Raw genomic sequence first — 130,978 nt, 5'->3', positions numbered from 1 at the left:
GTGTAGCTCTGTCTTTTTGTGTCTTTTTTAAGTGATTTAGTGTTTTGTCATTCATTTTGTGTCTTTTTTGGTAATTTTGTGTCTTTTTTTAAGTAATTTTGTGTCTTTTTTAGGAATTTTGTGTCTTTTTTTAAGTAATTTTGTGTATTTTTTGTTAATTCTGTGTATTTTTTGGTCATTTTTTGTCATTTTTTTAAGTAATTTTGTGTAATTTTTGGTTATTTTGTGTCTTTTTTTAAGTAATTTTGTGTAATTTTTGGTAATTTTGTGTCTTTTTTTGTAATTTTGTGTATTTTTTGTTAATTCTGTGTATTTTTTGGTCATTTTGTGTCTTTTAAGTAATTTAGTGTTTTTTCATTCATTTTGTGTCTTTTTTCCATTCATTTAATGTCTTTTTTTTTGTAATTTTGTGTCTTTTTTTTTGTAATTTTGTGTCTTTTTTGTTAATTCTGTGTATTTTTTTGGTCATTTTGTGTCTTTTTTGTCATTTTGTGTCTTTTTTAAGTAATCTAGTCTTTTTTCATTCATTTTGTGTCTTTTTTGGTAATTTTGGATCAGGATATGACTTTTTGTCCATAACGCCCAGCCCTAGAACAACACCTTATATATTATGTTATTATTATATCACGGTATGAGCCAAAAAATATTTTACAAATGTCCAAATGATTCTTTTAAACCAATTTTTAGAATAAAAAGAGCAGGAGAGAGCTGCACGATCAAAAACCAAATATGAGTCAGTGCATTGTGTTTTTATAATACCTCATGGTTTTTATTAAGCCGGAGCTCTTCTCTGTGAGATGGATGAGGTTGTGTTGTGGTGCTGACTGAGTGTCGTGTTGAGGAGGATGAATGGCAGCGGCAGCGCTGCGTTTTCTGCCTCATTGCTTCCAAATGACTCTCCCAGTGTCATTGTCAGGAGGATCTCTATCTCTCTCTCTCTGCATGCCTCCTCCTCTCCTCTCTCTGAGCAGGGAGATACCACGTCACCGCTTCCCTGGAGCTGCTGGGTGGGGGATGGGAGCGAGGGAGGAGGAGGAGGAGGAGGAGGAGAGAGGCTGCCAGGCTTGTGGGGAGGCGGAGGAATTCTGCAGGTTGCCACGGTGAACGAGTCGATAGCATTGAGCCACTTAGCTGCTGCAGCACAAACCCTTTCTGTGCCCTTCACCTGCTACTCAGAGTGTGTGTGTGTGTGTGTGTGTGTGTGTGTGTGTTCTTGTACTTCCTACATAGTGAGGACCAGAACACGTTTTTAACCAACAGAGTGAGGACATTTTTGCAAATTGAGGACATTTCGGCCGGTCCTCACTTCTTTAAAGGCTTTTTTTTTTTTTTTTTGAGATTTCAGACTTTGTTTTAAAGGTTAAAGGTTACAATTAGGTTTATATTTTAAAAAAGATAATTAATTAATTAACAAACTGAAACTGTATTTTGTGGTTACAAAACTAACTAAAATGAACTAAAATTATAGTGAAAATGTCTTTTATGTCTTTGTCAACTTTTTTCATACATAATGAAGATGGATCAGACAAAGGAAATAAAGGCAAAATGTACTGTAACCTCTTTTAATCTCCCACCCAACAAATACCCCATTACAAAAAACTAAAACTAACACTAAAATTAATAAAAACTAAACTAAAACTAGCAAACTCACTTTAAAAGCTAATTAAAACAAACTGAATTTGAAAACAAAAATTGGACAACGAAATTAAAACTAAAACTAATAAAAGATTCAAAACTATTATATATATAACTATTGTGTGTGTGTGTAACGAAAATTGCATAAAGTTACCTGTGTGTGTGTGTGTGTAATTAAAATCACATCAAAGATCAAAGGCAGTCAGAGAAATCAACAGAATTAACTGCCACCTGAATGTCCCGGAACAGTGACAGCAGCCAGAGGTGGACAGACTGGAATTTCTGGCCTCGAACAGAAAGAATTTTTGGCAAAACCATAATACCTATCATTGATCCGACTTCACTTTGAGCGTCCTGAGTTCTTCCTGAATGTCTACATATGTTTTTTTTTTAAGAAAAATGAAAAAATAGCTTTGTTAGAGTGATCTAAAAAAACTGTTACATCTCCCTTTTTCAGAAATCTTCCTGCGTTTTTAATATGGGAGCCAATGAGGCTGTTGGTGGTGTTGGTGGATCATCTGTGCGTCCTACGCCCAAACTATAACTCTGACAGCTTTACCAGAGGATTGTGAGGGAGAAGACTAATTTTCCTACGTTTCTATGTATAAATTATTTCTGTAGAGTGGAATTTGCGGCCTGGAGCGCAGTTTTCAGATTTATTTTTTGACAGTTTTTTCTCTCCCTCTACACTCTGGCGATGATGTCACACACTGTGACACGAACATTCCGTGCAATACACACCCATTATAATCTCAATACTTCTCCAAAAATGATCATGGTCATTGAACAGGGATTGATAAAAAACTATATGACCTATCAAAACGTGGATTAATACACCGATACACAAGACTTGTGTCTACTGTTTAAAGTTTAAATGGAGTCTCTAGGTGAAATTATGCCGGAGAAGTAGACGTTTGAAAATCTCCAATTATTGTTCTTTTTTACTCATATTTTTCGGCCGTCCCATTCATTTAAAAAAATCCACAGTATAACAATAGTGCTTGGTGTGATTGCCTCATGGCCCTAATACATAAATGTATATATGTACTCAGTTTTCTCTCTTACTTTGTGTGTGTGTAGGCTCACGTGTCTGCATTATACCTGTGTCAATATTCTGGTCTTTAATGTGTGTTATGGAGTGCAATAAGTGTGTGATCATAATATGCATGAAATTGTGTTTGTGGCTGTTCGAGAGAGAGAGAGAGAGAGAGAGAGAGAGAGAGACATAGAGAGACTATCTGTTAGCTGGTCCAGTGTGATGCTAATTTCGGGGTTTCAGGCCTGTGTAGTGTAGTGTTGTGTGGAGTGAACAAGGCCATTGATTGGAGTACCTCGCTCTGTTGCTGCGTGCCACTCGATGATGTCCTGTGGGGGAGCAAATTTGCTTATTGTGATTGAATTTTAATTTTTTTCTCTTTTTTTGAGGGTGCAGGGAGACGAGGAGAGAACGACACGAGGAATTTGAATGGAAGCGTCTGCCAGGCTGAGAGGTCTGAGAGCCTTTATATGGGAGCGGTTATTATTATGGGAGGGAGCGGTTATTATTATTATCAGTTATTGTCACTTTTCTAGAGAAAAATAGAAAATATTTTTATCCTCTCCTCATAGAACTGGTTGTATTTTGGGGTAAGGCTGGTGTTATTCTATATAAATCTTATTGTCAATATATTCCATAAAAAGAACAATTTCACCAGCGTAGTGATGCATCACCTGTCTGTCTGACACGTCTAACACCTCTGAGCCACAGAGCAACAACAACAACAACAACAACAACAACAACAACAACACATTAGAGAGAAACACTATGACCCTGCTGACATGAGAACGAGCAGAAATTGTTTATTTATTAGTTTATTTGGACCCGTCATACAGCATCCTGCTGCTGTAGATATTCACTTATGCAACAAATGTGTCTTCATACTAGAGGTCCACCGATATATCAGCCAGCCAATATGTCGGTTGATCGACATATTTTTCTTTTTTTGTTTAAACTGAGGCTTGTGTAACATTTGCTATCATTGTGTCATTTTTATCATGTAAATGAAGGAGAAAAGGCAATATCAGCTTCAAGGATCGACACAAAAAAATCGGCAGCACATATTGGGGATCGGTAAAGACTGATGTCAAAATAATCGGTATCGGCCTTAAAAAAACCTTTATCAGTCGACTACTAGTGGTTTTTCGGCAATTTCTACTGCCTGTCAAACATTTACAGCTTTACTTTAAACACAAAAAAGCATAAAAAGTCACACATGTAAACAACAATATATTGAGTCCAGAAAAAAACTATTCTGTCCATTTTTATACATCGAACGATAAGTCGAGAGGATGGAGGAGGTGGAGAGGTAGAGGAGAGGATGGAGGAGGTGGAGAAGAGGGTGGAAGAGGTGGAGGAGAGGATGGAGGAGGTGGAGGAGAGGATGATGGAGGTGGAGAGGTGGAGGAGAGGATGGAGGAGGTGGAGGAGAGGATGATGGAGGTGGAGAGGTGGAGGAGAGGATGGAGGAGGTGGAGGAGAGGATGATGGAGGTGGAGAGGATGGAGGAAAGGATGGAGGTGGAGGAGAGGATGGAGGAGGTGGAGAGGTGGAGGAGAGGATGGAGGAGGTGGAGGAGAGGGTGGAGGAGGTGGAGGAGAGGATGATGGAGGTGGAGGAGAGGATGGAGGAGAGGGTGGAAGAGGTGGAGGAGAGGATGGAGGAGGTGGAGGAGAGGATGGAGGAGGTGGAGGAGAGGGTGGAGGAGGTGGAGGAGAGGATGATGGAGGTGGAGGAGAGGATGGAGGAGAGGGTGGAAGAGGTGGAGGAGAGGATGGAGGAGGTGGAGGAGAGGATGGAGGAGAGGGTGGAGGGGTGGAGGAGAGGATGGAGGAGGTGGAGGAGAGGATGGAGGAGAGGGTGGAGGGATGGAGGAGAGGGTGGAGGAGTGGAGGAGGCATAAAGTGTCAGAAAGTGACAAATAAAAAGAGAGAGTGAGATATGAGGGAGGAGAAGAACGAGAGATGAAAAAAAAACTAATTAGTGCCAGAAATGTTAGCTTGAATTCAAACTTTACAACATTATTTCAGGTTTGTCTTGAAAATTCAGAAATGAAGTGGATATGTGTCTGTATATGTGTATATATATATATTTGTCTACATATATAGATGTACTGGGGACAAATGCAAATGGGGACAAAAATCGTATAATGTAAGAATTATTAAATGTTATTTTCTTTCTTTCTTTTTTAAATGTGACTGTTTCAAACTGTAGATATGGTTTTAATTCAGGTTTGCATCTGCAATATATTATAAAGGTATACCACATCATTTATTTCATTTAATTACTTAAGGAGAAAAAAATCTCACAAGGAACTGAGAAAATAAAAATGTGCAATGGAGAAAATCTAGAGACTCTCTACTCAGCCTGCAGAGCCCTTCCTCTCTCTGGCCTCAAATCAATCCAGTCCATTGTCCATTTCAGTGGCAAAGTGGAGTTAAATTTAAAGCCCATATGGATTTGAATGGTGATTTTAAAGCAGATGTAAAGGCTGTTTTATAGCAGAGTGTTTTTACAGTGATGGGAGACGGACTGGTGGGAAATGAAGTGTCAGAATAAGAGACTCTCAGTCTTTTATAGGCTCCAGCAGCAGGACATTCACATCACTGGAGGCTTTAGATCAGGGGTCTCAAACTCATGGCTCATTTTTTGGTCATTTTGTTTCTTCTTTAAGTAATTTCGTTTTTTTCTGTCATTTTGTGTCTTTTTTTGGGTCATTTTGTGTCATTTTGTAAATAATTTTGTGTGTATTTTGGTAATTCTGTGTATTTTTTTGTCATTTTGTGTCATCTTTTGTCATTTTGTGTCTTTTTTAAGTCATTTTGTGTCTTTTTTTTGTCATTTTGTGTCTTTTTCAGGTCATTTTGTGTCTTTTTTTTGTCATTTTGTGTCTTTTTTTGGTCCTTTTGCTACTTCCTCCAGCGGCCCCCAGGTAATTTGAGTTTGAGACCCCTGGTTTAAATCAACTGGCCGCCTGGTTATGACGTGTTACAGCTCCGTTGTTCTTGGCACGTCTCCGTGTGACTTCCTCATCTGCTTATATTTTCACAGGATTTCTGCCAGTCAGATGAATTCCCTGCCTGTTCTACCTCTCTGTCTGTCTGTCTGTCTGTCTGTCTGTCCCACAAAAAAACTAATAAAAACCCACAAAGAAATTATAAAAAAAACACACAAAAAATTACAAAAAATACACATAAAAACACGTTAAAAAAAACACAAAAAATGACAAAAAACACACACATAAAAACATATTAAAAATTACAAACAACACACATAAAAAACACACAAAAAATACAAAAAAACAAAAAACTCATAAAAACACAAAAAAACATACAAAAACACATAAAAACACAAAAAAACACAAAAACACAGAAAATACAAAAAACACAAAAACACAAAAAAAATTAAAAAAATTAAAAAAAACACAAATAAATAAAAAAACACACAAAAATACACATAAAAACACAAAAAAATACAAAAAACACACATAAAAACATAAAAAATTACAAAAAACACATTAAAAGAATTACAAAAAACACAAAAAAATTACAAAAACACATGAAAACACACAAAGAAATTACAACAAAAAAAACAGTAAACACAAAAGATTGCATTAAAAATGCTGAATGCACACTGCAAAATTACAGAAATCTGTCTTTCTGTCTGTCTCTCTGTCTGTCTGTCTGTCTGTCCGTCTCTCTGTCTGTCTGTCTGTCTGTCTGTCTGTCTGTCTGTCTGTCTGTCTGTCTGGTGCATGTACATGACTGCTCCCCTCTTGACCTGTTGACCTCACCATCCTATGAAACATGGTGGACAGACTGCTCTCAGCTGCTGTCTGTCTGTCCTCCAGCCTCCCACCAACAACAACACATGTCACCTCAGCGCTCGCTGCCAGACACCAGTCAGACACCAGTCAGACACCAGTTAGACACCAGTCAGACACCAGTCAGACACCAGTCACCTCCAGGTTGGCATCAGAGGAGCAGCAGACAGAGAAGCAGGCGGTCAGAAACACCCAGGAGCTCCCAGGAGTCATAATAACATAATAACAGGCCGGGAAGCAGCAATTTATGGTTCAACTAGGAGTCAGGTGGAGAGTTACTGCAGACTGACCACAAGTAGTTGGAACATTTACAAACTGCAAAAAAGGTGTTTAGTCTAAAAACCAGATCAAACAGTAAATCTGAGGGAAATGATCTTGCTGCATGGACAGATAATTTACCTTGACAAGATTTATTAAATTAAGATTGTAACAATACTGTGACTTTACTCTTGATGTTGTCCTGTTGTTGTATTGTGTTTTAAGAGTGTAAAACTTTGTTGTTGCTGTTTGAAAGGCTTGTTTGTTTGTGTTTGATTTATGTTATTTGTTCCTGCCCAGGAACTACAGATGAAATTTAGCTAGTCGCTAATTCTGGTACAGCTGAGAGCCATGCACTGTCCCTGTTAAATAAACAAATAAAATAAAATAAATCTAGAAATAAGCATGTTGAACGCTTAAAATATATCTCGAGAATAAGGACATGTGTAACATCCCTCCTGCAGTATACACAGGTAACCTCACCTAGCGGTAACCCCACCTAGTGGTAACCTCACCTAGCGGTAACCTCACCTAGAGGTAACCTCACCTAGCGGTAACCTCACCTAGTGGTAACCTCACCTAGAGGTAACCTCACCTAGTGGTAACCTCACCTAGTGGTAACCTCACCTAGCGGTAACCTCACCTAGTGGTAACCTCACCTAGAGGTAACCTCAGCTAGAGGTAACCTCACCTAGCGGTAACCTCAGCTAGAGGTAACCTCACCTAGTGGTAACCTCACCTAGAGGTAACCTCACCTAGCGGTAACCTCACCTAGTGGTAACCTCACCTAGTGGTAACCTCACCTAGCGGTAACCTCACCTAGAGGTAACCTCACCTAGCGGTAACCTCACCTAGAGGTAACCTCACCTAGCGGTAACCTCACCTAGCGGTAACCTCCCCTAGTGGTATCCTCTCCTAGCGGTAACCTCACCTAGCGGTAACCTCACCTAGTTCTTTTTTTTAATGTTTTTTTAAAAAAGCAATTAAACTATTAATTTTAGAGTTTATTCCTGTTTTATTTATGTTATTGTCTGTCGTTCTGTTTGTTTATGTACAGCACTTTGTTGCGGCTGTGGTTGTTTTAAAGTGCTTTACAAATAAAGTTGAGTTGAGTAGCGGTAACCTCACCTAGCGGTTAAGCGGTAAATTCACCTAGCGGTAACCTCACCTCACTGTTTTTTTATTTATTGTTTTTTTTAAAAGCAATGAAACTATTTATTTTAGTGTTTATTCCTGTTTTATTTATTTTATTGTCTCTTGTTCTGTTTGTTTATGTACAGCACTTTGTTGCGGCTGTGGTTGTTTCAAACTGCAAAAAATAGCATTACACTTTACAAATAAAGTTGAGTAGCGGTAACCTCACCTAGCGGTAACCTCACCTAACAACAGAAACACAGAGCTAATGGAAAAATGGTGAAGCGTCAGGGAGACGAAGATGCTGAATATCTCAAAAAGAAAAAGAGAGGCTACCATGAAAGTCACATTCGTCTTCATAGAAGCAATGGACAATGGGGGGGTTGCCAGAGTTTGCAATGGTAGAAATGTGGGTCCCCCAAGAAAAAGGTTGGAAACCACTGGTCTAATCCACCCGAGTGTGCAAAATGTGAAGGATTAACCCACGTCACCATCAACGCAGCTACATTATGTACCTTTGTGCTTTGAGTCAGCGGTCACTGCTCTGACATTTATGACTGCTACCTGCCTCTGACGTCTGCACACACACACACACACACACACACACACACACCTCCGTCAATTACCCGTCTAGATAGACTCTGAGTCACTGTGATGCTCGTCTTCCTCTCAGCTTGTGTCGTGTTGACGAAGGCAGGACTCCCATGAGACTCCTTCCTCCGTGAGTCATGTGCACCTATTAACTTCTACGTCATCTCAGATAAAAATAACTTCCATATCAGGATTGCGTCTTGAATTTCTAATTGCGTGCCGGTGATTTATGCGTCGCTCTCTCTTTGTGCGTCTCTGAAGCCTTTTGAATCCTCCTCTGAGGAGATAATGACTGTGACTTCATGAATCCTAAAGAATTAACTCTTTCCTCTGCAGGTTAGAAACATTTGTCAGAGATGACACGCTCGCTTTGTTTCTGCCAGAAGACACAAGAAGTGAGATGTTCCAGGTGTGTTTAACATGCAACACAACACGACTGTCAGTCTACATTATATTTTATGAGGCAGGTGCATATATGGAAAAAAAAAACACCTAAAAAAATAAAGTCTAACAAAAGGTTTCTCAGCTGGTTTTTTGTAGTATTAGATGTCCTTGATAACAGACTAAAAGTTTACCAAAATCTGACCACTAGAAAGGAGTTGTTTTAAATATACAATATATTTTATTAATTAATTGAGTGTGTTTGAAAGAGCACACTATCTACTATCCACAGAGCTTAATCCTGGATTTTATTCTTCCGTTTCTTCCGTGTTTTTTTTCAGTCGACTACTCCTCTCAGAGTTTTGGTCTCACATACACTAAAAAGGTATCAAATCGGCCATTACCAGTGTGTTATGACTTTTCTAAGGGTTTCGACAAACGGTTTTCAAATTATTTGGCAAAAACACGGCAAAAAATCCCCCTAATGTAACCCTATAGAGAGGCTAGAGTGATGACATCATTGCTAGAGTGTAGAGGGAGAGAAAAATTTGTCAAAAAATAAATTTAGAAATGCCACTCTACAGAAATAATTTATACATAGAAACGTAGGAAAAAACATATAAAAGGGTAAAAATGTAAATATCATTAAACTATATACAAAAAAAGTCCCATAAAAACGTGTATTTATAGGGTTTTTTTTCCTTGTTAGCTGCAACTCTTCAAAACAAACTATGTGTGAAATGACACAGAGAGCTACACCAACGCTCTAATATTTGTGTACTATCAAATTAAAACCATCATATCTTTGGTTTTACATGAACTAGGAATGTCAAACAAAAACTGGGAGAAAGTTTCAGGTCTGAACTTTGGAGTGAAGTTGATAGCAGCGCTCCACCTTGTTTTTTTGTGAAACATCACATGATCTGATCAGGACGCCACCATCAGAGACCCCAGAGGGTTAACTAAAGGATCTGAATTATTCTCCCAACACTTGTTTCTAGTTTGGAACCAGTTTGTTACTTTTTAACAGCTAAAAACATCACACACAATATATATAAAAGCACCAGCTTATAATTCATCCAATAAATATTTAAAAATAACTGACAAGTGAGTGATCAGCTCTGTCATTGTCAGACATGTTTTATTTAATGAAACATCACGTCACATGAAAAATGATGGAAGTCTCTTTTAGGATCAAATCTCTGACAGCTGCTGCGTCACAAACATTTATACAGATGTGTGACTTTCTATAACGATGTGAGCGTCTCTTCAGTTTATTACATTATTCATCCAGTTCTGACTGTCTGATACTGATAATAAACCAATAAAGCACATAAAGCTACAGGTCTGATCTCTGGAGAGTCCCAGCTGGAGATAAAATGAACAGTAAATGGAGAAATGGTGACAGAGTGGGCTGTCCTTTGTAGTGTTTTAATATTTAACATTAACCCCGCTCCACTCACTGTCGCTTCAATTTAACCCTCGAGGCTCCTTAGGGACCAAACATGTACATTCTGCTAATTTAATGTTTTTGATTCTCAATATATCGGACTGTTTAAAGGATAATTTTATGAAACTTGGCCAGGGATTGTTTTTTATTATAATCTAAAAAATTCCAAAATTCCTCTTTTGCAAGGTGTATAGAATAGGAGATACACACCCTTAAGGCCCGTTTTGGTCCCATTGACTCCCATTATAAACACATATTTTTGATACACTGTAATCCTGACATGATATAATACTTTTCCCATGAATACCTAATAAATCTAAGCCTCTCCCTTCAACATACATGGAAAAAATAGGCTTTAGGTGTGATGACCCCCTCCAACCACCAGGGGCAGCAGAGATAAATCACAGACAGTTTTAATGGAGGCAATTACGATGAAAAAGCTGAACACCATAAAAATGGTCTTAGTGTGTTGGGATTGATATAAAATGAGTTATCAATTATTGACCTAGTCAAAGCTGTAATAACCTCAGCCCAAATATTCCACTTTTCCCTTTTTTTTTGGGAAAATATTGCATCTTTTGTGTTTTTGCCCTTGAGAAAATCAGGGGTTCTTATGACAAAAAGGGCATTAAAACATAAAAAATGAATGAAAGCAAGTTCTATCATAGGAGCTCAAAATTGATCAGAAATTATACTCTGCTTTGTTCTTTGCATATTTTTTGGTTCTTTGCATATTTTTTTGTTCCTCCTCCTTGTAGCCCTATTTCTAAAGTTCTGTACTTGCATCTCACTAACGTCTCCTCTGCGGCTCCGGAGCCTCATGTGGCCCTTCAGACTATCTACAGTGGGACAAATAAATTATATGAAATGAAACGAATTCTTCAGAGACACTGATTGTTTAAATAAAACACATAAAAACACAAAAATTACAAAAAACACTCATAAAAACACAAAAAACCACACTCAAAACACACAAAAACATAAAAAATACAAAAACACACATAAAAACACAAAAAACTTTTTAAAAAACCATAAAATCACACAAAGAAATTACAAAAATACACATAAAAACACACAAAAATTACAAAAAACACACAAAAACACATTAAAAGAATTGCAAAAAAGACAAAAAATTACAAAAACACACATGAAAACACTGATAAAAAACATGGTAAGCTTGATGTTTTTTGCAGTGTTCTTCTCCAGGATGAGTAAATGACTCTGTGCTCTAACTGAGACACTTGTCTCTCTTCCATCCTGCTGGTTTTTCCTCTGCTGTCATTTGATCTGTGCTCTGAGCTGTGACGCAGGCGGAGCGTCATATTTTCCTACGTGGAAATGTCATCTCAATCAGACGCCCTCACTAGCGGGGGAGCGGTGGCGTCATCAGATCTCAGGATCCACGTATGTTTGTCCATAAACAGCAGCTCTCAGTCACCAGCTGCTGCTTTAACCCTTTAATACCAACATAGAAACACCTTCTGATGCTCAACATGGTCAAAAATGATTCATTCCCCATGTTATTAATGCTGCTGTGTGTTTGAATATCTTTTTTTATTATTACAACAGATCATTATATCCATTTTTCCTTTCATACTTGATGAAGAAAAACAGTTTTTTGTATTATAATACCAAGTTTACACACATGATACAAAAAGTGAAACACTGAATTAACAGTGTGAGTATATGTGTAACTGTGTCTTATTTTGAAGGTTTAACTTTAAAAGAGTTGTTAGAACCACCAGATTACATTTAAAAAATCACATATTTTAACATTTGAGACTTATTAGAGCCACCAAATAATAATTTCCATTGTAAAAACACCAATTTAACAAACTAGGATAGTTAATATTTGTGTCTTCTTTGTCAGGTTTTAAACTGGTGACAGCATATAAAAAATAAACTGTTTTATACACTGGTGAATTGATTGTGTAAGACAATAAAATAACCCCATTATTTATTCATAAAAAAACGACTTCCTGTTCAAAGACAATGCTTAGTTTTTATACTTATCAAATCCTAAATATCTAGGAGGACCTAACAATACTTACCAAACAAAAGGCTGGTTCTCAGGAGGTTAAACAGTCAGAGTAGAGAGGAAACTAATCTAACTCGTAAAAGAGTAAAGATAAATATTTAAACTGAAACAAATCACTCTGCAAACAAGATGAGCTAAATAAAAAACTCCTTCTCCAATCATCATCATCAGCATCTCTCTTCACTGGAACACTGATATAAAGTTTTAATGTGATTATTTTAAAAGGAAACTGTCTAATCTAAGTCGTAAAGGCTTCAGGTGTGGAGTAAAGATACATATTTAATCTGCACAAATCAATCTGCAAACAGGTGAAGATGAGCTAAATAATGAACAGAATGATTTAGTTTCCAGTTATAACATCTTTACCTTAATGTTTTTGTTTTGTTACAGATGGGTTTATGTTCTGTTGACCTGTTTTATCCTGCCTATATTTTTGAGGTCAGTTTATTTTTATTTGAATAGAATAGAATAGAAATACTTTATTAATCCCTGCAGGGAAATTATGTTTGTCACAGCAGCTCGGAAATGACAAATCAGACAGAAATGACAAGAGAAAAACATTAGAACACTAAACATTTGGTCTCATCAAAAAGAGAAAAAACTTTAACACTATACACTTTCAAATTTGATAGATATAAATCTAAAACCTTATAAGATAGTTTGTGTTTATGGGAGACTGTACAGAGCAAAGACATTTTTCAATTTTGTGATGGGAGCCACTTCATCAAGATTGTGGATCGGAGATGGCACCCATATAAAGTCTATGAGAACCAATATATCTTCCAAGCCACTTCGAAGGTCAATTTTAGTGTCAAAATCTACATTTTCTGGATCAAAGAATAATTTAGAGCTGTTGAGAATATCACTAGATGATTATTTGATCAGATAGATATGTTCATTTTGGACATGTATTAACTTAATTTCCAACTCAGTTCCCAAGCGGTCTGACATATTAATATAGGTCATATACATGTATGTATTCTGAAAAAAATGATAACGTGAATATATTTAAACTTTATTAGCTTCACCTTTATCATTTATTACATTTACAACCACAAAGATCTTTGCTATTCCAGTGTGCCTTCATGCATGAGCACCTTGCACCTTTAGTGCATGTTATCAATTTTTCAGAATACATGCACTGTATATGACCAATTATAATAATCATCTAGTGATATTCTCAACAGCTTTAAATGATTCTTTGACCCAGGAAATGTAGATTTTGAAACCGAGATTGACCTTCTGAGTGTCTTGGAAGATATATTCGTTCTCATAGATTTTATATGGCTGCCATCTCTGATCCACAATCTTAATGAAGTGGCTCCCATCAAAAATGTAAACTTATGGTGATAGAGAGTATGTGGAAAAAATTTGGTGCTTTTGTCCAGCGTGTCCTCTTTATTTATCTAAGCCACCTGACTAAAAGTTCAGTATGCATGTGAGGGAATTGTCCGTCTTTATTGCACAAACAAGATCGGAATCTGTTGGAGCTGATTTGGAGTGTGTGATATTTAGAGGGAGTCTATCCAGCTCCTCATGTGGGCTGAATGGGTGGGAAATAAATATGTTTAACCTTGTGGAGTGTCCAAAAGCTCCAAATAATCCAGACTTGTTGCCTCCATCAGAGTATAAAACAAAGCAGCGTGGAGCCCTACTGTACATTTACCTCTAAAGTTCTGGCTGTAAACTCCATGAGGCCAGTTTCAGTTTGATGATGATATACCAAGTAAAACTGGAGACAAGCTCAAATAGATTTAGTATCAAATGATAGAACTGGATGGAACCCTCTTATATGTTAGATTTGACACCTTTGGTCACATTTGACACATTTAAAATTCTTTATTGAGCATGATAGTGTTTTGAAAGTAGAAAAAAAGATTCAAAATCACATTTTATGTTGGACTACAGGACAAAAAAAGACACAAAATGACTAAAAAAAAGACACAAAATGACCAAAAGAGACACAAAATGACTAAAAAAAGACACAAAATGACCAAAAGAGATACAAAATGATATGACAGAATGACCAAAAAACCCCACAGCAGACACGAAATGACAAAAAAAAGACACAAAATAACTAAAAAAAGACACAAAATGACCAAAAAAGACACAAAATGACTAAAAGAGACACAAAATGACAAAAAAAAGACACAAAATGACAAAAAAAGACACAAAATGACTAAAAAAAAGACACAAAATGACCAAAAAAGACACAAAATGACAAAAAAAGACACAAAATGACCAAAAGTGACACAAAATGAGATGACAGAATGACCAAAAAACCCCACAGCAGACACAAAATAACAAAAAAAGACACAAAATGACCAAGAAAGACACAGAAATTACCAAAAAAGACACAAAATGACTAGAAAAAGACACAAAATGACTAAATAAAGACACAAAATGACCAAAAAAGACACAAAATGAGACTACAGAATGACCAAAAAACCCACAGAAGACAGAAAATGACAAAAAAAGACACAAAATAACTAAAAAAGACACAACATCAGACACAAAATGACCAAAAAAGACACAAAATGACTTACAAAGACACGAAAAGGATTCAAAAATGGACAAAATAGCCCAAGACTATAAAGCCCAGATATACCAAGGTCTTTCAGTTCGATTCTCTCCTTTCTAAATCATTCCTAAAATCATTTTATTTCTTGTGTATTTCTCCTGTGTTCTCTTGTTAAAGGATCATCTTCATGTGCAGAAATTCACTCAGTTTCAGTTTCAGCACCTGAACATCCATAAAAAACACTGTCTGCATGAGCAAACATTCCTAATGGAGAGAATGACGTCAGACACGTTTTATTACTTCACCACCTCTCAACCTGTCACACATCACACACTGATGGAATGTAACTAAGTACATTTACTGAACTACAATTTTGAGATACTTGTACTTTACTTGAGTATTTCCATTTTATGTAACTTTATACGTCTACTCCACTACATTTAGCTGACAGCTTTAATTACTTTAAAGACTCACATAAAACATAAAACATAACATGAAAAATCAATTTAAAGTGATTCGACTTGTTTTATTTTTAATTAAATCTCATTTCAGTATATTAAGTAGCCAAAATGAGTCATATCTTGATCAAATTAAATGCTGCTTCATCATAATATTAATCCAATAATATATTTAGAATCTATAAAACAATCTGAGTGGGTTCATTCTGCATAACGAGTACTTTTACTTTTGATACTTTAAGTACATTTTGATGCTGATACTTTTGTACTTTTACTTCAGTAAGTTTTGAATGCAGGACTTTTACTGTAGTGGAGTCATTTCACAGTGTGTATTAGTACTTTTACTGCAGTAAAGGATCTGAATACTTCTTCCACCACTAACTAAGAACATTTACTAAAGTACTGTACTTAAGTACATATTTTGAGGTACTTGTACTTTACTTGAGTATTTCCATTTTAAGTAACTTTATACTTCTACTTCACTACATTTATCTGACAGCTTTAGTTACTTTTGACATGAAAATCATGATAAATTTAAAGTGATAAGATGTTTTTTTTTTATTAAACCACATAACAGTATATTAAGTAGTTAAAATGAGCCCTATCCTGATCAAATTAAATGCCTCTTTAAGTACATTTTGATGCTGATACTTCTGTACTTTTACTTCAGAAAGTTTTGAATGCAGGACTTTTACTGTAGTGGAGTCATTTCACAGTGTGTATTAGTACTTTTACTGAAGTAAAGGATCTGAATACTTCTTCCACCTCTGGACAAGACATACTGTCTTCCTCGTCTATAATTTTGAATCATTTTCAGTAGTAATTTATGTATTTGTATACTCATTTATTACATCATCATCACGTCCTTGTTCTTGTTTCTGTCCTCTGTGTTTTAAATGTTTTACTCATGTTGTTTTGTCATTTTACATCGGGAATTTATGATTTATTTTAATCAGTCAACTCAAAAAGACGTCAGAGCTGTTTGTTCGCTTTTTAGTTTCCTTGTTTTTTGTGTGTGTTTCCTCAACAATTCCCCTAAATTAAACCTCATTTTCTATGGAAATATGAGGACATGAATGTGGCTTTAAACAGCTGCCTGGTGCTGGTTCGTGCCGGTCTCCGGACCTGAGAGTCGGACTGGGACCGGGACTCAGGTGAAGGTTTTTGGTGCGCACGGTGCCATTAATAACACACACACGTGCTGCATCACATTCCTCCCGCCCCTGGAGCACGTGCATGTCCTCAAAGACGAAAGTGTCGTGTGATCGGAGTGTATCAGCCTCATCAGGCACCAGGAGCCTTTTGTTACTGCACACAACCATCCTGATGCTCATCACACACACGTTTATCTGACATCTGGCCGTGTGTGTGTGTGTGTGTGTGCGGGCAGACAGGTGACACAGGGACGCTGATCAGACTGTCAAAATAAAAGCTCCCTGTTCACTATTTATTGCTCTTCTAATTGCTCTCCGTGTTTCTTTCGCTCGTCTTTTAATTTAGGAATGACGCAGCTGAATTAGCACACTGTGCGCATGCATGGCGCTGCGCCCTTGTGTGCGCGCCGCCGCGCTGCAGAGAGAATAATAATGCATGTGTGTGTGTGTTTGACAGAGTGTGTATGTGTGTGTGTGCTTATGAAATGGCACTTGTAGCAAATATTCACGTGTTAATGCGCTGCGGTCGTTTATTCCATGTGATATTTCTCTCATTGCCTTATAAGGGCAGACAGTCGTGCCTTCATGCAATAGGCCGAGCGCTGCAGCCTGCGGGAACCTGCACTTTAACCCTCTCACTGCTGAATTTTATTCGCTCACACCGTAAGAAACAATGCAGCCAGGGCTCTGTGGACGAGTTAACGGTTTAATTGTGGAAGAAATGCATCGAAAATGCATCCTGGCTGCAGATATGACTATTATAAATAAGAATAAACATAAAGATAGAGAAGACAGCGGCATTAAGCAGATGGATGTATCATTTGTAATCCCACAATCTACATGTAAAATGTCATTTATCTGACGTTTTTATCCAAAGTGACGTACATTTGAGAGATAATACAACACAAGAAAGGATGAAGTCAGGAAACAACACAAGAATAAGCAAGAATCAGTAGCAAATATCAATAAGTTGTGTGTTCAGAGATGGTTTTCTGTATATCTCTATTGTTGGAAGTTACTGTTGCCAGGTGATTGGCTGATTATATATATGCGTTAAGGAGTAGGTGACTAGTGTACCTAATAATGTGGTTGATGAGTGTGTGTGTGTGTGTGTTATTCTCCTGTAAGGCTTTACATGTTTGTATTTTATTTCACTATGGCTTTCATAGTCAAATATATGTATATATGTAAATCACATGCACGTGAGTGTGTGTGTGTGTGTGTGTGTGTGTGTGTGTGTGTGTGTGTGTGTGTGTGTGTTGATTATGTGTGTAGGTGATCAGTAAAGAGCTGGGTCTTCAGCCTCTTTTTAAATAATCCTCTATTAGTCCAAATATATAATAATAAGAACCATTTAAACCTCCTCTGAGCCTTTCTGCCTCTTGGACGTGAACCTGGTTTTGGTTTGGAGCTGCAGGTGTGTGTGTCCCTGCACCGTCAGGCCTTCAGGAGATAACGGGACCGGCTGCTGTGTGTCTGTCCTGTCGGGACGAACCTTGAACCAGACATTTTTCCCACCCAAACCTCACATCCTCCTTGTTCTTCACCGTGTAAAACAAAGACATTAAACACAGTGGTGTTATCTCCAAGCATGCCTCAGTGGAGCACAAAGGCCCTGAGAAGGATCCATCAGACAGGAGGAGAAGCTGTTTGGGGGACATGGTGCTGTGGAGGGTTTCTGCTCTTCTATCTTTGTGTTCTTTACCTTATTTTTAATGTTTTTACGCATTACGCATTTTACGCATTATGTTTTATTGCTTCCTATCATCTGGTGCCGGGGCTCTGCAGGGTTTAGAGCCGGCGGGGTGAGACAGAGTCCCGGCAGGAGCTGCTGACCTACAACCAGAGGGCTCTCTCCCCTTTAACACCGCGACAATCCGGCAGAAAATCCCCCTGACACGGATCCATCTGACATGTCTCTGTGTCTGTGAGCGACCTTGGCTCGGAGCAGAGGAGACCTGGTCATTGTGATGCGGACCGCAGCAGCCGGGATCAGCGCGCCGTTTAACTGAACACGAGCGATGATTCACGGCGCGTTATCACCCACGGAGCCGGACCACGGCAGCCTGATCCCCATCAGGATCCAGGTAATAGACGGGGCCCTGCTAGGAGCAGGCTGTGGCCTTGACGGTGTCTGGGCCTCTCTTCAGATCCACGGCTTATAATTCGTTTAGTCATATTGATTATCTGAAACCAGCTGCATCATGTGATCATCCTATATATATTTATATATATTTATATATACATCCCGGGTAGCTGTGCGCGTGAGGTGTGTGTGTAGTGTGTGTGTGTGTGTGTGCAGTGTGTATAGGCCCAGTGAGGGTGATGTAAGATATAAAACCCGGTCCCAGTGACGTGTTGTGACTGAAATACTAAATGATCTGAAGGCCTCATAGAGCCGATGATCGGCTCATCGAGGCCACCACACCGCGCGCTCTCTCTCTCTCTCTCTCTCTCTCTCTCTCTCTCTCTCTCTCTCTCTCGCTGTTAGTCTCCGCTTCACATCCAGCGACACAAGAGGCAGACATGGTGCATTCACTGCCTCGGCTCAGCTCGGATTTTACAAAACTGCAATTAGTTTTTTGGACATTTGCTTGCCCTTGGTTGAAAATGATAAAGAATGGTATGTGGGATTATGATCCTAGTGTCATGGCATCATAAACATACAAGATAGATGGATAGATTGATAGATGTATGTATAGATGTTTAGATGTATATATAGATGGAGAGGCTACAGAGGGAGAAGTGGCTTCTCTCCTTCAGCTCTTATTCAAAGATGTGTGTAAAATCTAAATAAAAACAAAATCCATCAAATTCAGAATGAGTGTTTACTCATTAAAAGGCATTACAAATCAAATCAATCAATCAAAATGACTTTATTTATCCCTGAGGGTAAGTGTAGTGAGTACTAATACACACTGTGAAATGACTCCACTACAGTAAAAGTCCTGCATTCAAAACTTACTGAAGTAAAAGTACAAAAGTATCAGCATCAAAATGTACTTAAAGTATCAAAAGTAAAAGTACTCTTTATGCAGAATGAACCCACTCAGATTGTTGTTTAAAGGCCTATTCTAAATATATTATTGGATTATTATTATTATTATAGATAGCCTATTGATTATGTTAGCAGCATTTTACTATTGTCAGGATAGGGCTCATTGTATCTACTTAATATACTTTTATGTGGTTCTATTTATAAACACGCATACACATTATAAATTAATATATTTTCCCTGTTAAATCTTGACCTGATATGTAACTAAAGCTGTCAGTTAAAAGCAGTGGAGTAAGAAGTACAATATTAACCTCAAAAAGTAGTGGAGTAGAAGTATAATGTTATATTATGCTGAAATACTCAAGTAAAGTACAAGAACGTCAAAATTATACTCAAGGACACTACTCGAGTAAATGTACATTCCACCACTGTGCAGCTCATTAAGGTGTTAGTAAGTATAAATGATGTTGTTGTATCAAAAACCATAAGAAAATACTATTATTACAGGTAATATTTCCTTTTAGACAGGGTGTCCAGACTGTGAAGTCAGCTGATTATTGGAAAGAAAACAGACAAACAATGGTGTAGTGGAGGGTATAACTACCCTTTTAATCTGTCAGTTAACAGTTTACCCACCATTCAGCCAGAAAACTATTGGAATATGTACAATCCTGGTGACAAAAAAGTTGGGACGCTGTGGAAAATGTGAAAGAAACACGAACCCTAAATGCAATGATAGGCAGATCCATTGCTATTCTACTGATTTCAGTCCAAAGACACGATATGTAGATCTGTATGTCCAAAAAGTCAGAACATTCCTCATGTTGAGCAGCACAGGGGCTCCACAAGGCACTGTTCTGGCTCCACTCCTGTTCACACTCTACACAGCGGACTTCAGATACAACTCTGAGTCCTGCCACATCCAGAAGTACTCAGACAACACTGCTACTGTGGCGTGTATCAGGAATGGACAGGAATCTGAATATAGGGATCTGATAAAAGCCTTCAGTGACTGGAGTCACAAGAACTATCTCCTACTGAACACCTCAAAGACTAAGGAAATGATCATAGATTTCCACAGGTTCAAGCCCCCCTTCAGCCAGTGAATACCTGTGGGGTGGACATGGAGGTGGTGCCAAGTTCTAAGTATCTAGGTGTTTACCTGGATAATAAGTTGGACTGGTCCCTAAACACAGACGCTCTCTACAAAAAGGGGCGGAGCTCCTCTTTTTCTTCTCTCAGCTCAGATCTCTGGACATGTGTAGTAAGATGCTGCAGATGTTTTATCAGTCTGTGGTGGTAGTGTGTTGTTTTATGCTGCAGTCTGCTGGGGAGGCAGCATCACACACAGAGATGATCAGACTGGTCTACAGAGCTGGTTCTGGTCTACAGAGCTGGTTCTGGTCTACAGAGCTGGTTCTGGTCTAAAGAGCTGGTTCTGGTCTATAGAGCTGGTTCTGGTCTACAGAGCTGGTTCTGGTCTATAGAGCTGGTTCTGGTCTACAGAGCTGGTTCTGGTCTAAAGAGCTGGTTCTGTGGTTGGAGCCAGGTTACACAAAACCTTTATTGACCAAAAAAACATCAGTGGACGGCTCCTCTCTCTCTGTTGCAGGACGGAGAGATTCAAAAGATCCTTCTCTCCTATTATTATTATTATTATTATTATTATTATTATTATTATTATTCTCTCCTACAGGCATCAGGCTGTCTCATTCTAACAGAGATAACAGACTTTTACTGAAGTAAAGGATCTGAATACTTCTTCCACCACTGGAGCTATATATATCTCACTAGTGGGATAAAGGTTCAATAAGAAGTTAAAAAAAACATACAAATGTCCACATTATTTGTCTACAAAGAAACTCAAACTACAAGCTAAAATAATCTGTAATTAAATAATTAACTTTTGTGTGCTACAGCCAGTTGTTGCCATAGTGTCCATACTGCTACATCAGGGATGGGCAACTGGAGGCCCGGGGGCCGCATACGGCCCTCACCCTCACTTGAAGTGGCCCTCAGTACAACTACATGCATTTGAGCATGAAATCTTAAAAATGTAAATGTAATGTAATGTAAAAATGCACAAAATGACTTCTTGCAATTAATGTTGGTCTGCTGCTCTTGCACTGTGAAAAAAAAAATCACAGTAAGTGGTTATTTTTTATTTGCTTCAAACCTTTTGTATTCCTATTTATACTGTTAAACATGCATTAGAGCATGAAATATGTTAAGTTACTGCACTGTTAACGAATAGACACAAAATGAACAAAAAAAAGACACAAAATTACCAATAAAAAAGGGACAAAATGACCAAAAAAGGACACTAAATGAACAAAAAAAGACACAGAAAGACCAAAAAGACAAATACACGCCAAAAAAATTCCCCCAATGTTACCCTATGGAGAGGCTAGAGTGATGACATCATCAAAAAAAGACACAAAATGAACAAAAACATGAAATCTTAAAAGTGCAGTGTAAAAATGTACAAAATGACTTCTTGTAATTAATGTTGGTCTGCTGTTCTTGCACTGAAAAAAAAGAAATCACAGTAAGTGGTTATTTTTTATTTGTTTCAAACCTTTTGTATTCCTATTTATACTGTTAAACATGCATTTGAGCATGAAATATGTTAAGTTACTGCACTGTAAACATATTTAATATTGCAGTTTCATCATATCTGGTGAAGTGATGCTCCTATATGTGGCCCTGTGGTAGTGGACATGATAATCTGTGGCCCCCTGCAGCATTTAAGTCGCCCATCTCTGCTGTACATAGAAACATTTGTGTGTTTTTTCGACCATAGAACTATTTACGTCGTGATACCACTTCTCCCCACAGCACCTGAACGCATCAACGGGAACAACCCCCGCCCCTATTACCTCCCCCTCCTCTGACGTCACGCCAACGGCTATTTGCATGAGGTGTTTTCTCGCTGCAGCTTGAAGTCGCCTGCAGAGTCAGACCGGGTCCGTCCGAGGGGAAAGCGAGGGAAGAGGAGCAGAGAACAGCAGAGGAGGAGGAGGAGGGGGGCTCTAGTGTTTCACATCAGAGGAGCCAGCAGGAGGAGAAAAAAAAACGGCCTGGAAGCGAGGACAAGGTGTCGGATAGCAGGAAAAAACACAGAGGGGGAAAGAAAACTGAAGAGGCGCGACTCTTGTGTCGGAAAATGGAGCTACCCGCCGCGGGAGAGCACGTCTTTGCGGTGGAGAGCATCGAGAAGAAGCGCAGCAGGAAGGTTCGTCAGCAGCCCTCTGAAGGACATTTTTACTCTAATGCACATGGAGATTATTACCTGTCACCTCCTCAAGGACTACATGGGTTTTTAAATATAAATATAAGCTGATTTGAAGGTGTTTGAGGTGCAGTAGGGAGCATTTTGCTGCGTAAAGTAACGCTGATTATCCCGTTTGTCTCCGTCCACAGGGGAGGTTCGAGTACCTGGTCAAGTGGCGCGGATGGTCTCCAAAGTAAGTCACAACAACACTCTGAATGCTCCAACACAAGTGTGTAAATATGTGCATCCGTAGGAGCGTGGGCGCGCATATGGGCGGTTGCGCGTTCTTGCTTTGGGCGCTCGACGCGTTTGGCCTCGATGATGGATGTGGTTTTACACTGGCTGGATCTCTAGTGTGCCAATTAAGAGAAGACACGTCTGTAATTGAACACTATGTTTAAGAAATGCTCCTGTACATCCTGCTGAGAGGAGCTGGGACTGTTGGAGGGGAGGACCCTCCTCCCCTCCCTCCCTCACAGCCGCGCGTAAAAGTTACTCGTGATTTATTGCATGTGCATCCACAGGGAGTGCAAGTGTCCCAGCGTGTTGTTTACACATGTACATGCCTATAAATGTGAGCTGTGGGAGGATTTATATGTTAACAGGGTGGTTTTGGTGTGAGTGTCCTCACTGGTTTCTGTCTGTGTGTGTGTGTCTCTGTGGACAGGTACAACACGTGGGAACCAGAGGAAAACATCCTGGACCCGAGACTGCTGGATGCTTTCCAAGACAGGTAAGAGTTCAGAGTAATAACTATAATTAATAATTCTTCCACAGTTCCAGATCTTAGTCCTGGCTACATTAAAACTATGCAGCTTCCTTAAAAAAACATAAGATTACCCAAAAAAGACACAAAAATGACCAAAAATAGACATACAATTACAAAAAATGGCACAAAATGACTAAAAAAGACACAAAATGACTAAAAAAATCAAATCAAATCAAATTTATTTATATAGCACATTTCATACAGCAGGCATAAACTCAATGTGCTTAAATTAAAAATCATACGTGACAGAAATATACAATCTACATACACTAAACATTGCATTGACATTATGTATAAAACAGATAAAATAAACCATAAAATAATGTGACATTCATAAACGCATAAAAACATACAATACAGCATAAAAAAGACACAAAATGACCCCCAAAAAAAATCAAATTTATTCATATAGCACATTTCATACAGCAGGCATAACTCAATGTGCTTAAAGTAAAAATCATACATGACAGAAATATACAATATACAAACACTAAACATTGCATTAACATTATATGTAAAACCATAAAATAATGTGACATACATAAACACATAAAACTTATAATACACCATAAAAAAGACTCAAAATTACAAAAAAATATACACAAAAGGACAAAAAAAGACACAAAATGACCAAGAAAGGACACAAAAAGACACAAAAGTTAATAGAAATTTCTATATTTAACAATCTTAATTGAATAAATCTTGTCAAGGTAAATTATCTGTCCATGCAGCAAGATCATTTCCCTCAGATTTACTGTTTTGCACCTTTTTGTTGCAGTGCAACAATAACAGAGTGGTGTGCTACTAAAAGGACCAGACGTGATGATGATAGTTACTCTACAGTATATTTGCTGTCTGGTCTCTGTATCTGGATAATAATAATCTCTCGCTGATAATAAAATGCAGAAGTTGATCTTGAGGGTCTGATCAGGGTGGAGTCATCAGGGTGGTGTAAGGGTTAAACCAGTTTCCAGAGAAAACTGTCACAGCTGCTTCTCTTTTCTGTCCACATCTGACACAATACTGTCAGTTACTCAAGAACTCAGCAAGGTAAAACTTTAATGTCCCAGAGGGGCAATTTGATTTAATAATAATAATAATAATAATAGAAAGAAAGGACACAAGAGTGAACAGAGTCAGAATCAATGGTCTGAGTCTTTCTTCATAGAGCTGATGAAGAGTTTTATTATTTTACATTACAGTCTGAACATTTAATCCAGTTTGTTGTTGTTTTTAATACTGAGATGTCCAAACCAACAGAGAATATTAAAGGAAAGTTCAGACTCAATAAAACATTATATTAGAGTCCTGTCTACATTAAAACTCTGCAGCTTCCTTAAAAACACAAAATGACCAAAAAAAGACACAAAATGACAAAAAATTACCAAGAAAGGACACAAAAATACATATAATAATAATAATAATAATAATAATATATTTTATTTATGGGCGCCTTTCACGTCACTCAAGGTAATTTTACCATACCTGTCAAGTTTTGGATCCCAACCAAGCTCCAGTCTCTTACATTTTTAAGACAGGTGTACAAGACACTAGGGTTGTCACGGTACTAAAATGTTCAACTGGATACCGATACTCAGGAAAATATTCAATACTCTATACCATTTTTAATACCACCAGGATCAAAACAAAGACCCCAAAAAATGATTAACAATAAAAATGCAACATGTAAAAATGAACAGAACCACTGACAGGTTAAATATTTATGATAAAAAACAGAAACTGCAACTATGATAACAAGCTTCAGGTCTGAGGTAGTGCAAAAAATAAATAAATACAATAAACAATAACAATCAGAACAATATTTAGAGGTTGTATGCTGTGCACAATATTAGTCAAGCTTGATAAGTCGACTTTTCTCTGCTTCATTCTGGGACTTTAAGAGAGAAAATAACACTTTTCAGTCACCAACATTTATGTAAAATTATTAACTCTTTATGCTTATGTATACTGACACTGTGTCAGTTAACATAATATGGGGATACTACATCCCTGACTTATTTATTTACGTTGTTTATAATCATTAACATGACGTCAGCATTTAATTGCTAGCTGCGGCTAACCGCTAATAATAACACGGACAACATTAATGCTACAATAAAATCAGTAATAGGTCAGTTTGGGGGATCGATACTTTTGAAAATGAGTATTGTATCCAGATACAACGTTTTAGTATCGATACTTTTTGGAGTATCGATACTTTTGACAACCCTACAAGAAAGATAAAATCACCTCTTGTCAACCACTTAGTAGCTACTGCAGGTGGCAGTTATCACCAGGCTGGTGACAGGGCTCAGATTGGGAATGTTTTTTTTTGTTTGTTTTTTTTTACTCCGCCCAGTTAAAATACGGGAGGACGACAGGAAATAAGTTTAAAATATGGGACTTTCCCGGCCAAAACGGGATACTTGACAGGTATTATCTAAATGTAGTGGAGTAAAAAAGTACAATATTTGCCTCTAAATGTAGTGAAGTAGAAGTATAAAGTTACGTAAAATGGAAATACTCAAGTAAAGTACAAGACGATACTAAAATGTTCAACTGGATACCGATACTCAGGAAAATATTCGATACTCGATACCATTTTCGATACCACCAGGATAAAAACAAAGACCCCAAAATTTAACAGGAATATTTTTATTAACAAGAAAAATGCAACATGTAAAAATGAACAGAACCACAGGTTAAATATTTATAATAAAAAACAGTTGTGCAAAAAGAAACTGCAACTATGATAACAAGCTTCAGGTCTGAGGTAGTGCAGAAAATAAATAAATACAATAAACAATAACAATTAGAACAATATTTTGAGGTTGTATGCTGTGTACAATATTAGGCAAAGCTTGATTAAAAAAATAACAATAACTTAATTTACGTACTTTTGAAAATGAGTATCGTATCCAGATACTCATAACGTTTTAGTATCGACATTAAATACATTAAAACTCTGCAGCTTCCTTAAAAACACAAAATTACCAAAAAAAAGGCACAAATAAATGACAAAAAAATGACAAAAATGACCAATAAAGGACACAAAAAGACACAAACGTTAATGAAGTCAGAAACAATGGTGTGAGTCTTAGAGATGAGTCTTTCTTGAAAAGAATAATGAATATTACAAAATAACTAAATATGACAAACCCCTAGTAAGGGCAGCATTTATATAGAAAGAAAGACATTTTTTTTGTACTATATCGATATATGTGATATGGTCTAATTCTGTATCACATTTGAAAATATATCGTTATATTTTCTATATCGATATATCGCCCAGCCCTATTATGCATACCCCCATTAGAGAACCACTGCTCTACACTGTATCTGGATAATAATCTCTCGCTGATAATAAAATGCAGAAGTTGATCTGAGGGTCTGATCAGGGTGGAGTCATCAGGGTGGTGTAAGGGTTAAACTCAGGTCAGTTACCAGAGAAAACTGTCTCTTCTCCTTTCTGTCACCTGATATCTGTCAGAGTGTCAGCTTCAGGTTAATGTCTTCCACAGGACACGGCCGCCAGCTGCATCATCACATCAACTAATTATCATTCAATATGCTCAATGATCAACTCGTCAAAATAAAAGCTCTGTTAGGCTAATTGCTAATTAGGCACACTGCAAATTATTTGTTTCTTACCAAGATAAAACAACTTTTAAACAACGTTATTTTGTCTTTTTTTTGTCATTTTGTGTCTGCTGTGGGGTTTTTTGGTCATTCTGTCATCTCATTTTGTGTCACTTTTGGTCATTTTGTGTCTTTTTTTGTCATTTTGTGTCTTTTTTTGTCATTTTGTGTCTTTTTATTTTGTCATTTTGTGTCTTTTTTTGTCATTTTGTGTCTTTTTTTTTGTCATTTTGTGTCTCTTTTAGTCATTTTGTGTCTTTTTTGGTCATTTTGTGTCTTTTTTTAGTTATTTTGTGTCTTTTTTTTTGTCACTTTGTGTCTGCTGGGGTTTTTTTTGGTCATTCTGTCATATCATTTTGTATCTCTTTTGGTCATTTTGTGTCTTTTTTGGTCATTTTGTGTCTTTTTTTAGTCTTTTTGTGTCTTTTTTTTGTCATTTTGTGTCTTTTAACATCTTCTTTTGGTCACAAAATGACCAAAAAATGTACAAAAGAGATAGAAAATGTTATATATTTTTTTATTTTAAGTGTTCAACATGCTTATTTCTAGATTTAATAATCTTAATTTAATAAATCTTGTCAAGGTAAATTATCTGTCCATGCAGCAAGATCATTTCTCTCAGATTTAGTGCACAGTTCAGCATAACCTCATTTATGTGACCTGGTTATTATTTTCATTTTGACTTACTGGATCAACATTTTGAACACAAAAAAAACGGACAAAAAATACAAAAAAACCACACAAAAAATTAAAAAATTTTTTTTAAAAAAACACCAAAAAATTACTAAACAATACACATAAAAAATTTTTTTTTAACAAAAAACACACAAAAACACATTGCTAACAACATGCTTATTTCTAGATTTAATAATCTTAATTTAATAAATCTTGTCAAGGTAAATTATCTGTCCATGCAGAAGATCATTTCCCTCAGATTTAGTATTTTTATCTTGCTTTAGACACACATTTTTTGCAGTGCAGAAACTTTATCCTCCTTCACTGAACAGTCTGTTCTCAGTGTTTGTGAGCTGCATGTTTCCAGTTTCCACATCATACTTATTATATAAGTTGCATGTTGGACAGTGATTGGCTTCTAACCCAGCTGTGATGTCACATCTTAATCTCTCTGCTCTCAGCAGAAACATGTGAAAACTAACTGCCCATACATCATTCTGTACAGTCCAAGTAGAGAAACAATAAGCAACGCACATTATTCCTAATGGTCTCATGATGTAGTGGAACAATTATAGCGAGCAGGGAACTAAATAAAAGCTCAGGAACTGTTTTAAATCAGAGGAACTTCCTGGTGTTCTCAGTCAGAATGTGTTCAGTGTCTCCGAGGCGGCTAACATGGTGAAATTAGCCTCTTGTCTAACTGCTTAACTACTAACTAGGGCTGGGCGACATGGACCAAAAGTCATATCCCGATATAGAATAGAGTAGAATAGAGTAGAATAGAATAGAGTAGAATAGAGTAGAATAGGCCGATGGTGGTATAGTTTGTCAGAAAGTAGCTAAAAAATGCTTTAAATGGGTCAATTATAGTCTGTTGAAACATATTAGAGCATCATATGGCCAAAAATATTTATATTTATATGAGAAAAGAATAACAAACTTTACAAAAGAACTAAATATGACAAACCCTAGTAAGGGCAGCATTTATATATAGAAAAAGGGGAAGAGAAAGAACTATATCGATATATGCGATATGGTCTAATTCCATATCACATTTAAAAATATATCGATATATAGGCCAGCCCTACTACTCACCATTCAGACGGCCCGCCATAGGAATATATACTGGATATATTTAGACGGGAAGTTTTTGAATAAATGCTGCAAAGTTAGGTTGTTTTGGCGGTTTTCAAAGCGGTCACAAGCGGTTTTTACATTGCAGCACATAGAGAGTCCGGCTGCTAATGGTGCGTTCAAGGGCTACACAAATGTCAGAATTTTTCGATGTTGTTCCGAGCTCCAAGTTCCGACTTTCAAATTTCGACTTTCAATGTAAATTAAGCACACCATAAGGCGTTACGGTAAGAACATGTTAGACCTGCCTTGAAAAGAAAAGCAAACACATGTAGCTTTCAAAATAAGAGCACATTATTCTCCCTTATTCTCCTTGACAATAATTCATTAAAATATGCAATGCTTAAGATGGAATAGCGGCATTAGAATGTGTGAGAGGCACCAAATTTAGACTTTTAGGGCAAAAATGTTCTCTGGGGCAGCATGCCCCCGGACCCCCAGACTTTGTTTGGGTCCCCCCATCATAGTCTCAGTAAATCCTGATGGAAACACTGGTTTTAAAGGCTTGACAGACTGGACAGATAAGAAATCGCCCAGCAAGGCATGGAGTGGAAAAATAACTAATTGAGTTGAAATCATTTGCTGAAAGCTTCGTCCCCCCAGTTCTAAAATCCCATCTTGGCCCCTGCTGAGGTCCCTAAACAGGCTGAATGACATAAACTGGGTATCAGTAAAAGCTGAGACTCTTGTGGATTCAATGAGTCCAGTCTTCTTCATGTGAGCTTCATCTCAGATTAATCTTCAGGTTCTCAGCTTCCAGATGATGTCAACCTCTTCTATGACATTTATTGTTGACCTGCTATCTCCCCCTAAACACCCACTGCCCACAGCCACCGACTCTTTAAAACAGAACCATGAACACTAAGATGTTAACAGTGTGTAGAGTGAGTGAGCAGACAGTGTAACTGGATTATTTCCATGTATTTCATGTTACAGCGTCTCTGTCTCTCCTCACCTTCAGCCTCCTCCTCCTCCTCTCAGACGTCACTCGTCTGTTTTTATAATCACCTCCCTCTCTCTAAAGAAGGAGGGGTTTTATTGAAACTAATTGCGAGTCTCTCCGGGGAGCCAAGTCGTCTGAACGCCAGACTATGAAAATACGCCGAGTCGTCATTGTAATTAGATGTGAGGGGGCTCTGACATCACTCCTGTCTGCTGGATAGAGTTACTGCCTCAGAGAGACTCCTGCAGGAGAGGAGGAGAGGAGGAGAGGAGCTGGACTTTATCTTCTACTGAGCAGTGGTGGAAGAAGTATTCAGATCCTTTACTGCAGTAAAAGTACTAATACCACACTGTGAAATGACTCCAATACAGTAAAAGTACAAAAGTATCAGCATCAAAATCGACTTAAAGTACTCCAGCTGTTTAAAACAACATTCATGTCCTCATATTTCCATAGAAAATTAGGTATAATTTAGGGGAATTGTTGAAAAAAAAAATACACAAAAAACAAGCAAACTAAAAAGCGAACAAACAGCTCTGATGTCTTTTGAGTTGACGGATAAAAATAAATCAAAAATTCCCGATGAAAAATCAGTTTTCAGATCCTTTACTGCAGTAAAAGTACTAATACACACTGTGAAATGACTCCACTACAGTAAAAGTCCTGCATTCAAAACTTACTGAAGTAAAAGTACAAAAGTATCAGCATCAAAATGTACTTAAAGTATCAAAAGTAAAAGTACTCGTTATGCAGAATGGACCCACTCAGATTGTTTTATATATTCTAAATATATATCAATTTTTGGTAATTTTGTGTCCTACTTAAATGTTGTCACTTTTTGTCATTGTAAATCTTTTTTGTAATTTTGTGACTTTTTTTTAAAAAAAAATGTCAAATTTTGTTGTTGTAATTTTGTGTGTGTGTGTGTGTGGGGGGGGGGGGGGGGGGGGGGGTTGGTCATTTTAATAATTTTTTGGTAATTTTGTGACTTTTTTGAAAATTTTGTGGGGGTTTGCCTGTAATTTTGGAACTTTTATGGTTATTTTACCTCGTCTTTGGTAAATTTTGGTTTTACTGAAGTAAAAGTACAAAAGTATCGGCATCAAAATGTACTTTAAGTATCAAAAGTAAAAGTACTCGTTATGCAGAATGAACCCACTAAGATTGTTTTATATAAATTCTGTACTCAAGTAAAGTACAAGTACCTCAGAATTGTACTTGAAGCAAGTATAATTTCTTGCAAGTACAAGCAGTGTTGGAAGAAGTATTCAGATCCTTTACTGCAGTAAAAGTACTAATACACACTGTGAAATGACTCCACTACAGTAAAAGTCCTGCATTCAAAACTTACTGAAGTAAAAGTACAAAAGTATCAGCATCAAAATGTACTTAAAGTATCAAAAGTAAAAGTACTTGTCACTTGTTATTACAATTGTTGATGCATTAATGTAAGCAGTGTTTTAATTGTCTAAAGTTAGGACTCATTTTAAATACTTAATATACTGTTATGTGCTTTAATTAAAAGAAAATATGCATAATCACTTTAAATTGATCATGTTTTTATGTTAAATCTCGACTTGTAAAGTAACTAAAGCTGTCAGATAAATTTAGTGGAGTAAAAAGTATAATATTGCATCAAAATGTAGAGAAGTAGAAGTATAAAGTTACATAAAATGGAAATACTGAAGTAAAGTACAAGTACCTCAAAATTGTAAACATGAAGGGAGGTTGGGATGATATAAAAAGGTAAATAATAATGTATCTAAAAGGTAAATAATAATGAATCTAAAAGGTAAATAATAATGAATCTAAAAGGTAAATATTAATGAATCTAAAAGGTAAATAATAATGTATCTAAAAGGTAAATAATAATGAATCTAAAAGGTAAATAATAATGTATCTAAAAGGTAAATAATAATGTATCTAAAAGGTAAATAATAATGTATCTAAAAGGTAAATAATAATGAATCTAAAAGGTAAATAATAATGTATCTAAAAGGTAAATAATAATGTTTCTGTGCTGTGTATCTCCAGCCTGTATCATGGCTCAGTGTTTCCTCAGCGAGGAGGACACCCGTGACGTTGTGTTGCTAGGCAACGGAGACTCATCTCTGAGAGATGGTTTCACTGATTGGCTGCTGTGTTTCCTCTCCCACAGGGAACGCCAAGAGCAGCTGATGGGATACCGCAAGAGAGGACCCAAGCCCAAACACCTCCTGGTCCAGGTGAGGAAGAGTTATTATTATTATTACAGGATGTGATCAGTGGAGGAGAGGAAACCAGCTCTCAGACAGGAAGACAAGAAAATAAATAAGAGCACTGCAAATAATTTGGTTCTAAAAAAAAGCTTAGATTTGTAGGTTAAAAAGTCAAAATTTTCCAGCTTTTTCAGGACAGAATCAGGCTTCTGCAGTGTTAAATATAGAGTTAAAAGTAAAATTAGCATTCTGAATGGTGTATTATCATCACCAAATACATGTATGTTGATTTGATACTTTCTTGTTTTAAGTTCATTTCTTTTTTTTAAGTGTTCAACATGCTTATTTCTAGATTTAACAATCTTAATTTAAGAAATCTTGTCAAGGTAAATTATCTGTCCATGCAGCAAGATTTAGTGCACAGTTCAGCACAATCTCACCTATATGACCTGATTATTATTTTCTTTTTGACTTACTGGATCAACATTTTGAACACAAAAAAAAACACCAAAAAAAATACAAAAACACACGAAAAACACAAAAAAATACACAAAAAACACCCCAAAAATACAAAAACACACACATAAAAACACACAAAAAAATACAAAAAATACACTTTAAAAAAAAACACAAAAACACACAGAAAAACACATTGCTTACAACATGCTTATTTCTAGATTTAATAATCTTAATTCAAGAAATCTTGTCAAATGAAAATCTGTCCATGCAGCAAGATTTAGTCCACAGTTCAGCACAACCTCACCTGTATGACCTGATTATTATTTTCTTTTTGACTTACTGGATCAACATTTTGAACACAAAAAACACACAAAAAAATACAAAAACGCACATAAAAACACACGAAAAACACATGAAAAACACACATAAAAACACACGAAAAACACAAAAAAAATTACAAAAAAATACACAAAAAACACCACAAAAATACAAAAAACACACACATAAAAAAACAAAAAAATACAAAAAAACACTTAAAAAAACACAAAAACACACCAAAAAAACATTAAAAACACACCAAAAACACACACAAAAACACACCAAAAAAACCACATTGCTTACAACATGCTTATTTCTAGATTTAATAATCTTAATTTAAGAAAAAGCTTGAAAATGGACCTGGAAAGTGCTTGAAAAGTGCTTGAATTTGACCATTGAAAAAGTGTACAAACCCTGCATATTACAACACAAATATATCGGGATATGACTTTTGGTCCATATCGCCCAGCTCTAACCTTCATTTGTAAAAAAGTAAAAACTGACTACAAACAGTGAATATGCTTATATCTGAGGGACCTGTTCCCTGACCCAACAGTTGTATGTGGATGGCTGTGAATGGTACATTTAGCGCATCAATCAGCGGCCCTAAAGGGCCGGGGGGAACCCTCCTCAGAGGGGTTTTGTTCCTCTCAGGAGGGAGTTGGTGGTAACACATGGGATAGAGTCAGTGACAGGACACAAAGCAGCCAGGGACATTCCTGGGAGCTGAGGTCACAGCCACAGGAGACACTTTGAGATGTCAGCGAGATGTCCAGGCTGGTGGCTGGGAGAGCTGCAGGAGGCTGTGTGAACACGGGGCCGGGCCCCTGAAGAGACCGAGGGCTGCTCGGGGCCCCTGAAGAGCCCCTCACACATTCCAGCCTGTGTTCCTCCGGTGGGCCCCAGAGAACCAAGGCTCTTTGTTGTGGTGTGACACAGACATGTGTAGATACTGTAGACAGTTAAACCATCAGTCAGACGCCTGCTGAGGGAGGAGCTCTGCTCTAATACGCTGTGGAAACAACACAAACACCACACTGATTCATGGTATACTCGCATGTTAGTGTGCTTCTTTTTTTTAATTTTTTTATTGTGCAATAATACAATACAGTGATATGGACAGACAGGGAGTGAATATTAAACAATGATAATAATGGTACCCCCGTGTGTGTGTGTGTGTGTGCGCGCATGTGCGTGCGTGCATGTTTCAGTTATAGATCTAGCAGTTAAGTATGAATATATGATAATAAATATTATGTATCATTATTAGGCAGAGAAAGCGGTACTACTAAAATGTAAATAGTATTAAAAAAAAAAATCTAGAAATAATCATGTTGAACACCTAAAATAAGAAATGAACTCTTAAAAAATTAAAAAACTCTTTAAAACCAGATAAAGTAAAGCTGCCAGCAGTGATGAACTGGCCCGAGCAGAGTGACCTGATGATTATTTGGTTCTTACCAAGATAAAGAAAACTTTTAGATTTAGAAGTGTTGGATAATTTATCTTGTTAAAGATGATTGTTTAAGATTTCACCAGTGGTTTCCAACCTTTTGGCTTTTGAGATCTTACAAACAGGAGTGTGTATTCAGGGTTCAGTTGTCTACAAAATATTGATAATTCCCTCTAAACTCTAAAAGATTAGAGAAAAAGTCAAAGATTTCTGAATCAGAACTTTGTTTTCCCTTCTTTCCTCTCCAATTAACCCAATGAGAAACCTTTTTGTTAGAAGTTTTTTTTAGGGTTAAACCATATTTGCACCTGGTAGGGTTGTCACGATACTAAAATTTTCAATCGATACCGATACTCAGGAAAATATTTGATACTCGATACCATTTTCGATACCACCAAGACCCCAAAATTTAACAGAAATATTTGTATTTACAAGAAAAATGCAACATGTAAAAATGAACAGAACCACAGGTTAAATATTTATAATAAAAAACAGTTGTGCAAAAAGAAACTGCAACTATGATAACAAGTTTCAGATACTCGATACTTTTGAAAATGAGTATTGTATCCGGATACAACGTTTTAGTATCGATACTTTTGACAATCCTAGCACCTGACTAATAAAACTAACTTTTTTGTTTCTCAGGTCCCGTCTTTTGCTCGGAGGTCCAGCATCCTGGCGGACCTGCACGAGGCGTCCCTGGACGAGGACAGCTGCCAGAAGTCCAGCCCGATCCAGATGCTGCGTCCCCAGAGCCAGCAGTACCAGCTCAACAGCAAGAAGCACCACCAGTACCAGCCGCTGTGCCGGGAGCGTGAGGCGGAGCAGCAGCACGGCAAGAAGTTCTACTACCAGCTCAACAGCAAGAAGCACCACCACTACCAGCCGGACCTCAAGGGCCACGAGCCCATATTCGCCAAACCCCGAGAGGTTAGCAAAGCTCCAGAGCTAGCTAACAAGGGCTACAGCCTCCCGCCGGTGCTGCAGCAGAAGTGGATCCGGGACAAGGACTCCGGCTGCCTGACCAAAGTCAAAGACATCACCATGGAGCTGAAGAAGCTGCCTGCAGACCTCAAAGAGCCGGAGAAGGTCCAACCCAAAGAGGACGCTCCGCCGCAGCCCAACGGCGTCAGCAACGGAAAGCTAAAGATCGTCAAGAACAAGAACAAGAACGGGAGGATCGTTATCGTCATGAGCAAGTACATGGAGAACGGCATGAAGGCGGCTAAGATTAAAAACGGGGATTCTCCGAACACAGAGAACCCCGAAAACAGTCCGGAGAACCACCTGGAGAAGATGAAACTGGTGAAGAAGCTCGGCCTCATGAACGGATTTGCGAATAAAAACCCCAAAGACAAAGTCCCCGCTTCTGGATTTAACGGCCTTTGCACGAAAGAAAAGGAACAGTCGGCCAAATCGGAGCCGACTGTGACGGAACAGGATCAGCGTGTCGGGGTCAGGGGTCACGGGCAGCTCCCAGCGGATCAGCCTTTACAATTGACAACCAAGACTAATCTCCCGTCCCCGCTGGACAAAAGAGGACAAGAAGGTGGATTTCAAGGACTGAAGCGACACCTTTCTGAGGCGGACAGCGGACAGGAACACGGGAGCGCTAAAAGGTTTCTGAGCTGCAGGAGTATCAGCGCTCCGGACGCCGTTTCTTCACCTCCACAAACCCAGAACATCAGCCAAGACCAAAACGGACTCCAGAGTCTCATTGGACCCTATGCGGACCAGGAGGAACCTATTGACTTGAGCACCAGGCCGAAAGCTGTCCAACCTGAAACAAACACACAAGATCAGACTGAAACACAAACACAGGATGTAACGGACACACAGACAGAAACACAAACATCTCCAGAGGACGACCAAGGAGTCAAACTGTCCGTCTCTAAGAGGAAAGAGGAAACTTTTCCCTCTTTCCAGCCGTTCTTGGGGAATATAGTGATCACAGATATTACGACGAACTGCCTCACCGTCACCTTTAAGGAATACATCACCGTGTGACTGGACCCGCCTCCAGCTGTATAAATGTATAGGAGATATATTTGTATTTTTTCGGATGCTTGAATGTACAAAGGGACCCTGGATGTTGTTTTCATTTTGTATAGTTCCCCCTTTTTTTTTTTTTTTTTAAAGATCCTTTATTGCGTTATTTGCATATTTCTTCTTATAAGCTCTTTGTTAATATTGCTGGAGATTTTTTTTATCACATGCAGTTATCTAATTTCAGCTTTTTCAAACTTTTAGGCTCCGTTTACATGATGGAGGTGTGAACAGAAGACGCAAAAAGAAGTGGCGTCTTCTGTTCACACCTCCACCTGCGTCTTCGCTTTTTATTCCTGGTTTATTCGAGTGTTTCCAGGAGGAAATCTGCTGATACGGTGATCTAAAGTGTGTGAATGTGATTGTGTATGCAGCCAGGCGGCATCACTTAAAGCCATAAGAGCATCTTTGGCCATGTGGAAGTTTTCATCAGCTACTCCTTCCACAAAGTTCTCCTCCATCACTAGATCTCCCAGGTCTCCTCCAAAGCCGTCTGGCTCCTCCCACCAATCGCTGCATCCAGAATGTGATGGAGGTAATTCCAGATCCTTCTCTGTTCACTAATACTATCTGTACATATCCTGGACATTTGGTGGAAAGACTCCTGTAAGTTTATTAGAGCTGCCAGAGCAGCTTCTTTATTTCCTGTACTGGAGCATGGATGGGACAAAAAAGACACAAAATTATGACAAAAAAGACACAGAATTATGACATAAGACACACATTATGACCAAAAAGACACAAATTATGACAAAAAAACTTGAATTATGACAAAAAGACAAATTATGACAAAAGAGACAAAATTATGACAAAAAAGACACAAAATTATGACAAAAAAAGACTTGAATTATAACAAAAAGGACACAAATTGTGACAAAAAAAGACAAAATTATGACCAAAAAAGACAAAATTATGACAAAAGACACAAATTATGACCAAAAAGACAAAATTATGACAAAAAAGACACAAATTATGACAAAAAAGACAAAATTACAACAAAAAAGACACAAGTTATGACAAAAAAGAAAAAAAATTGACATAAGACACAAATTATGACCAAAAAAGACACAAAATTATGACAAAAAAAGACAAAATTATGACCAAAAAAGACAAAATTATGACAAAAGACACAAATTATGACCAAAAAGACAAAATTATGACAAAAAAGACACAAATTATGACAAAAAAGACAAAATTACAACAAAAAAGACACAAGTTATGACAAAAAAGAAAAAAAATTGACATAAGACACAAATTATGACCAAAAAAGACACAAAATTATGACAAAAAAAGACAAAATTATGACCAAAAAAGACAAAATTATGACAAAAGACACAAATTATGACCAAAAAGACAAAATTATGACAAAAAAGACACAAATTATGACAAAAAAGACAAAATTACAACAAAAAAGACACAAGTTATGACAAAAAAGAAAAAAAATTGACATAAGACACAAATTATGACCAAAAAAGACACAAAATTATGACAAAAAGGACAAAATTATGACCAAAAAGACACAAATGATGAGGTAAAGGCGAACGTGACGTGAGCAGATCTGAGCAGAGTTTTGTGTCTTGGAGGCTGGTTTCACATCTAAACAAAAGGCACTTCCCATAAAATATTTTGTTGTTTTTACTCGAGTAAACGGGGCCTCAGTTTAAAAAGCCAAATTAGGTCGAATAAATGTTGGAACTTTGATTGGAGATGCACTTAACTCTTGTAAATACTTTTCTATGGATGTAATTTGATTATAAACTCAAACTGTCTGCAGCTCAGATAATGTTAAACAAATGTAGGCTTTATGGAGAAAAATTATATTGAAACATGGTAAATTACACTGTGTGTGTGTGTGTGTGTGTGTGTTCTTGTACTTCCTACATAGTGGGGACCGCGTTTTTTACCAACAGAGTGAGGACATTTTTGCAAAGTGAGGACATTTTGGCCGGTCCTCACTTTTTTAAAGGCTTTTTTGAGATTTCAGACTTTGTTTTAAGGGTTAAAGGTTACAATCAGGTTTATGTTATAAGGTTAGGTAAGGGGCTAGCGAAGAAGGTTATTATAGTTAACGAAAACTAACAAAATAACGAAAACTAGAATTGAAAAAACATTTTTGTTAACTGAAATTAGTTTTTTTTTTAAATGATAATTAACTGAAACTGTATTGGGTGGTTACAAAACTAACTAAAATTACAGTGAAAATGTCAAAATATAATTTTCATCTTTGTCAACTTTTTCATTCATAATGAAGATGGATCAGACAAAGGAAATAAAGGCAAAATTTACTGTGACCTCTTTTAATCTCCCACCCAACAAATACCCCATTACAAAAAACTACAACTAATAAAAACTAAACTAAAACTAACTAAATTTGAAAACAAAAATGCACAACAAAATTGAAATTAAAACTAATGAAAAATCCAAAACGTTTATAACCTTGCAAGGGAATTCACTGTTCCAATGAGGGTCCTCACAAAGATAGAAGTACAAGAATGTGTGTGTGTGTGTGTGTGTGTGTGTGTGTGTGAGCAGATGGACAGATTTAAACAAGGATGCACGCTGCTTGGACAGATGAAGCCATTAGGCATGCTTAAACAAGCGGATAAATAAAAATGAAGCGCCTTTCTGTCAATAAATGTGATCTGAAGTGTTGGAAAAGGAGAATAATCTGGTTTTTAAATGAAATATTATTATTATTAATGGTTCATGCTCCTTTCTATTTGAAGTGTTGATGGGTCATCTTGAGATCTGATACTGAGCACAAGTCACTTCCATTAATACGGCAGATATTCAACCCTATTTATTTTAGGTTTTGCAGCAGGGCAGAGACTAAAAATAGCTTCTTCTTTTTTTTCACTTGAATTATATCGGTCACAAATGTGAGTTAACCCTGTAATCCAGTAGATAAGTCGTGCCAGCTGGCTGCTCTCTATGTTTCAGCCTCTCACATCTTCCTGCTACACACTGATGAATGGGATTGAATGTCTTTGTGTCATATTTTTTAATAACTTTTGCAACAAATTGTAAAAGCACACATTCTTGTCCTAATCCGATCTGTTCCCTTGTGTCATACATGTTCCCTTTTTAAAAGAAACCCCTTGCAGCACTATGTGATCTGCATTGAACGATTATCAGATGCACTTTTTAACTGTTTTGTGTGCAGACTAAAAAAATAATGAAGGCTTCCTATGAAACATTTTGCAATAATAAAATTGTTTGCAAGTGATATATGGACTTGTGCAATGTGTTTTTTATGGCTGGTACCATATTTATCAGAGATTGACCAATAATCTGGGTTGGTTCGGTGCTCTGAATCCTTGAAAATGATTGAATTTAAATGTATTTTCAAATGTTTTGGATAAAGTGCTTGTAAATGCTTGAAATTCTTACTGTATTTCTCTTCAATCTGACTATATTCATCTATAGACTATAGACCAGGGATGGGCAACATGAGGCCCGGGGGCCATATACGGCCCTCACCCTCACTTGAAGTGGCCCTCAGTACAACTACATGCATTTGAGCAGGAAATCTTAAAAGTGCGGCGTAAAAATGCACAAAATTACTTCTTGTAATTAATGTTGGTCTGCTGTTCTTGCACTGAAAAAAAAAAGAAATCACAGTAAGTGGTTATTTTTTATTTGCTTCAAACCTTTTGTATTCCTATTTATACTGTTAAACATGCACTTGAGCATGAAATATGTTAAGTTACTGCACTGTAAACAAATACACACAAAATAACCAAAAAAGACTCAAAATTACACAAAATGAACAAAAAAAGACACAAAATGACCAAAAAACAACAACAAAATGACCAAAAAAGACACAAAATGACAAAAAAAAAAAAAAAAAATGACCAAAAAAGACACAAAATGACCAAAAAAAACAACAAAATGACCAAAAAAACAACAAAAAGACAAAAACATGCCAAAAAAATCCCCCCAATGTTACCCTATGGAGAGGCTAGAGTGATGACATCATCAAAAAAAGACACAAAATGAACATAAAAAGACACAAAAATCTTAAAAGTGCAGCGTAAAAATGCACAAAATTACTTCTTGTAATTAATGTTGGTCTGCTGTTCTTGCACTGAAAAAAAAAAAGAAATCACAGTAAGTGGTTATTTTTATTTGCTTCAAACCTTTTGTATTCCTATTTATACTGTTAAACATGCATTAGAGCATGAAATATGTTAAGTTACTGCACTGTAAACAAATAGACACAAAATAACCAAAAAAGACTCAAAATTACACAAAATGAACAAAAAAAGACACAAAATGACCAAAAAACAACAACAAAATGACCAAAAAAGACACAAAGTGACCAAAAAAAAACAACAAAATGACCAAAAAAACAACAAAAAGACAAAAACATGCCAAAAAATCCCCCCAATGTTACCCTATGGAGAGGCTAGAGTGATGACATCATCAAAAAAAGACACAAAAGGAACATAAAAAGACACAAAAATCTTAAAAGTGCAGTGTAAAAATGCACACAATTACTTCTTGTAATTAATGTTGGTCTGCTGTTCTTACACTGAAAAAAAAGAAATCACAGTAAGTGGTTATTTTTTATTTGCTTCAAACCTTTTGTATTCCTATTTATACTGTTAAACATGAACTTGAAATATGTTAAGTTACTGCACTGTAAACAAATGGACACAAATTAAACAAATAGACACAAAATGGCCAAAAAATGACACAAAATGACCAAAAAAACCCCCAAAAAGACAAAAACGCCAAAAATTCCCCCCAATGTTACCCTATGGAGAGGCTAGAGTGATGACATCATCAAAAAAAGACACAAAATGAACATGAAAAGACTCAAAATGACCAAAAACATGAAACCTTAAAAGTACAGTGTAAAAATGCACAAAATGACTTCTTATAATTAATGTTGGTCTGCTGTTCTTGCACTGTCTGATGGTAGATAAACAGTCTTCCTGGGGTCCACAGGAACAACACAGAATATACACAAGAAGATCATATTCTCAACATAAACATTTACAGGTAAAGTCAATCACAATCTACTTGAAAATGGTGAGAAAAGAAACGGTAAGAACAACATTTTAAAAATGTACAGCTTGTATAAAATAAGATTTCAGTTTCTTTTTAAATACCTGTTTACTTTCAGTGCAACAGATTATTCCACAGAGGGATTTCTCTTTAGATAAAAGATGGTGATAAGGCCTTTGTTGGTTTGTTTGCTGGACCCTCTAGTGTTATAGTTGTGCACAGAGTTTCGACACACAATTTGATTAAATAAAAAGTCAGGCGCTTCATTAACCCTCCTGTTATGTTGCGGGTCAAATTGAAACCATTTTAAAGTCTAAAACTCTAAAAAAAATTGTTAAAATATTTTTTTTCGGGGATGAAACATCTTCTGCATGTCTTAATGAGAGTAATCAACATATAAAATAAGAAAACGGTTAATTTCACATATTTGCATGTTTATATTACATAGATACTGAGAGGTGACTCATGTTAATTTATCAACATCACTCAATAAAAGAAAAAAATAATAAATGTAAAATAAAATTTTCAAAAACTCAACATCATATAAAACTATTGTATTTTATATATAGGTCTTTCCAATGTACATAAAAAAAAAAGTTTTAACGTGCATTTTCTATGAAAAACGAGTGATTTATCCTCATTGAACCTGATCTGTGAGAGGTAAAGAACACTTGGCACTAAATATTGATTGAAATGGTTACTAATGGAGTTAATAATGAAATATAAACAATGTTTATTGGGATTTTTTAGTTTCTGACACCTTTGGATCATTAAACATTCTAAACACACTATTTTTATTCCTGAGAAACAAACATAATAAGAGGGTTAAAACCCGTATCGGTCGACCTCTAGTATTTATACATATGAGTGTAAATCACATGTGACCTTTGATTCCCACAGAGAATAAAGACTCTAACGGCAGCTAAATGCTCTTAAATGGCCATCCTCACCTCAGAAGATGCTAAATCTGTGCGTGGCTCTATTTGTGGCTGTGTGTGTGTGTGTGTGTGTGTGTGTGTGTGTGTGTGTGTGTGTGTGGGCTGCGGGCCGTGAGGATTATTACAGAGCCTGTGAGTTTATTTTCAGATGCCCGGAGCAGCTTTTAACTGTAGCAGGTCAGGCCTGGTTCACTGAGACAAAAATAAAGAAATGTATTTAAACTAAATTAACTTTACTGCTTACATACAAGCATCAATACAAATAATATAATAATACATTTAGAATATATAAAACAATCTGAGTGGGTCCATTCTGCATAACGAGTACTTTTACTTTTGATACTTTAAGTACATTTTGATGCTGATACTTTTGTACTTTTACTTCAGTAAGTTTTGAATGCAGGACTTTTACTGTAGTGGAGTCATTTCACAGTGTGGTATTAGTACTTTTACTGCAGTAAAGGATCTGAATACTTCTTCCACCTCTGTGCAAGACATACTGTCTACCTCGTCTATAACTTTGTAGCATTTTCTGCAGTCATTTATTTATTCATTTTTATACTTATTTATGACATCACACGTCCTTGTTCGTGTTTCTGTCCTCTGTGTTTCTAAATGATTTACTCATGTTGTTTTGTGTTATGAGTGTCTTATATGCACCTTATGCAGATGTGGGCACTTTCAATTTTGTTGTATAGTTGATATATAATGACAATAAAGGCTGTTTGATTTGAACGTGATAGGCTGAAGAAATGTGTCATCTGGATGTGGAGAAAGAACGTAGAAACGTTCAGCAGCATGTTTCCTGCTGTCAGCTGGACTCTAAAGTTTTGGCTTTTACACAAGTTTACATGTCACATTTAATGCATCAACTCTTTTACAGCAAAGGTTAAAATAACACCTCGACCAAGTGTAGTAACAGGATTTTTTTTTCAGAGATTTTTCTAATTTTGCAGTGTGCATTCAGCATTTTTAATGCAATCTATTGTGTTTTTGTAATTTCTTTGTGTTTTGAGTGTGTTTTTATGCGTGTTATTATGAGTGTTTTGTTTTTTTTTTGTATTGTTTGTGTGTTTTTGTAATTTTTTATGTGTTGGGTTTTTTGTGTGTGTGTTTTTTGTAATTTTGTGTTTTTTGTAATTTTTTGTTTGTATGTGTTTTAATGTGTATTTTTTTGTAATTTTTGTGTGTTTTTGTAAATTTTTTGTGCTTTTTGTAATTTTTTAAATGTGTTTGTGTGTGTTTTGAGTGTGTTTTTATGAGTGTTTTTGTGGGTTTTATGTGGGTTTTTTTTTTTGTGTTCATAATGTTGATCCAGTGAGTCAAAATGAAAATAATAATCAGGTCATGAGTTTGTGCTGAAAACAATGATACCAACACGTCATGATAAAGATCTTTAAGTGGTTTATATACAGACAGAATGAAAAGGAGTCAAAACCACAAAATATCCCCAAACTCCAAAGGGTTAAAAACAGAACCCTCAGGCCTCAGTCAGTCAGTCAGTCAGTCAAATATGAGGAAGAGGAAGAAGAGGGTGGATCAGAAACAAGTCTTATAACACCATTGTGAACCATCCCTCTTATTAAACGGATGCATACCAACTTGTTCTGAGTTTTGCTATTTTTTTCCGGACATTTAAGGAGGAAAAAAATCCAAGTGACAGCTTGTTAAGAGGAAGTAAAGCTGTCTAATCCTGCAGGGGATCCCCCCTCGGCTGTTTCCTCCTCAAACATTGTTGTCATTTTATTTGTGCGCTGCAGCAGCTGCAGACTGACACGATAGAGGAGAAAGAGAGAGAGAGAGGGAGGAGAGGAGAGGAGAGGAGGGGAGAGGAGAGGAAGAGACAGGACAGCCATTTTCTCTGTCGTGTCTCACATTTTCGCGCTCAGAAAGCGGTTTTATTGGCGGGCTGCAGCAGGAAATGGTCGGAGCTGCAGCCTGCTTTCATTTCGGTCGACGAGTCATGTGTTTAGCTCGTTATTAGTCATCTGCATGCAGAGCTTCGGGTCAGATTGCCCGCAAACAGAAGCAGGTTTCCGCGGGTTCGAGACCCGCAGAGCACGGAGCTCCTCTGTCTGCACATCTTCTCTATAAATCCCCTCCAGTTATTCAGAGCAGCAGCAGCCTGATTATATGAAGAGCTGCAATATGAAACCGTGGAAACATGGAAATAATATCCCACGTTATGTCATTTAAGCCCAAGCTGCAGGTCCGACCTCCTGCTGGGTTTCTCTCCGCGTGTCAGGAGGATTTATTCTAGAAACATGTGACACTAACAGCTGTTCAGGTCAGAACCAGGAGCTGGTTCAAAGGCACATATCTGGTTAAAGCATAAATCAGTTAATTACAGTGGATAGATGTCTGTAATAAACAGCAATTAGGCTGAAGAACAATTATCATGCAATCATCTGCAGATCTTTATTGATCTCAGAATCTCAGGTGGGAGAAATACTCACATCTCGGACTTAAAGGGCCAGTTCACCCACAAAATCTAAATTAGGCCTACGTGTTTTCCTCCTGCCTGCTGAGCTATTTATTTATTTATTAATTTATTTATTCATCTATTTATTAGGAAATGTAATAGAAATAACATAGCATATCGTTTCTAGATTAAACTGCTCACTAAAAGGGTCTGAGGATTGTCTTGATTGCTGTCAAGTTTTATTTATTTATTTTGAGTTTCAAGCACCAAGTGGAATCTAGTTTCATGATGTTCAAAAGAAGAAACAAACATATATATAATTTGAAGTAAACTTATCTGCCAGTGTTGTAAGTAAGTTTTTCTTTGTAAGTCAAAATATCTAGACACTGGAAAAACAATGATGTCTTAAAATAAATCCAAAAATACTTTTTTCAAGCATTTGTGGCTTGATAAGCCCGACTGTAGTTAAAATAAGCCAGAAATACTTAAAACTAGCACGTTTTTTTTTTCTCATTTCAGTATCTGTGGGTAGATACTGGTGGTAGAAAATGCTTTTGAAATAACATTTAAACTACATGCAACTAAAACTCTCAACTGGAGCCAATATTTTAGGTAAAAACTCACCATATTCAGCAGTTGAATAGCTTAAAAAGCACGAAAAAGCTCACAATGTCAATATTAAAAAACAAGTCTTTACACAAGACTGAAATCCCTGTGAAGAGGTTATTCACTCATTTAGTTACAAAAAGGCACATGTTGTTAAAATAAGCACATAAAGCTATGGTCAGTAGGTAAATTATACTCAGAATAACATAATTAAGATACTATTGGTAGATATAAGAAGAACATACTTGGTAAGCTTCATGTTTTTTGCAGTGTGGAGACCTGGTGGAGGTGGAGCCTCTGCAGCTTCTCACAGTGATGGAGAACACCAACACAGTGTGGATGGAGGAGCAGTAGAAGGTCTCCAGCAGCTTCTCCTCCATGCCTTAATACATTTGCAACAAACACAATCTTCTCTCCAGGCTTTATTTAATGACATATTGCCCCAATGCAGCGTTATAACTGAGGAGCTGAACATGAAACAGACTCCTGCTGCAGAATGAACACATGCAGATGTCAAATAGAGCCTACATTGTGACTTCCAGGGAAATCTTTTATTTTGTAGAAATGAATCCATTTTGTAAATGAAGAAAAATCACCTCAGGATCTCTGTCCCAAAGCACCACACAGGTAGCTCCACTATCAGAATGATAGCGATTTTTTTGTTGTTGCTGGTTTTTGACTCCTTTTCATTCTGTCTGTATATAAACCACTTACAAAAGACTTACATTTTGACTTACTGGATCAACATTTTGAACACAAAAAACACACAAAAGCACACAAAAAACACACATAAAAACACACAAAAACACATAAAAACACACAAAAAAAACATAAAAACACAAAAAATTACAAAAAAATACAAAAAACACACAATAAAAACACAAAAAAATACAAAAAACACATAAAAACACAAAAACGCACAAAAAAACACATAAAACACACAAAACACATATAAAAACGCACAAAAAAACACATAAAAACACAAAAAAAATGACCAAAAAACACATATATAAACACAAAAAAATACACAAAAAAACATAAAAACACAAAAAATTACAAAAAAATACAAAAAACACATAAAAACACAAAAACGCACAAAAAAACACATAAAACACACAAAACACATATAAAAACGCACAAAAAAACACATAAAAACACAAAAAAATGACCAAAAAACACATATATAAACACAAAAAAATACAAAAACCCCACATAAAATCACACAATGATCATTAAACACAACATATTGCATTAAAAATGCTGATTGCAAACTGAAAAATCTCTGCAAAAATAGCAAAATCATGTTTCACTTGGTCAAGGTGTTTTTTTACCTTTGCTGAAAAAGAGTTGACGCGCTTAAATGGACATGGAAACTTGTGGAAAAGCTGCCAGCAGGGCTCCATGCTGCTTCGTTTCTACGTTATGACGTCATGAAGTCGTGCTCTGGTGCTTTCGTGGACTCCAGAGGGTTAAATGCACCATCAGCTGATCTCCTGACAGGATCACAGCTCTGAGTGTTAGAGAGGAAACATGTGGAGTCAGAATGTTTCATTTAGTGACCTGCTGAGATCACCTGGATCTGGTTTAGTGACTAACCCCCCAATGATCCAGCAGTGACTGATGACCTCACACATGATCCAGCAGCAGGTGGTTCATGTTGAGTCCAGACCTGAACCCTCCACTCTTCATCTGTCATCATCTGTCATCATCTACCTCTGCTGGCTCCTCAACTGGAAAGTGACGCGTGCTGCAGATTAACCAGCAGCAGCTGGAGTCAGCTGAAGTTCCTGTTCATTCATGATTCTTAACTCTGTGGAGTCTTGGACTGTTTTGTCCATTTTTAATCTTTTTCGTGTCTTTTTGTGTCTTTATTGTGTCTTTTTTTGTGTCTTTTTTGTATCTTTTTTGGTCATTTTGTGTCTGTTGTGTCTTTTTTTTAGTTATTTTGTGTCTTTTCTTGTCATGTTGTCTCTCTTTTCTTGTCATTTGGTGTCTTCTTTACTTTTTTTGGTCATTTTGTGTCTTTTTTCTAGTAATTTTGTATCTTTTTTGGTCATTTTGTGTCTGTTGTGTCTTTTTTTTTAGTTATTTTGTGTCTTTTTTTGTCATTTTGTGTCTTCTGTGTCTTTTTTGGTCATTTTGTCTCTCTTTTCTTGTCATTTTGTCTCTCTTTTCTTGTCATTTTGTGTCTTCTTTACTTTTTTTGGTCATTTTGTGTCTTTTTTCTAGTAATTTTGTGTCTTTTTTGGTCATTTTGTGTCTGTTGTGTCTTTTTTTTAGTTATTTTGTGTCTTTTTTTTGTCATTTTGTGTCTTCTGTGTCTTTTTTGGTCATTTTGTCTCTCTTTTCTTGTCATTTTGTGTCTTCTTTACTTTTTTTGGTCATTTTGTCTCTTTTTTCTAGTAATTTTGTGTCTTTTTTGGTCATTTTGTGTCTTTTTTTTTCATTTTGTCTCTCTTTTTTTTGTCATTTTGTGTCTTCTGTGTCTTTTCTGGTCATTTTGTGTCTTTTTTCTAGTCATTTTGTGTCTTTTTTTGGTCATTTTTGTGTCTTTTTTTGAGGTCATGAAGAAGTCGTGCTCCGGTGCTTTCGGACTCCAGAGGGTTAACAGCATAACACCGTAGCTCAGAGGTGGACTAGTCATCTGGCCCACAGGACACTATCCAGGTGGGCCGGTGCATATTAGGGCTGGGCGATATATCAATATAAAATATATATCGATATATCTGAAATGGAATGGGGGCGTCCTGGTGCCTCACACTGGTAGAGCACGTACCATTAAGGTTGAGTCCCGGGTTCAAATGCGCCCTGAGGTCCCTTTGCCGCATGTCTCCCCCTTTCTATCTGTCACTATCTAATAAAAATGCCCCCAAAAAAATAATCTTTAAAATGTGATATGGAATTAGACCATATCACATATATAGTTCAACTTTGCGCTCATGTGATCCTTGCTCCAGGCAAGCTGCTGACTTTATTTGAGATATTTTTATTTATTTAAATGTCCACCTTATGGAGCTTTGATTTTCATTTTGTGACATGTCATATTTGTCTTTGACTTGAACATTTGCTCTCACTTTGCAATAAAAATATCAGGATATATATCGATATTCAGTTTAAATATATTGGGATATGACCTTTGGTCCATATCGCCCAGCCCTACTTGATTCCACACCAATCAGGTTAATGGAAGCATTCAGTTGTGTAAAATGCCACCACATTCCTGTAATACAGAAATACTTCCAGATGCTCTGGTGGCATCGTGGCGTGCTGAACGAGCCGCACTCATCTTCACCACGCCACAGGGTGAAAGTTTTTCTTTAAATTTAATATCAACGGAGTATTCTCTACTGCAACATTTGCTCTCACTTTGCTAAAAAAATATATATCAGGATATATATCATATATCAATATTCAGCCTAAATATATGGGGATATGACTCTTGGTCCATATCGCCCAGCCCTAACATATGTGGGTCAGTCAGCAGGTGGATTTTATTTTCTGTGGCCCGACGGCCCTGCTCTGGTTCCTGAATTACGACTCTGTAGAAGTCGAATGGTAGAGTGTGTGTGCATGAATCAGGTGGTGTACTGTAGGTGGTGTCTAACAGAATGGGCCGATCTGAAACAAAAATGCTGGTATTTTTTAGTCCCAGTCCAGCTCTGAGCAGCTCACAGCCTCAGAGTGTGGCGCTTTTGGAATAGAAGCCGATTTGTAGCCTATATGGAAATCATTTTTTTCTTTATGGCAACGGGGATTCGTTTAAACCCAATTACGCATATTCATGATGATTATATGCACCTGACGTGTGACGCAAACAGGTAAACAACACCTTCCTCACCTTTCCATCAGCTGTAATAACAGGCTCAGTGTGTTATGGGACTGATGTCGGACAGGCAGAGACAAGCTCTTTAATTTACTCCTTGATTAAGACGCCATAGTATGAAGAGATCCCGTTTATAGAGTTTTACGCGCACAAATGAAATGTCCAGTTTCCGTGTATCAATTAACTGAGTTTATTGTAACGAAGAGGCGATACTTAGATAGATATACTTCCTTCTCTGACTCACTGAAAGCGTCGGCATTACTTCTTAATAACGTCATGACGTAGAAACGAAGCCCTGCCGTCAACTTCCCTCTAATGTTCTGACTGGAAACTCCATGACAGTTTATGTTTGATGTTAATAAATGGTTATAAAATATAGAACTTGATCCTCATTTAACTCTTCTGTGGAATATTTTCAACCTGGGTTAAAAGAAACAACAACAACATAATCTTCTTATCTGATTTTATTATCTGTTTTTGGGGGAGTTCAAAAAGTTGTTCCAGTAAGTCAAATGAGAAAATAATTGTCATTAAAATGAGATTGGGCTGACAAAATGATACCAACATGACATGGTAAACATTTTTATAAGTGCAATAATACATGCAGAATGAAAAGTATTTATGAAATAAACAGCCCGAGACTCCAAAGGGTTAAACAAATAAGGTTATACGTCACATTTCTGCAGTCAGAAAACTGTGTGCGTCCCGCAACAATCAGCCTGATATTAACTCATGACATCATAATGAGCGGTGGTGGGAGGCACAAACAAACAAACAAATAAACAAATAAACAATCAAAGCAAAATGGCTCTTACAACCATTGTTATCATATCTCAAACGCTGCAGCTGACGCCTCTAACAACAAAAATCGGATTAATTTCCATTATGAACGCATGCAGATGCTTATATAGAGTCTACATTATGACTTCCAGGGAAATCTTTTATTTTGTAGGAATGAATCAATTTTGTAAATTAAGAAAAATCACCTCAGGATCTCTGTCCCAAAGCACCACACAGGTAGCTCCACTATCAGAATGATGCAAAATATTAATTTCAGATGCACCAGCAGCTGATCTACTGACAGCCCATTTGTAGAAATTATTGAGGAAACCTTTCAAATTAAATTATCTGACACCAACCGAAAATCCTCACCTGTTTCTGTGCGCAGATCGTTTGATGAGGAATGATGAGCAGGAGACGTTCAAGATCTGTTTAACATCATTTTATTACAATACGACAAGAAATGTACAGTTACAGAGATGAGGGGAAACACAGCGCATGTGCATACAGAATGTTTAATTTCTAGTGACTCTGTTGAGATCACCTGGATCCGGTTTAGTGACTAAACCTGATTGATCCAGCAGAACCACAATCAGTCATAAACCGGTTCCTTTATTAACTCATAACGAGCTCTCTCTCTCTCTTCTCCACCCGGTGGTGGGAGGCGCAAACAAACAAACAAGCAAATAAATAAATAAACAATGAAATGCAAAATGGCTCTAACAACCACTGTTCTGCATATTTCAGTCGCTGCAGCAACAAACATCTGACTAATTATCATTATCAGGACTCATCCTGCTGTCAGATCTGTCTGTTTCTCTCTACGTGACTGACTACATGCTCCATGTTGCAGCCTGTGTGTGTTATATGCTGTGTGTGTGTTGTGTGTGTGTGTGTATGTGTGTTGTGTGTCCGGGCTCTCACACTCCTACCGTCTTGCCCAGATACAAGGCAGCCAATAGAGAGCGCACGGCGGCAGACTGCTGCACTGCAGGCGCGCCGAGACCAATAGCATCCAGCTTCGAGCTGCGCCCACATCCTCCACCTCCATCAGCCGGAGCCCTGCTACACACACGGAGACACGAGCACAGGCTCAAAGTGACACTATCACAGCTATTATAACTGTAGAGCAGCCATGCACTGAGGAATAAACAGCTGTGGTGCAGATTCTGCTCCACGTCCCTCTAAACATTCCCATATCGGATTTATAACCGTTTATTCCTCAGTAGACGCAGTTTTATCTGCTAAAATGTAATATTTGGTGAATGACCCACCCTCTCTATGAGCTGTCCCTGCAGGCTTTACTGCTCTGGTGACTGAGGGAAACAGTTTGTGTTATTTTGCAGATACTGTGCACGTAAATATGATTTCTATTTGGCATTGTAGTGGAACTTACTATACATCTCTTGAGTGAGAAATGCATCAAAGATCACGTCTGGTTCCTTTTAGTGTTCTTTATTATCAGACATCAGAATACTCTGCCTGGGAGAACACTTGTCAATTTTAAAGGCTGCTGAAAAAAGATGTCCCTAAGTCCGATGAAGCCCTTGTTCTGTCTGCTTTTTCTGTCTGTGTCAGATCATTTAAACAATTCTGTTGTAACATCTCACACCCAAGGACGTTTTTCGTGAACACGCACGCTGTTAAGTCTTATTTTATATATAACAGTTTATATTCTGCCCCCAAAGGCCTCTAATATCTGACAAATCCCAGATCCATAGCACATTATTTCTGGTTTAAACCAGCTGTTACATGATCAGGAGGTCATACCTTTTGGTAAAGCAGAGACTTTATGATTTAAAGTAACAGAAGATATACCACAGCATCAGTGAATTCACGTCTAAATAAAATTATATTCAGCGTGTGTAGACTGTTTGAGACTCCTTTGTAACGAACTACACACACTGTGGTGAGTGAAGTTAGTGGTCAGTGTAATAAATCACCAGATTGAAATACGTGGAGCTTTCTGTCTGCAGCTCTGCGCTCAATTTTACAAAGAAAAGGGAAAGAAAAGGCAAATAATTACCCAGATGGAGGCGATACGTCCAGAGGTTTAAATGAAGCCGTTTATTCTTGACTGGAAATCACACAAAAAACCTTTATTGCCATCTTTACTTTCATCTGGCCGAATCATTGATTGAAAGGACAAATTTTTATTGTTTCTTGCATATAAAGTCATTAATCACAGGCGAACTGCAGCTGTTTGACAGGGTTTTATTTCAATAGGCCTATAAGGCTTTGTGACAGACTTTAATACTTTATATACTTTTTATACTGCATATTTATATTTTATTCTGCATTAGAATCAATAGGCCTACTCCTTCTTTAGACATTTTTATTTTTACATTTTATTATCTATCTATCTATCTATCTATCTATCTATCCATCTATCTACTCAGAAGCCTCTTCATCCACACACAGAGCGTAAAATACAATAAAATAAATGAATTAACTTATAAATTCTGTTATGACAAAGATACGCTGATTAAGCTTTTCATGCTTTAAGGCTACTTTCCTTTTTCTTTTTTTGAATAAATGCGCTATTTTATATCTAAACCTCAATCGGACATGAGCGACATGACTCCCTTATTCTCTCTTATTATATTCTATGTTAATATAATATTATATAACATATTGTCTTATTGGGCCTGTTTGTCTCTCAGAGATGTGACGCTGTAAATAATAAGAATAACGTGATGTTCGGTGGTTTGGGCCTCGCATTATAAATCATGATTATTTCCATTTCGGTTTTTTTAGCTGTTTAGTTCGGTTAATAAATGGACGAATGAATAATCATTTTAATAAATAGCTTATTAACTCACGTCAGACAATTAAACTAACATCTGCTATTGTGAATATATATATTTTTTACTTAATAGCCTGATTATCTATCTGCTCTGTTGAGCCGGAAGGTCTTTAGGCCTATATTTTATATTTCCAATTTGAAATCGGGGCCTATTAATATTATTAGCCTTTATTTATAGGCTATGCTGTATTTGTATTAATTACAATAAATTATCTTATTTAGGCCTGTTATTGTCTGGTCTTCTCTAAGCCATCAACCCTTTATTTTTTATTTTTTAGTCTTTATTTCTTATCCTAAAAAATGCTGTGTCACTCGGGTTTTCGCCATTAGGATTTGGGGGGAAATTGATTTTATTTTGTTAGCCTAAGTCAAATTTTTTAGAGTTGAAGACACTAAAATTATATTAAATTTCTCTTGTGTTTCATTGGCTCTCTAATAGATTTCGCTGCTGGCATTAAAAACATTAATAGGCCTAAATATTTTTATATTTGCACATTATTTAGTGCGAATCGTCTTAACAGAAAAAAAAACATGCCGGAATTAAAGCGCTTCATGATTTAGAAATGTTTCTGTTTTATTAAAATGTGAATCAGAAAGTGAGAGGTGGCGGGGAATATTTTCAGCTCTTTGCCACAATGCAGATATGTTAAATATCAAACAAATAAATGACTTACATTACACATATTTACATGCATCAGCTGATTTTTCCTTCTTCGTTTTGTCTAATGGCTTCAGCTCCGTTTTCCTAATATTTTATAACAGCAAAAATTATTATCTTTCGTAATGGCCAGTGACAGAAATCCCATTGACATTTAAAAAAAAATGACCCACATTCATTTCGCATGTTATTTCATGCTGCTGCGTGTTTGAATATCTTTTTTCTTTTATTACAACAGATCATTATATCTATTTTTCCTTTCATACTTTATGAAGAAAAATATTTTTTTGTATCATTACATCAAGTTTACACAACATGGGCCAAAAAAAGCTTGTGCATTAGAAGCGTAGTGATACAAAAAAGGGTTTTTATTCAAAAAGTAAGAAATGAAAACAAAAATTAGGTTACGTATGATGATCAAAAACAAGTTCATTGAGGAAAACCTGGAATACTGAATTATGAAATTAATTTATTGCAAAGATAAAGAATATAAAAACTTAGTTGGGTCACTTTAGACCATGTTGTGCATTAAAGGGTTAATTAAACCACTTCTCTGTTTAACACGGAGGACAGGCCTTTTATTTTAAAATGTCAAACCCAATGCGGCGTTATTATAAACCACACAGTGTCATTAGTAGCCTATTTAAAATACATTGAACACGTGCTTTAAAACGTTTCCTCCAAACTGAACCTAGATGAAATAAAATGAATAGAAACAGCAGAGAAACAGCGCAGTGAAGCAGGATCACTGCTGCTGTGTTTATGGACTAATAGGCGGGTGCATGTATGGAAAAAAACACCTAACCTAACACCTAAAAAAATTCTAACAAAAGGTTTCTCAGCTGTTTCTTGTAGTATTAGATGTCCTTAATAACATACTAAAAGAAAAGAGTCATTTTCAAGATCCAACACCAGACAAAGCCATATCTTTATGGTTGGAAATGTAATAAATAATACGAGGAAGCTAATAAAGTACAATTAAATGTATGCATGCTATTCATTTTTCAGAATAGGCCTCTATGTACCGTAGATGACCTATATATTAATGAGTTGGAAATGAGGTAAATACATGGCCAAAATGAACATATCTATTTAATCAGATAGTCATTCGGTGATATTCTCAATAGCTTTAAATGATTCTTTGACCCAGAAAATGTAGATTTTGACACCAAGATTGACCTTCTGAGTGGCTTGGAAGATATATTGGTTCTCATAGACTTTATATGGCTGCCATCTCCCATCAAAAATTTGAAACTTATGGTGATAGAGAGCATGTGGAAAAAAATGTGGAGCTTTTATATCTGACGTGTCCCCTTTATTTAGCTCCACCTCCTGACTAAAAGGCTGGATTGGCCTATATAATGTTTTTTGCTTTTTTGCTTCTTCTTGCTGACTTCTGTAGAATATTATAACACATTAAATCCACATCCAACACCTTTTAGAAACCCTCAGGGAGTGTCCTAATCAAATCAAAAGAGAAAATGCAGATAAGACATTCATAAAAGAAAAGATATGAATATCAGTGCTGTTAGTGCCAAATTGTCTGAGAATATGTGCAGCCTCCTAATGTGGGACACTGTAAAGTCTATGTTAAAAGGTCTAAAAACCATGGTGCACCTTCACTCATGAATGATAGTAAAACTTCCGCAATAAGTCATTCTGTAGATGATCAAGCAAATAAAACAATATGATGGTTTTGATGCATTTATTATGAAGTATATTTAAAGGTAGGCCTAATGGACATTATAAAGACCTGGAGGTTTTGAAAATGGGGCATTTCTTGGAGTCAAAAACTGGTATGTATGTATTTAAGTACATCTGATACTACTGTAAACCACTGAGAAACCTTTTTGTTAGAATTTGTTTAGTGTTAAACCATATTTGCACCTGACTATAATAAACTAGGCTACTTTATTGCTTCAGCTGTTGGAGAGAGTTCATGGAAGGAGAAGAGGGGTGTCTCTTGTTTCTGGCGGCATTTATTATTTCCTGCTTCCTCTGTTTGCTTTGCTTCAGCTAATACCTGCCCTGCTTTAGAAACCACGTGTATTTTTGAATATCTGTCTATAACTTTACGCGGCGGCGGCGCGAGGAAAGAAACAGCCTCCATTTCTCCCTCCCTCCTCCCTCCCCGAAAGAAAGAATTCACACAGGCCCCGCCCCCTTCACTTAGCAACCCGAGCACGTAGCAACGCCTGGGCCAATGGCTGCTCCTCTTGTGGGTTCCACCGACTGCGGTTGCTTAGCAACGCTGTGAAAAAAAAAAAAAAAAAAAAATTCGCTGCTGACGTCACATTCTGTTCGAGGAGTATTATGGTCTGTCGGGAATCCGGAGTGGAGGAAAATATCTCTAGCTACCTCCGCTAGCGTTAGCTTAGCACTGGAGGAAACATGGAGCTGTCCGCCGTCGGGGAGAGGGTGTTCGCCGCCGAGTCGATCATCAAACGGCGGATAAGGAAGGTAGGTGTTGTCCCGGAGCGGTGGATATAAATATAACGACACCACGGCAACACCACAGTCCTGCTGCTGCTGTTTCCCTCACAGCTAACCACTCATTCTCTGTTTCTCTGTGTGTGTTTGTGTGTGTGTGTTTGTGTTTGTGTGTGTGTGTCTGTGTGTGTGTTTGTGGCTGCAGGGTCGCATCGAGTACCTGGTGAAGTGGAAAGGCTGGTCCCCCAAGTAAGTAATGCTACATGGTGCCTGTGCATGTTTGCTAGCTGTGTTAGCTCGCCACAGAGGATTAAAACTACAAGTGTAGCATGAAACTACAGTGTAGCATGAAACTACAGTGTAGCATGGTGTAGTGTAGTTGATCAGATGATAGGAAACCAATTTAAACACCAATGATGTCATTATTCCACACATTGTACCATGGAAAGAAAAAATAATTCAAAATCACATTTTTTGTTTGACTAAAAAAGACACAAAATGACCAAAAAAAGACACAAAATGACTAAAAAAAAATCATTAAAAGACAAAAAAAAGACACAAAATGACAAAAAAATGACACAAAATGACAAAAAAAATGACACAAAATGACAAAAAAATCATTATAAGACTCAAAATGACACAAAATGACTAAAAAAAGACACAAAATGACTAAAAAAATGACACAAAATGACTAAAAAATAATTAAAAGACACAAAATGACCAAAAAAGACACAAAATTACTAAAAAAAGACACAAAATGACCAAAAAAAAGACTCAAAATTACTAAAAAAATCATTAAAAGACACAAAATGACCAAAAAAAGACACAAAATGACCAAAAAAAGACACAAAATGACAAAAAAAAAGACACAAAATGACAAAAAAAATGACACAAAATGACAAAAAAATGACACAAAATGACAAAAAAAATCATTAAAAGACACAAAATGACCAAAAAAGACACAAAATGACTAAAAAAGACACAAAATGACCAAAAAAGACACAAAATGACTAAAAAAGACATGAAAAGGATTCAAAAGAGGTTTGTAGCGTACAGGCTAACGTTGTTATGGCCATCAGACACACTGAGTCAGAGTGTGTGTGTGTGTGTGTGTGTGTCAGCTCGTTCGCTTCCTCAATTCAACTTACACTTAGTCATTTATTTAACAGACGCTTTTATCCAAAGGGACTTACAGTACAGGAGGGAAACGGGGAAACAAGCCATGTACAGTACAATGAGAGTTATTAGTGCTATGACACTTCTTTAAGGAGTAGAGTTGTGTTGTGGTGCTAGCAAGGGCCAGATTAACACTTTGCTGTACTCTGGGCAACAATATTCAAGGGCCTCATTATATATATATAATATACAATATATTATAATCTGGCAAATACAGAATAGATTACAGTAACATACAGTTAATATACTCAATAGATCAATCACTAACTGTCATCAAGTGGATTTTCATGTACAGATGTACAAACACTCATAGAACTACAGATATGTCCTCTTGTCAAGGCCACTCACTCACATATGATGTTATGAAAAGAAAACACATCAGCATCAGTATAATCTGGCAAAATTGTCCCACTACATAGATGATAGTAGTAATAATAATAATAATACATTTTATTTGGAAGGCGTCTTTCTCGGCACTCAAGGACACCGTACAAAAAGATAGAAAAAGATCAGGAAGGAAGTGTCCTCAATTTTCACAAAAAAATAAGTAAACAACCACTTTCAAAGCATCTAATATTTATTCACCAACACCTTTTCCCAGCAGCACTAATGTATTGAATTGATAGGGGCGTCACAGAGGAAGACAAGACAAAAACAAGAATGTAGAATCAAGTAGCATTTTGGTCCTCCGCTCATTTTAAACAGAAATCACCCTGAAATCACCTCAAAATTCATTTTTGAGCAACAGCTCCAATGGACAGTTTAACATATAAGAGAGAGATAACCAGATATTTAGCTTGTGCCCACAATGGCCTGGGCCCTTTAGAGATCAGGGGCCTGTTGCCTATATGGTTAATGAGGCCTTGGTGCTAGGATAGAAGCTCCTCTCTGTCTAAACTTCATGTCTGAATCCACAGATACAGCACTTGGGAGCCGGAGGAGAATATTTTGGACTCCCGCCTGTTTGCCGCTTTCGAGGAGAGGTAACGTTGAGCTGTCTGTCTGTCTGGGCTGACTTTTCTATCTTTATACTGAATGTGTGTCTAATAAATAAATATATGTGGTGTCCTTGGTGCAATTTGCTCCTGTCTCACTCTAAATGGGTGTCTGTCACTTTATTTCTTCACAGAGAGCGTGAACGGGAGCTGTATGGGCCCAAAAAGAGAGGACCAAAACCCAAGACATTTCTACTCAAGGTACATTTACACAGTTTTTTTTTTTTGTAATGAATTTCATGCTCAACCTGCTCAACTGTAAGGCAGAGTCACCATGTTTACCTTTAACAAAACTGTCTCTAACATGTTCAGTGGTGGAAGAAGTATTCAGGTACCTTACTTAAGTAAAAGTTAGAGATGTTCTGATACCATTTTTCCCTCCTGATACCGATCCGATACTTGTGCTGTGAGTATCGGCCGATACCAGAATGTTATAAAAAAATATCATACTACACCTGTATGACTGTGATATGATTATCATTGTGGTTATTGTGGTCATTAAGCGGCAAAATCCCACATTTTTGACAACAGACGGGTTGGTCATCCAGGATAATAAACTCCAGGATTTTGTCTGTTATCTTGGTATCTTTTATTCTGTCTCTGGGGAAGTTTTCTCATCGCTTCCACAGTTTGCTGCTGCGGCTCGTCCTTCTTTTTCTCTTATGTTTTAAAAAATTTGTCAAGCTCTTTAGGGTGAATCGTCTTCAGGTGTTTCATTAAATTGCTTGTGTTAAAATTAGCAACACTTGTGTCACCACTTTAGATTTTAACTGTGCCGGAGCTTAACGGAGCAAACCAGTAAATAGATTACTAATTTAATAAATTACGTGGTATCGGATCGGTGCCTGGACTCCAGTACTCACCGAATCCGATGCCAGAATTTTCGGCAGTATTGGAGCAATTTCCGATACTGGTATCAGAAGAACTCTAGTATAAGTACAAATACCGCACTGTGAAATTACTCCACTACAAGTAAAAGTCCTGCATTCAAAACTTACTGTAGTAAAAGTACAAAAGTGTCAGCATCAAAATGTACTTAAAGTATCAAAAGTACATACATAATTTGTGTTGATGCTTTTATGTAGGCTGTGTTTTAATTTTGTTAATATATAGGGCTCATTTAATTACCTAATATAATGTTATAAGATTTAATTTAAAAAATATCAAATCACTTTCAATTTATCATTTTTTTATGTTAAATCTCAACCTGAAAGTAACTAAAGCTGTCAGATAAATGTAGTAGAGTAAAAAGTACAATATTTGCCTCTAAATGTGGTGAAGTAGAAGTATAAAGTTACATAATAAGTAAAGTACAAGTACCTCAGAATTGTACTTAAGTACAGTACTTGAGTAAATGTACTTGGTTACATTCCACCACTGCATATGTTTTCTGATTTCCCAACTGTTTATTTAAAGCACTTGCAAATTAATTTTCTATTTGTGTTTCAGCTAATTGTTAAAGGCTCCTTATTGATGCTAATAATGCATATACGGTATATTTATGTTGGGTTTTAGCAAATTGGACATTTAAACGTCAACAAAGCATGCAATACCTCAGCAAACGGCCGTTTCTTTTTACAAGTTGAAACATCGTCTCTTAAAGTCATATATATTTTTTATGATCTGTTTTTATGACTATATCCGCCATTATATGAAGGTGCATGAATGTTACCGCCTTCTGTGGACGGCTAACATACAGCCTGATGCCGTCAGTCAGCAGGAGGTTTCCCTCTGGGTTTTCAGGAGAATTAAATTAAATAGCCTACTGAATATAAAATTAATTTTATGAACATACACTTATATTTTCCTAAAATATTTATTTATAAAGGATTTTTGCATGGATGCTACTTTTTAAATGTATATTTTTAAATTCTCACATACACCCTGGAGTGCCTTCATGTACCCCCAGGGGTACACGTACCCCCATTTGAGAACCACTGTGCTAGGGAATAGTGTCCCTAGTAATCCCTCAGTGCTTTTAAAACTATCCCTTCTTCTTTTAATTTATTTTTGACTCTTGCCTTTGTCAATCCTGTATTATATTGCACTTTTTGCACTTTTATGTGAAGCACTTTGGTGCCGCTCAGCCATCTGTAAATGCGCTATAGAAATAAATTTGACTTGATTTGACAAGTCAGAATAAATCCTGATCCTCCTTAATAAAAAAACTGGAATGGAATAGTGTTATTTTTTAGTATAATTTTGAATAATGACGTATTTCCTTCTGACAGGCTCAGGGTAAAGTGAAAGCCAAGTCCTATGACTTCAGGGCTGACGCGGTGCGAGGGATGCACATCACCTACCCGACCCCGGAGCCCGTGGCGACCCCGAGGGCCCGAGAGGGCCTCAGAGCCGTGGTCCCCACCATCTTCCCCCCCAGCACCGTCAACCGCGGGGAGAGCGTCCGCGTCCGACCGGCCGAGCTGAGCGTCCGCGACTTCCAGCAGCCTCCGCTTCAGCAAACCGGACCGGACGGGTTCATCCACATACCTAAAAAAAGAGGGCCCAAGCCCAAGCCCCGCTTCAAGGAGGGGGCCCCTGAAGCCCACAAGAGGAGAGCGGAGGAGCCGGGGGGCCAGGGGCCCCACAAACTGGCTAAGCTGCAGGGGGGAGAAGACATGAGGCTGATCAAAGTGGCCCACAGGCACCAAGAGATCCACGGGCACAAACACCACCATCATCATCACCATCATCATCATCACCACCGGGGCTCCTACAAGCAGATCTACCCTCACAGGACAGACCTGGACTCTGTCAGGACTAAGGACAGCTCCAGCTACCTGGCTCCTGTCCACTACAAGCACCAGTCCAGACTGAACCTGAGCCGCCCCGCCCAGCTCCCTCAGATGGAGAAGCCCTACTTCCTGGAGCGGCCGTCCCCCACCAGGCTGGACATGGACCTCAACGAGGTGACGTGGAGGCCCTCCATCGGCAACGTGGAGAAGGTCCTGGTGACGGACGTGACCACCAACTTCCTCACCGTCACCATCAAGGAGAGCAGCACTTCCAAAGGCTTCTTCAAAGACAAAAGATGATTCGCTGGCGTCAGAACCGTTAGGACACAGTGTGATTATTAACCCTCTGGAGGCCATTTTGGCCATTTTTTTTAACCCTTTTCAATCTGGCTGTATATAGATTAAGATTAAGATTAATTACTTTATTAATCCCACAAGCTGTGCAGGGGGGTTAGGTGCCTTGACCCGTCAGTACCGGGATTCGAACCGGCGACTCTCCAATTACAAGCCCGATTCCTAACCTATAGGCCCAAACAATAACACTTAAAACAATGTTTACCGCATCACCTCGGTATCTTATTTTTATCAGCACAACCTCACCTTTATCACCTGATTATTATTTTTTCCACTTTGACTTACTGGATCAACATTTTGAACCCAAAGAAACACAACAAAATGTTGCAAATGTGGACAAAAGTCGCATAAAAGACGTAAAATTAGGGAGAACATCTAGTTCTATATTTTTATACTAAATATATTTGACCTTATCTCCGGTTTTACTTGTTCTATCATCAAACAAATACTGGCCTCATGGAGTTTTAAGCCAGTATTTTAAAGTCACGATACTAAAATTTTCAACTCGATACCGATACTCCGAAAATATTTGATACTCGATACCATTTTCGATACCACAAGGATAAAAACAAAGACCCTTAAAATTTAACAGACATATTTTTATTAACAAGAAAAATGCAACATGTAAAAATGACCAGAACCACAGGTTAAATATTTATAATAAAATACAGTTGTGCAAAAAGAAACTGCAACTATGATAACAAGCTTCAGGTCTGAGGTAGTGCAAAAAATAAATAAATACAATAAACAATAACAATTAGAACAATATTTTGAGGTTGTATGCTGTGCACAATATTAGGCAAGCTTGATAAAAAAATAATAATTTAAATGTTCATTCCTTGGCTAGGTATCGATACTTTATAAAATGAGTATCGTATTGAGATACAACGGTTTAGTATCGATACTTTTTTGAGTATCGCTACTTAAAAAAAAATTAAAAAATGTTGCAAATGTGGACACAAGTTGCATATAAGACGTAAAATGAGGAGAACATCTAGTTCTATATTTTTATACTAAATATATTTGACCTTATCTCCACTTTTACTTGGCCTATCATCATCAAACAAAAACAAAAAAAGTTTAAAGCCAGTATTTTATTGGGAAGTTAATGGAAACACTGCTTCGTTTTTACGCCATGACATCATGAAAAAGTCATTTAATTTGATAATTTTGGCGTAATTTCTGACTCCAGAGGGTTAAAGCCAAGCCGTTTTTGTATGTAATGTATAAAAAGCAAAATGACATAATGTGCATATGTGTATATATTATAAAGTTGGACGTCTGTTTAATGTATTGACCAAATCAAATGAAGTCCATTTCACGTTTTGCATTGGTTAAACATGAACCAGCTGCATGTTTCCTCTGCAGCTACTTTGTGTACAGAGCTTGTGAATTTAACTATTTTGCAAAATTTAACTAACTAGAATGTATTTTTTTCTCACTCATAACTTCCAGCCTGAGCTCAGATTATTAAATGAGATGAGGCTCGGATATTAAATTCAGTCCGCGGATTGAATATTGAATATTTTTCTCTAATTTGAATTGATTAGACTGAAAATAAAGCCCTGTTCAATTCAATAGGGTGTCTATTTAAAAAATGTACTCAAGCACTTTGAATTCAAAAAGTATTAAGAAATGATCAGTTTGTGTTTTATTGGAAGAAAGTTTCTAATGTCTAACATTTCTAACTGTAATATAAATAATAATAATAAATCCCACATAGCAGTTTTTTCCCAGGTGTGTATAGCTACAGTTTTCCATTAACATGCTATATTTTACATTTTCATAGAAAGCGTTCATAAAGCTTTGATGTAAGAATAATAATTACACTTGGTGTCAATTTGCTTTTTAGACGCTTTCCAATAAATACTTTGAATTTTCTCATTTCGTTGTTTTGCTGTCTGTTTTTTTCCCAGCGCGTCTAACTGTTTCCGATTGTCTTTGAAGGCATTACCTATTAATCAGAATATGTTATGTAACGGGGCATTTAGGCCACTATCGAAATATTTTTTGTTTCATATATATATTTTAATAACCTCGATTTTTTTTACAGGCCATTGGAAATATATTTTTGGGAAAATCGTTATTTTAAATCCCTCCAAGCTGCTTTATCTCTGGAGTTTTGGGCTATTTTGTCCATTTTTTTTTTATCCTTTTCATCCTGCCTGTATACACCACTTCAAAAAAATATTTAAATGCCATGTTGGTATTTTTTCAGCACAACCTCACCTATATGACCTAATAATAATTATTCCATCCTGACTTGGATCGACAGTTTGAACCCAAAAGAAACAAAGAAAAACGGACATAAAATGTGATTTTGAATCAGGTTTTTTCCTGTTGACCTTTTGGAGTTCGGGACTATTTTTTTTTGCCGTTTTTGAACCATAATTCTGCCTGTAATTATCACTTTTAAATAATGTTTTCCATGCCATGTTGGGAGTATTTTTTCAGCACCATCTCATAATGATTTTGCAACAATTTGAGCACAAAAAAGCACACAAAAAACATGAAATCTGAATTATTTTTCACTCCCAAAACACTATCATGCTCAATAAAGAATTGTAAATGTGTCAAATGTGACCAAAGGTGTCAAATCTACCATATAAGAGGGTTCCATCCAGTTCTATCATTTGATACTAAATCTATTTGAGCTTGTCTCCAGTTTTACTTGGTATATCATCATCAAACTGAAACTGGCCTCATGGAGTTTACAGCCAGAACTTTAGAGGTAAATGTACAGTAGGGCTCCACGCTGCTTTGTTTTCTAGTCTGATGGAGGCAACAAGTCTGGATTATTTGGAGCTTTTGGAGACTCCGGAGGGTTTTAAGGCTCCCTGCAGCAGGTTAAAGGCCTCAGGCCTGAACGGAAACAGCAGCGCAGCTTTATTTATTTCTATTCAATAAGGTAAGCAGGAAATATATTTCCTTCCTTTTATAAAGCTGTCTGTATACGGCCTCTTGTCATACTGTGAATATTTAATTTTAATGTTCGCATGTCGGCTTTAATGAGCCACTTTAACATTTGGATAAATGACAAAAAAATTACATTTTCCTTCTCAAAGGCCCAAACTGCTATATTCTGTTTTTTCTATTTTGTTTTTCCAGTTTTTAGGCTATCATTTCAGAATATTTTTCATTTATTTATGCTATTAGTTTAATGTTGAAGGTTAATATAGGCCAGAGGTCGGCAGCCTTTACTAACTAAAGAGACATTGTTGGCCAGAAAAAGAGAAAAAATGTCAGAATGGAGCCACAAACATTATTTTGGCTTCTGCAACCTGCGGCCTCATGAGGCTCTTTATACCAAATTATATGAAATGAAACGAATGAATAAATGAAATTAATAAGTTCTTTGCATTTCAATTTTCATTCACCATAGGCCCAAAGCAATCTGTACTCCACAATTGTATAAATGTAGCTTATATACAGCATTAAAACTGTTTCAATAACTAAAATATGCATCATAACTTATAAAAGTTTCCGGCCTGGTGCCTTCAGATCCACATTTGACTAACTTCCTGTCTTATTTTGTGTTTCCCTTTCGGTTTTAAACCTCCTGAGACATTTCTTTGGTCTCATTTGAACTCGGGTCCTCGGTGCATTCTGACAAAATCATATTAATAAATGCTCATTATGACCTGTTAGTAATATTGGTAGGCTATTTTAGACATAGTAGGCTGTTTTGTCTTTATTGTGAGGCCCAAAATAAGGTTTGTGGCTCAATTCTGACATTTTTAAAAATGTTTTTCTGGCCTAAAATGTCTCTTTAGTTAGTAAAGGTTGCTATACCCCTGTATAGTGAATGACGCAGCATAGATAGTGACGTTCAGAGACAAAATAACAGATTATTAGACAATTAATTCATTCGTTTCATTCCATATCATTTCTTTGACTAGCCCTGATGTAGACTATAGCACTGAAAAATGCTTCATACACCAGATACAGCCTGCAGATTTTAAAATAGACTTTACATTTCAGACTATTTGTAATATGCTCTTTATGTCCAGAGGCCTGTTTCTGTAGGATCTACTTTATGGCTCCGCGCGGCGCTTTTTATCTTTATGAGCGTCAGATAATATTCATAATCAGCCTTTAGACTTTACTGTCTGCTTTAACTGTGCAGCGCGTTTTTCTTTTGTGCAGTAAATTATTTATAACTTGGAGGAAATATTCAGATCTCTCACTTTAGTTACTAATACTGTTAAAAGATTCCATGACAGGATAAATAGGTCAACCTATTCAAAGTAAAGGAGTTTTTATTACTATTTCACTGTTTTACTGTTTTTAGTATTTTATTGTTTTCATTGTTTTTATTTATAACTATATTTGTGTATGATTTTTATTGTATTTTATTAACTTTGGTCAACTGAGATTGTTTTTAAATGTCTATATATACACTTTGACTTGACTAGGCTACTCAATACAGACTGGTTTATTTATTAGCCTGTATAATTAGATTATTATCACTCATGCTTTAATTCAAAAGCTATATTTTAAGGTCATTTTAATTATCTTATAGGCTACAGGACTGCGACTCGTGATTATTTTTTATTATAGATTATTCTGCTGATTGATGCCGCCACATTAACCCATTACCGTCCATACAGCCTACGACAAAATCATTAACGATCATTTAAAAACTATTAAAAAATAATTAAAGAAAAGCAGAAGTTGTTGACATTTGTGAATCTGAAACCATGAAATGTTTTTACATGAAAAACGATTAAAAGGTTATTTTTAAAAAGAAGTTTTGTATGAATGGATGAATCCACAAATCGCCTCAGCTCTATTTGTTTATTAATATTTTGTGAACAAAAACTCGGTCAGATAGGCCTAGATGTAGTAAAAAGCACAATATTTCCTTCTGAACTGTAGCTGCGGAAGAGAAGAAGAAAAAGAAAGTAAAAAGAAAAAGAAAGAAAGAAAGAAAGACATGACAGGAAAATACTCAGATAAGCTCCATGTTGACCAGTAGGCCTGCTGCAGTAAATGCACTCAGTACCACCACTAGACATTTTTTTTACATCACAAACGATGCTGAACCAAAGTTTGGATCACAAATATGCATATTTTTTTCTCTCTCTTGCTGCATGACGTCACAAGCTACTCATTATAACACCAGGAGCTGAAGGGGTTAATTAACTCCGTCAGGAAAATAAATAAATACGTAACAAGAGTGGAGTGAAAGTTTAAGCCTGCAGCTTTCAGCCTCGCCGTTATAATAACCAGTGGTGGAAAATAACTAGGTACATTTACTCAAGTAGTAAATGTACCTAGTTAAAGATATCAGCTAAATTGGGCCACTTTTTGGTAAATCGCTTGGGATAACACTAATACAATAACACAATACCATATATGCCTTTTTCGTGTGTTTTTATGATTAATAATGACTGTTTCTGATAATTTTGTGTTGAAATTATGTAATAAAATATAATTATTTAGGACCTACAGTTCTTAAAACATCGGCTGTGACAACTTTTTTTGCATGAGTTTCAGATACAATGGGCAGGTCAAACTGCAAAGAGAAACAGTCATTTATCATCAATTTAAATTTTAAAACACAATTGTTTATACAGCCACATCACATTTAAACTATGTGTGTGTGTGTGTGTGTGTGTGTGTGTGTGTGTGTGTGTGTGTATGCATAGTTTTTTAATGTGCATGTTTGTTTTTTAATAGATTTATCATCCTTATAGTAGTTTAGTTAGATTTGGCTCCTAACCATTCAACTTTCTGGTGCAGTCTAGATCTGTAGTATTGTCCCGCCCACCATAGCAACATTAACCAATCAAATCACCTGTTACTTGTCAAGCACAGTTATGTCAACAGTTTGAAATCCTTTGCAGTCATTGGCTCTAAATTCCAGAGGGGCTGGGACCCCAAACCTTAAATGGCCCAATTTACCTGATATCACCCTACATTTAGAGGTACTTGTACTTTACTTGAGTATTTCCATTTTATGTAACTTCATACTTCTACTTCACTACATTTAGAGGCAAATATTGTACTTTTTACTCCACTACATGTATCTGACAGCTTTAGTTACTTTTCAAGACCAGATTTAACATGAAAAACATGATTAAGTTCAACTCCAACTTTGATTTTATTCTCCTAATGGAGATTTGATCTGCAGCATTGCATCACATCACCATGGCAGGACTATTATACTATACTATAATACAAAAAAACATCCACACCACAAATGAGAGCGAGGTCCACCTGGCACACTAAACCTGAAGCTAAAAAACAAGCTAAAACATTATAAACAGAAAATGACATAATACATGTTAAGTTAAGTGTACAGAGCTGTAGGAAATTAAATGGTAATAAATAAATAAATAAATATTAAATCCATGATAATCCAACATATCTAAGAAAGAAACACATAAAACAAGTTCCTGAAGCAAATTAAGCTCAATTTAAAGTGATTAGACTTTTTTTTAAATTTAACCTCATAAAAGTTTATTAAGTAGTTAAAATGAGCCCTAACTTGACTAAATTAAATGCTGCATACATAAATGCATCAATAATATTAATCGTCTAATATATTTAGAATATATAAAACAGTCTGATTGGGTTCATTCTGCATAACGAGTAATTTTACTTTTGATACTTTAAGTACATTTTGATGCTGATACTTTTGTACTTTTACTCCAGTAAGTTTTGACTTTTACTGTAGTGGAGTCATTTCACAGTGTGTATTAGTACTTTTACTGCAGTAAAGGATCTGAATACTTCTTCCACCACTGATAATAAACACAACATATATTTTTTAAATGACAACACAAACACTGTTATCATGTACAGTCATGCATTTTGATTTATTTCTGATAATTCTCACTATTCAATCATTCCAATCATCATTTTTTTCACTCTGTGATGATAAATGATACACAATTAAGACGATAAATGTAAAAACAGCTGATAAACTACAAAGCTAATACAGATTATAGATTATACACATGAGCATTTATTCTTCATGTTTTCATATTTCAGGGAAAAGAGACGAGGTCCATGTTTGTTTTCACTGTTGAGTCCATGTTGTCACTCTGGTCATCACTGTGGAGAGAAAAGAACAGTTCAAACATTATAAAATGATAAATTGATCAGGTGATCAGGTCAAGTCATATTTTACCTGTCAATCAATAATTCTACCTTATAGCACATTTACTGAGCATCAGAGGAAACAGCTCTGAAACAGGCTGTCACTTTACTTTTACACTCGTTTTTCTTTTTTATATGTAAAGACAAAGCCCAGCAATGTTTATGATCATTTTTATAAGTGTTGATTTTTTTGGTGATGATGTGTCTCGATTCAAAACTATTAATATATATATATATATATATATTTATATATAGGAAGGGTAACAAAATAGAGCTATACTCTATTGGTAGAAATCTCTGTTGGGAAACAGTTTGCCTCTTTTGAAAGTGTTTCAAAGGTTTCTGAGGTTTCCTGCTGTGATAAACAGCTGTGATGAACTCACAAAAAACAGGAAGAGATGCAACACAACAGCTGTGAGAAATGAGCCACATGGAAATAAGTAATTCACTCTGCAAAAGAAGAAAAGTCGATAAAGAGATTCATAGAAGAACAAGATGACTTGAAGCAGGAATGCTTGTCCTTTTTGATTGGTTAATGGTTGCTATGGTGAGCGGGACAATACTTCAAATCTAGACTGCATCAGAAAGTTACATGGTTAGTAGCCAAATCTAACTTAACTATTATAAGGATGATAAATCTATTCTCTATATCTCTATTAAAAACAAACAAGCAAATAAAAAACTATGCATAATATCTGTCTTGATGGCATCCATCAGAAATAATGCTGTTAGTTTGGTAAATCAACATAATTTTTGGAAAACTAATGTTTATCTTAGTGGCCCAATTTACCTTAACCCACTGAGGTAAAATGGGTCACAAACACACACACACACACACACACACACACGTGCATGACATTTGGTTCAACTAAAACATGTATTGAACTATGTAGTAAACTACTTTGCTGTGTTAGCAGCAAAAGTAGTTGCAATTGCAATACTTTAGATCTTATGTGGCTGTATAAACAATTGTCTTTTAAAATTAAAATTGATGATAAATGACTGTTTCCCTTTGCAGTTTGACCGGCCCATTTTAACCGAAACTACTCATGCAAAAAAAAGTTGGCACAGCCGATGTTTTAAGAACTGTAGGGACTACATAATTAAATTTTATTTGATCATTTCAACACAGAAACAGTCATTATTAATCATAAAAACACATGGAAAAGGCATTTATAGTATTGTGTTATTGTCCCAAGTGATTTACCAAAAAGTGGCCCAATTTAGCTGATATCACCCTGCTGTGTTGCATTCATGTACAAAGTGAATGTTGTGCTTGAAGTGAGAGCGGACCCGTGTGGACCCATGTGGACCCTTGTGGACCCATGTGGACCCATGTGGACCCTTGTGGACACATGTGGACCCTTGTGAACCCCTAGTGGACCCGTGTGGACCCTTGTGGACCCCTTTGGACCCTTGTGAACCCTTGTGGACCCCTAGTTGACCCGTGTGGACCCTTGTGGACCCCTTTGGACCCTTGTGGACCCTTATGGACCCATGTGGACCCCTGTGAACCCCTAGTGGACCCGTGTGGACCCGTGTGGACCCTTGTGGACCCCTGTGGACCCCTGTGGACCCTTGTGGACCCACGTGGACCCTTGTGGACCCCTGTAGACCCCTGTGTGTCTGTCTTCATCACCGTGATCAGACGGGCCAGCCGTAGTTTCTGTCACAGCGGGGGTAGCAGTGGGGGTTGAGCCAGTTCTCCATGTTGGTCTCCTGGGCCCTCTGGTCCAGAGCCTGCATGTGGAGCAGGTGCTCCTGGAGGAGAAGGAGGAGGTGATTAAGGAGGAGGAGCATGAATTACTGCTAGAGGGAGGAACCACTGACTTATTCCTCTGATTTCAGTTTAGCATGAATACACCACGGCAGCAGAATGATTAGAGAGATGAGATAATGAGACAATAACATGATGAATGGATGCATTCTGTTTTTTAATGTTTTTTTTAGGGCCGTGACTTTAACGCGTTAATTAAGATTAATTAATTACTCAAAAATTAACGATTTAAAAAAATGATGCATTTTAATCGCACTTATTTTTGCACCGCGGAACGTTTCTCACTGGATGAGTTTCAGGAGGAGCGATTATACTGGAGCACCAACTAGCGTTGATGAGTTGAGACAACAACAAACCACAGTGAACATGAAGGAAGAAGCTGATGAGACCTTTGGTTGGCCCCGTGGATGATGGGACATTTAGTTACTAAAAACCAACGGATGGAAGCGTCCATAAGAGCATGGTTGTGTTGCTAGGCAACAAGGAATTCACATATCACCATAGCAGCACATCCAGCCTCAAGCATCACCTCAATGCTAAACATATAGCAGCTAGCGGCTAGTGTGCTAGCTAGCGTGGACGCTAATGTGGTATTCAACAGTATACTAAAAATCCATATGAAAAAAAAAATACTTCTCACTGTTCTCAGGTCAAATATCTATATGCGATTAAAATGCAATTAATTTTGATTAATTCATTACAAACCCTCTAATTAATTAGATTATTTTTTTAATCGAGTCCCGGCCCTAGTTTTTTTGTATTTTTGTGTGTGTGTTTTTATGGGTATTTTTTGTAATAATTTTTGCATGTTTTTGTGTTCAAAATATTGATCCAGTGAGTCAAAATGAAAATAATAATTTTTAGGGTCTTATAGGAGAGGTTGTGCTGAAAGAAATGATACCAACATGGCGTAGTAAACATGTTTTAAGCGTCAGAATGAAAAGCATTCAAAAAACAAAAACAAAGCAGCCCAAGACTCCAAAGGGTTAAAATAAAGTGTATAAAGACAAACACAGAGCTGCAGAACCAGCAGGATCAACAGTCAGTAATGAATGAAGTGGATGGTGAAATGTCTGTGTGATCACTAATCAATAATAAACTGTGTGGGCTCTCTGAGTGGACTTTACCCTCATGGGTTCATCAGGGTGTCCTGGTTTGGAGGGCCGGTCCTGTCTCTTACTGCGGAGCAGCTGTTTAGCAGAGCTCTCCTTGATGATGGGGTTGGCCTCTGACACACACAGATAACACACTGTTTACTGTCAGATCACCTGATAGAGGAGGCATTCTGCTGCTGCTGCTGCTGGGAAACAAATGATTCAATAAACACAATTCAATAGATTCTGCCCTACAGAGTCTAACTGCACTAACTACATGTTTGGTCGGAATTGAGTTATAACTAAAAATGAACTCCTTGATGTCTGTTTTATCTTGTGACAAAGTTTTAGACTTAAATTTTTCTTTATTTCAGACAAATTGTACTGTGATACAGTGTAGACCCAAAAGACCCAAAATGACCAAAAAAAGACTCAAAATGAACAAAAAAGACTCAAAATGAACAAAAAAAGACACAAATGAACAAAAAAGGCACAAAATGAAAAAAAACAAACACAAAATGAACACAAAAAAGACACAAAATGAACAAAAAAAAGACACAAAATGAACAAAAAAAGACTCAAAATTAACAAAAAAGACACAAAATGAACAAAAAAAGACTCAAAATTAACAAAAAAAGACACAAATGAACAAAACAAAGCCACAAAATGAACAAAAAAAGACTCAAAATTAACAAAAAAGACACAAAATGAACAAAAAGACACTAAATGAACAAAAAAAGACACAAAATGAACAAAAAGACACTAAATGAACAAAAAAAGCCACTAAATGAACAAAAAAAGCCACAAAATGAACAAAAAAAAGACACAAAATGAACAAAAAAAAGACACAAAATGAACAAAAAAAGACTCAAAATTAACAAAAAAGACACAAAATGAACAAAAAAGACACAAATGAACAAAAACGGCACAAAATGAACAAAAAAAGACACAAATGAACAAAAAAAGACACAAATGAACAAAAACGGCACAAAATGAACCAAAAAAACACAAAATGAACAAAAAAAGACACAAATGAACAAAAACGGCACAAAATGAACACAAAAAAGACACAAAATGAAGAAAAAGACTCAAAATGAACAAAAAAAGACACAAAATGAACACAAAAAAGACACAAAATGAAGAAAAAGACTCAAAATGAACAAAAAAAGACACAAAATGAAAAAAAAGACTCAAAAAGACACAAAATGAACAAAAAAAGACACAAAATGAACAAAAAAGACACAAAATGAATAAAAAGACACAAAATGAACACAAAAAAGAGACACAAATGAAGAAAAAGACTCAAAATGAACAAAAAAAGACAAAATGAAAAAAAAGACTCAAAAAGACACAAAATGAACAAAAAAAGACACAAAATGAACACAAAAAAAGACACAAAATGAACACAAAAAAGACACAAAATGAACAAAAAAGACTAAATGAACAAAAAAAGACACAAAATGAACAAAAAAACACAAAATGAACAAAAAAAAGACACAAAATGAACACAAAAACACAAAATGAACAAAAAAAGACACGAAATAAACAAAAAAATACACAAAATGAACAAAAAAAGACACAAATGAACAAAAAAGACACAAAATGAACAAAAAGACTCAAAATGAACAAAAAAAGACACAAAATGAACAAAAAAAATACACAAAATTAACAAAAAAGACACTAAATGAACAAAAAGACACTAAATGAACAAAAAAAGCCACAAAATGAACAAAAAAGACACAAAATGAACAAAAAAAAGACACAAAATGAACAAAAAAAGACACAAATGAACAAAAAAAGACACAAAATGAACAAAAAAAGCTCACTGCAGTAACTACATTTTTGGTCAAAATTGGGTTATAACTAAAAATGAACTCCTTGATGTCTGTTTTATCTAAGTTTAGATTTAATTTTTTCTTTATTTCAGACAAATTATACTGTGATACAGTGTAGTTTTGTATTTCTTTATTATGTTGAATAGTGAAGACAATGATAATATAAATGATCAGTAAAGTAAGTAAAAAAGTGAGATAAAATTATATTTACACTAAAATATAACATTACTTTATAATATTAAGTCTAAAATACACAAATCTTTGAATCGAGTTGTTAAACACTTTTAAATACACTCATAACAAAATCAATTTGAGAATGTTTATTCACTGAAAACTAAATATAAAAGCTGAAAGAAGACAACAACAACTACTATTAGAACCTTTTACAGCAAAACCAGAGTGCAGTAACTACATTTTTGCGGTCAAAGGTCAAATAAATCATGATTTATGAGCAAAAAAATGACATCATCATGTAGAAATAAGTGTCATATCACTGACCTACCTATAACACATTTGGTTGGCCAGTTAAAAAATGTTTAAAAAAAACTTTCAAGCAGTTTATTTATTAAAATAATTGTAACTTTGTTGAAGTTTGGCCCATGTGAGTGTGTTCCAGTTTCTGACTCTGAGTTATTTTGTTTTTCTCTAAACTAACAGCTGTTTGCTGAACATTCCTCTGAATGAAAGAACCTCTGAACTCTATCTGCTGCTGTTTACACACACACACACACACACACACACACACACACACACACACACACATTCTTGTACTTCTATCTTTGTGAGGACCCTCATTGGAACAGTGAATTCCCTTGCAAGGTTATAATAGTTTTGGATTTTTCATTAATTTTAGTTTTAATTTTGTTGTGAATTTTTGTTTTCAAATTCAGTTTGTTTTAATGAGTTTTTAGAGTGAGTTTGCTAGTTTTAGTTTAGTTTTTATTAGTTGTAGTTTTTTGTAATGGGGTATTTGTTGGGTGGGAGATTAAAAGAGGTCACAGTAAATTTTGCCTTTATTTCCTTTGTCTGATCCATCTTCATTATGTATGAAAAAAGTTGACAAAGAGGAAAATTAAGGACATTTTTACTATAATTTTAGTTAGTTTTGTAACCACAAAATACAGTTTCAGTTAATTATCATTTAAAAATAAAAGTAATTTCAGTTAACGAAAATGTTTTTTCAATTCTAGTTTTCGTTATTACGTTTTGTTTTTCTTTACTATAATAACCTTGTTCCCTAGCCCGTAACCCTAACATAAACCTGATTGTGACCTTTAACTCCTAAAACAAAGTCTGAAATCTCAAAAAAGCCTTTAAAGAAGTGAGGACCGGCCAAAATGTCCTCACTTTGCAAAAATGTCCTCACTCTGTTGGTTAAAAACGTGTCCTGGTCCTCACTATGTAGGAAGTACAAGAACACACACACACACACACACACACACACACACACACACTGGCCTCTCTGAGCCAGTGTGTGTGTGTGTGTGTGTGTGTGTTTGGAGGCCGGCTGTTTTGGAGGAAGGTAACAAAGTGTCCATTCATGGCCCCGGCTCCTCGGGGACTCGGGTCCCTGCTCCTCAGCTGGGAGTCAACAGAGCTGCTGCTGCTGTCTGGACTCTCAGCAACGTGGCAAAACACTTTCTCTAGCTATCAGGGATGGGCAACTGGAGGCCCGGGGGCCACATACGGCCCTCACCCTCACTTGAAGTGGCCCTCAGTACAACTACATGCATTTGAGCATGAAATCTTAAAAGTGCAGTGTGAAAATGCACAAAATTACTTCTTGTAATTAATGTTGGTCTGCTGTTCTTGCACTGGAAAAAAATAAACAAATAGACACAAAATGACAAAAAAAAGTCACAAAATGAACAAAAAAAGACACAAAATGAACAAAAAAAGACTAAAAAGACAAAAAAAACCGCCCCAAAATCACCCCAATGTTACCCTATGGAGAAGCGAGAGTGATGACATCATTTAAAAAAAAGACACAAAATGAACAAAAACATGAAATCTTAAAAGTGCAGTGTAAAAATGCACAAAATTACTTCTTGTAACTAATGTTGGTCTGTTGTTCTTGCACTGAAAAAAAAAAGAAATCACAGTAAGTGGTTATTTTTAATTTGCTTCAAACCTTTTGTATTCCTATTTATACTGTTATACATGCACTTGAGCATGAAATATGTTAAGTTACTGCACTGTAAACATATTTAAAATGTCAGTTTCATCATATCTGGTGAAGTGATGCTCCTATATGTGGCCCTGTGGTAGTGAACATGATAAACTGTGGCCCCCTGCAGCATTTAAGTTGCCCATCCCTGTTATGTCTCATTAGGAAAAACACATTTTTGATTCTCAGAAAAATTGCACTGCAAAAAGGTGTGTCTAAAAACCAGATAAAAACACTAAATCTGAGGGAAATTATCTTTTTTTTTTAGCATGGAGTAAGACAGTAACTTAAGGTGAGCTAAGTACAGACATAATCATCTAGTTCAGTCCTGCATGTTTTTAGTGCATTTTGTTTTTGTTGCATGATCATATTGATATTTATGTTGAATCTGTGTGTGTAAAAGTGCATTTCAGCAGCATTCTTGCAAGCTGAAATTGCCGAAATCTTATTCACACTGCATAAAGGTGTTTAGTCTAAAAACAAGATAAAACACTAAATCTGAGGGAAATAATCTTGTACATTAAACTGTAAAAATATTTGGGAAAAAATATGGAAAATTAATGGATAAATACCATAATATCACAAAGACACACTTACCCTAAAAACAGCAGGATTATTCAATCTAAATAACAGTTTTTTGCCAATATTTACATTAAAATTTACAATGGAAAACCAACTCACTGTATTTTTACGGTGAAATTCTGGTAACCACAGCTGCCGGTATTTTACCATAAATTAAACTGATTTTTTTTTTTACAGTGTAGAATAGAATAGAATAGAATAGAATAGACTTTATTGTCATTGTATATAATACAACACAATTAGAGTGCAACTCCTCTTGGTGCATAAAACAATTAAGAACAACAATACAAAAACAACTTAAGGACAATGAAGGGTTAAAGGTATAAAAATATCACAAACAGGAATAAATAATTTAAAGTGGAGCGGGAGTGGGAGCTTCCAGAGGTAATGTTATTAGATAATATGAATATAAATATTATTGCACTATAAATATTATTGCACTCAGACAGTAATTTCACATAGTAGACAGTCAGTGAACAATATTGCACTGGAGTGGTAATTGCACATAAAACGTAACAGAACAGGAAAAAAAATAACTCTGCAGGAGAAGAGATGAATTAAGATTTTAGACTTTATTAATCCCTCAACGGGGAAATGTAAAAAAACTGCAAAAAGGTGTCTAAAAACAAAATAAAAACAGTAAATCTGAGGGAAATGATCTTGCTTCATGGACAGATAATTTACCTTGACAAGATTTATTAAAGTAATTGTGTAAAGAAGCAAACTGTGTTGAAGTTTCTGAGGACGATTTGACTCTAAACAAATAATAAATAAGTGTTGACCTCGTGTTCTCGGTGCTAAAGTGATGAGCAACATGCTTATTTCTAGATTTAATAATTTCAGTTCAGCACAACCTCATCTATATGACCTGATTATTATTTTCATTTTGACTTACTGGATCAACATTTTGAACACAAAAAACACACAAAATACACAAAAATATTACAAAAAAATACACATAAAAACATTAAAAAAAATACTACAACAAAAAACACACATAAAAACACATAAAAAACACAAAAAGAATTACAAAAAGATACACATAAAAACACCAAAAAATTACAAAAAGATACACATAAAAAACACACGTAAAAACACATAAAAAAAATTCCAAAAATACACATGAAAACACATAAAAACTTACAAAAAAACCCACATAAAAATTACAAAAAACCCCACATGAAACCCCACAAAAAAAACACACATAAAAAACATACATTAAGAAATTACACAAAAACACATAAAAACATACACAAAAAACACATTGCGTTCAACATGCTTATTTCTAGATTTAATAATCTTAATTTAAGAAATCTTGTCAAGGTAAATTACCTGTCCATGCAGCAAGATCATTTCCTTTAGACTTAGTGCACAGTTCAGCACAATCTCACCTCTATGACCTGATTATTATTTTCATTTTAACTTACTGGATCAACATTTTGAACACAAAAAACACAAAAAATTACAAAAAACACACACATAAAAACACATAAGAAAACACACAAAAAATACACATAAAAAACACAAAAAACACAAAAAAAATACAAAACACACATAAAAACATAAAAAAATTACAAAAAACAAACATAAAAACAAACATAAAAACACAAAAAAATACAAAAAACACACATAAAAACACACAAAAAACACAAAAAAATTACAAAAAACACAAAAAATCACAAAAAACACAAAAACACACACAAAAAACATATTAAAAAATGCAAAAAACAAACATAAAAACACAAAAAATTAACAAAAAACACAAAAAAAAATCACAGAAAACACACATAAAAACACAGAGAAATACAGAAAAACAGAAAAACACACAAAAAAACATAAAAAATTGCAAAAAAACAAGCATAAAAACACATAAAAAAACACACATAAAAACACACAAAAAACCACATTGCTTACAACATGTTTATTTCTATATTTATTAATCCTAATTTAATAAATCTTGTCAAGGTAAATTATCTGTCCATGCAGCAAGATCATTTCCCTCAGATTTACTGTTTTTAAACACCTTTTTTTGTTGTTGCAGTTTTCCTTTCTGACAACCAGTGAACACACCGTGCTTTAGGATCAGTGATTTTAGGAGAATCCTCCATGAGAAGAGGAGGTGAAGAGAGTTTCCTACCTGTGCAGACGGTCAGCAGGACCAGGCAGAGCAGAATCACCACCAGCTTCTTCATCTTGGTCTCCTGGTTGCTGTCTGAGCCTCGTCTGTCTCAGGTCTACCAGAGTCCAGAGGGTCTTCCTCCTCCTCCTCCTCCTCCTCCTCCTCCTCCTCCTCCTCCTCCTGCACGTCATCCACAAACTATCTCACACCTTCTCATGTTACTGATCAAACAAATCGAATACGTTTAAAGGAAAACTTTATCAGACGCTTTCTGTGCTAGAAAGAGTATTCTTTACAGATGAAACTTCATCTGAGGCTCATTGGGTTATAATCAGTGGTGGAAGAAGTATTCAGATCCTTTACTGCAGTAAAAGTACTAATACACACTGTGAAATGACTCCACTACAGTAAAAGTCCTGCATTCAAAACTTACTGAAGTAAAAGTACAAAAGTATCAGCATCAAAATGTACTTAAAGTATCAAAAGTAAGAGTACTCGTTATGCAGAATGGACCCACTCAGACTTTTTAATGTGTTTTTATGTGTATTTTTTGAATTTTTTTGGTGTTTTTTTTGTGTTTTTTATGTGTTTTTATGTGTGTTTTTTGTGTTCAAAATGTTGATCCAGTAAGTCAAAATGAAAATAATAATCAGGTCATAAAGGTGAGGTTTGGTGAAAACAATGATATTAACACGTCAAGGTAAATATTTTTAAGTGGTTTATATAGGCAGAATGAAAAGGAGTCAAAACCAACAAAATATCCCCAAACTTAAAAAGGGTTAAACCTCTAAGTGAGTTTTTTAATAGTTTGTGCTGTATATTGAGTCTGTCCACTAGATGGCAGAGCAGACTCAGTCACATAAAGACTCTTTCTATTATATAAAACCATGTTATAAAGAATTAAATGCTCTATAAATCAGCTGATGTGTGAGAAATGTTCACACCTCTCTGTGAAAACCTTCAGAATATTCTGCTCTTCAAAGTCTTGGTCTAAATTGAGTTCTAACTAAAAATGAACTCCTTGAGGTCTGTTTTATGTTGTGACAAAGTTTTATATTTCAATTTTGCTTTTCATTTTGTGTTGTTTTTTTTTTTTTACTCATTTTGAGTCTCTTTTGGTAATTTCATGTCTTTTTTTGTTCATTTTGTGTAATGTTTGATCATTTTGTGTCTATTTGTTTATTTTGTGTCTATTTGTTTACAGTGCAGTAACTTAACATATTTCATGCTCAAATGCATGTTTAACAGTATAAATAGGAATACAAAAGGTTTGAAGCCAATAAAAAATAACCACTTACTGTGGGGGTTTTTCAGCAGACCAACATTAATTACAAGAAGTCATTTTGTGCATTTTTACACTGCACTTTTAAGATTTCATGTTTATGTTCATTTTGTGTCATTTTTTGATGATGTCATCACTCTAGCCTCTCCATAGGGTAACATTGGGGGGATTTTTTTGGTGATTTTGTGTCTTTTTATGTTCATTTTGTGTCTTTTTTTTAGTCATTTTGTGTCTTTTTTTGGTCATTTTGTGTCTTTTTTGTTCACTTTGTGTCTTTTTTTGGTATTTTTTTGTTCATTTTGAGTCTTTTTTTGGTCATTTTGTGTCTTTTTTGTGTCTGTCTGACTGATTTATGTTATTTGATGATTAAAAACACTGAAGAAGACACTGGCATTTCAGTCTGGACCAAAGTCAATGCTACAATATTTCACTTTATTTGGTAACTACTGCATATTCCAACATCAAGTTACAGAGTTGTGATTAAAAAGACAAATGATATTTTAGCACATACACACATATTTGTTGCACAGTTTATACTATAATGTGTCAATAGTCATTGTTTGTAATAGTCATTGGTTGAAAAGAAAAATCCATATGCTCATCCAAGTTTCTTTTCTTTTACAATGTAACACCAGTTTTTATAATCTGATGATTTATCAATAAAAAAAATTTTGAAACAAAATTATATCACAATGTGGAATGTGTTCGTATTATGTCTGCATGTAACCAGCTCATTCAGGTGACTTTTCCCCTGAAAATAAATAGGAAAGAAAAAAAAACATGATTATTGGTGGGAATGCTGGAGGCATCCTTTATTAATAGTATTTTTCCGCAGCACTTTTAGACAACTGCCTACATTAACATCAGTTTCTCTCCATTTCCAACTGGTGTATAGCCCAAGCATGATACAAAATATTGTGCCTGATCTACTTAAAAAAGGTAAGGCAACTTTTTGCATCAGATTATTATGTAGATAAAGCAAGGCTAGTCTTTGTATAGGCTACTTAATTTCTTGAACGTAAGAAATGAGTTTTGTAAGTAAAGTCTATTTAATGTAGTAAGTAAAGTCTATTTAATGTAGTAAGTAAAGTCTATTTGATTTAGAAAGTAAAGTCTACTTAACTTTGCAAGTAAAGTCAATTTTAATTTTGCAAGTAAAGTCAACTTAGCTTAATTAAATAGATTTTACTTATAAAGTTAAGTTGAATTTACTTGATGAATTAAAATTGACTTTACTTGAAAAACTAATTTCTTTTAAAATTAAGTAGCAAAGACTAGCCTTGCTTTACCTACATAATAATCTGATGCAAAAAAGTTGCCTTACCTTTTCTAAGTAGATAAAGCTCAATATTTCTATCAGCGAGCTGTTTTTGTGACCTATGTCTCTACATACTACTATTGTGTTTCAAAAACCAGTTCTCCTCAAACACGTTTGAGCACCTTTTTCCTACTACTTCAACTATATCTTACCCCTATAAGCAACCATTGCAGTGAAAAATCAGCCAATCAACCAACATGAAAGATATTCCACATTTTTATACATTATTGGCATGATTCAACTTTTCATTACATTCGTATTAATTACAATTACAATTAATCCCACTTTTCAAACTAGTCCTACTTCACACATTCCTGCCAACATGGCAGCACAACATCAGCTATTAAGCATTCCTACTGCAATTTCTTCATTCTCTAGTTAATTCCACATAGTAAATTGTGTTCAGACATTAGCCCTGAGACCAAACTGTAACTTATACTCACAAATGATTGGTCCAATGGTGAGGGTAGTCAGAGGTTCAGAGTTGGAAACAGAGCGATTTATCCTACTTCTGCAAGACTACGTGGTGGGAGAGGGTAGAAAAAATACCATTAAAATCCAGTGTTTATTGGTGTAAAAGCTATTTTGCTTTGATTGTTTGTTGTTGATGTCATGAGTTAATAAAGGCACCGGTGTATTACTGATTGTGGTGAGATGCCCGAGAGGCACACAGTTTTTTGACCACAGAAATGTGATGTATAAGTTGGAAATATAACTATTTATTTAAGAAAGAAGTATATCTTTGTTTGGAAATGTTACAATAAACTCAGTTCTCTTTCATAATATTTCGTTCGATGTCTCACTATGGGATGCACGCCCCCGCTGCAGACCTCAGAAGCATTAATCTCAATACGCCAATCCTGATTGGCTGGTAAACGTGTCCGTCCGTCCGCCCGCGGTAGTCCCACCTCCTATAAGTACCGCCTGCGGACGGGAACACGTCATTCAAACACCTCTTCTCACCCGGAGCATATCTTGCGTCCAAGGCTGGCTAGCTTAACTGTCTGTAGACGGATCTTATTTAGCTTCTGTCGCCGGGCGCTAGCTAGTTTTTTGGACATTTTATTTGCTTCGTCGATCATACCAGATCGATTTCAGTGCTTCCTAGCCCCACCACGGTTTGGTCAGCACTGTCCTCGGCGCCACACCAGGCAGCTCGAGTACCGAGTGTCGGCACACCAGCCGGTCCCTCGGTGCAATTAGCGTTAGCACACCAGCTAACCATCCTCGACTCCCTGCCTGCACACCAGCTCGCACGGAATGGAGGTGATTACCCCTCACACCAGAGGGCACGGAGACTCAGCGGCCCGCTCGTGCCGCTGTGGGAACAAGATTGCGAGCAGGGATCCACACCAGGTCTGCTCGGGCTGCCTAGGGCTGGAACACGCCCGGCTAGCTATCGACGTCCCCGGCTCGTGTCAACACTGCGCGGTGTTCACGGTCAAGAGTCTCCGCCGACGGCTAGCCCGCCAGGCTAGCTTGTCTGGATTCGACCCCTATCTCCCATCCGACGGCGCCGCCGGAGACGGAGAGGAGACGGGGGTCGCTGCGGTGGCGGTACCGGAGGCTTGTGCCAGCTGGGGCTCCCAGGCTGACCTCGCCACGGTCTCCCCGCAGGAGGAAGACGTCCTGGAATTGGACTATGGGGACGATGATGACTGCGCCTCTGAACTCCTCATATCAGAGGATGAAGAAGAGGACGACGTCTTCATCACTCCGGCCGGGGCTGCAAAGCCCGCGGTCTCCGTTGCCTTTCGGGATGGAGATGAGAGTAGCTTACCAGCCTCTCCCCTCCCCAGCTCGGACATGCTCGACGTGTGCAAACGCGCTGCTGCCCGGCTGGCCATCCCCTGGCCTGCTGTCGTAGCTGAGACCACCAGGTCCCGATACGAGGGGAAGAAATTGCCCCTGGCCAGGAGCGCGACAAGGCAACTTCTCCCCGTCTTCCCAGAACTGCTGGATGAGGTGGCGCGCTCGTGGAAAGACCGCCCCTACAGCAGCAGGAGCCCGGTCCCCGGTGCCTCGTCCCTCGACTGTGAAGCGATGAAGAGCCTGGGCCTGTTCCGTATGCCTCCGATGGAGCCACTCGTCGCGGCGCACCTCCACCCGCGGCTGTCAGCGGTGTCCTCCCGGAGCCCCAGCCTGCCGTCTAAGTCGGACCGTTTTCAGTCAGCCCTGACTGAAAAGGCCTACAAGGCAGCTGCGCTTTCGGCCAGAGCGCTCAATGTCCTCTCCCTGCTCACGGCCTACCAGGCTGAGTTGTGTGAGGATTTTGTGCAAACTCAGGACCCGGCTGCGTGGGAGGAGATCCCGGTCATTACCGACCTGTGTCTCCGTGTCCAACGCTGCGCGGTCCAGGCCACGGGGAAAGCGATGGGGACCATGGTCCTGCAGGAACGGGCGCGGTGGCTCAACCTCGCCAACCTGTCGGACAGGGAGAAGGACGACGTCCTGGACATGCCCATTGTCCCGGAGGGGATTTTTGGCTCCGCGTTGGCTTCAATGCAACGGCGGTGTGAAGCCAAAAAGAAGGAGGATGAGGCTCTCCAGCTCTGCCTCCCCCGTAAGCCCCCTGCGCCCTCTCCACCTGCGCAGCGTAAAACCTTCGCACAGGCTGCTTCCCAGGTTTCACGGTTTAAAGTGCCTAAGCAGCCAAGACCCCAGCCTGCGCCGCCTTCCCAGCCAGGTCGGCCCAGCTGGCCCAGAAAACCCTCGGTCCCGGCCGCGGCTTCGCCGGCCCCGCCCGCGCAAGCTACCGGCCAGGCCAGGAAAAAGAAGAGAGCGGCCTGACCGCCCCTCTCTCCACCGGTGATGCAGCTGGACGTTCCCCGTTCTCCAGCCCCACCTGTTCGGCTTTTCAGCGTGTGCCCGGGGGCCCCCCACGCCCCCGCCTCCCAGCCGCCACGGCCTGCGCCAGAGCGAGCCGGGAGAGATGGACGTTTGACGGCGGAGAGTTCAGCGGTTGCCCCTGTCTTACGTCCACAAGCACGCACACACACACACATTTTCTCAAAGAAAATAAAATGTGTCCCGCTGCCGCATCCAGGCCGAGTGCCGAGGGCGCAGCTAATAAAAGCCAAAAGAATCACAATGAGCAGCGCGGTGGCAACGCTCGCTGTTCCCCCTCGGGTAAAAGCCGAGGCGGGGACGGCGGGGCCGCCGCGCTGCCCACCCGGACGGCCGTCCACTGTGCCGTCCGGGTGCCGTGCCACTGTTCCACCACAGGAGGCCGCCACCGCACCGCGGCTGGGGCCTCTCGTGGTGGAGGGGCTGCGGTGCGGGACCACTCTCTCCCTCAGGTGGGAGAGATGGGCCGCACTCGCGGCTCCGCCCTGGGTGTTGAGGACGATTTCGCGGGGTTACAGGTTGCAGTTCGCCGCCGTTCCTCCGCGATTCGCCGGTATAATACACTCTCAGGCTCGGGGGGAGTCAGCTCGTGTTTTGCAGGAGGAAATCCTCTCGCTGTTAAACAAAAGAGCAATTTGTGTCGTTCCCCCCGCACAGTGTCAGAGCGGTTTTTACTCCAGGTATTTTCTGGTTCCCAAACGGGGGGGGACCGGTATTCGCGAGTATCGCGTACTTCCCTTCGGCCTGTCTTTAAGCCCGAGGGTGTTTGTGCGGTGCACGGAAGCGGCGATAGCCCCGCTGAGACGGCAGGGCATCCGCCTGGCCACGTATCTGGACGACTGGTTGCTGCTGGCACAGTCGGAACGGGAGGCCAGAGCGCACACGCGTATTCTCATGCAACACCTGGTGGATCTGGGTTTCGTGATAAACGCGGAAAAGAGCGTGCTGTCCCCGGCGCAGGAGATAATCTTTCTGGGATTATCCCTGGACTCGGTGTCTTTCACGGCGCGCCTCTCGGCGGAGCGTGTGAGGGTCTTCAGGACATGTCTCGCGCTTTTTCGTCCGGGGAAATCTGTTCGATTCAGGTTGTGTCTTCGGTTACTCGGGTTGATGGCGTCGGCCATTCTCGTAGTCCGTCTCGGTCGCCTCCACATGAGGGAATTCCAGCTGTGGGTGGCCTCATGTGGGCTGGACCCCGTGCGTCATGGCGCACGGATGGTGCCGGTCACGCCGGGGTGCGCCAGGTCGCTGCGCCACTGGCGAGTCCCGTCCTTTCTGACCCGCGGGGTACCCATGGGCTCCGTTCTGTCCAGGAAGGTGGTCACTACGGACGCCAGCCTGACGGGATGGGGCGGGATTCACGAGGGCCGGTCTGTGAGGGGCGTCTGGAGTGTGGGCCTCCAGCATGTTGGCACGCAGACTGATCCTGTGGAGCTGCGGTCGTCTCCTCTCCCTGAGAGCGACGCATGTTCCGGGAGTCCTGAACACGGGCGCGGACCTGTTGTCCAGGGGCGCGCCAGTGTACGGGGAATGGACTCTGCACCCGGAGGTTGTGGAGCAGTTGTGGTCCCGTTACGGTCGGGCCGCGGTGGATCTGTTCGCGTCGCGAGAGAACGCGCAGTGCGCGCTGTTTTACTCTCTGCGCGGCGTGGATGCTCCCCTCGGCATAGACGCATTAGCGCACGCCTGGCCGCACGAGCTTCTTTATGCGTTCCCTCCCCTGGCCTTGATACCCCCCACTCTGTCCAGAGTGAGGGAGCACGGCCACGCGCTGATTCTGGTAGCTCCGCATTGGCCTGCGATGCATTGGCTGGCGGAGATATATCGGTTGCTGTGCACCCAGCCCTGGCAGCTCCCGCTGCGCAGGGACCTGCTGTCGCAAGGGGGGGGGGTGGTCTTCCATCCGCACCCGGAGCGCCTGGCGCTCTGGGCTTGGCCCCTGAGTGGCTCAATCTGTCAGCTGGGGGTCTCTCACAGCGAGTGATTTCCACTATTCAGAGTGCTCGAGCCGCCTCCACTAGGTCTCTGTATGACTGCAAGTGGAGGGTGTTTGTGGAGTGGTGCCACAGAAACGGCCACGTTCCTCTTCAGTGTCCGGTGGGGGTGATTTTGTCATTCTTGCAGGACCTGATTGACAGTCGGAAGGCTTTCTCCACGGTTAAGGTGTACTTGGCGGCTATTGCCGCGTGCCACGTGGGGTTTGGGAAGCTGACGGTGGGCCAGCACCCGCTCGTTTGCCGTTTTATGAAGGGGGCGCGCAGGCTTCTCCCCGTGTCCAGGCCGCTGGTGCCGCCTTGGGACCTGGCTGTGGTTTTGGAGGGGCTCAAGGGCCCTCCGTTTGAACCACTGGAGGGGGCCGACTTGAAACACGTGTCTCTCAAGGCGGTGTTGTTACTGGCTCTGGCTTCGGCGAAGCGGGTTAGTGACATTCATGCGCTCTCGGTGCACCCGTCGTGCACTCAGTTCTTCCCGGGGGATGTGAGGATGACCTTGAGGCCCAACCCGGCTTTTGTGCCTAAGGTGGTGGGCTCATGTTCTCCTATTGACCTTGTGGCCTTTGCTGCCTCATCTGGTGAGCTGCGGTCGCATGCGTTATGTCCAGTCCGTGCTGTGCGCACCTATGTGGATAGGACTGGGGGGTTCAGGAGGAGCGATCAGCTGTTCGTCTCCTGGGCTAGTCCTCATAGAGGGAAGCCTATTACGAAGCAGCGCCTGTCCCACTGGGTGGTGGAGGCGATTGCTTTGGCCTATGCGGGTCAGGGTTTGCAGCCACCTGTGGGTCTGCGAGCGCACTCGACTCGGGGCGTGGCTACATCCTGGGCCTTGTTCAGGGGAGTGTCTGTTCAGGACATTTGTGCGGCGGCGAGTTGGTCCTCGCCTCTCACTTTTGTCCGCTTTTATATGTTGGACGTCTCCGCTCCTTGCGTGGCAAGCGCGGTGTTGATGTCCTGATTGGAACAGATTGTTTTCCCTGAGGGTTGGTGGACGCTGGATAAGCTTGTCTGGCAATACGGGAGCAACCATATCCCATAGTGAGACATCGAACGAAATATTATGAAAGAGAACTTTAGGTTATTTACATAACCCCGGTTCTCTGAGTAATATGAGTGAGATGTCTCACCAGACAACCCTTCTTGCTTGGGCGGGTGAGAAGAGGTGCTTATCTTGAATGACGTGTTCCCGTCCGCAGGCGGTACTTATAGGAGGTGGGACTACCGTGGGCGGACGGACGGACACGTTTACCAGCCAATCAGGATTGGCGTATTGAGATTAATGCTTCTGAGGTCTGCAAAGGGGGCGTGCATCCCATAGTGAGACATCTCACTCATATTACTCAGAGAACCGGGGTTATGTAAATAACCTAAAGTTAATTGATATATGGAAACTGGACATTTAATTTGTGCGCTTAAAACACTATAAACGGGATCTCATCATACTAGTGGCATCTTTTTTGAGTAGCAATTGGGTCACTACAATTGGCATTGATTATTGATTGGTGTTATTGATGAAGTGAAGTGTGTGACTTACTGTAACACAAGAGGAACTCCTCTGGTCACACAGGCTGAGGCTGCAATGAAGGTAAACGTCTCTGTATTGGTTGTGAAGCAGGAAGAACATGGCAGAGAAACGAGCCTGGAGGGACGAGCCGATCTCAACCACTGACACCTGTCCGCGGTCGGTGGGACACCTGGAAGAGGATGGAGCAGGTCATCAGCACCACACCACACATTGCTATGTTATTATTGTTATTACTACTATTATTATTATTATTATTATTATTATTATTATTATTATTATATATACTGTTTCTGCAATTACTATTATTACTATATACTGTGATATCTATCTATCCATCCATCCATCCATCCATCCATCATCCAACCATTCATTATCCATCCATCCATCATCCATCCATCCATCCTCCATCCATCCATCCATCCATCCATCCATCAACCTCCATCATCCATCCATCCATCCATTATCCATCCATCCATCCAACCATCCATCATCCATCCATCCATCCATCCATTCATTATCCATCCATCCATTATTCATCCATCCATCCATCCATCCATCCAACCATCCATTATCCATCCATCCATCCATCCATCCAGCCATCATCCACCAATCCATCCATCCATCCATCCATTATCCATCCATCCATCCTTCATCCAACCATCCATTATCCATCCATCCATTATCCATCCATCCAACCATCCATCCACTTACCTGTTCCTGATCAGAGGGTACTGCATGGAGTTGTCAGGGGATGAAGAGTGACTGGCGTAGCAGTCCTCCAGAACAACTGCAAAGCTCGGATCAGTCTCCTGCACAGAGACGCCCACGTACAACGGCGAGCCCACCGGCAGGGTGACCCGGCCTGCTGGATAAGTCTCCGTGTAGTTGGAGTGGCGGAACAGAGACATGGAGGCCTCCACTCTGGCACCTGAGCCTTCAAGGCCAACTTCAACCCTATCAAGAACATTTCTGTTATGACCAAGTCTTTTTGCCAAGTTATTTTCTTGATCCTGTTATGGAGTTGAGACATTTCAATAAAAATGTAAGCAAAAAAAAAAGAAGAAGTCCTTTCCCTACTGTGATTACTAGGTGAATTTGTTTTGTTTTGTCTGGGTCAATTTTCAAGTGTTTGTTGTTGTAATACTCATTTTGGCCACAAGAGGGGGAACCACACCAGCAGCCCACGTTCTAAATACAACTAAATCATTCATGCTTTCTTCCAGGTGAGTTTAACTTCTTCATGCACTCTAAACACATGGTAAACCTTTTTCTTTTCACATGTTTGATGGATTAAAAAAATGGAATGACTAATTTATAAATAGATCAATTATCCGTTGCTCAACTAGTTCATAAGTTTTACAGCTCTAATGGCTAAAATAACGAGACTGACAGCAACAGTTTTTATAATGTTTGTCTCAGGTTATGTCATGTGATCCTATCAGAGTTAAATGCTTAAATGCTGTGCTCACATAACAATAATTCCACATAGGAGCTTTGTTATTTTACAACAGGTCACATTCAATAAAAGGCTTCTTACGGCATGACTGGTTTGAGGGCCACATTCAGGCTGGCGTCTATGTCCAGAGGATACGCACAGGAGAAAGGAAGTCTCACGGGAACGTTGAAGGATGCGTTGCTTATTGGGTAGATAAATAAAATGTTGGAGTAGATTGCATGTGTGCTGTTGGTCTGAAAGACAGCAGATTATACAATTATTAGTCAGTTTAATGGTTATATCAGCTTGACTGGATGTGGGATTAGCAGCAACAGGACCATGTTAGGAGAAATTGTTAGAGAAAAAGGGGTAAAGTGTTTACCCTCAGTGTGTTTCCACAGGCACCTGCCATGGCCTCCACTTCATACCACACTACGTCGTTATGCATTCTGACCCTGGAGCAGTTGCGGGATGCCAAGTTTCCAGAATAGGGGCTCAAACCAGAGGATACAAAATGAGCCGAATCCAGACCCACCTGGATTTTATCACGGCCACAAATAAGCTGAGAAGGCGGGTTACGAGGGTGGTGATCTGAAGAAAGAGATAGAAGTTCACCAAATAAACGTGTGAGATTGCAAAGATGTTAAATAAAACATACCAGACGAGATCAAGATGAGAACCTCCATGAATCATTACATCACTATGTCATTTTAACTACATTATGACTAACAACTACATTCACAAACAATGCTGGCATCTTCATGGTGACCACAGTTGTGGCAACATGGTCTCACAGGAATCCGTGGAATAGCCACGGAATCACTCAAATTTCCGTGAAACTGACACGGATTTCGCTACAATGCAAGTTAATGACAGTCATATCCCGTGGCTATTCCACGGATTTGGAGTTCAGCGAATCCGTGGCTATTTCACAGATTCCTGTGAGACCATGTTGGTTGTGGACCCCAAACCCTCAAAAGATTTTAAATGTTCATCAATTTTAAATTGAATCTAAGAACAAGAGGATAAAGGTGTCTTTAATACATAAATGGATGGATTAGATTAAATCATTTGATTTGTTGTTAGAGCAGAAAGATGTTTTTATACCTGCACAGTATGCAAGATTACATACTGATGGCTTCACAAGTTTGTAGACATAAAAGTTTCCAAAGCAGAGCTTTACATGAATGGTGTGTGAGGAAAATTCACAGCAGCCGCTCGTCCAGTGATTACACACAGTGCGAGTTACAATTTCACCCGTTTGTGTGGGATGCGGTTCTGTTATCCACAGTGGGGCAGCTGTTCCACACCTCCTTACACCAACACAATACTCTGGAATAAGAGCACTGTTTTGCCCCAGAACCAGGCGATACCAGCCGCTCCAGTTAATATCTCTGTCACAGTGTGACTGATTCGAAGTGTTGTTCACTGAACGCCAGTCATCATTCAGCACTGTGTAGTGCTCACAGGGGTCAGAACATTGGTTCCCATTACTGCTGATGCAGTCCATGCCTGCAGGACAAACATCGTGTCCACAGCTGAACCGGACAGATTGGGAAGAGGGGTCCGATCTGGGGTCGGAGGAAGGCTCCAGGCACTCGAAGGAGCCTGGAGTGTTTCTGCAAACCTGAGGTTTAGAGCATGGCGAGTCTGGGAGGGAGCACTCGTCAGTGTCCACACAGCCCCGGTCTGGTGACCAGTGATAGCCTCGACTACAGCAAGAGGAGTCACTGCACAGTTTGGGATTGTAGCAGGCGAGACCGTCGCCGACAAAGCCGTCTTTACAGACACAAGAGAGCGGCACGGGAAAAGCGTCGCCTCTTTCCTGAGACTCCAGGCAGCTGGCTTCCTTGTGACATGAATCACAGCTGGTGACGGGTGTCCCTGTGAAACAAACGAGGAGAGTTATACGCCTGCTGTTTTAAACACTAAAAAAAAAAATTAAGCTGTTACACGCCATTGACAAAAAATAACATAACATTTGTGGTTAGATATTGAGATTGCAATTCCACTGGAAACAAATCCGACTACAGAGAGAACAGGTCCCTGTAGAATTGTACAAAATTACCACTATTGATTTAGTTTTTATATCTTTGGAAGGACATAATTAACACAGTTGAATGTGAAGTTTTAAGTAGTCTCTCAGTACTGCAAATACCAAACTAGAAAATTCTGAAAGGGCCACGGGGGCTACTGCCGGTGTGTGTACACTATGATGAGATTCTACAGAGATTTCAAACAATTAATACTAGTGATGTTATGATACTATATAATATACAAGGAGCACACCTACAACAAGCATTCCTTTACAAGTATTTATTTATACAGCAACCTATGCCCTTTAACCTCAAAATGTATGTGTGTGTGTGTGTGTGTGTGTGTGTGTGTGTGTGTGTGTGTGTGTGTGTGTGTGTGTGAAACGTGTATCTGGAGGAGTGTGCGCGCTTACGCGCACATTTGTGTGTGTGTAACGAAAATCACAAAGCTATGTGTGTGTGTGTGTGTGTGTGTGTGTGTGTGAGAGAGAGAAGCATGTGTATCTGGAGGAGTGTGCTTGCGTGTATCTGTAACTGTATCACATTAAAGGATTAAAGGCGTTGGGGTCGACCAATCAGAGCAGAACAATCAATCAGCAGCCAGAGGTGGACAGACTGGAATTTCTGGCCTCGAACAGAAAGCATTTTTGGCAAAACCATAATACCTATCATTGATCCGACTTCACTTTGAGCGTCCTGAGTTCTTCCTGAACGTCTACATATGTTTTTTGTGAAGAAAAATGAAGAAATAGCTTTGTTAGAGCGATCTGAAAAACTGTTAAATATGTTTTTCTACAGAAATCTTCCTGCGTTGGTGCGTGTTGGTGGATCATTTTTGCGTCCTACGCCCAAACTATAACTCTGACAGCTTTACCAGAGGATTGTGAGGGAGAAGACTACTTTTCCTACGTTTCTATGCATAAATTATTTCTGTAGAGTGGAATTTGCGGCCTGGAGCGCAGTTTACAAATTTATTTTTTGACAGTTTTTTCTCTCCCTCTACACTCTGGTGATGATGTCACACACTGTGACACGAACATTCCGTGCAATACACACCCATTATAATCTCAGAATTTCTCCAAAAATTATCATGGTCATTGAACAGGGATTGATAAAAAACTATATGACCTATCGAAACGTGGATTAATACACCGATACACAAGACTTGTGTCTACTGTTTAAAGTTTAAATGGAGTCTCTAGGTGAAATTATGCCGGAGGAGTAGACGTTTGAAAATCTCCAATTATTGTTCTTTTTCACTCATTTTTTTTCGGCCGTCCCATTCACTTCAATGCAAAATTTGGGGCAGTTTAGCACACCGATCCCGATCAAACTGCACGTTTTGATATATAATTTGTAGCGGGACGAAATTGTTCCGGAAGAGGAAGAAGAAAAAATCCACAGTATAACAATAGTGCTCGGTTGGATTGCCCCGTGGCCCTATAATAACACATTTTAACATATTTTAACAATAACATGTTTTATCCTAAATCTAGAAATAAACATTACATTATATTTTGATGAATCCAATGTTGTTCGTTTCACCACATACAATTTGTGTGAGGGGAAACATAATTCAATTAGAGTCCTTTTAATTGCAGCGCACAAATATGTGACACAAAAAATCCTCCAAAGATCTACATATATATGTCAATATGTCATAATGTCTAATCTAAAATCCTTTAATTCTCTATTTATATGTCCATATGCCATAATGATCATTATCCACAAAATATGAGAGAGTTTACCTGAAGTGTTTTCTGTAGAAAACTGCAAAATAAGGAGCAATAACAAACTCCTGGGCACCCCCATTATGGATCAAATCCACAACAAAAACCTGTTGAAAAAGTCGAAAGAGATTTCTTAAAAGCATATTTTTAAATGATGCTCCAGTAAAAAAACACGTTTGTACGTACCTCAGAGACAGACTGTGTTGGTGAAAAGATGTTTTAAGTGAAAATCTCCCAGCAGGTGAATATTTATAGGCCTGTGTTTGTGTTCATTGCCCGCCTTGACATCAGAAGAGTTACTTATTAATTGGAAGAAAATAAAATTAAGATAAAATTCAGACAGAAAGTCCAGAGTCAATATGTTTTATGGCACCACAATCAATCTCAGGTGAAAAATTTAAAAAATAATGGAAACTTCCTGGTTTGATAAGTTTGTTCGTTAATGTATCGACTAACTTGTCCATTTAATTCCACTTTTCATCAACAGTGACCGAAATACCAGAGAGAATATCGCATTTGTTTCTGACTTTAACCCTTTGTGTTTAGGCTATTTTGTCCGTTTTTTAATCCTTTTCATTCTGTCTGTATGTTTGTTATGAAGGAGGCCTGAAGAAGTCATAATAATATAATAAATAATAATACATTTTATTGATAGAGCACTTTACAAGGTACTCAAAGACGCTTTACAGTTAAAACACAACGAAAATGCAGTTACAAATAAAAACAACAATATTGGTCATACATTAAAAGCAGTTTTAAACTGAAGTTTTTTGAAGGTGGATGGATGTGATCAGTCTCTTATGTTTGATTGAAGTCATGATTTGTGACATGACTTAATTATTCTAGATCAGAGGTCTCAAACTCAAATTAAATGGGAGCCGATGGCGGCAGTATCAAAGTGACCAAGAAAAGACAAAATTACTAAAAAAAGTACACAAAATGACCCAAAAAAGACACAAAATGACCAAAAGAGACACACAATTATTATTAAAAAAAGACACAAAATGACCCAAAAAGACACAAAATGACCACAAAATGACAGAAAGAAACTAAATTACTTATAAAAGAAACAAAATGACCAAAAAAAGACACAAAATGACAAAAAAAGACACAAAATTACTAAAAAAGACACAAAATTACTAAAACAAAGACACAAAATTACCAAAAAAAGACACAAAAATCACAAAAAAGACACAAAATGACAGAAAAAAAACCAAATTACTTAAAAAAGAAACAAAATGACCAAAAAAGAAACAGAATTACCAAAAAGACACAAAATTACTAAAAAAGACACATTATTTTAAAGAACACAAAATTATTAAAAACGACACACAATATTTAAAAAAAGACAAAATTATTTTTAAATCTATCTGTTAACTGTCTGGCTTTGAAAAGTTTCGGGGTTTTAATCAAACAGGTTTCTTTGAAATGTGGAGCAGCTCTCTTTGACTGCAGAGAACAAACATGGAAAACATCACACTAGAGGTGATGAACTTCACCTTCTCAAACAATTATTGATGAGATTTATTGACTTTGTATAACAATCATGAGTCACTTCTTATCATTATTCACTGGAATCACTGTTGCCCTTCCTGTATATTTGTCTGTAATATGAACAACATCTATAATGTTTTACAATTCCAAAGTAAAAAGTTGACCAAGTTTATTAATTTACAAGACGAGAGTACTGATAATAGATATTGTTTTACAACAGTTGTGTTCTCTACATATTATTGAAAGTATGCCAGAAAACAATTCAAACACTTGAAGAACCTGCAGAGTTGGGCATCATTCAGACAAAAAGTCTCACTCAAATATGTCACACAGGCAGATATTGCCAAGAAAGCATATTATGTTTTTGTCCTTTTCAGAATATATTTGAGTTTATATTAGTAACAAACATTTTCACGAATGAGACGTCAAACAATCAAAACCAAAGTTAAGAACACAACATGTCCTGACAGATAAACGTTGGACTTTGTGGGTGTTTTGATCTTCGTCATAAATAGACACGACTTGCCATAGTGAATCTGTGTGTTTAATTAAACCCATTGCTCCCATTTCAGCAGCAAAATAATATAAGGTGTGCAAAGAAAATTTCTGAAGTCAGTTAAGATTATACAGGTGCATCTCAACAAATTAGAATATCTCGTTATGCAGAATGGACCCACTCAGACTGTTTTATATATTCTGAATATATTATTAGAGTATTTGTATTGATGTATTTATGTTAACAATGTTTTAATTCTGTAAAGATAAGGCTAATTTTATTACTTAATTAGGGCCTCGGGGCAATCTCACCTGCACTACTGTTATACTGTGGATTTCTTCTTCTTCTTCCTCTTCCAGACGCAATTTCGTCCCGCTACTAGTCCTACAACTTAAAGAGTTGCAGGACAAATTATATATCAAAACGTGCGGTTTGATCGGGATCGGTATGCTATTACTTTTCTCTACGGAATACGAATTTTTCTCGACGTAAGTTGCGAAAAACTGCCCAAAATTTTGCATTGAAATGAATGGGACGGCCAAAAAAGAACAATAATTGGAGATTTTTAAACGTCTACTTCTCCAGCATAATTTCACCTAGAGACTCCATTTAAACTTTAAACAGTAGACACAAGTCTTGTGTATCGGTGTATTAATCCACGTTTCGATAGGTCATATAGTTTTTTATCAATCACTGTTCAATGACCATGATCATTTTTGGAGAAATTCTGAGATTATAATGGGTGTGTATTGCACGGAATGTTCGTGTCACAGTGTGTGACATCATCGCCAGAGTGTAGAGGGAGAGAAAAAACTGTCAAAAAATACATTTGAAAACTGCACTCCAGGCCGCAAATTCCACTCTACAGAAATAATTTATACATAGAAACGTAGGAAAATTAGTCTTCTCCCTCACAATCCTCTGGTAAAGCTGTCAGAGTTATAGTTTGGGCGTAGGACGCACAGATGATCCACCAACACCACCAACAGCCTCATTGGCTCCCATATTAAAAACGCAGGAAGATTTCGGAAAAAGGAAAAAAAAAACTGTTTTTTTAGATCGCTCTAACAAAGCTATTTTTTCATTTTTCTTAAAAAAAACAAACATATGTAGACGTTCAGGAAGAACTCAGGACGCTCAAAGTGAAGTCGGATCAATGATAGGTATTATGGTTTTGCCAAAAATGCTTTCTGTTCGAGACCAGAAATTTCAGTCTGCCCACCTCTGCTGTCAGTATGGCAGAACAGGTGCCAGTTAATTCTGTTGATTGCTTTGATCTGATTGCCGTTGATCTTTGATGTGATTACAGTTACAGATACACCCAAAAAGAAAGCAAGAAAAGAACTTACACGACTCCTGTTCCTCAGAGACACCTGCCTGAGAAGACTGACCCTGTTCAGAAAGCTCAGACTGTTCTGACAGAGCTTTACTCCTGGCCCGGGTCACAGCACAGGAGGAAGACACTTTAGGGCTCTCTTTAGCACACCCCTCAGGGTCTTTAGGGACCTGCAAGACTGAACCCACATACACAAGTGGTGGACCCTCTTTCCAGATCCTTGACCCTGCCAAATCATTGCCCAGGATGACATCAACCCCCTGTATTGGCAGCACAGGACGGATGGCTACATCAACTTCACCACACACCAAATCAGAATCAAGATGGAAACGATGAACAGGAACCCAGAGTGTAACCATCCCAACACCCAGTACAGAAACTTTTCCTCCAGTAGCTGTATGGGCTGAAAAAGGCAGCACACTACTCAAGATAAGACTCTGATTAGCTCCCGAGTCCCTCAGAATCCTAACAGGTACCTTCCCCTGTCCATCTAAAGAAACAAAACCATCTGAAACAAAAGGTGTATACAACTCATCCACATTCTTCCAATAGGACACTCCCCTTTCCAGTGTCCCTTGTTCTTACAGGCATGACAAGTCCTGCCTGGATCAAACCTCCCATCTGTCCCTGGGACATGTCTGACAGCAGCATGAGAAACCTCATGAGCTACTGGAGGCCTATTAGGCCTAAACCTAAAGCTATCCCTCCATTGTCCCTCTCTCTGGCCCTGGCCACCAGCTAAACCATTACCATGCGTTAAAACATATTCGTCTGACAACACTGCTGCTGCGGCTGCCGTTTTAACCTTCTTTTCAGTAATATAGGTGGCTAGCTGGACAGGCAACGAACTCTTGAACTGTTCCAACACAATCAGGTCAACCAAATCCTCATACGACTCCACACCACCGACTGAAATGAGTCAAAATCTCTTGAACAAACTCAACATGTGTTTGCTGGTCTCTCCTCTTCCAGCTTCTAAATCTCTGCCTATAAGCTTCTGGCACCAGCTCGTATGCTTTAAGGACTGCAGCTTTAACCTTGCTATAACTAGCACTGTCCACAGAACTGAGAGCAGAGAAAGCTCTCTGGGCCTTGCCTGTGAATATACACTGCAGCATTAAAGTCTGGTGGGCATCCGACCAGCCCCTCATGCCTGCTACCCGTTCGAACAAGGCAAAAAATGTGTCGGGGTCTTTTTCATCAAATTTTTGGCAACAAACGCAACCCTTCAGTAACATCGAAGCCACGATGCATCCCTGTAGCCACACTTCTACCCTCATCCATTAGCTTCAACCGCAGTCGTTCTACTTTAACTCTTTCCTTCTCCAACGCTGCTGCAGCCCTCAGCTTCTCCTGCTCCAACTCAAAGTGAAACCTCTCCCGCTCCAGTTTCGCCTTTTCCCTCTCTAATTGCAGACACTGCTCAAACGACCAAGCCCCATGCCCAACACTTGGACCCACAAGAGCTACTGGAGCCTGAGCCACCTCCAAAAGATCGGCAGACACAGCCAGCCCCTCAACAATACCCCGTAGCTCAGCCTTTTTTGGCACCCCCTTATTTTTAGACCAACCCAAGTGTACTGCCAAGTCCACCAGATCTGATTTGGCAAACTGAGCTAAAGTGCTACGAGATGGTCGCTGGAGGAACTCAGAAACCAGTGTATTGCTGTGTTCAGTATCCATACTGTCAGCCTAAACCACAAGCAATGCAAACTTCATAGACCTCACCCAAAAGAGAAAGCAATAAATCACAGTACACAGCCACAGAGAGATTAAGTGACAAAGGAGCGCCCCCTCCTATCTGCCTAACCCAAACTAACTAACTGCACCCTAGTCTTCATGTGCGTACTGGCGGCGGGTATTTATGCACCTTAAAACCAGTCGTATTGGGGAAGACACTTGTCCCAGCCAATACTTTGGGGTGCTCCCGAGACAACTGCTGCTAACCGCACGGACAACACACAAAAACAACAAACATCCCTGCAAAAAAAAAAAAAACAGAGCAACCCCTCCTTGTGAGAGAACTGCCACTTCAGCCTACCTGAGGGATACAACTGCTCCAGCCACAACCTCCCTACAGCCACATACAGTGCAACCTAAAACCACCACTCTCTGAATGTAGGTCAACAAAGAGCATCACACCATTTACCCCCCCTGGTTAACACTACACAAAAACCAAACCACTGTGAGGCTCCCAATTCTACTGCCACACAAGTGCCAACATTGACACTCCCAAGATCAAAATCGGACGAGCCCCCACTTGTTATGCCCAGCTCGTTCAAGAGCACAACCAAAGAGGGAGAACCACACAGCAATCAGTTAAATTAACCAAAAGTTTATTTAAATAACAAAATTTAAGTGTAGGTCAGTAATCAGTGGTGTGGTGAAAGGTGTTGCATGTGTAAGGTGTGTGTGAGTATGACAAACAAAAGAGCCAACAGAACCCAATCAAACCATACAAAACCATGCTGGTGTGCCTGGAGGCACCAGCCTTCCAAGAGGGAGAGAGAGCACCATCTTGGAAAGGCCATGCCTTTATAGATGAGCCACAGGTGGGGTGAATCTCCCTAACGAGGTGAGAGAGAGACAGGCAGGGAAAACCTGGGAAGGGAGGAGCACAGAGAGGCCAGCAGAACACAAGATGGCCAAGGGCCATCACACTGTTGTTGTGTCTTTTTTTTAGTTATTTTGTGTCTTTTTTGGTCACTTTGTGTCTTTTTTTAGTTATTTTGTGCCTTTTTTTGTCATTTTGTGTCTTCTGTGGGTTTTTTTTGGTTATTCTGTCTTCTCATTTTGTGTCTTTTTTGGTCATTTGTGTCTTTTTTGGTAATTTTATGTCTGTTGTTGTGTCTTTTTTAATTATTTTGTGTCTTTTTTGTCATTTTGTGTGTTTTTTGGTAATTTGTGTCTTTTTTGGTCATTTTGTGTCTTTTTTGGTAATTTTATGCCTGTTGTGTCTTTTTTTAGTTATTTTGTGTCTTTTTTTCATTTTGTGTCTTTTTTGGTCAATTGTGTCTTTTTTGTGTCTTTTTTGGTCATTTTGTGTCTGTTTTTGTGTCTTTTTTTGTCATTTTGTGTCTTTTTTGTGTCTTTTTTTGGTCATTTTGTGTCTTTTTTTAGTTTTTTGTGTCTTTTTTGGTCATTTTGTGTCTTTTTTTGGTCTGCGTTGTTTTTACGTCTGGATGTGATGAAGCATGCTTTGGCGCTGTTGGAGACTCCAGAAGGTTAATAGACTGTCCAGTTGCAGTCATGTACCTTTACCTTGCCAGCTTATTGAGCTATAAGTATGAACAGAGCGCCCCTTTGTGGCACCAATGTGAACAAACTTCTCTGGCAAATTTAGATGAATAACTTTATAATAATAACTAAGAATAACTAAGGGACTTTTTGTACGACTTTATACCCACCAGATTCTATTCCAGTGAATGTGAGTTTCTCTTCTTTGATTTGCTGACATTAGATAAACCACTCTTCTATTGTTACAGATCATATAAACAAATCAGCCTTTGTCAGGAAATGAATTTATCTTAATTACAGAAGTAAGTTTGTGATAGTTAACACACTAACTGACCAGTTTTACACACTAACTGACCAGTTTAACACAAAACTGACCAGTGTCACACTAGTTTCAGACAGACAGACAAACACACACACACACACACCAACATCTGCTTTAATATCTTACATGACCTCCTCCTCTTTTACATTTTGAAAACTGTTAAATTTGGAACATAGATGAACATAGTACATAGTTTCAACTATGCCATGTGACTGTCTACTCTCATCGATTTTGTATGTCGGTCATTTTTGCCTTCTCCATGCAGTATCTGAACAGCAAACTACACATTGTGTGAAGTTTGTCCACATTTATAGTTATTATAGAGACCTCTCGTAGTAGCAGTCAGATTGTTTTATGACAAATATATTCCTGGATTATTATTATTGATGCATTTATGTAAGCAGCATTTTAATTTTCTCGAGTAAGGGCTCATTTTAACTACTTAATATACTGTTATGAGGTTTTTAAAACATATCTAATCACTTGATATTGATCATGTTTTTATGTTAACTCTTGACCTGAAAAGTAACTAAAGCTGTCTGAAGCTAAATGTAGTGGAGTAGAAGTATAAAGTTACATAAAAATGTTTTTAAAAAAAGTACTTAATGAAATGTACTTAGTTTCATTCCACCACTGTGTAGCATTAACGACAAACAGCAACCTAAATACTCTTGTTCATTTCTTCTGAAATATAAGTGATTGCTAGGTGTCCATCAGTTGAATCTCATGTTATAAATACTTTTCACTTTGCTCTAGTGCCACACAGAAACTGATGAAACATCCTGTCTGCTGGGTGCTGAGCCAACCACAGGATGAATAAAGAAGAAAATCTACCACAGACAGAAAAGGTGAGAAAAAACTATGCTCAGCATGTGGGGAAGTGTGATACTGGACAGAACTCAAAGTGTGTAGAAACAAGAGGCTGACAAATAGAGATGTCTGAGACCATTAATGACAACGATCTTGGTGATCAACAGATAAGGGAAGAATTAGTCTTAAATACAGCTGGAGAGAACGATGAGGCGGGGGAGAGGACAGTGGCTATTTATGAAAGCGCAGACAGCTACGAGGGTCACAACGCTGCAACACAGAGTTCAGTGCAGCAGCAGCCAGGTGAGTAACTCACACACTCATGTCTATATGCCCTTTGCTGTTTAATAGAGTGTGCTTGAAAGAACACACTATATACTATTTATTTATTTAGCAAATGCAAAGTCCTTAAGCCAAGCAGTTGCTTCCTGGTCTGCTGTATGGAGGGTAACTAATCCTCCTTTCAGTCTTTGGAGAGGACAAACTTCTATGATGGGTTCCATGGTTTGCTCCTCTCCACAAGCACACAGTGGGGTAGGGCTACTGCCCCATTTGTGAAGGCCGGCCATGCAGGGGCCATGTCCAGTCCTGAAGCGATTGAGCGTGGACCCGTCTCCTTGGGAGGTTGGTGCCAGGGACCTGTTGGTTGGGGTCTGGCACCAGATGTTTGTTTGGGACCTCCTTGGACTCCCATTCCATTTTCCAAGACAATTGGATGGTGAAGTCAGCTGGTGGGATGTTCTTCCAAATTGGTCGTCTAGATGGAAGTCGAGCAGTGGGTGGGTTGTAGATGTCTGCATGGATTGGTAAATGGGGAGAGTCTTTGACCTTTTTGATAGGACAGGAAGCCAGGGGAGTGGTGTTGAGCAGATAGTCCCAGTTATGGTCCTCATGGTCGCATTGAGCTGGGTGTCCACATGGTGTGTATGGGGTGACCTGGACCAGACAGGGGCACAATATTCAGCTGCAGAGTATGCAAGGGCCAGTGCTGAGGTAGATAACATCAATCGAGTGTTGGGAGGCGAGGACTTCGACGAGGCTTCACTTGGCTGCAGACAGGCCTTCAACATTTAGTTGTAGTATTTGAAGGGCAGGTCCCACCGCGAGGTGCTCTTGAGGCTGTTTGCTGTCGGCTTTGGGACTGTGACTAGGATTCTGTGACTTGGCTCTCAGACGTCGTCTCTTAGAATTTAGTCTGCTGGTAGGATCATTTGCTTCCCCGGGCAAGCCCGGGTACTGACGTTGCCCCCTACTATCTACTATTCACCGGGCTTAATCCTAGATTTTATTCTTCTGTTTCTTCCGTGTTTTTTTCGGTCGACTACTCCTCTCAAAGTTTTGGTCTCACATACACTAAAAAAGTATAAAATCGACCACCTCGGCCATGACAAGTGTGCTATGACGTTTCTAAGGGTTTCGGCAAAAGGTTTTCAAATTATTTGGCAAAAACACGGCAAAAAAATACCCCCAATGTTACCCTATGGAGAAGCTAGAGTGGATGACATCATCGCTAGAGTGCAGAGGGAGAGAAAATATTGTCCCAAAAAGAAGAATTGGAAACTGCACTCGAGGCCGCAAATGCTGCTCTACAGAAATAATTTATACATAGAAACGTAGGAAAATGTGTCTTCTCCCTCACATTGGTGTGGTAAAGCTGTCAGAGTTATAGTTTGGGCGTAGGACCACAGATCATCCACCAACACCACCCACAACCATGCTAAAAAGGCGGAAAATTTTCTGGAGGAAAGCAGAGGTACCAGTTTCTTCTGTTCGCATGTAAAAACAATTTCTTTATTTTTCTTCTCAAAACACATATGTAGACGTTCAGGATGAACTCAGGATGCTCAAAGTGAAGTCGGATCATTATAGGAGCTACGGTTTGGTCAAAAATGCTTTCTGTTCAAGGGGAACTTTTTGCTGTTTTTTGCTCTGTCAGTGGCTTCACAGGAGCAGTTGATCTCTGATTGGTGCCCCCACCCTAACCCCCAAACACACACACACACACACACACACACACACATACACACACAAACTGAAAACTGTCAGTTTAAACTAACAGACGAGTTTTAGACTACTTTCAAACGGACAGACACACACGGACAAACAAACACACACACACCTGTTTTATTATCTAACAGGACTTCCTCCTCTTTTACATTTTGAAAACAATTCAAATTGTAATCTAATAATGTTTGGGTGAGAGTCACAGGTCAGAGTCAAGCACACTCAAAATGTCTTTAGAATTGTTGTAGTTAGGGCCTCGGGGCAATCGCACCGAGCACTGGTCCCTACAGCTATATCTGTAGGGACCAGTGCTGCACTACTGTTATACTGTGGATTTCTTCTTATTCCTCTTCCGGACGCAATTTCGTCCCGCTACTAGTCCTACAACTCGAAGAGTTGCAGGACAAATTATATATCAAAACGTGCGGTTTGATCGGGATCGGTGTGCTATTACTTTTCTCTACGGAATATGAATTTTTCGCGACGTAAGTCGCGAAAAACTGCCCAAAATTTTGCATTGAAATGAATGGGACGGCCGAAAGAAAATGAGCAAAAAAGAACATTAATTGAAGATTTTCAGACGTCTACTTCTCCGGCAAAATTTCACCTAGAGACTCCATTTAAACTTCTAATTTATACATAGAAACGTAGGAAAATTTGTCCTCTCACTCACAATCCTCTGGTAAAGCTGTCAGAGTTATAGTTTTGGCGCAGGACGCACAGATGCACAAACAAAACGCACCAACTGCCTCATTGGCTCCCATATTAAAAACGCAGGAAGATTTCATAAAAAAGTAGATGTAAGTGTTTTTTTAAATCGCTCTAACAAAGCTATTTTTTCATTTTTCTTAAAAAAAAATATATGTAGACGTTGAGGAAGAACTCAGGACGCTCAAAGTGAAGTCGGATCAATGATAGGTATTATGGTTTTGCCAAAAATGCTTTCTGTTCGAGGCCAGAATTTTCAGTTTGTCCACCTCTGTCTGCGGAACTGTCTCCAACAGCAGTTAATTTCAGTTGATTGCTCTGCTCTTATTGGTCGACTCCACCTGGCCACCTCGTTGCTTAGCTACCAAAGCCTCCCCCCTCCCCCCTCCCTCCTCCAACACAGACATTCTAACTGATAACTGTCAGTTTACTCTAAGTGAACAGACTTCATATAACATGAGACCTTATAACTTGACCATACATTGTCCAATCTTCCTCAAACTTGCCAAGCATGATGATGGTTCATGACTGACCACTTATACATAACAATATTTCATAAATTCCCGCCCTTTTTGATTAGCCACGCCCCCTTTCATAACCAATGAACCGTTTGTCCTAGAAACTTGTATAAGGTGTCAGATTACTCGGCATAGAGTCCCTGTTTAACTGGTGATTGATTACCCCGCCCCTTTTTATTAGCCACGCCCCCTTTTACTAACTAGTGAACCGTTTGTCCTAGAGACTTGTACGAAGTGTCAGTGCACTCAGCAGAAAGTCCCTGTTTAATCCCTGCCCCTTTTGATAAGCCACGAGAGTCACGGTCCAGAGGCCAGAGGCAAGCACACAATCAAAATTTCTTTAGAAATTTTCTAGTTCCGTTGATTGCTCTGCTCTGATTGGTCGAACCCAACGCTTTGATGTTTTGATGTGATTACAGTTACAGATACACGCACACACACACACACACACACACACACACACACACACAGACACACACACTGGTCATTTAATGTAATATCAGTTAAAGATACACGCACGCACACACACACACACACACTGGTCATTTAATGTAATATCAGTTAAAGATACACGCACGCACACACACACTGGTCATTTAATGTAATAACAGTTAAAGATACACGCACGCACACACACACACTGGTCATTTAATGTAATAACAGTTAAAGATACACGCACGCACACACACACTGGTCATTTAATGTAATATCAGTTAAAGATACACGCACGCACACACACAATGGTCATTTAATGTAATATCAGTTAAAGATACACGCACACACACACACACACACTGGTCATTTAATGTAATATCAGTTAAAGATACACGCACGCACACACACACACACACTGGTCATTTAATGTAATATCAGTTAAAGATACACGCACGCACACACACACTGGTCATTTAATGTAATATCAGTTAAAGATACACGCACGCACACACACACACTGGTCATTTAATGTAATATCAGTTAAAGATACACGCACACACACACACACTGGTCATTTAATGTAATATCAGTTAAAGATACACGCACACACACACACACTGGTCATTTAATGTAATATCAGTTAAAGATACACGCACGCACACACACACTGGTCATTTAATGTAATATCAGTTAAAGATACACGCACGCACACACACACTGGTCATTTAATGTAATATCAGTTAAAGATACACGCACACACACACACACTGGTCATTTAATGTAATATCAGTTAAAGATACACGCACGCACACACACACACTGGTCATTTAATGTAATATCAGTTAAAGATACACGCAAACACACACACACACTGGTCATTTAATGTAATATCAGTTAAAGATACACGCACACACACACACACACTGGTCATTTAATGTAATATCAGTTAAAGATACACGCACGCACACACACACACTGGTCATTTAATGTAATATCAGTTAAAGATACACGCAAACACACACACACACTGGTCATTTAATGTAATATCAGTTGAAGATACACGCACGCACACACACACACTGGTCATTTAATGTAATATCAGTTAAAGATACACGCACACACACACACAATGGTCATTTAATGTAATATCAGTTAAAGATACACGCACACACACACACACACACACACTGGTCATTTAATGTAAAAACAGTTAAAGTTTCACACACACACATTTTGAGGTTAAAGGGCATAGGTTGCTGTATAAATAAATACTTGAAGAGGAATAGTATCATAACATTACTAGTATTAATTGTTTGAAATCTCTGAAGAATCTCATCATAGTGTACACACACCGGCAGTAGCCCCCGTGGCCCTTTCAAAATTTCCCCCAGAGGAAATGTTCTAGTTACTATTAAAATGTTACATTTTCCACCCAGGCAGGACTTCTTTCAGGCTTGTTGCTGTGTGCCTGGTGCTGCTGTGTGTTCTCCTCCTGGCCGGCATCATAGGCACTGGACTCCACTGTAAGAAATGAACATTTATTTTCTCTAAGATCACAATATTTGCACTCCAGTCACCAGCATCATGTCAACAATTATTTTTAATGTCCTGAGCATTTAAATGAACACTGGTTATGGATGAGAACAGTTTATTCTCCCTTGCAGGCAGATTTAAACTGCAGACCCTCAGCAGGAGCTGGGCTGAAAACAGAAGCCAAACTTTGGCTGAATTCAGTGAGTTTAGACTTTGACTTGTATGCATCTGACTGAAGCAGTTTGTGTGTGTTTGCAGTGGGCGTTTTCACACGTTTACTTCCTGAATTGCTTGCAGATCACTTCTGTAAGGATGGCTGCAAGTCATTCAACAACAGTTTTTATTACATTTCTTCTGAGATGAAGAGCTGGGAGGACAGCAGACAGGACTGCAGAGACAGAGGGGCAGATCTAGTCATTGTAACCAACGAAGAAGAGCAGGTAAAAGAAAAGAAGTTAAAGATTTTCTTCTCTGACATCCTTATTCATCAGTTGGGTTAATACTGTACAAAGCCCCACTGATATAATATAAGATTTTCCTTTATTTATATTTTTTTAGTGTTACAGCAGCAAAGTGGATAGCAAGATAGAGAGCTTCAATAAAAATAACAATAAATAGTAAACAAGCAATATCAACAAGAAATATATAAGAAAGATATTAACATATATCTATATATATATTTGTTCAGTAAATTATTATATGTATGGATTCAAAACCTGAGAATATAAACCAAAAGTCTGCAAATATATGTTTACTAAAACTTTAGAATATATATAGACACCTGAGAATATATATTAAAACCTTCTGTTAAAACCTTTAAGATATATTATCTGCTTTTTATATATATATATATATATATATATATATATATATATATATATATATATATATATATATATATATACTAACAACCCACATTGTAACTTTTTTTCTTTACATTGCAGGTATTCATTAATTCCTTCAACGAGAGATTCTGGATCGGTCTGACTGACAGAGAAGAAGAGGGAACATGGAGATGGGTAGATGGTTCAGTTCTGAACAGCTCAGGGTAAGACTTTTATTTCTTTAATGCTATTTTCTGCATCATCTGCTGCAATAATTCCAGATTTGTCTGTTTTTGAACAGGTTTTGGTATCGAGGACAGCCCAGCGAAGGTATAAATACGGGGACATACCCTACGAGGAATGAGGATTGTGTCCATCTGTTTTGGTCTGTTGATGTAGGGCTGAACCGTTGGAGTGATGATGGCTGTAATGTCTTGAAACCCTGGATCTGTGAAAAACCTATGGATGTCTAATGTCATTTGTAAATATTCTGTGATAAGCACCAAAAAAATTGCTCTTTACCCTTTTTTTTTATAAAACACTTTTTTGAAACACACAAACATTCTCCTCCCTCTAGCAGCCGTAGATTCTGCCCTACAAAGTCTAACTGCAGTAACTACTTTTTTGGTCAAAATTGAGTTATAACTAAAAATGAACTCCATAATGTCTGTTTTATCATGTGACAAAGTTTTAGATTTCAATTTTGCTTTATTTCAGAGGAATAATGATATAAAAACATTTGTGCAATTCTCACATCACTATTTACATTTGCACAACAGTTAATGCATTTCTCAAAACAATTAGTACAAACTGCAAAACCTAGTTGATAACCTGCAGAAGCGTGTCACTTGCTCTAAATGGAAAGCTCATTCCTCAAAAGCAAGTATTCATGTCAATGAAAGTGTCAGTGACATCAAGATGAAAAGTCCTGACACCATGTTTAACACAGCTGATTAATGCAGAAAAGTTGCTAACTTTTGAACGTGCACCTTATGGGGACCAGTCACGTAAACAAAAGAAACTTGGTACATATATGTATCATGGGGAGACGCACCAAAAAGCCTCTTGGACCCATGCCCTAAACCCAACAGGAAGTCGGCCATCTTGGGTCAAACTTCAGTTTTTTGTATTTTTTGGCGATTTTCAAGCTCCGAACTGTGACGAACTGCTCCTACAGCTTTAACCCGATCGACTTCAGAGTTGGTCAAAATCATCTTAAGAATTTTGTGATTTTAAAACTGGTTCGCAATTTCATTTTTTATTAAATTATATGGGCGTGGCATGGCGGCGAAGAATGGTGTTTTCGCCACATGACAGGAAGTTGCTCTAACTTCAGCATACATTGTCCAATCTGCCTCAAAATTACTCATGCATGATGAGAATCCAGGCCTGAACATAGCCGTTCATCAATATTGACATATTGTCATCACCCAGGATAACAACGCTCCAGTGCCAGGTGTTTGTGGAAATGGCGTGCATGGACCCGTTCAATGCTGCTTGCAGCTTTAATTATTTTTTAAACTGTCATTTCTGCCAAATTTTGAATATTTAATATGTCCCTTGCTTATGTATATATTTTTTAAAATCTGACATTGCATTTATTTTGTCCGTTAAGGAGACACTGTCTTACAAAGCTTGAAAATAAAAATTCCAAATGGATTTTGAGTTATGTCATGATTATTATTGCCTGAATAAAATAAGAAAATGCATTTTATCTGCATATTGGGAGGATTTTTGTCATTAAAAAGTCAAGAAATTCCACAAATTAACTTTGAATAAGACATACCTGTCAAGTGGAAACCATCCAGGTGACAGCTCATGAATCTGACTGAGAGAATGCAGAAGTGTGTAAAGCTGTAATAAAAAAATATAATATTTATACTTGGTTGGGGCTATTTGACTTGAACTACTGGAAATGGACTTTTCCATCATATTCTAATTTATTGAGATACATATATATGTCCATTGGTGAAACTGTTGGTCCACTTTGGTCCAAGGGGAAAGACCTTAAAAAATATTGTACATATTTCATGTAATGTAATGTTTATGAGACATTCGATCTGAATAACTTTAATTATAGACAGATTTCCATGTAGTGCAACAACATGTCCCTGCTCTGGTGCAGTATATTGAAAGAGAGAATTCTTCCAACTGAACATGTCCTTATCTTTGCTAACTCATTACCTTACTTGGCCCTGTTACCTGCTCACCTGTTTGGAATGCTATCACACAATTTAATTGTATGTTATGAGCAATTATAAACCAATACAGTGAGACAAGTAGGAGCCTGCTCCACCTCCTTACAACCATGCTACAAAACCAAATAATTGCTGCAAGAAAAAAAAGAAAATACACAGCGACTGTCTGTGGTGATGTGAGTCCAGAAGATGAAAGATTTGTAAATTGTGTTGTAGAAGATTAGAGGATGACATGAGAGCACTTTTTCACTCCTGTCCCGTCTTACTCCTACAAATAAAACTCCTCTCCCCCATGCCTCATCCTGTTCACAGGTTAGAACCCCAAATTTCTTCTCTAACCCTATAAAGCCTGAACCATGAAATAATTGCCAGAAAATTCAATTTTTGTAAAAACTGAGTGCTTATTAACCTGCTGACGAATTTTAAGAAATAAATAAATTGCATATATGAATTCTAATTTGTATCATATTTGATACATCAGGTCTTTTTGTGCATTTTGTTGCTCACAGTTTGTTTTTCTCGAACTAACAAAAACATATAAACCCTAACATATTTAACCTATTAAGACTTTGACTTTTCCTTTTTCCTCAAACATGCAAAATACATATTTTTTCCATATAACACAACATCATACATCTGCAGATATGACGTTTTTTAATGCAGCAATGACTGATCCATTCGTGGAACCTGCATATCATTTTTGCTACATCCGGTATTTTTGTGCAATTTGTTGCTCAGTTTGTTTATCTTCAACACATGTATACATCAGGTTTTTGATGATGTAGAGGTCTCAAAAATAACTGTATCTAATATGATACACTTGGCTTTATAGGGCTAAAGGACTCAAAACATGGAAAACACTTTGGCCAAGGTTCCCATTAGCCACGGGATTTCTGAAAAAATGTAAGCCTCCATGCCAGATTAATAAAATGAATGCTTAATGTGCTTTCTCTGTGGCAGTCAGTGGTGGAAAAAGTATTCAGATCTCTTACTTAAGTAAAGGTACTAATACTACACTGTTAAATTACTATACTACAAGTAAAAGTCCTGCATTCAAAACTTACTGAAGTAAAAGTACAAAAGTGTCAGCATCAAAATATACTTAAAGTATCAAAAGTAAAAGTACTCGTTATGCAGAATGGACCCACTAAGATTGTTTTACACTGCAAATTATTTGTTTTTTTACCAAGATAAAAAAACAACAATTTAGATTTAGAAGTGTTAGATAATTTATCTTGTTTTTAGAGTTAATTTCTTTCTTTAAGTGTTCAGAATGCTTATTTTTTTAGATTCAACAATCTTCATTCAAGAAATCGTGTCAAGTGAAAGTATCTATCCATGCAGCAAGATAATTTCCCTCAGATTTAGTGTTTTTTTTCTTGTTTGTAGACACACCTTTTTTCAGTGTATATATTCTAAATATATTATTAGATTATTTGTATTGATGCAATTATGTAAGCAGTGTTTTAATTTTCTCATTTTAACAACTTGATATACTGTTATGAGGTTTAATTTAAAGAAACGTCTAATCACTTTAAATGTATCATGTTTTTTATGTTAAATCTCGACCTGTAATTTAACTAAAGCTGTCAGATAAATGTAATGAAGTAGAAGTTTAAAATTACATATAATGGAAATACTCGAGTAAAGAACCTTAAAATTGGCTATTAAACGTCTCTTTTATGTCTTTTTTTTTTTTTTGTGGACATTTTGTGCATCTTTTTGTGTAATTTGTATCTATTTGTAGCAGTTTTGTGCCCCTTTGTTGTCTTTTTATGTATTGTTTTTGGCAGTTTTCAGCATCTTTACAATTAATATCTCTTTCTAGTTGTTTTATGTCCCTGAATAGACATTTGCATATTTTTGGTAGTTTTGTGGAGTTTTTTTTTCTTCTTTTCTTGTATTTTTTGTCTCTATGTAGTCATTTTATGTCTAAATTTATCATGTTTTTTTATGTTAAATCTCGACCTGAAAAGTAACTCAAGCTGGCAGATAAATGTTGTGGAGTAGAAGTATAAAGTTACATAAAATGGGAATGAAAACTTTTATAGGATGTGTCATTGATGACATATCACATCATCATATCCCCTCATATTAAACCTCTAAAGTATAAAGTGAGTGTGGAGGAACAGTTTGTGCTATAGAGTCTGTCCACTAGATGGCAGAGCAGACACAGTCACATATCTAGATATCTATGGTCACACAGAGACTGGATCTGTTAAATAAAACCATGTTATCAGGAATAAAATGCTCTTTAAATCAGCTGATGTGTGAGAAATGTATACACCTCTCTGTGAAAACCTTCAGAATTTATTTTTGTTTATTTATTTGCTATTATTTATTTGTCTATTCATCTTTCTTTAATCTAGCTTTTTTTTAAACTTTTACTTTTGGTTTTTATTTTATTTTATCTTACCTTACTTTATTTTTATTTATTTGCTATTATGTATTAGTATATATATATATATATATATATATATATATATATATATATATATATTGATGATCTACTTTTTAATTATTATTTTTTAATATTTCTTAATTATTATTTTTATCTTTTTAATCTAGCTTTTTTACTTTTTATTGTTATTATTTATATATTATCATGCTCTACTTTTAATTATTTATTCTTATTTTCATCTTTTTATCTAGCTTTTTTAAAACTTTTTATTGTTGTTATTATTCACTTTTGTTTTTTATTGTATTTTATCTTATCTGACCTTACTTTATTTTTATTTACTTGATCTAATTAATTTTTTTGCTTGTCTGACATCATATATTTTATTTTGTATTTTATTTATTTATTTATTTGCTATTATTATGTCATTAAAATTCAACCTTTTTTATTGACTTGTTGAACCTACAACGACATCCACCTGTCTTTGTTTTTATGTTTTATTATTATATATTTATTTATTTCTATGCTGCCAGTGACGTCCATAAGAAAACGTCATTATGCGTCACTGTTTCCATTTCCGCTCCTTGTTGCCGCCTGAACACTGCGCATGCGCCTCCGCGAGTGTTTGTATTTTAATAATAATGATAATGTTGCTTTGATGATAGAAAGCTTTTCCCTCAATCTGATTATTATCATTATCATTATTATTATTATATCTAACGCGATGAGCTCACAGGCAGCGCACTGCGCATGCGTGCTGTGGAGCATCAGAATCAGAGATGATAGAAAAGACAAGAGAGTTAAACCGTTAGCTTCCGGCTTCGCTTTAATGTCGCCAGGCAGACAGGAAATAATAATAATAATAATCATAATAATATAATAATAATAATAATAATAACAATTATATTATAATAATTCAATAATGATAATAATAAAAAATAATAATGATGTAATAATTATAATAATAATATGATATTTTTTTTCACAATTTTTCAAATGCTATTATATTTATTTTCTCTATTTAAAAAAAAATGCAGCCTTAACCTAATGAGAGGAAAACATTATTATTATCATTATTATCATTCTTCTTCTTATTATTATTATTATTATTATTGGCATTATGTTTTTATATATGTATAGTTGATTGTACACAAGTATACTTCAATGTTTAGTGACAATAAATATTTTTGAATTGTACTTTGTGTAATTTAATAGTCAGTTGCAGATCTGGACAACTATTAGGCTACTTCATTATATATACACACACACACACACACACACATATATATATATATATTAATCTCTCTGATAGATACTTTGAGTATATTTTGTTGTGAATACTTATTGCCAGGCTACTTACACATTTGAATAATTTGAAAGTTTTATTTTTAATTTAATAAAATCATATCAGTGATTATTTTTTTCCCAATTCAGATATTATATTAAAATTCTCCTTTATTTTAATGTATTTTATTTTCTCTCTGTCTAAACTTCTAATTGGCGTGCATTGGGAGCACAGTTGTACGCATGCGCAGCTTGTTAGTTGACTGAACCATCTTGGTGTGTTGTTGACTCTCTGCAGCAGCTGGTGGAGAGCAGCTGATTGGTTCTTCTTGTTCCTGGCTAGTTGTTCCTAAAGATGTTTAGATCTCAGCTGGTCCTGGATCCAGGGTCCTTCGGGGGTCTGTAACGTCCTGCCGGACCCTGATACCCCCTGCAGGGGTCTGTAACATGCCTGTGAGGGGTCAGGTCCTGCTGCGTCCTGTCTCTTAGCTCTCCTCTCCTTCTTCTCCTGGTTTCCTCTGTAGCATCACACCTCCACCGACCAGCAGCGATGTACGAGGAGGGGGACGAGGTGCAGGAGGACGGCGGGTCCCGGAGCCGGGAGGAGTGGACCCTCCTCTTCTGGACCTCCCTGGCCGTCATCGTGCCGGTCATCATCACCCTGTGGTGCAGCGCGCAGCGCTCCAAGCGGAAAACGCACATGAAGGATTTCTTCCGCAAGAGCAAGCACGGCTGGCACTACACGGACCTGTTCTCCAAGCCCACCTACTGCTGCGTCTGCTCGCAGCACATCCTGCAGGGGGCTTTCTGCGACTGCTGCGGGGTCTGCGCAGACGAGCAGTGCCTGCGCAGGGCCGACCGCAGCCTGGCCTGCAAGGAGATCCTGGGCCCCTGCAGCCCGGACGGGGCCATGGAGCACCGCTGGGTCCGCGGGAACGTCCCCCTGGCCTCCTACTGCGCAGTGTGCAAGCAGCAGTGCGGGACGCAGCCCAAACTCTGCGACTTCAGGTAGAAGAGAGGGGGGTCTGGGGTCTTTATAGTGATCCGGATCATTTGGATCAGACCACCAAGAAGAGTCCTTACTGGTTTCTGAACTAACTGGTGTCCGTTCTGGTGTGTTTTCTGCCTCATTTAGCAGATTCGTCACATATTTAATAAACATATAACTGGTTATAACTGATTTCCAGATTGCATCTCCATCTACTGTGGATAATAGTGTTGTATAAGTTAACAATACATCACAGACACCTATAAATAAAAAGAAAGCATGAAAATATAATGTTTGCAAGATCGGTCAGAGCTGGATTCGAACTCACTACAACAATTTGTAATTGTTCATGAACCATCACCTCTACAGGCATGGAAAAAATATTACACCACCTTGTTTTCTTCCATTTCTAGATATATCTAGATATCAGCTGTTAAATTGAACTCTTATCAGCTATTTTTGTTGTTATTATTATATTTGTCCAAACAAATGTAGAAATGGGAGAAAACACCACTTATACCTTTTATAATTCAGACAAATTTAGCGCCATTTTGACATTTGATTTGCATTTGAACACATATATCACTTAAATTTCAATAAGTTTCTGTAGCCAGTTACATTTACAGCTGTAAAATCCCTTGTTAACTCTAACTGGCTTGAAGAACCACTCTGATACACAAAGCAGATAGAAAATGCTGATAAAAACCTATTTTATTTTATTTTATTTATTTTTAAACCAATTCACACAACACACCAGCAGTTCATCACAACTAGCAGCAAAAAATCCCTTGTAACTCTAACTGGTTGAAGAACCACTCTGCTACATAAAGCAGATAGAAAATGATGATTAAAAACCTCAGCATAGATATTAAAAAAGGACAGCTGTTGACATTTTAATGTCAGCTGCAACAGGTGGAGTCGTGGCAGACACAATGGATATATTTTTATATCAATATATCTTTTATATTGATATATATATCGCCCAGCCCTACCATAAATCGACTCAGCGATTCTCAATACACTGCAAAAAAAAAAGAGAGCAACAAAGTGCATCGAGTCTTCGCTCAATGTTTTAACACACACACACACACACTTACTGCAAATTATCTGCTGAACTACCAAGCAGAACAGTTTTGGGGTAAAATTATGTCAAATTGACGGACAAATCAGTTTATAATGTCTGAAAGTTGTGATAAAAACTGTTTATTCTGCACCAGTGTATTGATAATCTATATAATGTGATATTCCTGTGTTGATATTTTGTCCCACCCCTATTTTGCACATGGAATTTATTTATTTATCTATTTATTTAATTAGGACAATGCACATTAATCAATATATCAGCAAAAATATCAATATAAATATGCCGGGGTTAGCACAGTTGCTAAATTATCTTCCGTTGTCCTAAGGCAGGAACAAAAAACACACAGACGTTATAAAATGACAAATAGATAAAACATGTAGAAATCTTACACGTAAAATAAATCCAGATTCACATCAAGGTTAAAAGTTCATACATAGAATAGAAAAGACAAAGAGCAACTTCTTCGGCTGTCAGGCCATGATGGCGTGCAACAACATCCTTTTAATCTGTTTTCATTTCCTCTAATGGCCTGCTGCTCTCAGCCTGCATCATCTCTATTATCACATCCACCACTGGTCTAATCCTGATGGTGAAGCTGCTCAGAGGTCAGAGGTCAGAGGTCAGACCACTAGAGATGGAACCATATCAACAGTTCATATCACGGTTATTGTGACTAAAATTATCACGGTGTTGTTAAATGTGTTCAAAATGTTCAAAAAGTACTCAACACACACTGAAATCACTCAACCAAGTTTTATTTTTTTAAAAGAATACTTTTCTTTACATTCACTGCTCAAGAACAGATCTACAACACTACCATTTTAAACAAAGTATTGTGGCAGAAACATTAAAATAATACCATAAATAGTTAAAAAAAAATAAATGTGAAAATTGTGCAAGATGGCACCTTGTGGTCATAAGAGGTAACTGCACTTTAGGCATGTAGATAAATATACTTGTTGTAACTTAGAAAGGTATAAATCTAATGTGCATACACTAACATATTAAATAACATATGTGCTAACAGGCTAACAGTTAGCTCTGTAGCAGTACAGTGTGTATGTGCTAACAGGCTAACAGTTAGCTCTGTAGCAGTACAGTGTGTATGTGCTAACAGGCTAACAGTTAGCTCTGTAGCAGTACAGTGTGTATGTGCTAACAGGCTAACAGTTAGCTCTGTAGCAGTACAGTGTGTATGTGCTAAAAGGCTAACAGTTAGCTCTGTAGCAGTACAGTGTGTATGTGCTAACAAGCTAACAGTTAGCTCTGTAGCATTACAGTGTGTATGTGCTAACAGGCTAACAGTTAGCTCTGTAGCAGTACAGTGTGTATGTGCTAAATGGGTAACAGTTAGCTCTGTAGCAGTACAGTGTGTATGTGCTAACAGGCTAACAGTTAGCTCTGTAGCAGTACAGTGTGTATGTGCTAACAGGCTAACAGTTAGCTCTGTAGCAGTACAGTGTGTATGTGCTAACAGGCTAACAGTTAGCTCTGTAGCAGTACAGTGTGTATGTGCTGCAGCAGTATGTGTTCACTGAGCGACCTTTGTTTGTTTACAACAAGCACCGGACACTTTGTGTACAGTTAGTGATGCCGGTTTGTTTACACTGTTGTTGTGCTGCTGCTGAACAGTGAGGAAACGAAACGACGTGACTGTCTCTGAAAGAGGGCGGAGACAGAGAGCAACTCTGAGAAAACCTACTTGCGACCAGGTCAGGTTGTCAGGGAGTCAGTTACCACGGCAACTCAGCCAGAGTTTCCCTCATTTCAGAAATGAGCAGTATCACCGTGAGTTTTTGGGTAATCAGTTGTGGTAATTGATCATGGTTTTAACTATAATTAAAATTTGAAACGGTAGTACTAACCGTCAGGAGTTTCACCGCGGTTTACCGTCATACCGGTAATCGTTACATCCGTAGCTGCGAGTACAGATTCAAGTTCTTGCTTCCTTCAACAGGAATTTTTCATGCTTTTGCGTATTTTCCTGCCTCTCTAACTGGTGTGTGTGCTCTCAGGTGTGTGTGGTGTCAGAACACGGTGCACGATGACTGCATGGACAGCCTGATGGTGAAGGACCGCTGTGAGCTGGGCGAGTTCCACAGCCTCATCATCCCCCCCCACTACCTCTACCGCGTCAACAAGCTGCGGCGCCGCCAGCCCGACGAGTACAGCAAGGTGCTGCAGACACAGCGTGTTAACTGAGGCTTTGTGGGTCCCAGAGCTGTTTGAAGCAGTGTTAATGTGTGTGTGTGTGTGTGTTTGTGTAGCTGGCAGCTTCCTGTGGCAGCAGCTGGACTCCAGTCTTGGTCCTGGCCAACACTCGCAGCGGTAACAACATGGGGGAGGCTCTGCTGGGAGAATTTCGCACCCTTCTGAATCCTGTACAGGTCAGACTGCAGATAGTTGAATGACGATCGTCATTTTAAATTCCCTTTAGTTAGAATAGAATAGAATAGAATGCCTTTATTTTATTTTATTTGTTTTATTTATCTCTCTACCCCTTGAGGTCAGACAGGCTACATCACTAGCCTCTTTTTAAATCCCTACTGAAAACTTTCTTTTATCGCAAAGCCTTTTTAACTACTTAATCTCTTGGTTGTTGTTTTCTCACCCAGCTCGTGCCACTTTCTATGTTTTGACATTTGTGATTCCAACTTGTCTGCATTGCACTTTACTTTGCTTTGTTGTTTTATTGTAGTTTTTTCTGTCTTCCACTATGTTTTTATTTCTTGCCTGTAAAGCACTTTGTAACTTTGGTAAGAAAAGTGCTATACGAATAAAGTTTATTATTATTGTTATTATTATTATTATCTAGGATATTTTAATATTTCTTTTCCGCATTTCAATTCCAATGTTTAATATTCTCAAGATTTAAAAATTCATTGCTGTGGAAAAGAATGAACTTATTATGCTCTAATATGATGATAAAACTAAAACGACATTGATACAACGATACTATCGTTTATCGTGATAGTTTCTGGGAAAATATATCATCCTAAAAACTGTGTTATGTAGATAAACAGAAAGAAGGAGAGAACGCTTCATTTCATGACTCACACACTTTGAGCACACAGCTCTTTAACGCTGGGTGGTGCAACGCCAAAACAATTCCCCAGAGGAACAAAAGGCTGCATTGACAATCACCATAGGAACTTTTTTACAGACAGAAAATAATTTTTGGGGGGGAAGTTCACAACACAAAAAGTTTCGTTTAGGGAAAACAAATAAACAAAATTAAATTAAATTAAAAAATTGACTCTGGCTAACAGGGATGTCTTTCTACTTGGCTTTAGAAAAAATAAGCTACACCTCGAAAAACAAGCTTGACAAGTTTTGGAAAATCTGGAAGGTTTTCTGTAATTTCCTTGAGAAAAATGATATTGAAGTAGATGGCTGGAATGATGAGCTGAACTGAAGATTTATTTATCTTTATCTTTTTATCTTTTTATTTTATCTTGATTTAGCATACACATTTAGAGCTTTACGGACATGTATATGTATCTGTGTGTGTGTATAGATATAAGTATGTATATATTTATTTACTTATTTTTTCATTTATTTATTTTGTGGTTATAAAGCCCCCCCCCCCCCCTTTTTTTCTCTCTCTCTCTCTTTCTTTCCCCAGTTATTTATTTATTATTTTTATTTATTTATTTATTTTTTATCATAATTATTGCTATCATTATTGTTATTATTTTTTTCTTGTATGTGCCTTCTTGTTCTATGTTGTTCACCGTTTGTAAATTAACAAAATGTGCAATAAACATATGTTTAAAAAAAAAAAAAAAAAAAATTGACTCTGCTACACTTTGTCTCTCCTCTCCTGCAGGTGTTCGACCTGTCGGAGCTGACTCCCTCTAAAGCGCTCCAGCTGTGCACCCTGCTGCCCCCCGGCAGCGTCCGGGTGCTGGTGTGTGGGGGGGACGGCACCGTGGGCTGGGTGCTGGACGCCATCGACACCATGAAGCTGAAGGTGAGCTGAGACTGTCTCTGATAGGGTCGTCACCATACTAAAATGTTCAACTGGATACCGATACTCAGGAAAATATTCGATACTCGATACCACAAGGATAAAAACAAAGACCCCAAAATTTAACAGAAATATTTTTATTAACAAGAAAAATGCAACATGTAAAAATTAACAGAACCACAGGTTAAATATTTATAATAAAAAACAGTTGTGCAAAAAGATGACAAGCTTCAGGTCTGAGGTAGTGCAAAAAATAAATAAATACAATAAACAATAACAATTAGAACAATATTTAGAGGTTGTATGCTGTGCACAATATTAGGAAAGCTTGATAAGTCGACTTTTCTTTGCTTCATTCTGGGACTTCAAGAGAGAAAATAACACGTTTCAGTCACCAACATTAATGTAAAATTATTAACTCTTAATGCTTATGTATACTGACACTGTGTCAATTAACATAATATGGGCATACTACGTGCCTGATTTATTTATTTACGTTGTTTATAATCATTAACATGACGTCAGCATTTAATTGCTAGCTGCGGCTAACCGCTAATAATAACACGGCAACATTAATGCTACAATAACATCAGTAATAGGTCAGTTTGGGGTATCGATACTTTTGAAAATGAGTATCGTATCCGGATACAAGGTTTTAGTATCGATACTTTTTTGAGTGTCGATACTTTTGACAACCCTAGTCTCTGAGCTACCAGACTCTCTTCTCTGTGCCCAGTTCATAACACTCAAAGTCCTTGCTGAATGCTTATCTGAGCCCAGTTACATTACTCCCAGTCCAGTTGGACTGGAAGGAAGGAAGTTTGATTTCAGGCTGAGTTTCAATAATTATCCCTCTTGCAAATGAAGTATTCTCTCCTGTTCCAGGGCCAGGACCTGTTTATTCCCAGAGTGACCATCCTGCCCCTGGGGACAGGAAATGACCTGTCCAACACTCTGGGCTGGGGGGCCGGCTACGCTGGAGAGATCCCTGTGGAACAGGTTCTCCGTAACATCCTGGATGCTGAGGTGGTTAAAATGGACAGGTGAGACAGTTCCACAGCAGGACATGAAATCATCAGCTTAGAAATGTTTCTGTTTGATTAGTGTAGAGGCTAAAGTTCCCTTCTTGAGTTCGGTAAGTATTTCTTAACATATACGTATATTTAACCACTCTATGACGGAAAGAACGAGTCTCTACCAAGGTTATGTTTGGATAGGTTAGGTTTTGGATTTTTCATTAGTTTTAGTTTTAATTTCGTTGTGAATTTTTGTTTTCAAATTCAGTTAGTTTTAATTAGTTTTTATTTTTTGGAAAATGCTTAGTTTTAGTTTAGTTTTATTGTAATGGGGTATTTGTTGGGTGCCAGATTCAATAAGGTCACAATAAATGTTTCCTTTATTTCCTTTGTCTGATCCATCTCAGCCCCAATACGTTTATTAAGTCATAAAACCAGATAGATGAAATAGATGCTCCCACGTCATAGCTCTGTACTACAGCGCACGCTCTATTCTACCAATGCAATGAATGTACACTAACCATATTCTAAACTAAAATACAAATCTATACAATACAATTAAACATCACTAGAGTAAACAATCACTAAATATGAATCCTAATAGAATATCTAAATCTGAGACCAAATGACAAAGAATGGAAAATGGCATCAACAATTAGTCTTAAGAAGTACGAGTTCTCCAGTCTAGAAGCTGTGGAAGATCTTCTGCTGTGTCAGAAGCTTAAAGGGATAGTTAGTGATTTTCAACATGATGTTGTAGTTGTATGAAATACTGACCAGTGGTGTAGTTGATGCAAAGCTGTCAGCTTACTCTCTGAGCTCCAGAGTTCTGTCTGGTTCTGATCGTAGAATAGATAGTTCTGGGTCACCAAACTACAAGGTTTTACTCCACAAAACTACATGTAAATTATAGACCCTTTTACTGTTGGTGCACAATGATGACGTAGAACGTATGCACGTGTATTCTGTCAACAAAAGTGTTGTTCTCCAGTCGTTCTGACTGACAAAGAAGCTTTTATAAGCATTTACAAACTGTTCCCAGCATCAACATGTCTGGTTGTTGCGTATACAGTTGTACGAATCGCTATTCCAAAACTGGACTAAAGTTTAATATGATTCAGACAGGACCATAACCATTTCAGAGCAACTACCGCGTCTGTAGCTGCAGGAGGTTAAACATGTGGACTGTGTGACTGCTTCCTGGTCGGCTGCCAGACCGTAGCCGGTCAACACAGGGAGAATCCGTCTCCTGGAGCCCAATTGTATTCTCACCTGCTTCGGGTTAACCCCCTTCACTTTTTACAGCAGTGCTTGTGTTTTATTTGCAGGTGAAGCGTCATTGGGGACATTTTCTATTTAAGATAATGATTTTGGTTATTATCTAAAACCATGTTAAATGTCTAGATATCATCTAATTTTGGTCATTTTGTGTCTTTTTTTTTTTTTTTTTTTTTTTTTTACATTTTTACATCTTTTTTTTGGTCAATTTGTTTCTTGTTCGATAATTTTGTGTCATTTTTTGGGTCAATTTGTGTCTTTTTTGATCATTTTTACATCTATTTTGGGTTATTTTGTGTCTTTTTTTTATTATTTTTACATCTATTTTTGGTCATTTTGTGTCTTTTTTGATCATTTTACATCTTTTTTTGTCAATTTGTTTCTTGTTCGATAATTTTGTGTCATTTTTTTGGTCATTTTTTGTCTTTTTTTAGTCATTTTTACATCTGCAGTCATGGAAACATTCTTGATAATAACCAAAATCATCATCAAGAAAACCATGTTAAATGTCTAGATATCAGCTCTTAAATTAAACTTTTATCAGCTAGTTTTGTTGTTATCATTATATTTGTCCAAATAAATGTACATTTAGTTGTCCCAGGTATTAAAATGAACAAGAATGACTGTATTTCTGTAACACACTGCCCACAAAATTGCAAAATTTTGCAAAAAAAATCTTGTTAGACTCAATATGTTTACATTTAACTACCTAGAATTGTATGTCTGTTCCTCTGTACTAGTAATTTTTTAGATCCTAATTTTTGTGTCTAATTTCCTACAAATGAATGTTTCAGATGGAAAGTGCAGGTGGCTTCAAAAGGCCTCTACTTCCGTAAACCAAAGGTGAGCTTGACGTCTCTTTTTTCATTCTTTTTTTGAGTATGTCATGTTCTCTTACAGCAGTAGATATAAAGATATTCTGCTCGGCCCCTCAGGTTCTGTCCATGAACAACTACTTCTCTGTGGGGCCCGACGCTCTGATGGCGCTCAACTTCCACACACACCGCGAGAAAACGCCGTCCTTCTTCTCCAGCCGCATCATCAACAAGGTCAGAGAGTCTGAATCCAAACATAAATCATGTGCAAATGTGAGTTTGAATTAGTTTATTGATACAAAAGTATTGCATATGAATATGCTTGCTGATTATCAGAAAGATCAGAGAGTCAGTACACAACACTTGAAAAAAACAAATTATTGCTTTAATCTGACTAGAACTGGAGTCAGTTCTAGTCAGTTAGTCTAGTCTGACTAATGTTGGAGTTCTACAACTGATTAGGACACCCAGATAATGTGATTGGAATTGGATTTTCGCTGGTATGTATGACAAGACAACGCATGCAACAAGAAAGCCGGTCGAATTAGCCGGTCGCACTTTAGCCGGGCGCCTTAGCCGGTCGCATTAGCCTGTTGAATATTAGCAGGTCACATTAGCCGCTTGTACATTAGCCGGTCGCATTAGCCAGTTGCACACTAGCCGCTCGCATTGGCCAGTTGCATTAGCTGGTTGCGCATTAGCTGGTCACATTAGCTGGTTGCATTAGCCGGTTGCAAATTAGCCAGTAGCATTGGCCAGTTGCATTAGCCTGACACATTAGCCGGTTGCATTAGCTGGTTGCATTAGCCGGTTTCAAATTAGCCCGTAGCATTGGTCTGCTGCATTAGCTGGTCACATTAGCCGGTTGCACATTAGCCGGTTGCATTAGCCGGTTGCACATTAGCCGGTTGCATTCACCAGTTGCACATTAGCCGGTTGCACATTAGCCGGTTACACATTAGTCGGTTGCACATTAGCCAGTCGCACATTAGCTGGTTGCACATAAGCTGGTTGCACATTAGCCGGTCGCATTAGCCGATTGCACATTAGCCGGTCTCATTAGCCGGTTGCATTAGCCGGTTGCACATTAGCCGGTCGCATTAGCCGGTTGCACATTAGCCGGTCACATTAGCCAGTTGCACTAGCCGGTCACATTAGCTGGTCGCACATTAGCTGGTCGCACATTAGCTGGTTGCACATAAGCTGGTTGCACATAAGCTGGTTGCACATTAGCCGGTCGCATTAGCCGATTGCACATTAGCCGGTCGCATTAGCTGATTGCACATTAGCCGGTCGCATTAGCCGGTTGCACATTAGCCGGTCGCATTAGCCGGTTGCACATTAGCCGGTCACATTAGCCAGTTGCACTAGCCGGTCACATTAGCCGGTCGCAAATTAGCCGGTTGCACATTAGCTGGTCAGTAGCGACGGCACAAAGTGTTGAACTGAGGTCAACAGAAAGGCGCCATATTAACCTGCTGAAACGACACATATCTCCACCCAGTGTTGAGGAGGAGGACACGTTCCTGTCAGTTATTTGATTTTCTCAGTTGCATGTAAACTGGGACAAGGATATAAGTGTTTAAGCATAGCTCGATTAAACTGTGCATGTAAACCCACTAACTGTTTAATATTAATTCCTACTTTTCTTTTCTCTCTGTTTTGTCTCCAGACTGTGTATTTCCTGTATGGTACCAAAGATTGTTTAGTGCAGGAATGTAAGGATCTGGATAAGAGGATTGAGGTCAGTAACCTGATTCATGTGATCAACCTGATGTTAATTTTGTCTCAGTTCTAAAAGAAAATCATGTTTTCACTATTTGTGATATTCATGTCTGAAGATGACTGATCTGGAGGATCTCTGTCTTTCAACAAACGGTCACAACAAATGTGACTTTCTTCTCCTTTGACCTGGTTGCTTCAGCATGACTAAAATAAACACCAGTCATAAAAATAGTTTTATATTTTTAGTTTTTAGATCCTGTCTGTGCCTGCTTGGATGAGGACATTTCTTACTTTTCGGGCATTCACTGATGATGTTAATCTTTTCTCTACAGTGCTTTATTGTGAATTAAATATCTAATATCTGTGTTTGTGTAGGATTTAACAAACAACAAAAAACAACAAGAAATTTGTCATTTTTAGAGCAGAAGATCTAAAAATGTGGAGCAAAGGTGCATGTGGTCGTCATATGTGCAGAGTAGTTTTATTATTAGTATTATCATCCCTGGAAAACCCAATTCTACAGGTACAAAAATTTGAATATTGTGAAAAAGTTAAATATTTTTTGTCAATTATTTCAGAAAGTGAAACTCGTATATCATATAGATTCATTACACACAGAGTGAAATATTTCAAGCCTGTTTTTCTTGTAATTTTGATGATTCTGGCTTAGAGATAATGAAAACACTAAACTCAGTGTCATCTTTGTGTAGTTTCTGTGAGCATGTTGTCGGTGCAGAAAACTGTTTCAGCAAGTCAACACCCGCTGTGTTTGTGCATGTGTGTGTGTTTGTGTGTGTGTGTGTGTGTGTGTGTGTGTGTGTGTGTGTGTGTGTTCCTCCCACAGTTGGAGCTGGATGGAGAGAGGGTGGCGCTGCCCAGTCTGGAGGGAATCATCGTCTGTAACATTGGTTACTGGGGCGGAGGCTGCAGACTCTGGGAGGGTATGGGGGACGAACCCTGCCCCCCCACACGGTGAGACCTGCACCGACATTCATTCATTGGCTCAGTTGGTAGAGCGGATCATCTTCTGATCGGAGGGTTGGAGGTTCGATCCCCGACCATGGCTGCTACATGTCCAAGTATCCTTGAGCAAGATACTGAACCCCAGATAGCTCCTGATGCTGCGTTCATCGGTGTGTGAATGAATTCCCAATGGTGGCAGGTGGCACCGTTTAGGGTAGCCTCTGCCACCAGTATGAATGTGTGTGAATGAGCATAGTGTGTAGTGTAAATATATATAATATATATATAAGTGCACCCCATTTACCATTTTTACCATTTACCATAATAGGGCTGGGCGATATATATCCATATAAAAAAATATATCGATATATTTTTATACCACAAAAATGCCCGTCTAATTAATGCCATGTTCAGGCATTTTTAGGTTGTCCCTAGATGTTTTTATTATTAATCTCCTCCTTTAGCTGTTTTCTTTAATGCACTTCATTACCTGGGTCTTTTTATCTACTGCTGATTTTAACGTGTCTGATTTTTCTCTTAGTCTTTTGTTTATTTTGTTTCTGGTTTCTGTAGCACTTTGAGATTTCTTTATGAAAAGTGCTTTACAAATAAAATGTATTATTATTATTATTATTATTATTATTATTATTACATTGCTGCTGCAGTGTTTGTGTCCGGTGCTGCAGGTTGCCATGGTGACTGAGTGTCTCTGTCCCTGCAGGCTGGACGACGGTCTGCTGGAGGTGGTGGGTGTGTTCGGCTCCTTCCACTGCGCTCAGATCCAGGTGAAGCTGGCCAATCCTGTACGGCTGGGACAGGCCCACACTGTCAGGGTGAGGCCCACACACACACACACACACACACACACACACACACACACACACACACACACACACACACACACACACACACACACTAAGTGGGTATGGAGAAACATAATGAGGGGGTTGAATTAGTTTTCCTGCGATTTGCCTCATCACTCAATCTCATTTTCTCCACTAATCTGATTAAAAGCTCCTGTATGTGCTCATATCCGTTGCCTGTTTCCACATCGGCTCGTTCTGCTCTGTGCTGGTAACCTTAAACCCTTCAGGAACAATGCAGCAGAGTGTGTCTATGACAACCACAGGAAACACAACATGGAAAAATAATTTGAATACAATTTGAATGCCCTACATAGTTATGTTCAAGGTTATATCAAAAACATGAACGTGGAGACTATTTATTAGGGCCACGGGGCAATCGCACAAGCACTGGACCCTACAGCAATAGCTGTAGGGTCCAGTGCTCGGGACAAAGCGGCGTAAGTCGCGAAAAACTGCCCAAAATTTTGCATTGAAGTGAATGAGACAGCCGAAAAAAAATGAGAGAAAAAGAACAATAATTGGAGATTTTCAAACGTCTACTTCTCCGGCATAATTTCACCTAGAGACTCCATTTAAACTTTAAACAGTAGACACAAGTCTTGTGTATCGGTGTATCAATCCACGTTTCGATAGGTCATATAGTTTTTTATCAATCCCTGTTCAATGACCATGATCATTTTTGGAGAAATTCTGAGATTATAATGGGTGTGTATTGCACGGAATGTTCGTGTCACAGTGTGTGACATCATCGCCAGAGTGTAGAGGGAGAGAAGAAACTGTCAAAAAATAAATTTGAAAACTGCGCTCTAGGCCGCAAATTCCACTCTACAGAAATAATTTATACATAGAAACGTAGGAAAATTAGTCTTCTCCCTCACAATCCTCTGGTAAAGCTGTCAGAGTTATAGTTTGGGCGTAGGACGCACAGATGATCCACCAACACCACCAACAGCCTCATTGGCTCCCATATTAAAAACGCAGGAAGATTTCTGAAAAAGGGAGATGGAACAGTTTTTTTTAGATCGCTCTAACAAAGCTATTTTTAAATTTTTCTTAAAAAAAACATAGATAGACCCCTGTACTACAGTGATGTACTATGTTTAATTTTATGCCCTATTTCTGATGCAATTTGACAGTGTTTTACTGTAATTTCTACAAACATTTTTTACAGTGTAGGCTATAACGGGATATGACTTTTGGTCCGTATCGCCCAGCCCTAGAACACATCCTCCACTAGATCCGTCTCATATCCAGGTCTTGGTTGTGGTCTTTCCTCTGCAGCTGGTTCTCAAGAGCTCCAAGATGCCGATGCAGGTGGACGGGGAGCCGTGGGCCCAGGGCCCCTGCACCGTCACCATCACCCACAAGACCCAGGTCCTGATGCTGTACCACAGCTCCGAGCAGACGGACGACGACGAGGACGAGTCCAGCGCCTCGGAGACGGAGAGCCCCACCCCCCAAGACTCCCCCAGACCCCCGGGGCCCGCCTCCGCCCGGGCATGACCCCGCCCCCACGTCACGTGATCTCAAGTCTTACTTTGTCTTCTTTTCTGCACTGCAACAAAAAAAGTGTTTAAAAGTGTCTAAAAACCAGATAAAAACAGTAAATCTGAGGGAAATGATCTTGCTGCATGGACAGATAATTTACCTTGACCAGATTTCTTAAATTAAGATTATTAAATCTAGAAATAAACATGTTGAACACTTAAAATAGGAAATTAACTCTTAAGATAAATTAGCAGTTCATCGCTGCTTGCAGCTTTAATTTATCTTGTTTTAAGAGTTAATTTCTTATTTTGAGTTGCTTATTTCTATTTATAATAAGGATTTTTGTTATTGTTATCACTATATTTGTCCAAACAAATGTACCTTTAGTTGTACCAGACATTAAAATGCATTGAAGAAAACGACAACTAATTGAACAAAAAAAGACTTAAAATTACCAAAATAGACGTAAAATTACCAATAAAAAGAGACAAAATGAACAAGAAAAGACATAAAATGACCATAAAAGACACAAAATGACCAAAAAAGATGTATAATAACTAATAAAAAGACACAAAATGAACACAGACACAATTGCTAGAAGTAAGTATTTTTGGACTTATTATAAGAAACCATTGTTTTTTCCAGTTCCTAGATATTATTTACTTATTTAAAGAATTCTTACAAAGAAAAAATTACTTACTGCCCTGGCAGATAATTTGACTTATTTCGAGCATGTATTTGCTTAATTCTAGTTAATTTCTTATTTTAAGTGCTCAACATGCTTATTTCTAGATTTAATAATCTTAATTTAAGAAATCTTGTCAAGGTAAATTATCTGTCCATGCAGCAAGATCATTTCCCTCAGATTTACTGTTTTATCTGGTTTTTAGACCTTTTTTTTTTGCAGTTTGTGCAGCCCAGTTTCCATTAATCATCATTTGTAACGGCACTTTGTCCTCCTCTTGAGATCCTTATCATTGACCATCCTTTATCCTTTATATAAGGTGTTATAATTTCCCTTTGTTATCATTTTATATGTTTTCAGAAAGCTCACGGGGGTTTGTATGGTTAGTTTTTGGTTAGAACGGGCTGGTGTCGTTTGTTTTCGGTCTTTTATCTCCCTGAATATTGTAACCGGAGCTCAGGCAGTTAAAGAGGTGAATGTTTTGGAGAAATCTTGCTGTTTATTTGCACTGATCCCTTGTGCCATAGACGTCTATTCTGCCCTATAAAAGTCTAACTGCAGTAACTACAATGAGTCATAACTAAAAATAAGCTCCTCGATGTCTGTTTGATCTTGTGACAAAGTTTTAGATTTCAATTTTGCTTTCATTCAAAGAAATAATGACATAAAAAACACAAAATCCAACTCAAAACAAGCTTAACATGGTCTGCTTTGGATATATGGATATATATACTACTTTAAACATAAAAATAATAGAAATCATACGTTTATTTGAAAGGGAAATTATTATCTAGATAGTGATGAAGTAAAAAAAAGTGAGAAAAAATGATATTAAGACCAAAATATAACATTTCTTTACAATATTAAAATACATTTGTGTAAAATACACAAATCTTTGAAAAGAGTTGTTTAACACTTTTAAATACATTTATAACAAAATCAATTTGGAAATGTTTATTCACTGAAAACAAAAATATAAAAGCTGAAAGAAGACAACAACATTACTATTAGAACCTTTTACAGCAAAACCGAAGTGCAGTAACTACGTTTTTGGGGTCAAAGGTCAAATAAATCATGATTTTTGAGCATAATTTCATCATCAATACATGTAGAAATAATTGTCATATCACTTTTCCACATATAACTAATTTGGATGGTTAGTTAAAAAACTATAAAAACAACTTTAAAGCAGTTTTTCTCAGTTTAACCCTTCATTAGTTACTGCAGTTAGACTCTGTAGGACAGTATAGTTACTCTACTGTATTTATGATATTGTATTTACAACTGAATGGTCACTGTAGACCAGCTCGTATTAGTGAGTTATTTTTATTATGTTCCAAACGCCCACAAAGCCATGTTGAAACTAACAGCAGGGGTTAAATGTGTTAAACAGACAGAACAGGGCTGTTACACAGACTGTGAAGTTTATGGAGGTATATATAAAGTTTTATTCCCCATTTTTTACTCCAGAAAGAGCACAAACACACAAACAAACAGCAAAAAAAAACATGTTAAACTGCACAGATTATCTAGTAAATTCTCCTTTCAGGCTCCTCATCACATTTTTTTTTTACAATCCTCAATTCCCCAAAAAACTTGAGACGCTGTCTAAAACTTAAATAGCGTGATAATCCGCTAATCCGTCTGAAAACTGAAGACAATATATTTAATTTACCAACTTTGACAAACCCTACTATCAACTGATTAAGAGAATGATTATTGAGTTAATAAATCTAGTGAGACGTAGGATAATTTTCCTGTAGACTTTCATAGAAATGGACTTATTTTTGCAGCCGATGGAGTCGCCCTCTGCTGGCCACTAGAGAGAATGTAGCTTTAAAGTTCCTGCTGAGACCTGCTGAGCAAGGTTATTATAGTTAACGAAAACTAGAAATGAAATAAAAAACATTTTCGTTAACTGAAATAAGATTCAAACAAGTTTTTAAAAAAACGATAACTCACTGAAACTGTATTTTGTGGTTCCAAAACTAACTACAATTATAGTGAAAATGTCCTTCGTTTTCGTCTTTGTCAACTTTTTTCATATGTAAACCTTTTTGGTTGATATGAAATCTATTTCATCTATCTGGTTTTATGACTTAATAAACTTATTGGGGCTGAGATGGATCAGACAAAGGAAATAAAGGAAACATTTACTGTGACCTTATTGAATCTGGACCCAACAAATACCCCATTACAAAACAACTACAACTAAGCATTTTCCAAAAAATAAAAACTAATTAAAACTAGCAAACTCACTCTAAAAACTCATTAAAAATAACTGAATTTGAAAACAAAAAATCACAACGAAATAAAACTAAAACTAATAAAAAATCCCAAACTATTATAACCTTGCTGCTTGGTTTTAGACAGCGTTCCAACTTTTTAGGATTTGGGGTTGTAAGGTTCTCCTGAGAAACATCTTTTTTTTAATTAATTATTGTGAAAGTAAAAAGGTTTGTGACGCTGGAAGGAGAAAGGCTCTGTGATGTTACAGATGCAGTTTGTTGTCAATCACTGGACGTTGATTTTTGTTTGCAGAGATGCAGGGACTTTTATTTTGAAAGGACTGTTGCTCAGAGGTCACCGTGTATTCTGCCAACACGTCTAATACGTTTATTTTTCCTCTTTATTTACATGGATCTTCCTGTTTACATATTTTGTGTTGCACTGTTTTGGCACTTCCACTGATAAAGTCGTTCTCTACATGAAACATGACGCTGATCTGTGATCCTGATAACTGCTGAAGAGATTAATCTGTCCCATGTTGTTATTTTACATTTAAAATAATAATCCTTTTGCATTTCATCATTGGTGGTTTACCCAATAGTCGCCACAAGGTGGCAGACTAGTGACAGTATTTTCTGTTGACAGATCAAGTAGAGTTGGTCTCTAAACCTCTAGTTCAATATTAATATATAATATTATATTATTATAAATCTGTGTATCATTAGTTCTTTCCATTTTCAATTGGCAATCAAAAATCATATCATAATGAGAAATTTACTGGTTATTTTGTTATTTGTTTTTTATTATAACACAAAAAAACGAAGACAGAGATGAAATATTAACTTTACATGAACACAACACGTTAAATAATTAAATTTCGGTTTCGGTTTTCAGAATAAAGTGTTACACAACCAGGCCCAAATACCAGGTAAATATGAAAAAAAAAGAAATGAATGGCATGATATTCAAATTCAGTCCTGGTTCCCATTTTTCCATTTTATATTTTTAATCTGAGCCTAATATTGAAATATGAAAAAACAAGCATTTTTATCTTTTTTTGTTATAATAAAAAACAAAATAACCGGTCAATTTTTCATTAATTGATTTTTGATTGCCATTTGAAAATGGAAAGAATGAATGATACACGGATTATATATATTATATATTATTATATATTAATGCCATCAGTTAGTTGCATATTCGTCTGTGTAGTTTTTTTGTTTATTGCATCTTTCCTCTCATCGTCTGCATCATTTGTACAAGACGATATTTGTGTCTCTCTCAAACTTCTTCTCATTATTATTATTATTATTATTATTATTATTATTATTATTTACCATTTGTGGTGGTCCTGTTTATTGTTGCTTACAGCCATATATACACTGTAAAAATGACCCGTTGTCTTAACAGAAAAAACTGGCAGCTGTGGTTACCAGAATATTTCTGTAAAAAATACAGTACATATGTCAACATCTTTACAGAACAACTTGTACATTTTACATCCTAAAACTGCAGTAATTAAAAAAAAAAAAAAAAAAAAACATTTTAAAGTTGTAGATGATACCGTCCTTTACTGCTAATTTAACAGGATGATGTTGCTTTAATACTTATTATTTATGCAAAACTTACATGCAGATTTTGCTTATTGTGCATTGAATACCAGTAAATTAACATTCAGTTATTATTTATTGTACACTGAATACCAGTTAAATTTACAAGTTGTTCTGTAAAGTTGTTTACATTTGTACTGTATTTTTTGCAGAATTATTCTGGTAACCACAGCTGACATTTTTTTTCTGTAAAAGCAACAGAATTTTTTTTTTTTTACAGTGTATCAGATCAGCCTGTAGAATGTTAGTTAATGTTTCTAATGAACCTGCAGCTCATCAGAATGAACAGGGATCAGTTTTTAGCCGCGTGATGCCTCTGCTTTATGAATATTATGCACCTCCTGGCAGGTAACTAATCCTCCTGGTTTCATCCCTGTTTCTCTGTTTGGTGAATGTCTTATTACCGCTTGACCTTTGACCTTATCATCCATGTTTACCATGTTGTGTGTGTGTGGTGTTGCACTGAATTATCTTAAATGTAGCTTGGGTTTATTCTTTATTGGCAGGTTTTTAGCCACGCTAGCAGCACAGTTCTACTTCAAAACACTGTTAAAATAACAGATTAATTGTTATTTAGTTTAGGTATGATGTTATTCTGAGGATTAATCTGAGTTATTCTGTTGAACCTGAGTAGTTACACGGCAAAAAAGGTGTTTAGTCTAAAAAACAGATAAAACACTAAATCTGAAGGAAAT

At 37.8% G+C, this 130,978-nt stretch overlaps 6 protein-coding genes across 6 annotated transcripts; 4 read left to right on the top strand and 2 right to left on the bottom strand.

The window, feature by feature from the left end:
- Positions 1-22,437: 22,437 nt before the first annotated feature.
- LOC131979508 (E3 SUMO-protein ligase CBX4-like) lies at positions 22,438-37,137 on the top strand. The gene is made up of 5 exons (XM_059343514.1): positions 22,438-22,712; positions 22,901-22,944; positions 23,419-23,484; positions 32,070-32,136; positions 34,985-37,137. The coding sequence occupies exons 1-5, from the start codon at positions 22,644-22,646 to the stop codon at positions 36,344-36,346; spliced, it is 1,608 nt and encodes a 535-aa protein (XP_059199497.1). The 5' UTR covers positions 22,438-22,643; the 3' UTR covers positions 36,347-37,137.
- An 18,582-nt stretch (positions 37,138-55,719) lies between these two features.
- On the top strand, positions 55,720-62,549 carry cbx8b (chromobox homolog 8b). Its single transcript, XM_059343599.1, has 5 exons — positions 55,720-55,891; positions 56,067-56,110; positions 57,955-58,020; positions 58,167-58,233; positions 60,264-62,549. The coding sequence occupies exons 1-5, from the start codon at positions 55,823-55,825 to the stop codon at positions 61,065-61,067; spliced, it is 1,050 nt and encodes a 349-aa protein (XP_059199582.1). The 5' UTR covers positions 55,720-55,822; the 3' UTR covers positions 61,068-62,549.
- A 7,311-nt stretch (positions 62,550-69,860) lies between these two features.
- c1h17orf67 (chromosome 1 C17orf67 homolog) lies at positions 69,861-77,947 on the bottom strand. The gene is made up of 3 exons (XM_059343621.1): positions 77,821-77,947; positions 71,133-71,233; positions 69,861-69,989 (listed from the first exon to the last, which is right to left on the bottom strand). Exons 1-3 carry the CDS (start codon positions 77,873-77,875, stop codon positions 69,873-69,875), a joined length of 273 nt encoding a protein of 90 aa, XP_059199604.1. The 5' UTR covers positions 77,876-77,947; the 3' UTR covers positions 69,861-69,872.
- Positions 77,948-79,467: 1,520 nt separating this feature from the next.
- Positions 79,468-92,057, bottom strand: LOC131979558 (uromodulin-like; the record flags this gene model as incomplete). The annotated part of the gene is made up of 8 exons (XM_059343586.1): positions 79,468-79,835; positions 80,846-80,921; positions 86,778-86,937; positions 87,480-87,722; positions 88,306-88,457; positions 88,586-88,794; positions 89,311-90,087; positions 91,988-92,057. Coding segments are annotated over 8 exons (1,707 nt in total), but the record flags the coding sequence as incomplete, so codon positions are not given.
- A 12,707-nt stretch (positions 92,058-104,764) lies between these two features.
- LOC131979572 (CD209 antigen-like) lies at positions 104,765-107,332 on the top strand. The gene is made up of 6 exons (XM_059343610.1): positions 104,765-104,852; positions 104,994-105,062; positions 105,160-105,302; positions 105,807-105,910; positions 105,988-106,016; positions 106,086-107,332. Exons 3-6 carry the CDS (start codon positions 105,222-105,224, stop codon positions 106,157-106,159), a joined length of 288 nt encoding a protein of 95 aa, XP_059199593.1. The 5' UTR covers positions 104,765-104,852; positions 104,994-105,062; positions 105,160-105,221; the 3' UTR covers positions 106,160-107,332.
- A 4,523-nt stretch (positions 107,333-111,855) lies between these two features.
- dgke (diacylglycerol kinase, epsilon) lies at positions 111,856-125,941 on the top strand. Its single transcript, XM_059343502.1, has 11 exons — positions 111,856-112,574; positions 115,654-115,813; positions 115,906-116,025; positions 117,468-117,611; positions 118,494-118,651; positions 120,697-120,745; positions 120,838-120,951; positions 122,390-122,461; positions 123,287-123,414; positions 124,127-124,238; positions 125,553-125,941. Exons 1-11 carry the CDS (start codon positions 112,117-112,119, stop codon positions 125,772-125,774), a joined length of 1,737 nt encoding a protein of 578 aa, XP_059199485.1. The 5' UTR covers positions 111,856-112,116; the 3' UTR covers positions 125,775-125,941.
- Positions 125,942-130,978: the final 5,037 nt, after the last annotated feature.

Source organism: Centropristis striata, chromosome 1 (genome assembly GCF_030273125.1).
Source record: "Centropristis striata isolate RG_2023a ecotype Rhode Island chromosome 1, C.striata_1.0, whole genome shotgun sequence".
NCBI classification, from domain to species: Eukaryota; Metazoa; Chordata; class Actinopteri; order Perciformes; family Serranidae; genus Centropristis; species Centropristis striata.
Note: the sequence above shows the minus strand (reverse complement) of the source record. Positions and strands in the feature narration are given on the sequence as shown.

Excerpts from the sequence above, each read along its gene's own strand:
- dgke (XM_059343502.1), top strand. The coding sequence starts at position 112,117 with ATGTACGAGGAGGGGGACGAGGTGCAGGAGGACGGCGGGTCCCGGAGC. Across the intron at positions 118,652-120,696 it reads GAGGTGGTTAAAATGGACAG|ATGGAAAGTGCAGGTGGCTT; the intron begins GTGAGACAGTTC and ends TGAATGTTTCAG. Across the intron at positions 124,239-125,552 it reads GACAGGCCCACACTGTCAGG|CTGGTTCTCAAGAGCTCCAA; the intron begins GTGAGGCCCACA and ends TTTCCTCTGCAG.
- cbx8b (XM_059343599.1), top strand. The coding sequence starts at position 55,823 with ATGGAGCTGTCCGCCGTCGGGGAGAGGGTGTTCGCCGCCGAGTCGATC. Across the intron at positions 56,111-57,954 it reads TGGAAAGGCTGGTCCCCCAA|ATACAGCACTTGGGAGCCGG; the intron begins GTAAGTAATGCT and ends CTGAATCCACAG. Across the intron at positions 58,021-58,166 it reads TTTGCCGCTTTCGAGGAGAG|AGAGCGTGAACGGGAGCTGT; the intron begins GTAACGTTGAGC and ends ATTTCTTCACAG.
- LOC131979508 (XM_059343514.1), top strand. The coding sequence starts at position 22,644 with ATGGAGCTACCCGCCGCGGGAGAGCACGTCTTTGCGGTGGAGAGCATC. Across the intron at positions 22,945-23,418 it reads TGGCGCGGATGGTCTCCAAA|GTACAACACGTGGGAACCAG; the intron begins GTAAGTCACAAC and ends CTCTGTGGACAG. Across the intron at positions 32,137-34,984 it reads CCAAACACCTCCTGGTCCAG|GTCCCGTCTTTTGCTCGGAG; the intron begins GTGAGGAAGAGT and ends TTTGTTTCTCAG.
- c1h17orf67 (XM_059343621.1), bottom strand. The coding sequence starts at position 77,875 with ATGAAGAAGCTGGTGGTGATTCTGCTCTGCCTGGTCCTGCTGACCGTC. Across the intron at positions 71,234-77,820 it reads CCTGCTGACCGTCTGCACAG|AGGCCAACCCCATCATCAAG; the intron begins GTAGGAAACTCT and ends TGTGTGTGTCAG. Across the intron at positions 69,990-71,132 it reads ACCCTGATGAACCCATGAGG|GAGCACCTGCTCCACATGCA; the intron begins GTAAAGTCCACT and ends CTTCTCCTCCAG.
- LOC131979572 (XM_059343610.1), top strand. The coding sequence starts at position 105,222 with ATGAAGAGCTGGGAGGACAGCAGACAGGACTGCAGAGACAGAGGGGCA. Across the intron at positions 105,303-105,806 it reads TAACCAACGAAGAAGAGCAG|GTATTCATTAATTCCTTCAA; the intron begins GTAAAAGAAAAG and ends TTTACATTGCAG. Across the intron at positions 106,017-106,085 it reads TCGAGGACAGCCCAGCGAAG|GGCTGAACCGTTGGAGTGAT; the intron begins GTATAAATACGG and ends CTGTTGATGTAG.